At 42.2% G+C, this 144,179-nt stretch overlaps 1 protein-coding gene across 1 annotated transcript; it reads right to left on the bottom strand.

Annotated features, from left to right (window-relative positions):
- Positions 1 to 31,627: 31,627 nt before the first annotated feature.
- Positions 31,628 to 137,836, bottom strand: LOC148041975 (ER membrane protein complex subunit-like protein). Its single transcript, XM_087684598.1, has 8 exons — positions 137,310 to 137,836; positions 128,734 to 128,796; positions 110,815 to 110,907; positions 110,669 to 110,716; positions 110,502 to 110,570; positions 84,379 to 84,437; positions 32,872 to 32,962; positions 31,628 to 32,330 (listed from the first exon to the last, which is right to left on the bottom strand). Exons 1-8 carry the CDS (start codon positions 137,628 to 137,630, stop codon positions 32,190 to 32,192), a joined length of 885 nt encoding a protein of 294 aa, XP_087540724.1. The 5' UTR covers positions 137,631 to 137,836; the 3' UTR covers positions 31,628 to 32,189.
- Between the last annotated feature and the right edge of the window lie 6,343 nt (positions 137,837 to 144,179).

The raw sequence follows: 144,179 nt of genomic DNA, 5'->3' as shown, positions 1-144,179 counted from the left end.
GTCATTGGATAACTCTTTATCTTGGTGAGGGGGCGATCTCTCGGGTGTTTCTCCTTCTCCTTCCTCTGCATCATGAGCCTGTTTTACTGCCTCCTGAATGAGGGCAGTCAAAATGCTTCCGTAACCGATGATGAATGATGCTTTGGATGAGGCCTTCTTTCTTTCTGTTGGTCTTGGACACTAGGGAATCCCCACCTACAGGTTTACTGCCCAAAGCTAGCGCTTTTGCCACCTGGTCAATGGTCTTATGTACATAGCCATTCCAGTCGACTTCGTCCAAGGTGCAAGCTGCCACATTCTCCAGCACATGCATGCCGATTCGATGCATCAAGGAGTTGTAGCACTGGCTGGAGAAGAGCGCATGCACTAGCTTTGCTTGTAGATGAGCTTTCCCGTCAAGAATGTCCTGGATGCTGATGTTGTCATTGGTTAGCACTTCTTCCTTCTTCATCTTAAGCATGGCATAAACATCTCTCTTATACTTTTTCTCTACCTTCGGCTCCAACCCCAATGCCTTCTCTACTAAGGCTGGGTTTAAGTGAACCTGTACCTTCTTGGCCTTGTCTCCCCTTCCCACCATCACGGTGCCGCACTCCTGGTCTGGGTTGTACGTCCTAAGGAACTCCACACACTTCGTGTGGTCAGGCTCCTGTGCAAACTTCTCAAGGTACTTTGTGAGGTTGCACTGCTCAACAACTCTCTTGGTTGTTTCCTCCTTGGCCACCACATCCTCCATGTTATGTATGGTTTGAAACTTGAGCTGGTTGTAGGCGCGGTTTTCTAGGGTGATGCGATATTGCGTCCTTTCCTCCTCCGTGAACGAGAGTCGGTGGGCACGGTCTTGCTGCAACATCTTTCATTCCTATCATGAATCCAAGTTTTCATTAGTGCTTCCAAAATAATAATTTGCTGGAAAAGAAAGACTCTATGTGTTTTTTAAAAAAAATTTAAGTTCTCGTGCTATTTTTCCTACCTCACTCATTTTTTACATGTTTATACATTTGATTAATTTTCCTTAATTTTGGTTTGATTCACCTTATCCCCCTCCCCTTCGTGCTTGAGAAGAATCCTTCCTAGGATTGAAAGTTAGGAGGTCAAGGGCATCATTCCTAGGATTTACTTGCGTAAGAGCCAAAAATAGAAATTGGGATTGTACTCTAACCGAGCTTCGTGGTCTAGGGCAAAGGGTCGAATGCCGACTTGTGTGATGTATATGAAAACATATGTTAGTAAGTCACCAGAATCGACATGGCTAGCAATATGTAACTCTTCCTCAGTTAGTAGGCGATCGAGGCAGGGGTGTCCTTTGATGTGCGCTTCCATGGGTCGGCCATGAAGAGTGGTTAAAACTCTATACGAGGTTGGTGTGACGTAAGTGGGATTGTACTCTGCTATTTTGATTACGCGGCGCTGCTCAGTGCATCCACTATTTGGCATCCTTTAACTTCCCTTTGTAATCGAAGAGTGTACCAATGCCTTAAGAATAGGGATTTAGTATAAGCAAGTTTTGATAATTCTGCAATTTCTTGGTCAGTAATGACGGAAGTGGTTCGTTTATCATAGGACGTGATGAGGCACTGTTTGATGGCCTACTCTTTGGATATCTCGCTGTGAGCAATTCAGCAGCGGAGTTAGAGGCTTTTGCGAATACAAATTCAAACATCTCCCAAGAACAAGGCATGGTTCGAACTTCATTTGCAAAGGGTTCTTGCAGTAGGCCTAAATCCAAGCGATCATAGCTCAGAGCTAACAACATGAAAGTGGCATCGAGTCATCTAATGCAATCAAGCACATCCTCCTCTGTGTCCTTAGCTAGATCGGCGGCCAGTGTTAAGAATGATTTCTGCTCATAAGGGGGTCGAAGGCCTGTGGGCAATTGGGGTTTGATAGAACTAGAGACTTTGACAACAAATAGTTGCGGTTGCGGTGTTCTTGAGATTGCAGTTGGACCTTTTGAATTAGGGATGGGGTAGTAGCAGTGACATCTGACGGACTGCTCCCTTCAGTATGAATCAGAGAGGTGTGAGCAGCTCTATCAGGTGTTGAGTCATGTGACAGTGTTTGTCGTTTGGGCCGATAGGCTTGTTCGACTTTCTTGGGCGTATGTGCAGATGAGCGTGATGGATATGGGTCTTGGAAGCACTGTGGCTTCTAGCTTTGAGGTTTTATGGGGCTTGGTGTGATTAACCTTGAGGGCAACATGCGAGTAGTGTCTTCGACCGCTGTGCGGGCGTTAGGGATCCATACCCAAGCATTTCCCTCATAGTAGCCTTGCACATGCAAGAGGGCTTTAGGGACCCATCTTGGCTTGATCATGAGTCGATTTCTATAACTGCGCCTTGGCCTCCTAGGTTTAGAGTTTCTAGTGTTATGAGGACATGAGCGTCGGCTCCTAGTAGGTAGCGGTTGCGGTTGTTTGGGCCTCCATTGAAGCCTAGGCTATTGGACCTTAGCCTTTGCGCTGCTGTGAGCGGCGAGTCTAGAGATTTGGTGTGGGTGCTGGCCAAGCACTACCCCCTCCTTAGACTTGGCTGCTAACAACTCTAACGGTTGTCTTACAGACTTTGATGAGGTCGTGTACCCCTTGCTGAAGGCTGTAACAATGTGAACGTTGCCTATGGCAAGGTGGATACACTACGATTGATAGTCGACATTGCAGTGAGTTTGCTTCTTGAAGGTTCACCCTAGCAGCCATTCTGTGCCTGCGTCTTCAGCATTCAACAACACATAGAAGATCATTGGTACAATCTTAGACTTGATAGAAATGGTGGCCCTACACTTGCCGAGAAGTGCCCATGAGCGGCCCCCATATGGGCTTAATTTGGCATTGGTGGGCTGTAGTGGTGGTTTGCCCAGTTGGGTCCAATGTTTGTTGGTTAAGACATTGAAGTCTACTCCCTCATCGATCAAGGCATTGAAAGCGCATGTCCGCTTGGTAGTGACCATGATGTGGAGGTATGTAGGTTCTATGGCTTCCTCATCCTCATCATCCATTTCAGTGATCGTGGCTACTCATACTTTGACAGGGGGTTCTAACATTGGTGGCTCATGCAGAGGATGCGTGGGAGGGTAGTACTTCTTAACACAACTGCCATAGAAAAATCCTATGCCCTCACTGACTAGAGTCTCGAGCTTAACGTTGCCAGTTCGACTGATTACATGAACTTTGAAAGGTCCATGACCTCTAAACTTCATTTTCTATTTATGCCCCTTAACTGAGTACAGGAGTACTGAGTCTCCCTGTTCAAAATCACGCTGCTTGACGTGCTTGTCAAACCAGATCTTACGTTGGGCCTTCTCACATATGAGTGCGTGAGTGGCTAGAAAACGAGTTTCTGAGAGGCGTTCGAGCTCAACCAGGCATTGCGTCCATGCCTTTTTTCCTTCCCATCATTCCTAAAGTACTATTCTCAGGCTAGGAACGAAGAACTCTACGGGGAGAATTGCTTTAGTTCTGTAGGTCAACCGAAAGGGAGTATGGCCGATAGCCGTTTTATAAGATGTACGGTAAGCCCACAAGGTTGCCATCAGCGTGTTGTCCCAGTCGTTGTGCGAAGCAAAGACTACTTTGGTCAGGACGTTTACAAGAATCTTATTTGTGGATTCTGCGTGGCCGTTTTCTTGAGGGTAGTATGGAGAGGATTTTCGATGGATAATTAGAAAGGTGGATAGAAGATGCGCTATCACTTCATTGATAAAGTGTGTGCCCTGGTCACTGACTAGTTCGATGGGGCAACCAAATCATGAAATCACCTGCTCCCATAAGAACTTGGCAGTCGTTCTAGCATCGTTATTTCGTGTCGCTCTCGCTTCTGCCCATTTTGTTAGGTATTCTATGGCTACAATGATGTATTTGGCCTATGAATACTGTGCAGCTGGGCTGATGGGTCCTATGAAGTCAAATTTTCATTTCTTGAAGGGTTGTCATGCAATGATTGGGGTCAATTCCATTTGTTCCTTGTGAATCGGGACCTTCGTCCCGCTGACACTCATCACAATGCTTAACGAATCGTGCTACATCACAAAACAATGTTGGCCACCATAATTGAGACTGTAGCACCTTGCGCGTTGTCATGTCTCCATGAAAGTGCCCACTAGCAATTCCACTGTGTGCTTCTGAAAGCACATAGTGCATCTCATGCTCGCACACGCATCTACGTAGTAGTCCATCTTGTCCTAGTCGATATAGCTGGCCTGCTATCAACTGGTAGGGTTGGATCTTGAGGATGAGTCTCCTAAGTCTTGCCTTGTCTATCGGTCGCTCAGGCAATCCATGCTCAAGCACTCGAACTATGTCATCTGCCCAATATGGCGTTAGATCTACCTTAAACAATTCTCTCTCGCTGGAAAGGTTAAAGAGATGGGCATCGGGCAATTCATCGGCAATGCCTTCTCGAGTGGCCTCTCCCGTGGGGATGCGTGACATAGGGTCAATCATGTAGTGTTGTCTTCCTTTCCATACAACCATGGAGAAGTCAAATTCCAAAAGCAGAAGGAGCCACCGAGCTATGCGTCCTATAGCACGAGGTTCATTCACTAGATATAGCAAGGCTTGATGGTCCACAAAGAAGGTAAAGGGTGTAGCCAATAGATAATGCTAGAATTTCTTCACAGCAAACACCATGGCCAAGCCCTCTTTCTCTGTGGTCGAGTAACTCATTTCCATTTCAGTGAGTTGTCTGCTAGCAAAGCTCACTGGGTAGTCTAGGTTGTGTTTGCCAGGTTGGCACAACACTGCCCCCATAGCAAATTTCGAGGCATCGATATGCACGTGGAAGGTAATGGTCCAATTTGTGGCTTGTAGAATCAGTGCTGTGGTTAGAACCTTCTTCAACTCTTCATATGCTCGTTGGCATGCTTCAGTCCATTGAAAGACAATTAGCAGCTTGTATAAAGGTATGGCAATCAACGTGTAATTCAACACAAACCACCGATAGTATCTCGTGTGGCCTAAGAAGCATTAAACTCCCTTATAGTTGATTGGGGGCGGAAGATCAAGAATAACCTAGACTTTTGAGAAGTTAATGGCAATGCTGTTCTTTGACACCACGTGCCCTAGGATGCATCCATGCTTCACCCAAAAGTGGCACTTTAAGGGGTTAAAGGAGAGACGATATAGACGACACTGCTCCTCAAAGACTACTCAAAGTTTTTCTAAGTGTTCTCTCCAGGCCGAGTGAATGCACAGGTCATCTACGAAGACTTCCAGCTCTTTGCGAAGCATGTCTTTAAATATTGCACACATGAGGCGTTGGGAGCTGTCGGGGGCATTAGTCAACCCGAAGGGCATGACTATGTAAGCAAAGATGCCACACTCAGTGGTGGCAAAGGCAGTCTTATGCCTATCGGCAGGATGCACTTGCACCTGATTGTATCTCGAGAAGCCGTCCAGAAAACTGTAGGCTTCCTTGCTAGCCACTCTTTCAAGCATGTGCTCGGTGTATGGCAATGGATAGTTGTCCCTCTTAGTAGCAGTGTTCACCTTGTAATTGACGCACACTCTATTTTTTCTTTTCTTTTTCATGACAATGACTATGGGCGATACCTAGTCTCTATGTGCTCAATTTTGTAAATGAATCCTGTTCTCATTAGCTTGTCAATCTCTTCCTTGACCACATGAGCGTGTTTTGGATTCATAAGGTATGGTCACTGCTTGACCGGCATGGCATCTGGCATCATGGGTATGTTGTGAGTCACAACACTTAGATCTAACCCTTTAAGCTCTTCTAAAGACCAAGTGAATACATTTATGTACTCTCACAAGAGAGTGACAAGACTCATTTTCTCTTCCTCAGTCAAGTCATCGGCAATGAAGACTGGTCGGGGTGTCTCCCCTTCTTGGGCTAGGTTCAGCCCTCGATTGGTTCACTCATTTGCCCTTGACGTTTGGCACCCAATAGGATCACTACCCTATCCCCTTTCTTGAATTTCGTAAATCTTTTAGGGAGGTCCTACGGTTTTCTCTGTTCTTCCATTCGTGTGTCCCTAAGTTGTTTTATCCTTTCCTCTTTCAACCGTCTGCACCTCAAGTGGACGGGTAAGTCCCCCTTGGTGCATCTGGTCTTGGCCCCCGGCCTAGGTATCTCTGGGTCGCTATCTGAACTTACCTTTGACTCAGAGTCGAGCTCCCCGTCTTTGCTAGAAGAGGTGGTCTCCCTTGGTGGTCACAACTCAGAGGGTGACTCTGTCCTAAGCATTGGTGTCGTACCAGACTGGGCTAGGCCTGCTTGATCGAAATCTATGGCCCTTATGTGTTCCACCCAGGTGCAATCACAATCAATGTGCATGACCCCTTGCTCGATCTTGAAGGCACTCTTTTTCTGTAGCTTGGAGTCTACTCGTATTTTTTCTATTTCCTGTCCCTCAATGTCGTATTCTACAATATCCATCTCACCTTTTCTTTCATCATTGAAGGATTGGTAGTCTTCGTATTCGTCATTGGAGTCCTCTTCATTAGACTACTCGTCATCTACTAGGTCTTGGTATATCCCTTGTCTTTGATCGGGGATTAGGGCCCAGTTGTACATGAGGTTCAAGTCATGTACCCTAGTCCATTGCCGTGGTTTCACTCTCATACCATTTGCTAGTGTGACATTGAACTTAGTAGTCTCAACGGGTGGGTTTTCCCAAGTCTGAAGCATTGCATGGCTAAGCACGCTAACCCCAGCTCCCGTGTCTATGATCCCCTTTCTCATTGTGTCGCCTAGGGCTAGGATCGATAAGACTGCATGCATCTCGGTGCCCTCCTAGAAGGCATTAACATGCAAGGACTTTGGCACAGCGTCAGAGTTAGTATTTGTGTCTCTATATCATGGTCGTGCAGATCAGCATCTTGCTCTCGTGATCCCTTGACCCACTGTTTCAGGTCTTGCCATAGGGTGGGATGCTGCTTAAGCAGATCTCTCAGACTTGGCGTCACATGGGTGGTCACCAGCGTGGTAAGGAGGTTATTGGCTACTTGTCTCTCTCTTAATCCAGATTGTCCTGGCCAATGGCCGTGACTAATTTGCGGGCCTGCAGCATCAAGACTTGGCCTAAGCGGTAGTGCTTGTGATACGGTCGCATCCCCCGACTTTGGTCGAGGGGGTGAGACTGGCGTGCTTATGCTAGAGAGATCATCGATCTCATCCTCTAGGATGGGCTCATCGTCCTTTAGGTGCTCTTGGGCCTCTTTCACCCATTCCTTCACTTTCTCTATGGCCTCTAGTTGGCGCTTTGGATGCGGGTATTCCCCTACCTTAGTATTTCCCTTTTCGACCGTCTTAGGGGCTGAAGTTTCTGCCTCTGCATCAATGACCTTCTTTCCAGCAGGTAGAGTAGTAGCACTCTCAGTTTTCAGTGCAACCTTAGCTTCAAGCCTCTTCTTTCTCTGCCTGCTGCTCTTCTTCCCTATCGATGTTGCATCGAGGTTGCTAGGCCCTGGCAATGATATGCCGGCCTGCTTTGTCTGGGCACGAGTCATGACCCACAATGGGATAGGTTTGACCTGCCCATCGAGGTTCTCGACACCAAATAGCCCCAATGGGACAGATGGTTCGTTGGCTAAATTCGAAGATGGTTTTGGCTTTAGGTAGTCAACAAAGAGGTGAGTAATTCTGCACTCAATGCACCTCAGGTCAACTTTGTCTCTGTTTTGCTGCTCCCTCTCTGGGCAGCGTGATGAGACATGCCCTGGATGACCACAAGTCCAACAGGTGATTGGATCATGCATCTACCCCCCTGGGCCTCTACCTTGTCCTCTTTCTAATGCCATCACCGGTACTAGTCGATAGTCCATAAGAACTGCGTTGCCCTCATCATCGTGCGAAACGTAAGGGTATACGTAAGAATCTTACTCAGTCGACTCCTCCACATAGTGGACTAGAGCGTCACTTGGTGGATGGGTTATGTAGGGGCCAGGCGGTCTAGGTATGCTTATAGGGTTTATGTCCATCCTAGGAACAACCGGCTTAATGTTGTTAGGCACAAGAAGGGCCAATGGGACTCCCCTTTCCGACAATGGATGTGGCATGTTCGCTAGGTAGGGCCGGCCATATGGTTGCAAGTACGGAAGTCTTCTTGGTAATCTACAAAATGCGCGACGTCATGACCGAACCTATCGTAGTTAGTGCAAGGTCTTGACCTAGGGTCTTGACACTCTGCTAGCAAGAAGTTTCCGCCAGAGTACACACATTGGACGTGTGGGCGCATTGGTCATCTCAACATGTCTTGCAGCTTGGCTATCTCCATCTTTACATCAGCCAAGTCCTAGTCTGTCTTGGTAGCTTTCCTTAAGTGTACTTCAAGTGTGGAAATTCAAGGTGAGTGCGGCAAACAATATCTAAGCGTCTCACGCACTCTCGCTTCGTTTTGGGCCTGATTAGCTCATCGAGCAATTCTCTAGCCGTCTTGACAGGGTTTCAGGTTTTCCTGCCACGTTGCCTTGTTCGTTCTTGGTCTGGTCAAGGTTTATGGCTCAACGGGTTGTCTCTAGGACTCTAGGTCTCGGACAGCCTACGCAAGCCGCTAGGCAGCTGCGCCTTACGATTTTGCCTATTCCTTGCGCCAAAATCTATTTCTGAGCATCCGGAGAGGACTCGCAATAGGTGGTGCGGCTGAGCTCAAGCTGGGTCTGGTCAAATTTCAAGAAACTTTGAAAAGGTCCACACTCGGCCCAACTTGTCCGAATTGTAGGGGCTAAATGCCCGATTCGGCCCCTCCGAGGGCCGACTAGAAAGGGCCGAATGTAACTGGTCTGAATGTCAAATTCGGCCAATCTGAGTCTAGTTGTCCGAGGGCCGAGTGGCCAGGTGGGCCGGGTCGACAGGGCTGAGTCAAGTGGGCTGAGTTAGTAGGGCCGAGGGCCGAATTTCAAAGTTGGTATGAATGCTTCACTCAGATAGGCCGAGTGAAAGGCATCCGAATGTAGTGGGCCAAATGGCCAGATGGTTCGAGGTCCGAATGAGTCACTCAGATGGGCCAAGTAGGGTTTTGGGACCGAGCCCGCCGAAAGACATAGGGCTGAGGGCCGACTCTGGGACTCGGCCTAGAAGTCGGCCGCTTGAACGGGCCGAGTTGTGCGCAATGCAGCAGTGCCGAGGCGATTTTAATCAACACTGATGATTTAGCTAATCATTTCACACACAACCTTCCAGATCACAACTAGGGTGCAAGGGGAAGTGATTGATATACCTAAAGCGATCGGTAGGCTCTCCGACGACAAGATCGAATCGATTCTCCGCAGGCTCACTCACTCACTCACTCTCTCATACACACACACTCTCTCTCTCTGTGCAAGGGTTGCAAATGAGACCTCCCTTAGCCTCTTGGCTCTTAAACCCCTTCTCGGGTAAGGTTTGGATGCTCCCAATCACTCACTTGCCAACATTAAGCATCCCAAGAAATCTTTTTGCATTTTTTGCATGATTTGTGCCCTGTTTTGCAATGGTGAACCCTACCCTTTTCCGATTCGATTTCCTAGTTCTAACCTATGCTAAATGCAAAAAGAATCAAAAGCAAAAAACTGAAATGATTCCTCCATGTTTTCCAATCACCAAACAAACAAAATAACCCAAAATACTTACTTGCTTCGAAGATCAAAAAACCCAACTTCCTACCTATTTCAAGCTCCACTCGGGGATGAATCCCTTACTTCAATGCTCGATATGAGGCGCACAAGTGCTCAAGCTTGAATTCATGGTCCCGGCAATGGAACCAAAATGTAGAGGGAGTTCACGCTCAACCGCCAAGACCCATGGACCGCTTATTGGTTCAAGCATTTCAAGCGAGCTCTAATGGCTATCTCTCACCTAGCCGACGCGCCGTCAATCCTAGGAGTGTAGTGAGCTTACCTTGATGCCGAAATGAGTTGCCTCCTCTCTCACACACACCGATAGCTCCACGATCCTAGATGCTAGCTCAAGCATCCTCAAGCCTCCTTTATCTCCAAGCTCCATCCACCATAGCCACACACACAAGAAAAAAGAAGAGAAGAGAAGAGAAGAAGAGAAGAGGAGATGGTGAAGAGCTTCACCCTCTTGTTCCCACACACTCACTCCGTCACACTCTCACCCTCCCCCTCTCAAGAGCACACACAAGCAAGGAGAAGAAAAGAAGAGAAGAAGAAGAGAGCTCTTGTTAGCCACACACCAAAAGAATGAGCTCTCATTCACTTTTTGAATTTTATATACAAAACCCTAAATTCCCATGGGTACCCATCCCCTTTTTCACATGATCGGCCGCCGTTGTGGCAAGGTCCTTTCTCTATTTCCCTCTTCTAGCCTTATGCCTCTAGCCTACACTCGTCTAATATTTTATAATTGGCATAGGAGGGAGCCTAGCACTCTTTTACAAGAGTTTTTAGAGCTTTTTAAACCGCCTTTTATTTAAAATTGTGCTTTTTGCCCTAGCTTAGCTTTAAAGGCAGCCTGCATGTCTTTGCTCTTTTCCCATCTTTTTTTTACTTTTTCCTTCCTTTTTTGCCATCTTTCTCCGCCATCTCGACTTGGGTTAACAATAGATATCATTATCTATGAGTTTTCCCTTAATTAAGCATAACCCTTTTCTATTCATTCTGTAAGTAAACCCTTTATATGGGACCCTTCCGTATGTGAAAAATGTGTGAAAATAATATTTTAAAAATTCCTTATGTTGAACCAATGTGATATATACATATATTTATGACTAACCTCCCCAATGTTTTATATATAACCTTAGTTTTAGACATCTATCCTTTATCAATGACATCCTCATTACTCTCATTCATATTTGAGATATGCCAATGTTGTAACCCTCAATTCCAATCACTACTTATCCTGAGATAACCTCTTCAAGCAAGTGTAATGATGTCAAGGCACATATTGCCAAGCATTTAGGGATGTGTTCTTCACTTGCAAGCTATTCCCAAAAGACTTTGCTATCGGCTTCTTGATTTCCACAAGTTTCTCAATGAATACATACATCTTTGTGTATACTAGGTCAACCAAGTCCTTGGGCTCATCAAATAATCCCCATAAGCTTTTTGAATGCTATGAATGGTATTTTCAATTTGTTTTATCACATGTACCTCTAAGATATACCTTAGGCACACATCTTACAAACAATAATTGGAGATATCTTTTTCTATACCAACAAACTTTTGTTTGAAAACCTTTGTTGGGTATTAGAGAATATATACTACTAAGTACTAGTACGTTGTCACGAGTTTTTGCGTAAATTGAAAACCCCTAGTGTTGCATCTTGTAGGTAGGATTTTTAGTGTTTGATTGTTTGTGTAAGTATTTGTCTTGTTGTTTTTTAGTTAGATTTTTCATGTCTAATTAGACTAGGAATAATTTTTGTCATTATTTTGGATTTATTGCAATTGAGAACTCAATTGACTTGGTCAAGAGATTGGTGTTTTCTTGGATAGATTGGAGCTGGATTTTGATTGAAACTACAGATGTCCTAATTTAAATATACTTTCTTGCCAACATCTCTCCACATCATAGGGATTATGAGTTCACAAGCACTTCACATTGCATTTGTTGGATACATTGCACTTGGGGGCTATCTCCTAATTTTTTCAATTAGTAATTCCATGCCATGGGTTGGGTCAATGCACTTATTGCACCATCGTTGAGCACTAACGCGCCATGTTGCCTCGATTGGAGTAATATGCAGTAAAATTTAGATGCATGCACTCTTGAGAGAGCAACTTCATTGTGCATGCTCTATTCTTTACATGCACGAGAGTTGGGATACTCATCACGGAACTTATTTGTTCGGTTTGTATGGTTGCATGGCATAGATTCCGACATTTCATTTCTTCAAATTCCGTGTGTGATTGAGCACAAAGTTCAACTTCAAAGCATGTTCTTTAGGACCCATTGCATGAAGAAAAGTAGGTACATTTGAAAGGAACCAACATTTTTTTAAGACTCTTCATCAGGAGGTCTCAAGCATGTATCAAAATATGACCATGCAAAACCTTATATCTTTCACAAAGGAACCTTTAAGGCAACCATTGCTTCAAAGTCTAGTAGACTCACACCACAAATAGAATGTTGTGATGGCATTTGGATATCTTATGATTGCATACTTGAGGGATACTCCTATGAAGCAAGATCTAGCAATTATTAATGTTGGGCATAAAGTTAGGTGAATTTTGAGCTGAATTTTTATGTCAAATATGTAAATGGACTACAGATAATCCTAGCATATGGAGCAATGGTAGAGGATTGCAAACATTGACACTTTGTAGGTGATCTGTGTGCCATAGGGGGTGTATTCTTGGGGAACAAATCTAGGGACCTTGGGAAATCGAAGGCTATGATTTCCTAAGAGTTTAAAGAAAGGATGTCTTGGTAATTAGATGTCAATCAACATGAAGAACGTGCTAGCTTGTGATTGAAAGAGGGATAATAGCACCTCAACATTAGTGTAAGCATAGCTTCAAGCTGACGATGGCATTGCAACTAGTGTTTCAGAGGAGGCTTATGTCTACATTGTCTTCTAGAAGGCGTGAGAAGTGTGAAAACTTTGAGTAATGCTGAGGGAGAGATTGTCAGCATGTTTTGCAAGAGATGATGTTGCAGCATGTCAGAATTGGGGAGTCCGTGTTTTGAGATTCAAGTCAACCATGGTCATTGACTCTAGGAGAAGAATTACTAGTCCATGTTCCAATGATTGCTTGGGTTGGTTGTGTGTTGATGGAGAGCAGTTGAGTTAGCCAATATTGATGTGTTGAAGGCCCATCAAGGTAGCGTTGATTTATTTCAAAGTCTTGTTAGTTGTTGGAAATCTACGTGCTTACAAGAGTCTTGACATCAGCAAAGATAGCTTCAAAGGAGCAAAATCATGATGCTGGGGAGCCATCATCATCCTCTTGAGAGAATCCAAAAGAGAACACCAACGTGATGGTCTGGGAACGATGTTGAGTCAGGGAGAATGGATTTAGGGAAGCACTTGGTCGTGGAGCTTTCAAGTGACAATTCTATGCGATCAACTTGAGGTTGATTACATACAATTGTGGATGCCTAGTTTTCAGAAAAATTTAAATGTCTATTGTGGCTGATTTGGAGCGATTTGATTTGCTCCACTTTTTTTGGTTGGCGAACACTTCTAGGTGGGGGGTCTCCCCCTCCCGAAATTTTTCCAATGCCCACTAACTAAAAGACAAGACCTTTATTTAAAAAAGGTTTACATGCACCTCACAGGATTTGAGCCCCTGCCAATGGGGATGAGGTTGACCTTTACTAACCACTAGGACATTACACTTTTGGTGTTGCAAGGGCATCGTTTTAGTGTGTAAAAACACAAAAGCACTAAAGAGAAAAACAATGTGAAAGAAAAGCAATAAAGCTTTTGAAAGTGTATTTCTTAGGGGAAAGCTATAAAAGTGTTGAGGAATAAGGAGTAAGGGCCTTCTCTTGTTATTGTAAAATTATTTATGTGAGGAGAGGATGGTCACACTTAAACAAAATTCAAATAGATCAAGCTAAGGCTTTTATTATTAAAGAGAGCTTGGTTTTTTGGAGCTTCAAGAATTGGGGAGAAATTTGCTTTTTGCTTCTCGAAATTTGGAATTTCAAGTAAATAAGTTTATTCCTTGGTGGTGGTCTTTGCTCTACATTGTTTATAATATGTGGTTTGCAAGAGAGGCATTGGTATTGTCATTTTTCTCATGTTTGGTAATTTTATCTTGTTGAGCTCTACACTCTGACAAAGTCATTCAAATTTTTGGCACTCCATTTCTTTCGTGTCTTTAGGTTGTGTGAGGAGATAATCCTAGATCACTGCTCATGTCACATCTTTTTTTGTGCCCCCTCTAAGGAGTGTCAAAATTGACTTTGTTCTTAAATTTTTTGGTGACTAATAGTGACCATTTACAATGGCCAATACTTTTCTTGAGTTTTATTGTTCAAAAGGAGAAGTTCCTTAGCGATTCCTCATATAATTTGAGCTTAGATATATAATCCAACATATCATTGACCTTGCCCTAAAACTTTACATTTTAAAAATTCAATTATTGGATGAAGGTAGAAAATGGTTTGAGAATTATGAAAAAAAATTATGATTGACAAAATCCCTAAGTTTCTATGGAGTATGAAGCTACCAAGCAAGCATTTCTTAACCAATTTCAAGAAATGGATACTTTCCAAACCTTTTGCAAAAGATAGAACTTTGCCAAAAAAAAGAAGACCAAACCATAGAATTTTTTGTCTTAGAACTTACCCAGCTTTGGGATTGTTGGAAAACATCTCTAAGCATGTGAAATGTTAAAAACAAAACACTTTGTGCAAAAATTTTAGGGAGAGGTGAGGAATAAATTAGAAATTAAGGAACCAAATTCTTTTGAGGAAGCAATGATGATTGCAATCAAAAAAGAAAGAAAAAATGAGAAAATAAAAAAGAGAGAACTTTTAAAACACCAAACATTGAGAACAAACACCAAAATTTTCAAGGAAATGAATAAAATATTTAGTTGCTAGCAAGATAGAATGCTCAACTAGCTCTTAGAAGGTACATCAACTCTCTGGACAACTACAAAACATGAGGTTGGGAGCTTTGAGGAAGGCATTGGGAAAGAGGTAATGGGGGACTTATAGGACAAATCAGTCAAGAAATTTTAGGAGGAAGAGGAGGAAATTGAAGAGGTTATATCAAGAGACCATCAGTTTGTTATTCTTGTAGAGAGATAGGACATATAAGCACAAATTGTCCTTATATGCACCTAGAGCATGAGGAGACATGTACCGTTTACCCCAAAATCTTCCAAACATACAAAATGATTATGTATAGAAATTAAAGACCATACCACATCCCAAGTATCAAGACAAATAGAGGAAGAGAAATGAAAAACTGCCATAAATTTTATTCTGCTTGAAAATCAAAGTGAAAAAAATAAAACAATGGATATGATGCATGCAACTAAGAGGAGGAGAGATGTAGAGAGAGGAACCCAAAAAGGCAGGTGAGGAAAGAGTGAGAAAGGCAAAGAAACAAAAGAAGAAAGAGAAAAAGGAGGGAAATAAATCAAAAGCACCTAGAAAACATTATTATGCTTCTAGCATTCCATTGGGTGAAGGGAAAAGTGATTATGACCTTAAAAGAGATATTATGGGTAGAAAGGCAAATTGGGAGACCTTTTTCTAGCATATTGTCGTGAAGTTTCTAGTTGTTTGGATGTCTGGACTGAGTTTGGCAACAAGAAAATGGTTGAGCCCTTATTTGATAACTTTAGAATTGTCATGTTTGTTCCTAGGGTGGATGGGAGGGATATGGATTATTGTACATGGTGTGTTTTTTGTTGAAACTGTGAATTGTTTTGAGGCTTTTGGATTGGGAAATTTTTCTTAATTTGATGAGAATTCCATGGATGATTTTCTACCCTTTATTGAGTTACTTATTCTAATGTGATGTTGCTTTGGTTTGACATTGAGTTTGTTGAGAACCTTGGGGATAGATCTTTGGACTTGATTTTTGATTGGCTCATAGATGTAACATCGCTTTATGAAAGTTATTGCTATGCATAAATGCTTGTAGACTTGGGAGCAAGCTAAATATGTCACAGTTTTTGTGTAAATTAAAAACCTCTGGTGTTGCATCTTGTAGATAGGATTTTTAGTGTTTGATTGTTTGCATGACTATTAGCTCACTTTTTTATGTTTGATTAGACTAGGAATTGTTTTTTTCATTATTTTAGATTTGTTGTGCTTGAAAACTTGATTGTCTTGGTCGAGATTGGTGTTTTCTTGGACAAATTGGAGCAAGACTTTGATTGAAATTGCTAGATGTCCTAATTCAGGTATGCTTTCTTGCCAACATATCTAAACATCATAGGATTATGGGTTGATAAGAACTCCACATTGCACTTGTCTGATACAATGTACTTGAAGGCTATCTCCTTATTCTTTTCAATTACTTTCGTACCATGGTTTGGGTCGCTACACTTATTGTGCCATCATTGAGCACTAACATGGCATGATGCTTGCTACAACTATATGCAATAAAATTTAGATGCACGTGTGCTTGAGAGAGCACCTTCATTGTGCACACACTATTCTTTACACACACAAGAGTTGGCATACTCATCATGGAGTTAGGAATCTCAAGATGAGCAGAAAAGGTGATCATGGGTGACTTTCAGGGTCATGAAGGACTCCTTGACTTGTGAGATGGGCTTTTTACCTTGGTTAGAATCATGAGGACCGTAATTTTCCTGAGTGATTGTGAGATTTGGATGGGTGGAGAGGGGTACAACTATTCTTATTCATTTAGTGATGAGGGTTGTGGTTAAGGATTCTAATTAATTAAGTAATTGTGTTTGCATCATGCATAATGCACTGGCAGTTGTAGATAGGCCAAGCATTATTTTTTTCAATGCATTCATCTTCTTGTGTATTGCATGATTTGTGTGGCTACACCGCATAGATTTTGACATTACATTTCTTCAAATTTCATGTATGATTGAGCATAGAGTTTGACGTCAAAGCATGTTCTTTAGGACACATTGCATGAAAAAAGGGAGGTACATCTGAAAAAAACAACATTTTTTGAAGACTCTCAGGAGGTCTCAAGCGTGTATCAGTGTATGGCCATGCAAGACCTCATTGCTTTCACAAAGGAACCTTTGAGGCAACCATTGCTTCAAAGTCTAGTAGACTCACACCACAAACAAAATATTGTGATGGCATTTGGACATCTCATGGCATACTTGAGTGATAACCTACGAAGCAAGATCTTGTGTATCATATTTAGCATTTATTAAAGTTGGGCATAAAGTTAGGTGAATTTTGAGGTGAAATCTTATAGTAAATATGTAAATGGACTACATCTAATCCTAACAAATGGTGCAATGGTAGAGGATGGCAAACATTAACACTATGTAGGTGGTCTGTGTGCTTTTTATCTTAGAGATAGAGGGTGTATTCTTAGGGAATAAATCAAAGGACCTTGGGCAATTGAAGGCTATGATTTCCTAAGAGTTTAAGGAAGGATGTCTTGGTGATTAGATGTTCGACATGAAGAAGGCACTAGCTTGACATTGGAGGAGGGACAAGTAACACCTCAACATTAATGTAAGCATAGCTTCAAGCTAATGATGGCATTGCAACTAGCATTTTAGAGGGGGATTGTGTCTACATTGGCTTCTGGAAGCTTGTGAAGTATGAAAAGTGTGAGTAATGTTGAGGGAGAGATTTTACACATGTTTTGCAAGAGATTGTGTTGCAATGTGTTAGAAGTGAGGAGTCCATATTTTGAGATTCAAGTTGATCTACCAACTTGAGTTGGTGGGTTATTGTGTTTAGCAGTAGTGATCATGGTCATTGACTAGGAGAAGAATTGCCAGTCTACGTTTTAGTGATTGCTTGGGTTGGCTATGTGTTGATGGAGAGCAATTGGGTTAGCCAAGATTGACATGTTAAAGACCCATCATAGTAGCATTGATTTCTTTTAGAGTCTTGTTAGTTGTTGGACATCTACGTGCTTAGAAAAGTCTTGACATCAACAAAGATAGCTTCAAAGGAGCAAAGTCATGATGCTAGGGAGCCAATGTCATCATCTCAAGAGAATACAATCGAAAACACTAACGTGATGGTCTAGGAATTGTACTAGTTAAAGAGAAGAATCAACAAGCATGGATTTGGGGGAGGACTTGGTCGTGGATTTTTTAGGCAATAGTTATGCATAGTCAACTTGAGCCTTTTTCCCTTCTATGATTTGAGAAGTGATGTTATGGTTGTCAATGAAGCCTTCTATGGTGGCATGCGTGTTTTCTTGGGTAAGCATATCAACGAGTATGGAGGAGCCTACACGTTATTTGGGAGCACATCGTAGAAGTCATCGTAAGGACTCATTATCATATGGTTTTCAGTCATCGAAGTCATTGAGGGTGCATTATAGTGTGTAGCTGTGGTTACACCCTTGAAGGGAAGGTGACTGGCATCCTACATGAGGGCCCTCCCCTTCATTGTGAGAGTATGAGTGTGGAGCTAAATAGACTCTATTATGAAGAAGGGTGATCAAAGAAGTGACGACGACACCCTTATGTTGCCAAAATATTCTTTTAATTTTCTTATTTCTCTAAAATCCAAAAATATCCTCATCATGCCACCAAGAAGAGGAGGTGTGGCATCACCCCCAAATGTGGCTATGTTGCCAACATCATCACTTAATGTGTGGCTGGCTACAAATAATCCTAGCCAAAACTAGATTAAGGGTGATTTTAGTGGTTGATTTTTTGCTAGGGTCAATTGGTGGAGCTCGAACAAGTTGGATATATTTTTTGGTTTGCCTCATTCTTTACTACCTTTCGTGCATATGAACATATGTGGGACATGTACATGTGCATCTACTCCATCATCTATTCTACAATAAGGAAATGATCAGTCCACAAAAGGTATTGGGAACTCATGCAAGTATGCTATCACATAGTCCTTGATAGCCTCTAGCACATTTTTTCAATTATCCAATACATTGTTCCTAAAGACCTATTGGCACAACTTGCGCATATGTGCTATGAGTCTCTTCCCCTCATCATTCATGTACACAATCCCAACGGATGCCTGCACCACTAAGTATCCACATCCCGCCAGTGTAGGTCTAGTATATATTTTCTTTCACTTGGAAGTACAATCATAAGCAAAACTAGGAGATTCATGTACATTTGGTGTACCTATAAGAGTGGTGCCTATAAGAGTGCCACCTGCAGATAGTTGAGCACATTATGATGTCAATGGAGTGGGAGTACCTATAGGTGTAGCCAATAGGAGTGCTAGATATCCACTTGATTGATGTGAGGTTGATACTACATCTATATCTCTATAGCAACCACCAAAGCCACCTAGAATCTCAATGGGAGTAAGGAGTATTGACTAGTTGTGGGGTCATAGCATTTGTATCTCCATACCACCCCATGGTACTATCCCTAATATGATAAGGAGAGGAAGTCTCCATCTCTCCATAGCATCCACCAAAGCCACCACCGATATTAGTTAAACTCAAGTACATTGAACAAGTTAACTCTACATATGCTCTATCTCTCTAAAGCATGCCATCTAATCCATAAGCATTAAAATCCCCTCAAGCTCCTCATTTGTGAAATGTTGGCTCATACTATTCTCTAAACCAAATGTGGTGACCTGCACAATAAAAAAGAGGAATTTTGGATTATCATTACATTTTTGTACTCCACTAATGTTAATAGTTACCAAGGCCCTCCTACTCTCTCTCTCTCTCTCTCTCTCTCTCTCTCTCTCTCTCTCTCTCTCTCTCTCTCTCTCTCTCTCTCTCTCTCTCTCTCTCTCTCTCTCTCTCTCTCTCTCTCTCTCTCTCTCTCTCTCTCTCTCTCTCTCTCTCTCTCTCTCTCTCTCTCTCATATCTTCCATGAAAATTGGAAGTTTCATCAAAGATTACCCTAACCTAAGGCCAAAGGAGACATAGGAGAAACCGACATATCTTGACCTCCCTCTCTTTCCCTCCCTCTTAATCTCTCTCACTTACTCTCTTCCTCTCTTACCCTCTCTCTTAATCTCCTTCCTTCTCTTATCCTCCCTCTTAATTGCCCTATTTTTCCCGCTCTCTTAACCTCCCTCTTAATCTCCCTCTCTCTTAATCATCTTCTTAATCTCCCTCTCTTACCCTTCCTCTCTTTCTTACTCTCTCTTACTCGCTTCATCTCCTTGTCTTTCCCTATCTTAATCTTCCTCTTCCTTTATTTCTTATCCTCTCTCCCTCTCTATTTATCTTCCTCCCTCTTAATCTCTTTCCCTCCCTATTAACCTCTCTCTCTTATTGTCTTCCTCTCTTATCCTCTCTCTTAATCTCCCTCTCTTCATTAACCTCTCTTTCCTACCCTCTTGATCTCTTTGCCTTCCTCTTAATATCTCTCTATTCCTCTCTTAATCTCTCCCTCTTTTTTTATGTCTTACTTTCCCTCTTAATCTCTCTCTTATTTTCCCTCTCTTTATTACCCTCTGTTCCTCTCCCTTACTCTCTCTCCCTCCCTTAGTCTGTTTCCCTTTCTCTTAATATCCCTCCCTTTTAGTTTTCCACTTAATCTCTCACTCTTACTGTCTCCCTCTCAATCTTCCTCTCTCTTAACCTCCCTCTTAATCTCTCTCTTACTCTCTTTCCCTCTCTCTTAATCTCCCTCCCTCTCTTACCCTCCTTTTCTCCCTATCTCTCTTTTCCTCCCTCTTAATCTCCTTCTCTTGTATCTTTTTTTTTCCCCTTCCTCTCTCTCTTGTTGCCTCTCTCTTGTTCCCTCTTTCTTTTGCTCTCCCTCTCCCCATCCCCTTTCTCTTCCACTCTCTCACTACATAAACAAAACCATACAAAGGAAAGTGAGAGATAAGGATAAAATGGCTTAGCTCAAGACTCGAAGACAAACATTCACTACCTTGAAGCTCTTCTACGCAACCGTCTCCTTCTCCTTTCACTTTGTTCTTTCCTTGGCTCTCCCCTTTATAATCTCTTCAAGTTTTGCCTTGAATTTCTCTCTCTCTCTCTCTCTCTCTCTCTCTCTCTCTCTCTCTCTCTCTCTCTCTCTCTCTCTCTCTCTCTCTCTCTCTCTCTCTCTCTCTCTCTCTCTCTCTCTCTCTCTCTCTCTCTCTCTCTCTCTCTCTCTCTCTCTCTCTCTCTCTCTCTCCTTGCAGAAATAGTTGTGGTATTTTGTTGTGCCTATTTTGGTTCTTTTCTCCCCTAGAGAGTATAGCATCAGTCTTAGCATCAATACTAGTGTCGATATTAGCATCAATCATAGCATTCCCATAAGCATTGCTATATACCAACAATGCTAATAATGACTCTAATATAAAGTGTTGCTACTAAGCATTGTTATAGATTCATTCCTTTGTAGTGTCAACTCACTAAACCTCCTTTCCCTCTCTTACCAATGGTTCCTAACATGTGAAAGAAGTTTCCATAGTGATGTGAAATGAGGTGTGTGCTCAATGAAGGTGTTCTCTCATGCCCATTTCCAACTAGGATTATTGGATATGGCTCCACTAGGCCTCATGCTATGGAATATATAGAAAAGGTGCAATTTTGTATTTTAGCCCAATAGCATGGATATAAAGTGTAAATAAGGGATATAGGAGGCCCTTGTGGAGTGTCCAAAACATTGTAATAGTGACCTTGATAAAAATCAAGGCTATAAAATTCATTCCCTTGTAGTGTCAACTCTCCAAACCTCATTTTCGTCTCTTACCAATGACTTCTAACATGTGATAAAAGTTTGCAAAGTGATGTGTAGTGAGATATGTGCTTAATGAAGGTGTTCTCTCATATCTATGTCCATCTAAAATGATTGAATATGCTCTAGTATGCCTCATGCTAGGTAGTGCATCCAAAAGGTGCAATTTCATGTTTCAACCCAATGGCATGGATGTAAATTGCAAAGAAGGGGTATATAAGGCCCTTGTGGAGTATCCATAACATCTAAAGTGTGGTTCTTGTGTCGCTCTTGATCCAAATGAAGTGTAAAGGTTTGGGTTCAGAAAATATAGCTCTTCTTACTATTGCCTTGGTATTCAATATTCAACTCTGTTATTCAACTATATAGGAACTCAAACTTGATAGAAAAAAGGTATAAACATCGGAAATTCAAATAATCAATGCATGTTTGACCTTCTAGGAAGTTAAAATCTCAAATTTTACTGGCTTTCTAAAGCAAAAAAGCAGGCACCATACTTGTGTGTAATGTTTCAGAAAACTAACAATTCATTGTTGCAAGGTAGGAGTCTCTAGGATTTCCCGAGACAAGCATCACAATGTGTCTCTATATTATACTCTATATTTTTGGGTCCTATACGTCAAAATCATACAAATCCTACATTTGAGAGTATGTTCTTGATAATATGTAGATGCGCTAAACTGGGCCTCTTCCACCTTATATACCCCAATCAATGTGACTAGGTGTCTAACCCCCTAGTATGCATGTATCTTGCTCATTACATTCCATCCCCACCCTAAAAATTTTTGCCCTAAAAAACAAAAGACAACTAGGGGGAATTGATAGAGAGGCTAAGGAAGGAGTGGGGTGCAAAGTACTACTCGGATCCACATTACAATGAAAATGGGTGGGTAAAGACAAAGGACAGCATGCGTCCACTACATGCCTGCTAAGGTAAATTTGCTGTAAGTTTTAATAGGCTTCTCCAAATGGGTAATGGAGCTTGTGACATGTACCTTTAGGTCATGCAAGAAGCACATGGCTATAATTTAGGCAAGTACAAAACTATTCTAAAACAATGTGCAGTCTGTAAGTAGGTGTAGTCAAAAGGGGACATAACTTGCTACTCTTTAGCCCATTGGACATTTTGAGGCTAGGAAATTCATTGACAATAGTGGTTGGGTGCCAAGAGGCTTCTTCCAAAGGTAGGCATTGTCATTTGATAAAGTATTCTTTGATGGATTGAGATCTTAAGTGTTTATCTTGTTTCCTAATGATTACCTCAGGGATATACTAAATGATACCTTCTTCGTCTATGGGGTTCTATGGGGGGAACCTCTTCCACAAAGTCCATTGAGTTCCAGTGAAGGGCTTTAGCTGGCTGACATGAAACACATTGTGAATCTTGGTGATAGGGGGAAGCTCTAATTGGTAGGCCAAGTCACCAACTCTCTTGAGAATCCAATAGGGGCCATAGAAATGGTAGGCCAGCTTGTTAATACCACTTTCTTTGAGAGTGAGATAACAAGACTCATGCACTTTGAAGAGGACCATCTCTCCCTCTTAGAATTTCAAATACCTTCATTTCTCATCAGCATAGAGGTTCATGTGGGCTTGTACCTTTTGAAGGTTCACTTTGCATTGCTAACTTAGGGCTTGCATGCAATCAAACTTGGCTTTACTCTTAGGGTTGATCTTACAATTGAACAAGACTATAGGGAGGACCTTATACCCATCTAATGCCTCAAAAGGGGAAACCCCAATGCTAGAGTGAGTGGAGTTGTTATATGCAAATTTAGCCAAGTGGAGCCATGTATCCCAATTGTGTTGTCCATCATGGCAAAAGTGCCATAGGTACGTGTCTATGGGTGGTATCAAAGGATGGAGCAAGCTTGGTGCCCATAGATGTGAAAACAGCGTGCCAAAAGTTGCTCATAAACTTGGCATCCTGATCATGCACTATGAATTGTGGTAATCCATGCAACTTGAATACATACTCCATAAACTGAGTGGCTACTTGAGAGGCAATGTATTAGGTATTAGTGGGGATAAAGTGGGCAGCCTTGGTGAGGCAATCAACTACAATGTATATACTATTCCATCCTTGATTGGTAACATGGAGGGGCAAGTGATGAACTCCATGGTGATATGTGTCCATTTCCCTTTAGGAATAGACAGGGATTGCAAGAGGCCAATGGGTCTAAGCATGTTGTCGTTGTTCTACTTTCATGGAACAGATTTGGTCACAAAGTCCTTTATATCCCTCCATAAGCCTTTCTAGTGAAATTTCTTGGCAATCCTATCGTATGTTTTGAAAACAACCAAGTGACCAGCATTGGGGTGAGAATGCATCTCTTCCATGATCTTTTGTGTGAAGGGAGAAGTGTGGGGATGATAATCTTGCCATGGGACCACATAAGGTCATGTTTGAGCCAATATTGGGACTTTTTAGCCCACTACACTATCCTATAATTTCTAGAATATATGGCTGAATTCCTCATTCAACAAATAAGCTTCATGAAGGTCCTCGATCCAATCACTATGCAACTCTAAAATGGAGGATACTTCACATGCCCACATCTGTCATAGTAAATCAGCCACAATATTATCTTTGCTCCGTGTGAGAAATGTCAAAATCATAGTTTTGCAAGGCTCCCACCCATCTACTTTGCTTAGGAGTCAAAGTAGACTAAGTTAGGAAGTACTAGAGGGCTTCCTCTTCTTCTTATGGTAGTAACTTTGAGGAAAAAGGGTATTCAATCACCACGGTGATGTATGCCTCATTTTACTCTTAATCTTCTTCATTTTTTATTTGCTCTTCAAATTCACCTACATCAAAGTCAGGTGGCTTTGGTAGATCAATAGAGGGCATTATAACAATTGGTGTCTCTATGGAAATGGGGGATGTCAAGAGGGATATTTTGAGTTATGGATCCTCATAGTCCTTCCTCAAGTGATGGATTATGTCTTCCTTAGTTTTCTCTATGGTCATTAGATTGACTTCATGGATCTCCTCTATGTTTTCCAAGGTGTTAGAAAGCAATCCTAGTCAACCTTGAGCTCATCAACATCTTCAATCTATGGGCATACCAATAGTCTAGCTTTCTTAAAAAGTTGTTGTTGATTAGCCATGCGATACATGTAGGCTTCCAATTCGACCTTATGTTGACTTGTATTATATAGTTTGCTCTTAGGTCATTGGATAGATTCATTAGTATAGCCTCATAAGCATTTGGGTCTCGCCTTCTAGTAGGCTTACAACTTGTGTTAGGCTAGCTCCTGAGGCTTGCATAAGCGGCCTTCTATGAGCCTTCCATTGACCTTGTATATGTTGATGCTCCAAGTTTTCTCTCTCATACAAGGTTATTTTTACCTTCTCTTGGGTCAACTAGAATCTAATGTCAATCAATTGCTGATTTGTCTCTAGCGGTTGTTTGTATAGCTTCTCCAGGTCAATTGATGCTCCAAGTTTTCTCTCTCATACAAGGTTATTTTTACCTTCTCTTGGGTCAACTAGAATCTAATGTCAGTCAATTGCTGATTTGTCTCTAGCGGTTGTTTGTATAGCTTCTCCAAGTCTTCCTTCCTAGTATTGAATATTCAATATTTTTCCCTAGCTTTGAAGTCCTTTTCTTGAAGTTTTGAATTTTTCTCTTGGACTTGTGTTTGGAGTTCCTGTACCTAGTCATCAACCTACACAAGGAACTTCTTGTAGGCTTTTTGGATTTTATCGTCTTTCTTGGAGTTCCTATTTGGCCTTTATTATTTTTGTTTTATCCCTCTTGAGTTGTAGGATTTTTTGATCTCATTGAATCTTTCTTGAAGTTCCTATTTGGCCAATATTTTTCTTTGTTTTATCCCTCTTGAGTTCAATACATAGCCACTCAAAGATCCTATTTTGCCTATTGTGCCTTCCCTCTTATGGAAGGCTCCTATATACTTGGCAAAAATGCCTCTCAGTTTGCATTGGCATTTTTGCCAAGTGGGGGCCTTCTAAACCAAATTTTTAGCATTATCAATCCATTTAACTAATTTTCACAATTAAATAAGCCTAAAATTTAATTTCAGCCCTTCTGACCCTGTCAAAAATTAAATGTGTGCATCTATAATTAAATTGGCTAGGCCATTCGCAACCTAGAGTAGTCCAAACATTTGTTGACCCTTAATTTGGCATTAATTAATTAATTAATTCTAGTTCCTAGCATCACTACCAACACTTATTGGCCAAATAATTGCCCTAGGGTCAAAACTTACACCAATGAATCCCCAAAGCCTAGTTGGCATAACGTATCGCAATTTTTGCCTCTAACACCACTGCATTCTTAGGGTCCTTGGCGTCTTGCCATGAAATAATTGCAAGGTGCATCACATGTGCTAAACAACCTTACACATTTGATTAATAACTTAATCAAATGTTATCAACAAGATTAAAGCATCTCAAAATTTCATGCCCTCGTGACACAACAGGTGTTACTCATCAAATGGCTGCTCCATTACTGTGTTTGCAACTTCTACCTACTGCCTACCTCTTCCAATATCTTCTTTGCTATTGTTAGGTTCTCCAATCTCCATTGGGATTTGTGTTTGACAATTTCTTCACTCAACACTTTAACTAGTGGTCACAATACTTGGGATTTGTCTTCAATAGATGTTACTCTCCAACACAACGTGCTTTGCCATTGGGTATTCTATACACTCTTTATTCATTTACAGTTTTGATTCACTTTGTAGTTGTGTTCTTTCTCTCTCCTTTTACTTGTGTTTATTTCTGCATTTGAGTTTTGAGTTTTCCTTTTAGGGTTGAGTCTTGCACGTGTATGTGTTGTGGATGGAATGTGATGGTAGGATAACATCATGTGTAGGGATTCAGGATTGCACATTGAGAAATAGTGATCTGAAAATTAGAAGCTCAACAAGATAGGATTTTTATGTGCACTTGGAAACATTTTGAGAATCCTGAATGTGTAGAAGGAAGCCAAGAGTGTGTGCAATTGCATTTGTTCAAGAGATAGTGGCACACAGGTGAAGTGGAGTGTGTGTGTGTGACCATTAGAATATGAGGATATTGAGCCCATAGAGAGTGTGAGATAAGGACTAGGATGTGATCTTGATATTGAAGAAAAGTTCAGATAAAGACTAGATGCCAAGTGACAAATGTAAGGAAATAGGATAGAACACAAAGATGTAAGAGAAGTGGAAGCAATGTACCTGATGCGAGAGTGATCTTAAAGGTTGGTAGAAATATCCAATAAGAATTGATGAGGAATGGTAGTCATATTCATGTTGTTAACTGAGAGAATGACGAGGTTTTGCCATATTTTTTCCACTTAAGTACCATAAAAAAGTCTTGAAGAACACAATTCAATAGAGAGGACATGGACTTCTTAGGCCTCGGGATGTAGAGTACAAAGGGTGTTCCCTTCTTCAATTGTTGTTCCAACTAAGATAGAGTCTATTTCAAGATGTAAGAGAGGAGAGACTGACATGGATGACAAACATTGTAGTATTAAGAGTGACCACAAGAGCTCAAACATCCTGGGATGGATGAATTGAAAGCATGAGAGTACAAAATGGAAGAGCCACGAGAGAGATGTGGATATGAGGGGCCTTTGTTTGGTAGAGGATTGGGGTTGCCCATCAAAGAGTTTTCTACGGATTCCACTAGTTGACAAGAGAGAGTGAACAATGGACTTAATGAGGATACAAGGATGGAACATATGTGTTACATGACGTGATAGGAATATCTTGTGACAAAGACTTTAGATAAGGGAGAACATTCAGAGTTTAACAAAAGAGGTGAAAGTAAACATGTGGCAAGGGCAAGAAGCTAGGAAACTACATGAAGCATATGTGTATTGGCACAAAGTAATAAGGTAGCCTATATAAGTGAGGATAAGATTAGAGATAAGATTTGTGGATAAGGATCAATAAAAGTGAAGAAAAATGGGAGGTAATGTAAAGGCTTGAGCTAGAAATATGTGTGGCTAGATAAAAGATTTTTTGAGGATAAGGTTTGGTGAGAATTAAATGGATTGTGTGTGGAAATTCACTTTAATGGGTAATGGATGAGTGGACCACAAATGAGGGTGAGAGAGAAGGGGTTTAGACCTTAATATGGCAAAGGACCAAAGGGGTAGGTAGGTGGAGAGAGGAGATAAGATGAGATAAGGATGACAATAATGATTAAAAAAATGACAAATATATTTCTCTTTCTTAAGAAGAGGTGATAATGAAGAAGATAAGAGTAGGTGAAGATGATAAGAATAGACAAGAAGTAGGTGGATAGGATAAACTGATATCAAGATAATGAAAATAAGGTGCATGTGGATAAGGTTAGTTTACCTTGACATGGATTCAAATCCTACTAATCAACACACAAAGCAATTGATTTGGATTGCATGCAAGAAACAAATCCAAGGATTAATTGAGTAGAAAAAAGTTGGAAGCTAATAACCTAGGCCTTAGGATCTTGGTTTGCTCTGATACCATGTAGTGAAAGTGATGGTAAGAGAAAGAGAGAAAGAGACAATGAGATGGAGAATGAACCACACACTTGTATTGCACACTTTCTTATGCACTTACTTTGGAATAGGTGAGAATACACATATATATACAATGAAGGTGTGGATATAGTAGGTTCTCTTAGTGAAGTATCATCCACATGTTCTAGATCCATCTTATCTAGTTCTCTCAAATATCTAGATATTGTCTTCCTAGATATTCTCTAAGTACATGTTCATATGAGTACATTCTAATATTCTAACACCTTGTAGGAGACTTTAAAAAGCACACTCCATGTCCATGTGTATGATGTTTGTAATAATCGCTTGTTCCACTAAGAGGAGAGGATTTTCACACAAAGGTATCATTGACCATACTATCACATTGACAAGAAGAGCCTTGGCATTAAGGTAGTTGACAATTTTGAATGAAAAGGTGTTAAGGTGGCTCATAATTTTGAATTTCATTATGTATGATGGCTTCAAGGGATGGGTAAAATATATGGGGCAACGGGTTTACATGCTTTCTACATGGACATAGCTAGACTACAGTTAGAAGGGCTGTATATTTGCTACCTTCTTGAGAGTAGCACTTATCATTCTAAAAAGATCACAACTGCATCCCTTCTAAAGAATAGTTGGTATGATGAGGAACATAAGTGCATCAAGAGCAGCTATTAGATTGGGAAAGTTATATTCACATGACAAAAAGATTGTTCCAACACATGATTGAAACAACGGAGGAAGAAAGCTTGCTTGATATACCAAAAATTTTATTTGGACTGGTTCTCTGAGTAGGGACAACAGTAATTGTAATAGCTATTAAAATTAGTATGTAATAACTATTATTAACATTAACATGTTAATGTAATATTAATAATACGTAATTTACTTTGTTTAAAATAGTGTGTAGGTGATATATATTAGATATTATGATAACAACATATGCATAGATACATGTTAATATTGTATGATAAAATGTAAAAATAAAAGCTACAAAATTAGTCCTAATATGTTAATAAGTATTGGGTGGTGACATATGAATAATACGTGATTATTCATAATATTACTAAGACAGCTAAATAGCCACACCCATCTCATCTCGACTTTCTTGTGTCAATAGCCCAATAGATCTTCTTTGTTATTAAATGCATGCCATGACTAGCATACACCAAGAATACACAAGCACTCAAGTCCTCAGTGTACCCACTCAAGAATTCCTTTGTATACGTCCAACATAGCCCACTATTGGTGATTTTTTGAGTGGGTCTTTAAGATCTACAATAAAAGGGCTTCCAAACAAGTTTCCAATGATGAATCCCAACTCAATAAACTCTTGCATGGCATCCCTACAATAGATAGAGTTATAAAAATGTGGAAGCTTATTACCCAATCAAAAAAATGTTCTATAGCCAGGCTCTAGACGCCAGGTAGCCAAAGGGTGGGAGGGGGAGAAAATAACTTGGTTTCAACACAAACTAATATGCCAACTTTAAATATTGGGAATTCCCTTCTCTTGCACTCCCTTATTGTAGAGCTTCATATTGGAGCTCCAAACTCATCCTAAAATCAATACATCTGTGAAGAATCACACAAAAATATCAATGCTTTGGTTCTCAAAGGTTGCTAAAATCCTTATTTGAGGCCAAGCTATCGCTACCTACAAACATTGACAAAAACAAATCTAGAAAGGTAAAATCTATAGTTGTTTTGGCAACCTTATATATGCTTATATTGCATGCTTGGATTCCTAACCATCATGTTTGCTAGGTGTGCTAGGAGGAGCTTGATTTTCTACAAACGCTTGATAATGGAGAGGGGAGGATGAATTAGAAGATGGTGTTGGTTGTTACGTTTCGAGACCCACTGCAGGACAATACTAAGACTCATCTTCAAAAAACAAGCAAGAGAATATGGGGTTGTGATATAAAAAGTCATGTGAAAAATAAGATTACTAATTTGAAAATTTTAAAATGTATTTTTCATTTTATATGCTAAGAAAAATTGTTAATCAAAGTGATCGCTACAAGCATAGGAATGCCCAAAAACAAAAAAAAAAACAAAAGGTTAAGCCTAACCCCTTGTTTTTCCACAAAGGCCTCTCTCTCTCTCTCTCTACCCTAAATTAAACTCGTCACACCAAAAATAATGGTTGCACTTATGTACTCAATTGAATCACTTATGTACTCTAATAAATTCTCTCCCTTACTTTGTAATTTTTTGTTATATTATATTGCTTTGTGACATCAATTGAATCACTTACTTTTTAAAAATTTCCTCTATTCTAAATTTTTCGTATTATATTGTTTTGTGTTTTCTTTCAAAATGTTATATTATAGATACTCAATAGCAACTTCGAGGAAGGAAAGCATTCACGACGAAATAATTTTTCAATGAATGTTCATAGTTCTTTAGAATATGGTATTCTAATGAAACTTAGTATAGGAGTATCACATGGATCACTTGAGTTGGAGAAAGAAAAAAGAACCATGGGTAATATGTTTTAGATGACTTACAAGGAGACTAATTTACATTGATGTAAATCCCTACAGTGTTTTCATTTTTTGAATGATTATCAAAATGCATTAGACTTGATTTATTCATCAAACATTTTCTAATGGATAACAAGCTTAGTTTCAAAGCAATGTAGATCATCGACAAAAACACACGTTATGAAACCAACATAGCCCCCTCTATTTAACATTCATTGTTACTATTCAAGTAGGGGTGACATAGGTAACAATACCAATTAAAGAAATGTCAGAAGGGACACTAATTGTTTGGGCCAATCGGGTGCTAGTTGTCCAAGATTAATGCAATGAAGTAAATGTTTCAAATTTATGAATTATTTACTTATTGTACATAGTGCTAAACCATCTATCAACCCCCCCACCCCCCCCAAACACACACACACCCCCCAAGTAAAAAGAGAAGTAATCGTGAAAAGTAAAGAGGAAGTTGCAATGAAATGAGAGAAATTGACTCATAACCTCACTAAACTTGACTAGGCAAATTGAGATAAATGTACATATGTAAAAGGGTGGAATTGACGAGCTACATACCTACCACCACTTGTCTTAATTGGTTTACTAGAATGGGTTGGACATGCCAATCATAATTGACCTACTTTTTAAAGCTCAACATTAATGTTTCTCCCTTCATATCTACCTCACAACAAGGGCTCCAATGCAAAGAGTCTCAAATGCCAAAGTTGGCCAAGAGAACAAGACTACTAAACACAAGCCACCACTTTGATATGAGCCACTACTTGTCAAATCCAAGTACAACATTATAGATCCGTGAAGTTAAAATGTAGAACATAAGATAAGCCACTACTCATGTCATTACATGAGAGCCCTCATGTCCCATGCATGATATTACAACTCATATCAATGCAACTAATTAGATTATTTATCACATTTATACTCTTTGTAGCATCATACACAAGGAAATGCATTTCATTCATTAGCTTTGTCATATCTAGCAGATGCATCAAATTCCTTGTTTCATTTTTACCATTATTTGTAGTTCCTAGCTAGATGCTTTCTTTTTTCAATAATGTTTTCATTATTCTACTTGTGGGACCCATGATAGTCCCTAAGATTGAAGTGTGTATATCTTTGGTTTTCTAAGCAGTTTGGCCTTTGTAGCCATTAACATAATGATTTTTCAAATTTCCATGTTTGAGTCCACCAAGCTTCAAACTTTTGGATCGTCTCAAGGCACTTGGGATTGTTTCCACCATGTTAACACCTCTCTCTCTCTCTCTCTCTCTCTCTCTCTCTCTCTCTCTCTCTCAAACAAAAAACAAAACAAAAACAATGAGACGTTCAAAAAACTCATGAAGTAGATGAGATAGGATAAAGGAGCCAATAGAGTGTCATCTAATTTCCCCTATTATACCTTTTTTTTCTCATGTTACTCAAATATTTTTAAATAGTTGAACAATATAAATCATATTGTACTCAAACAAAAAAAAATTGGGATTTTGATATTTTTATCAAGTAGACTTGGTTATAAATGAAGGTTTTACAAAAGAGTGACAAACGAGGGGCCAATAGAGCGACTCAAGGATGCATTGTTTTAAGGTTTTACAAAATCCATAGTAAGAGTTTTACATGATTCAATTGTTTGGCTTATGTTAAGCTTATGTATAAAACATAAAAATTTATATCATAATGGTATCTTTTATGCAAAAGTCACTCAATTGAGGTGGGGTGCATTTTGCTTTTGAGGAACATCAGCTCTACACACTGCAACTTTTTGTGTGAATTCTCTTCACATATTATCCCTCCAACTACAAGATCATCTGTGTAAATGCCAATAGTAGCAAAGTAAACCAGCAGGAAAATGCATGAAGTGCAACATGTAACTCGATCGGTTGCTTGGATAATATCATAATAGTCTTCCATGTACTCACATAAGGATCTCACACAAAATTGCAACAAAATTTTTGATGACCGTAAGCAGTTGGTCAATCATCCTCAAAGATTCAAATTGCAGTGCAAAATTCCCCCATTCTGAAAGCTGGAATAGCTCATTTCCTTTGCCCATTACCTCCTACGAGGGCCATTATTAAGTGCCCGTTGAGCACCAGGTTGAGCAGTTCCTTGGCCAGAAGCTTCATCTGGCATGTTTGCTACTTGCGTTATGGCATTCAGCACAATAAGACCCAGCGGAACAATGTACATCCACTGGCATTCACAGCAAAAGAGATGTAAGTACCAAATCTACAAGCAGTTTTGCCAAGTCATTAATGCAATGAGCAATATTTTTAACAATGCAAACTACCAAGAATGTGCAGTAATACAACGAGGTATCAACTGAACCCTTGTCTTATCACAAAACCACATGACACAAGACTATCAGATCCTGACCATTGTAAGGATCTCACAACTGAGGGACAAACCTAGACTCTCATGCTAGAGCTTACCAGTTTGTTTCATTAATACAAAATCAGACACATTTGGAGATGTTCTAAAATCTACCTGGAAACAGACCAAAATTTGTAGGTGCATGCAGGTCAAAGGTTCAAGGCCAGCGTCAATGAATTGGTTAAAATTGTGCATGTGTTTTGCTTCAGAGCTTTTCTAAGCACAAGTAACACAGCATGCAGAATCTCTGTTTGATGAAGGTAAATGGCAATACATGCAGTATCAATTTTATCTTATAAGACCAGAAACCATGAAAGCAGCTAAGCACGCCATCATGAATAAATATTCCGGAGCTACGTACATATTTTGCCCAGAATGACTTTTCAGGTGGCTTTTTGGGTTGGCCATCATCACCGAGCTCCCCTCCAGAATCATCAATAACTGTAATCATCCTGAGAAATATACTGAAAATTAAGGTGCAAACTTATAGAAATGCTTCTCTGCCCTTTCTGATATTTGCTCGTAAAACAAAACAGAAAAATTAAGCAGAAGCTTACCAAACAGATACTGAAACACATAGCTTCAGGTAGAAGCTAATGGTCAAAAATCAAATCAGATCAAAGTCACTGTAGCCTACGTTAACTCAATGCATCATATCCAGACTAAACTAACTAAGAACATTTGTACTACAGAAACAAATATAAAATGGAATGGAATGTTAGTAGAGACAGAAAGTTAAGTGACGATTCTGATGGAATACCTGTCCATAAGAGTGCTGGAAAATGAGTCATGACAAAAGGAAAATTACAACTTACTGTGACAAGAACAGGTGCAATCAGGGGTGAGCAGTTAAGGGTCTGTATTAGCTTATGAGCTTGCTCATTGGTCTCTCCAACATGAAATTAAATAAAATCAATCTCCCCCACAGGGAAATGTGTGAAATTTCTGATGACATCTGCAATGGTAACACTGATCATCCTTTACAGCCTGGATCATCAGGTGAGATCCCTAAGCTTCACACATATGGCTTTGACGAAGCTGTGTGGCCCCTCCATTGTAACAACTCTCTCACTAACTTCTCTGATAGTGGACAAGAAAGCTGTGAGGACCTAGAACAGGCAGTGAGTTGTGACGTCCCTCTTGTATAGTGCATGGTTGGTGCACCTAGGAGAACTCTTTACAGTCTCCTTTCGGTGCCCGGATGGCAGCTAAGGTGTGAGAAGAGGACTCTGTCCTCTTGTCCTCTATGTTCACAAGAGCCATCCATACTCACAGCTCCTAGGTATGGAGGACAGGATCATGGGGCTGCTAAGTCCCACCAAAGGGCCCTCTCCTCCTCACAACACTGTTGTTGAGCCTAGAGGGCTACCTCTTGACAAATCGTGCCCAACCCTGCCAGGGCCACTACTACCTCCTCTATAATCTCTCCATCCGGCATCCACTCCCTAGTCAAAAGCTGTACAATCTGTCTTCTCATTGCTTCATGCCCATAGGTCAGGTCCACAAAAAGAAAGGAGCAGGGTTGTCATGTCCAATGGTGCTCGATTAGTACCATCTGATACCAGTACGGTACTAATTGGACTAATAAATCATGGACCTACGTCCAATGAAAAAAATTGTACTTAAAAGCCTATACTTAATGTTAGGACTCAAAATAATACACTTTATACCAGGAGTTTACATAATAAGAGCTTGAGGCTAGAGAGGATGGCCAATGGAGACCTTCAAAGTGGAGGTAGGGTGGAGATATGGCAAAGGAGAGCTTGAGGGAGTGGGTTTAGAGAGCGTGAGGAGAGAGTGTTTGAGAATAGAGAGCTTGAAAGTTGAACTTGAAATTTAAATTTGAAATGAGAGAGTGTGTATGTATATATTGCTAGAAGAGGGGCTAAGGGCAAAAAAGAAGTGCATGGGGGGGGGGGGGGGGGGGGGGGGGGGGGGGGGGGGGTGGGGGAGGGAGAGGGAGAGAGAGAGAGAGAGAGAGAGATTAGGTTTACGAAAAAAAAGAGAGAGAGATTAGGGGTTTTACGGAAAAAAAAAAAAGAGAGAGATTAGGGGTATGTACAAGTGTGTTGTGGAGAGGAAGCCTAAACAACACCTAAAATTTACCCCAAAAGTAACCCGAAATGATCACAAATAGAAAGTCGGACAATTTTGACTGGACGTGATGTACTTGACAGGACAGATCAGACAAGTTGACCCATCCATCGGACATGGACCCATCCATTGGATATGGACAACTATGGACACGAGCAAGGATCCAAGGCTGAAGCAGGGGCATCCAAAGTGAGGAGAAATGGAGCATGATTTGATTGGGTGGTTCCTGCCAACTCCCCCATCTGACCTCACACCCATGGGTCAAGTCTAGAAATGATAGGAGCAAGGACCAAGGGATGAAGTGGGGACATCCAATGCAAGGAGAAATGAAGCATGATTTGATAGGGTGGTCCTACCAGCTGCCCCATCTGTCCCCCTATGCAGCCCCACTCCGCCAAGTAGAACCTATCTAGTCGCTCCAAGAGAATGCCACCAAACTGCCTATGCCCCCATGAGAAGTCCAAAGAGCCATCACTTCTATGGAAAGCTAGGTCCCTCCAAGCATCATAGCCTCCTATTGCACAAGCAAAAGCCTTCCCAAGCCTCCTGCTCCTCATCTACCATGCCCTAGAAGTCCACGCTTCGGCCCTCTTGGTCATCCAAAGTCTCCATATTGTTGAAGTCACCTCCAATAATTTAGTGAGTCCACTTCTCACAGTCCAAGCACGATCTCCAGCCAAAACCCATGCATATGCAAACCTCAGTGGATGCATAGACATTGAGGATTCGAATGCACAAATTCCCAATGTCTAGGCTAACCCATAAGACTCCCTAATGATCATTTTGAAGTCATGTACACGATAGAAGACTCAAGCCAATCGAAGTACACAATCCACTCCTTGTGCATTCCCAATGTCTAGGCTAACCCATAAGACTCTCCCTAATGATCATTTTGAAGTCATGCACACAAGATAGAAGACTCAAGCCAATCGAAGTACACATTCCACTCCTGCCATTGGTGCAAATGGAGTACTCTTAGTATGTATGGGAACCGCCCAGATATACCTTCCCCACCCTGTGGGCCTAGGTAGGAGGGGGTGTGAGGTTATGCTCCTATAGAATAAGAAATGTCAATATGTCCAGCCATAGTTGTTTTCAGACTCATGAAAAAAATTTCAGATGTTTGAAATCGACATTTCAGACTTGACTTTTTTGGGGGCCTAAAATATTTGGGGACATTTGTTTAATGATGATTTCTGGTGATTTTTCTCTGTTTTCTGGTCTTTGACTGCGTGCAGCCTGCAAATGGCTTTAGCTGAGTGAAAATGACTGATTTCAGCCTGCATGAAGTCCAGAACTGCATGAAGTCCAGAACAGTGGGAAACATAGGTGCCTGCTTGGAAACATTACTGCAAGAGTGCAGTATATTCAGCTTGCACTCTTAGTTACTATTTACAGCTGAAAGCTGAAGTTCTCTCTCTTTTTTTTTCGTAAAAGGTAATTGTATTAATTACGAAAAAAAGGTACAAGTTTACATGATTACAAGATACACGATGGCTCTAAGCCAACGTGTGTAAAATCCCAGTACGAAACCACGAAAGAGTTACACAAGTCATGGCAAAGACGCCGAGGAAATTGCCATATGCCAAGGAAGTAAGTCCTCCCAAGGGAGCAAGTCCGAGTGCCGAATGAGATCTATCTGCCAATGCAAGAGACCTTTAAGCCTGGCAATGTGTCCCAGAACATTAGAGACCGAATAAAAAAGAAAGGCATTCCGAGTGGTCCAATTGTGCTAGCATCCCCAGTATCTAAAAAAGTGGAATAAGATCTTCATATGCAACTATGCCGGTGTGGGGTATTTTGGGCAGACAAAAACCCAATCGAAAGGTCTTAGGAAGAAGCCCGCCACAGCTTGCCAAACCTGTGACAAGAGCGACCAGATATTCTTAGCGAGAGGGCAAGAAATAAATCGATGACGGGCCGATTCCACAGGAGTGGTGCAGAAGAAACAATTGCCATTAGAGATTCGACGCTTGGAAAGGGCCGAGGTAAGAGGAAGACCACCAATCATCACCCTCCAAAGAAAGACCTTGCATTTGAAAGGTGTCTTATTCAACCAGCCCTCCATCACAGTTGCCTTCCACCACGACTGAGATTTCCGTAATCCCCATACAATATTAGCTTTAGCAACCAGCCATTGATGATCTTTAATCAGAAGATGGTACACCTGGTTAGCTGAAGCCTTTTCCAAACTCAACCGACCGGCAAGGTCCCAGTCCTGCCAAGGATGATCCACAGCAAGGGCAGGAAAGGGTTGCCTGCTCTGGAGCACTGACAAAAGCTATTCCCATAAATCACGGTATCCACGCGGGATTCTGAAAAGTCTCCTGGCAGTACGAAACAATATGAAGACATTACGATTGGCAAGGGTGGCATCTGCAACTAAAGTCGCACCCAAACAGGCCATGCGATTAAATTTTGGTCTGAGCTCATGTTTATCTTCCCATGAAAGTAATCTCAAGACTGCCAACAATTCCAGTTGAAAAGAGTTAGTATGCAAGTGGTCCTCCGCTGGATGCCAACGCGCCTTTTGGAGCACCACTTTCCAGGAGCCGACCAAATGAACTAACAGGGATGAGGAAGGACTAGAAAACCGAGAGTCTGCATTAAGAACATGCCACCAGGAGCTCCGAATTTGTGTATTACCATGCAGAAGCCCGCGGTCCTCAAGAAAATAACGGGCTATAACGGCCCACGGGTGATAATCCACACACATGGCACGAAAAAGAGACCAACGAAGTGTCAGCATATGAGTTTCGGCATCCAAAATAGCTCCACCACCCAGGTGTTTGGGGGTACATGTATGTGACCACGAAATCCACAAAATACCTGCATGCAATGAATCCTTCTTCCATAACATGAAACGAATGGGGCGAGTGAGAGCATTCAAAGTAGTAGGAATCCAAGGCAGCAATGGCAAGAAATATGTGAGCATTGGCAGCATAATTGTCCGAGCCACTTTGAGGCAACATGGAAGGGCCACACCTGTGACTTCCGGTACATAAACTTAGCTGCCAGTTTCTATGAAATCCACTCTAGTAGTTGCTTTGGCCGAACATCAACATCCAAAGGGTACCCAAGATGCCTGACAATGGAACCACGGGGAACAACCTGTTCCTGCCAGTCCAATGACTGTAAATCGGACTCTGTCAACTGAGAATGGCTGATTTGAAAGCATTGATACGAAGACCAGAAGCATGACCAAAGAGCATCCAAACATCTAATGCATTGCGAATGTTGTCCTTGTCCGCACAAAAAATCATAAAGCTATCATCAGCCAAAGATTGGCTAATGAAGTGTTGTCCCAAAAGAAGAGACAATCCGGCCAGCTGAGTAGAAGCTGCCATTGAAGATAACATCGAAAGAACCGGATGAGTCGCCAGGGCAAAGAAGAGAGGGCTCAAAGGGCAACCCTGTCTCACCGAGCGTGCAAGGGCAAATGGCTCTGTAACACCACCATTTATCATAACTCGCAAAGAAGCCACAGCACTGATGGTGTCGATCAAGCGGGACATCCGAGTACCAAAACCCATAGTAGACATAAGTTCTGCAATGAAAGACCAATCCAGATAGTCAAAAGCCTTTTCCAGATCCAATTGAATCAATACCACTTCCTGACTAGAGTGCCTTGCATAGTCAATAGCCATTTGCACATTTAAGATATTATGCAAAATGTTGCGGCCCTTAATGAAACCATATTGAAGAGGATGCACAATAGCTGGAAGATGCTTGTGGAGCCGATTCGCCATCACTTTGGAAAAGATTTTATACATCGTACCCATCAAAGAAATTGGTCGCCAATGTTGCAACATTGACGGCGAAGGAACCTTTGGAAGCAGTTTGATAAGACCTTCTTTCCATGAGAAAGGCATGAACCCTGTTTCCCAAACCTGCTGAAACATAGCCATCAATGGCTTCACAAGTTGGGTAGCAGAACTCTCAAAGAATTCATTGGTGAGACCATCCCAGCCGGGACTTTTATCCTTAGGCATGCGTAACAAAACATCCATAACCTCCTCCTCACAAATATCTGCCTCCAAAGTAGTTTGCATATCAAGTGGAACCTGATGGCGGACCAGATCATAAAAGACTGAGCGTGCATGCGTAACCTGGTCAGAAGGTCACGGAGAAGAACCAAGAAGATCTAGAAAATAATTCCTGCACATATTGACAATGGTCTGAGGATCAGTGACCATTCGACCTTCTAAATCCTGGAGTCTAGTCATATTTTCTCGAGCAGGAGAAACATGCAGAGTGCGAAAGAACTTATGAGTCTGACAAGCACTATCTTGCAAATTCTCAGTCAAAATTTGCAGTTTGGCCTGCTGATAAGATTTCAACTGAAACTCTTTAATAAGATCAGCCAAACGCATCGCCAGTGACAGCAGAAATTCATCATCTGGGGTGTCCACCAGCAGAGAACGAACCAAAGCTACTAAATCCTCCGCTGCGTGTCGACATCTCCGACAAAGAGAGGCATGATGGATCCCATACTGCCGAGCAACCCGCTGCACATTAGAAAGCAATCATTCAAAGGAAGCCGTGCCCTCAGAGGCGAAGTCCAATAAAAATCTATCAATCTATTGCCGCATATAGTCCTGAAAGATTGAATGCTTTCAAATAAGACGAGTTGAAACATAAAGGGAGTCTATCCAGAAACTGCATAAAAGGTGCAATGGGTTGTGCAAGTATCTCAAGCTGGAGAGGGAAATGGTCCGACAAGGCATATTGCTGCAAGACTTTCATTTCCAGCATCTCAAGAAGAAAATCATCATCCTGCATGATGTACATTCGGTCCAACCGCGACCATGTAGTGGGATACTGCGCTGAATGGAAAGTAAACCCTGTAGAAGAAGGGTGTAGCCAAGACCATAGATCTTACTCAAGTACCGCAAGAACAAAGGCATCCCACACCCGACTTTCCGGAGCATCCATCACTGAATGCCCTGAAGTGGACTGTGAAGAATCAACACACATATTAAAATTCCCCATCAAAAAACCCCTTCTGCCAAGTGACAAGGATGTCTGCAAAGTATTCCAAAGATCCCCACGAGATAAAGGGTCATTCGGAGCATAGAAGCCCAGTAATCATAAGATCTCTCCTTCAAATAAAACTTCAATTACCACAAAGCGGCCATGTACATCATTTTTAATAAGAACAGGCTGATATTTCTCATGGACAATCATAAGCACACCAGAATAATGCATGGCATGTGTCCCTGCATAAAACAAGCGAAACCCATGGCAATCCACAACTTTTCCTGCTTCACCGTGACTCTTGTGCTCAACCGCACACAAGACATCCCACTGATTCTCATGCAATACAGTCCACATGGCATGTTGCTTATGGCGAGAACAAATGCCTTGCACATTCCACATGGCTATCTTCATATGTATTTAAAAAGAAAATCAGGAACGAGGCACTGCTTGCCTCGATTTAACCTTTTCTGCTAGAATGTCGAGGACACCTTCATCCAGAAAATCAGCTAACACTACAAAAGAGTTCTGACGGCCAGCTTTAGAGGTAGACGGAATATCCACTGTCTGGGGATGGAACGGGGATAACAACGATCCCAGGGTATAATCACATTACCTCGAGTATCAAATGCCAACTTAGCGGGTGGGCCCTTTGGATCATCTGCATATACTTTCCTAGTAGACTGATTACGGGGAGCAGAAGGAACCATGGTACGCGCAGCATGCTGTGAAGAGAACATTTCTTTCCTGCGCATAAACGTGCGCATGGAATCTTGTGAAACATTAGGCCCAGTATCCGTCAGGCCAGCATCAAACTTTTTACCTTTTTCTGGACGTGCCTCTAGCCATTCATTGCTATGGGAATCCAAACCCGAAACATGTTGTTTACCTTTATCCAAAACATTAGGTGGCTGGGTTGCCTCTTGTGACGGAGCATCAAGCACCATGTCTTCCATAGGCAGCACAACATGCTCATCATCTGAAGACGGTTGCTTCTCTGGACATTCAGCCATAAAATGTCCCAATTTTCCACACAAAAAGCAGTGTCCTGCAAAGTTGCCCCATTTCAAACGAAAGTGCAAAGGATGCATGCCAAAGCAATTAAGGCGAAGCCACACAGGCCTTTTCCTAGCAGTGTCCCATAACATACACAAACGGTTTCGATTCATGGCCCTTAGGCTCGGGGGAACCAGCACCGTTTCCACAACGGCCATGGCATCCTTTAACAATGGCCAATAGACAGCCGGGCAATTTTCCACTTCAACCCACACCGGGCATTCACGTTGAAGCAGGCGCTGAAAGTCTGCCATAGGGCACCATGGCACAATATGAACCAAACGACGATCAAAGAACAATGGCAGTTTGGACAGGAGACCAGCCCGATGCTTCTCAGATTTCAACAGCACCTCATAGAAGCATCGCGGCCCAACAAAAATCTCCTCAACACACTCGCCTTGTGGTAAATGGTACAGCCACTGGCGAATATGGGAAAGCACGGGGATCTTGCTAGTGAAGAACAGTATAACCGCACGGTCATAAAACACCGAAAAAAAGCGCAAGACATTTGTCGGGTCCACCGTGGCTTCCAGAACATCTTCAGTTCCCAAGTCAGAAAAAGCTTCATGATTAGGCTGGACATAATCGCCAAGCAGAGTGTTGGCAAACTCCAACAAATGCTCCCAGTCAATCTCCTGCGAATCCACAGAATTAGAGGCAACCTGAGCATAAGAACGTTCCTGATGACCCATTGTCTCTTCGGAAGTATGCTTGGAGTGTTTGCCCGCAGGATGAAAGTCAGAACCAGGAGGCATCTCCTCTGTGCAAGGAACCATATCCTCTGGTTCCTTTGTATCAGAATCCGGACCAAGGGTTGCCACCGTTTGGTCGATAAAAGCCATATCCAAACCAACCATGCTTCGGAAGTATGCTTGGGGTGTTTATCCGCAGGCTGAAAGTCAGAACCAGGAGGCATCTCCTCTGTGCAAGGAACCATATCCTCTGGTTCCTTTGTATCAAAATCCGGACCAAGGGCTGCCACCGTTTGGTCGATAAAAGCCATATCCAAACCAGCCAAGCCATATCCAAACCAGGAGGCATCTCCTCTGTGCAAGGAACCATATCCTCTAGTTCCTTTGTATCAGAATCCGGACCAAGGGCTGCCACCGTTTGGTCGATAAAAGCCATATCCAAACCAGCCATGCTTCTCTCTCTCTCTCTCTCTCCCTCTCTCTCTCTGTGTATGTGTGTGTGTGTGTGTGTGTGTGTGTGTGTGTGTGTGTGTGTGTGTGTGTGCCTTCAATGTCTATAGTGCAATCTGCTTGCAGCGTAAAAAATGGTGAGGTATGCCATTTGGAGGTTAAAGAATGGGAGAGCACATGATCAAGATGGCCTTGTGGCAGAACATTTTGCACGTGCATGTTATGCATTGGTCCATATCTTCAATAGAGTTGTATGTGAGGGGTTTCTAGCAAGTTGGGGTGACCAGACAATAGTGCCAATTTTTAAGAGCGGAGATCCATTGGTCACTAAGGACTACCGCACTATTATGTTTGGCCATATGCTAGCAAAGATATATGCCTCTATTGTGGAGCATGAGTTGAGTTGGTGGGCTGAAACAAAGGGGATACAGTCTACAAGACAAGCTGGCTTCCATCAAGGATACAATAGATTAGACCATATATTCACACTAAGGGCTTTGATGAGGAGGGACAATAACCAAGGCAAAAAATCTATTGTTGTTTCATGGATTTCCACAAAGCTTTTGGTATGGTACCACGTGCAAGACTCATGCAAAGGTTGCGAATGATTGGGGTCCCAGAGGATATGTAGTGTTGTATTTAAACATTGTATGAGACAGTGACAGGTAGAGTACGAGTGCTTGGAAGCACAATAGACTCGGTGTCTAGAACGGTTGGTGTAAAGCAAGGTTGTCCGCTCTCTCCTTTGTTGTTTGGATTGTACATTGTATGAGACAGTGACAGGTAGAGTAGAGTGCCTGGAGGCACAACAGACTCAGTGTCTAGCACGGTTGGTGTAAAGCAAGGCTGTCCGCTTTCTCCTTTGCTGTTTGGATTGTAAATTGATGAGATTTCTCATTACATACAAAGATGGGGTGGTATGGGAGCCAACTTGGCTGGGGTATTGATACCAATTTTGTTATATGCAGACGATATTGTGCTCATCTCAAATTCACCTAAGGGGCTACACCGACATCTGGATGCATTGCATGTGTTTTGTGAAGAGAAAGGTCACTTAATGTATGACCGTCAATCTGTGGAAATGGTTAGACAATATGTTTACCTTGGGGTCACTTTCAAAGGATCACAATTTTCATGGAAGGAGACTTCAAAGGCTAGGCTTGCACAGGCATATGTAGCTTTGGGCACTCTAGAGCAACAGTGTGCACACATACAATTCCAAGTGCCCCCTACCAAATTGTGGCTCTTTGACATTTTCGTTATGCCCACACTACTCTATGGAGCAACCATTTGGGGCCCAAGCCTTTATCATATTAGACGGGCGCCTCTCATGGACTGTAACAGACTTGAAGCACAACATTATGATGCGTGGGAACATATGGAGAGACCGCTGGTCATGATGATAGCATGTATGATATTGGTGAAGCCTCAGTACCACAAGAGATCATCCAAGCAGAGCAACACACATGATAGTGGAGGCACTATTCCAGGCAATCACCTTCCTCCAAACAATATGGCAGCTCCCTAAAGAGCAATACCCTAGGCTAGCTTTAGAATCTTCAAGACAGCTTGCAGCAGAGCGAGATAAACAGTGTTGGTATGCACATATGGGCACGTGGCTAAACTTGCATTGCATAAATATAGACAAATTTGCCATTGTTCAATTACAGCCTTGATCGTTCCACTTTGAATCTCAACCGTTCAGAGTTGAATAGAGCGATCAGAGCAAACATCACTAAAGTGGAGACAGAGAGGACTTGGTCCAAGCCCCCTTTCCCATTAGGCAAAAAGATGGCACAATACCCATGTCACTGCTTGCAGCTTTTCCATGATGGTTTCATAGTGAGGCCAAGATATATGGATGCTCAACTTTCTCACGGGCTGCGAGTTGCTATTGGATAGATTTGCACCTCATCACATCAGCTGATGATTAAGACAGGTCAATGGAGCCATGTTGCAACAAATGAGAGGATATGCCATAGTTGTCAAGTACGAAAGGTACAATACCGTACAGTACGATAAAATACAGTACTAAATGGTACCTTAAGATTTTATAAGGTACGGTACTTATTTTGGACTAAAGATAATAGAATAGATATTTCAAGTCTAAATAGCAATGCTATTAGAGTATATAAGATGAGTACTTGAGGCCCGAGGGTAACATGCCAAAACCTAATGTTGCATGCGCAACATGCGCTACTGCTACCTACAACTTATAACTACATAGATGGGAGTGGATACATCATACATGAATGATCATACAAATTAGAGAAATGTGGGCTTGAGAGAGAGAGAAGGTTGAGAGAAATTGTTTGAATCTCAAATAACCTAATCTCATGGGAGAATCATATTAATATAAGGGGCATTTAGCTCGTCCCAAAGTGCAGTTCGAATGGGAAAGATGTATCCATTAAGTTGGTACCTTATGGTACTAATACGTAAGGTACGGTACCTAAAGTACAATATAGTATCAAGCCTTTCGTACATGGTACTAGTGCAAGTATGGTTGAGAGAGAGGAAGAGGCTAGAGAGAGAGAGAGAGAAAGAAAGAAAGAAAGAAAGTTATATTAACGTCTTCTAAAGACCAAAACTGGCCTATGAGACAAACTGTGATACAACTGATGATGTCCAGCTATCCAAGATAAAAGTGCTGAATGAAAAGCTAAAAACTGAAAACTGAAAATACGGTGCTGTGAGTGTGATAAGTGTCGTGTATGTGTATGTGCGTATGTAGCTCTAGTACTCCAAATAATGGCTACAAAAGGGGAACAAATGTCGGCTGTGATAGGGGAACAACTGTCGGCTGTGATAAAGTGGTGTGATGTGTATATGTAACAGATGCAGGGAGATATACTATCCTAGGATGTAGTAGCAGTCGTCGAAGTCGCTAATAGCAGGTGATCCCTCCTGGATGCAAGATGTGGTACATCGGCAGTGGAGAAAGAGCAAACTGGAGATCTGAGATCCAATGTGTCGAGTGTCGTCGGATCTCAGTCTGCTGTCGATGTAGATCAAGAATCCTCCGGATCTCCTGTCGGTGTGGTTGTGGGGTCCGAAACCCACGGATCCTCGTGCGGCGTCGGGTACGCTGGTCCTCAGCCTGCTGTAGTGTAAGCCCGGAGGTCTGGCTGGAGGCCGGTACAGTACCTCTCACTCTGTTTGTCTGAAAGAACTGTGTAATAGTCATCTGGGTGGGCCCCTCTCTGACTGGGATCCGCTGTGTGCTCTGCTCTCTGATGTGCCATGCCTCTCCCAGAAAACGGCCAAATGATCTCTGATCCATATCAGTCATACATCCCTGAAGTGAGCCGCTCAATGTGTATCTAGATCTCAACTCTGAGTATACCACGCATCTGAGAACAAAATGCTCCTCACTCTCCACCTCTGATCTGCAAAGGGGGCATATCCTCTCCTCCCGCGGGATGCCACTGGCTCTGCTACTCTCAATCATAAGCTGATGTGATGATACCCTGAGCTGTCCAATAAGAACTCTCAATCGATGTGGCATATAGATCTGCATATATCTCAGAATCTCTATGAATCCCTGCTCTGAGAGAGAGAGAGAGGGGAGAGGCTTGAGAGAAAAAGAGGGTGTGAGAAGCTTGAGAGAGAGAGAGAGAGAGAGAGAGAGGATTGGAGGAGAAATAAGAAAGAAAGAAGAAAAAAAAAATAAAGGAGAAAGAAAAAAAGAAAATCGTAGACTTAAAGGAGAGTGGCCAAACAATGCCCATTTTTTCGTACTAAACCGTACGGATACATACCGTACCGTACCATACGGATCAGTCCGTACTACATACGGAGACAACCCTGGTATGTGCCAACTTTGTGGATGGGAGCCAGAGATAGAGAAACACTACATTTGTAATGTGCTGTATACTATGATATTCGAGGCCACTACCATTGCCTCTTTAAGGGGGGCTTTGGAACATTGAGACAGATGATGGACTGAGGACCACAGATATCTAGGCTTTTTCTTATTGGAGCTCCAACGGCGCAGAGAACCATTATTACAAGATTGGAGGCAACCCTAGCCACATCCACCCCTCCAAAGAGCAATTACACACTTTCAGTACAGCTGACCCCCCGACCACTGCCACCTTAGACACTACATCTCCTAATAATGGGCGCCATCGAGGGACACCAACATGTGGCATCACAAAAGACAAAGCTACAACATTATGCCGAGCACAACACCTTAGGGTGCCTGCTCAACAACATAGGCATGCTCATATGCAACACATTCACGTCACGATTGCTCGTTACAAACGAAGATTACCATGACAACTCAGTTGGAGATAGCTTGCAAAGTCTTGGTGGATTCATACACTGAGAGGGAGATACTCTATACTCTTTTCGGTTTTTTTAGTTTTCCATATTTTTCATTTTCTATTTCAATTTATCATGTAGACCTAGATATAATTTTGTTTTCTTCTAGGATGAGAGATGATGATACTAGTTGTATTAGTTATAATCTCATAGGCCATTCTTTTTTTTCGTAAAACTCATAGGCCATTCTCTCTCTCTCTCTCTCTCTCTCTCTCTCTCTCTCTCTCTCTCTCTCTCTCTCATTTTTATCTTTTTATTTGGAAATTGATACATGGTATCTGCTATGATTTATCTAAAAGTTGTTTTAATGATGCTTGCAAGATTAGTATTTTTCTCATAATTTGTTAAAATATGTCAACAAATTAGGGTCACACATGATTCAAGTCTAGGGTTCAAATCATACTTTCATACGCACTTGTGTTTGACGTTTGATTCAAATATGGAAAAACTATGCTCCTCCTCTAAACAATAAGCTTCCTCAAACCTCCTGCCCCACTATACTAGACATTGTTCATGTTAATGTAAAAGTGAGATAAACGAAAGTGTGTGAGATGACTCCTGTCATCACGACGTGACACTGCCCCCCCGTCTCGACTGTCGACTCCACCAGTTCCCCCCCACCTACGCCAGTTCCCCCCCCCTGCGCCCTCTCGCCAGTCCTCTCCCCCCTTCCCTTCGTTCGACATCCCCTCCCCCCCGCCCTATGGCTACTGCCCACCCTGCGCGAGCCACCTTCCTTGTGGCCACCTGCCCTGTGCTTCCCCCTGCCTTTCCCTGACCAACCCCTTGCCCGTCTCCCCCCCCCGCGCCTTTCCTTGACCAACCCCTCACCCGTCTTCCCCCCCCCCCCCGACCTTTCCCTGACCAACCCCTCGCCCATCTCCCCCCCCCCCTCATGCATGTTTCCCTGTCTCTTCTACCTTCAGATAACACCACCGTTTTGAAAACAAAATCCCCCCCCACCCCGGGGGTAGCACAGCAGCGTGATAGGTAGGTTCCCAGCAGGGATGTGCAATGGAAACCTCCGGTCAGACGCCGGTGCATTCTACGAGTGCCCCCCAGTCAAACACCTTGAGCATCATCCTCTCTGAGGAACAGCTCTTAGCCGTCCATGCCACAGAGTTGGAGTTGAAGGAAACAATGATCTTTGGTCAGGTCATTGGACACTCCCCATCAAGGGCCCAGCTGCGGGATTGGCTCTACTCCACACTGCGCATTGGCACAGCGCAGATCGTGGAGGCAATCCTCATGGGCCGAGGGATCTTCATGGTTCAACTCACCTCTGCGGATGCAGCTCGTAAGTGAGTGGAGAGCTCCCCCTTTGCCTCCACGAAGGGGATCATCTACATGGTTCCCTGGTATAGCGGCTTCACTGTGGAGTCATTTGCGCTCCACAATAGATTTCTCAGACACCCAATCACCTTACTTTTCCCCGGACTGGCAGTAGAGTACCGCCAATTAGTGGAGGACTTTGAACAACTCTTCAGCATAGTTCTCCCTGCCTCCTTCGCGGTTGCAGTGATAGCTACAGGAGTCCCAAAGGTACGAGTGGCCGTGAAAGACACAAAGAGTATACCAAAGTTCCTGGAGATCGAGGCAAGAGGTCACTCCTTTAGGCAACAGGTCATTGTGACTGGGCAACCAGGGCAATGCCTGCACTGCCACGACTTTGGGCATCATGTAGCAGATTGTATGCATTTCGGAGCTAAGGCGGCTCCGCCAACAGGGCCACAGGTGGATGCTGACGGCTTCACACGGGTCCAGAGACGATAGAGAGGGAGATAGCAAGGGGGGCTGCAGCCAGCTCCTCAAGCGCAACCTCAACAACAGGGAGTAGCAGGGCGAGCGACCCCCCCTCGGCAAAGCACCTTGTAGCCCCCCCTGCCCGCCCCACCCAGCAGGACTGCAATCCCCCATATCCACCACCCGCGCCACAAACTACCTCACCGAAGATCCCACACCCCCACCCACCTCCCATAACCCCCCCACTGGCACTGGCCCACAGCCCCCCCTCTCCACGGCCACCAGCGCCCCCCCCCCCCACACCCGCCACATACCTCGAACCATCTTACCATTCCTCGATCCTCTCTCCCCCCACCACCTCCTTGCCAATAGCACCCCCCCTAATCCGCACAGGGTTCAGGTGATCCGCCCAAATCCACCCCCCCTCCTTCCACAGGAGCCGAGGAGCAACATACGCTGACATCCTCCTCGCACCAACAATTTTCACCCTTCCAAACAGCTACCAGCTCTTCTACCCATACTGCTCGCTACACTTTCCCAAGACAGGCACAGTTGTTGCCACAGGAGTTCTTCCGCAGTGGCCCCTGGTCCTACCTGAGAGTTGCGGAGCGCGAAGAGTTCCCACTACCTCTAGAGGTGGGGATCTTCGTGGTTCATAAGTCAAGGAGGGGCAAGGTCCATCTACTAGCACCGCCGGTTGGACCAAACTACGCTTTTTTCCTTCAATCCTCTCATTTCAGGGGATTGGACGACGACACAAATAGAGGAGTTGAAGAGTCAGGTGGCGGACCACATCTCCCAGTGGATGGGAGGAGAAGGACTAGCACTGTTTGCACAGCAATGGCTTGGTTGCATGATGGACATTAACTGGTGGGCTGGTGCCGAGGTCCCACACTTGAGCATCATCTTCCAAGCCCCTCCACAGTGGAGAGCTCCGAGGGATGTGATCGAGTGGCCACTGGCACAAGCGGCTTGTTTCTGCCAGTGTAGAGTCACGACTCTCAGCATGGCTGATAGATGCATTGATAGTACCACCTGGAATATCTATCACCCCTATGGTCCGACCGAGGGCCACCATGGGAGACTGGAGCTTGCTATCCAGACCCGCGGCAAAGCGTACTTGTATGCTCCATAGTTTCTCCTCATCATGAGCAGCCTCCACACTGAACAGATGTATGTTCAATTAGTCACAGGTTTCCCCATGAGCTTACACAGTGCATCTTGAAATGTGAATAGCCTCCACTACAGTGGGGCACGTGGTTCCAGGAAGTTGACCGTTCTACAGGAGCTACAGCCTACCCTTGCCGAATGGATCCACATCTTACTTCTACAGGAGCACAAGCTCACTCCCACCTAGGCCCAACGGGTAGGAAAGGTACTCCCGGGCAGCTTACACACTTACTGGGAGCACACCATAGGCGCCAACGGCACGAGTAGAGGTGTATGCAGCTCTATTGGTCAGAGTCTCACCGCTTGTGTACGAGACCATGGGACGATAATGGCAAGGAGGGTTCTATGCATCAGATTGGATATTGTGAAGGAATAGATTAGGCACGGAGATCAAGACAGATAGTCATTACGCATAGTGAGAGAGACAGGGAGAGTGCAAAAGAGCAGAGTATCATTTCTAGGTACAATGACGAGTGTATCACTTTAGGTTTTAGATAGATATATGTTTGAAAGTACAATGTGCTAAGGGTATGTTCACACCCGTGCACATATAAAAGGCACGATGGCCCTTTATTCCCAACAACCTCCCACCTAAAGGCAATGTGCCTTAAGAGGAGAAAAGAATCAACTAAGTCTAAGTATGTACAAAGCTGAAATAAATATATCTATCCAACTCCCATCATCTGTTGGCAATGAGCAAACCGCTCTGCTGGAAGACCCTTCATGAGAAGGTCTGCAGGATTATCATACGTATGCACTTTGACAAGCTCAATGCTCTTGCTACCAAGTACATCTCTAATGAAGTGATACTTCACATGTATGTGCTTTGTCTTTGTATGAAAGACAAGATTCTGTGCTAGCATAATAGCACTCTGACTATCACAATGGAGAACAAGTAACTCCGTGATTCCAAGCTCTCCCACCAGACGTGAAAGCCATAAAGCCTCCTTGCATGCCTCAGTGGCAGCTACATACTCTGCCTCTGTAGTAGACAATGCAACACACTTTTGTGGCCTGGACATCCAAGAGACCGCTCCTCCTATGAAAGTAAACACATACCCAGAAGTGGACTTCCTGCAGTCCGCATGACCAGCATAGTCTGCATCCGTAAAGCCAACAACAGATGCTTTTTGCTTTCCAAAGCAAATACACAACTCCTTTGTGCCTTTGAGGTATCTCATAATACCTTTCATTGCATCCCAATGCTTCTTGCCAAGGGTTGCCATGTATCTGCTAACCATTCCCACTGCAAAAGCAATGTCACGACGTGTAGCAACCATAGCATACATCAAACTGCCAACAACTGAAGCATATGGTACCTTGGCCATTTCAGTCTTCTCATCATCAGATATAGGGCTGTCCTCTGCACTGAGTTTTACATATGGAGGCAATGGAACCCCAATTGTTTTCCCCCCCTCCATATTGAAACGCTGCAAAACTTTGGAGATATACTCCTGCTGAGATAGATAGAGTAAACCTTTAGATCTATCTCTGAGTATTCGTATGCAAAGAATGTGATTTGCTTCACCCAAATCCTTCATGTCAAAGCTGCCATGAAGACTTTGCTTCAATGAATCCAAGGAATGAGTATCCCTGCCAGCAGTCAACATGTCATCAACATACAAAACCAAGATAATCAGGCTGCCATCTGTTGCCTTCTAGGTGTACAAGCAGTGATCCACTTGACTTCTATGAAAGCCTTGGGATTGCATGAATATATCAAACTTATGATACCATTCTCTTGGTGCTTGTTTCAACCCATACAAACTCCTTTTATGTTTACATACCATTTGTTCTCTCCCTTGTTCAACAAACCCTTCAAGCTGCTGCATATATATGTCTTCATGCAGATCACCATGTAAAAACGCAGTCTTTACATCCTTCTGTATGAGCTCCATATCCTCAACTGCAACCAAGCCCAAAATGGTTCTCAATGTAGTCATCTTGACTACAGGAGAGAAAATCTCATCAAAGTCAATTCCATGCTCCTGCTTGTACCCCTTTGCAACCAATCTTGCTTTGTATTTTGGTGAGGAACCAGAAGTGACTTTCATTTTGTAAACCCATTTGCATGGAAGGGTTTTCTGCCCTTTAGGCAACTGCACCAAGTCCGAAGTGCCATTTTTTTCAAGAGATTCCATCTCTGACGGCATGGCTTTATACCATTTCTTGCTGTCCTGTCTGTCCATTGCTTCCTTGAAGCAAGACGGTTCACCACAGTCTATCAACATGACATACTCAGCCACATTAATTGCACCTGGAACAAATCTATCAGGTTGTCTAGTAGCCCTAGACGATCTCCTAACCCAATGGTCATTGTTTGCTGGCTGTTCCTGCAAATTTCCATTTTCAACATGCTCTCCTGGCATTTCAGCCTGTAAATCAGCATTAACAGCTTGCTGTCCTGGCTGTTCCTGCACATGTAATGGCTCATTTTCATGGGCAATAGCTGGCTTATCATTTCCAGCATCATTTCCTACATTTACAGATTCATTTACAGCAAGTATTTGCTGCTGTACAGCGGGCACATTTTGCTGTCCAAAAGGTATTTCTTCCCAAAATACAACCCTACGAACCTCCTCAGTCTTTTCGGGTTGTTTGTGCATGCGATCTTCCCAGAAGATAACATCATTGCTGCGTACTATTTTCCTTTTCTCAAGATCCCACAATTTATATCCCATTTCACCCTCGTCACCATATCCTAGGAAAATGCATTTATAGGACTTTGGCTCAAGTTTGCTGCGTTTTTCTTTACGAATGTGTACAAAAGCCTCGCAACCAAACACTTTCAAATGAGCATATGAAGGTGGCTTGCCCGACCACGCTTCTTGGGAAACTCCCCCTCCCAAAAACCTGTTGGGTGACCGATTAATCAAGTGAACGGCTGTTATAACAGCCTCAGCCCATAAACCATGGGGTAATGCAGCATGAGACAGCATCGTACGGACCTTATCTTGGATGGTCCGATTCATACGCTCTGCAACTCCATTTTGGGGTGGATTATGAGGGGCAGTGAGCTCCCTCTTTATCCCTTTGCTGTCACAAAATGCCTGAAAGGCTTTGGACACATATTCCCCAACATTGTCAGAGCAAAGACACTTAAGTGTCTTATCTGTCTGATTTTCAGCCAATGCCAAGAATTTTTTAAACTTGTCAAGCACTTCATCCTTGCTACAAATAGGGTAAACCCATACTTTCCGTGTAGCATCATCGACAAAGGTGACAAAATATTTCTTTCCCCCTAAAGTTAATCCTGGCATGTGACATACATCTGAGTGTACTAACTTTAGAGGAGAAGATTTCAAATAAAGAGACTTTTTGTAAGAAGTCTGTGCATGTTTGCCATAAATACAATGATCACAGTGCTCAAAATCAGCATAACGAAGACAAGGCAAGTAGCCCAAACAAGAAAGCACTTTCATTCCTGTTTGACTCATGTGTCCCAACTGGCCATACCACAAAGAAACACTTGGCTGCTCGGTCACGGCAACAACATGGTCACACACACTAGATACATGGAGTGGATACAACGTATCACTCTTGCAACCTCTGGCAATAACCCTAGATCCCTTACAGATCTTCCATTTTCCATCACCAAAGGTGGTATGAAAACCATCATCATCTGGCTGCCCTGTGCTGATCAAGCTCTTCTTGAGCTGAGGTACATGTCGTACATGCTGAAGTGTAAAGACAGAGCCATGCTGAAACTATAACTGCACACTGCCAATACTGCAATCTCACATGCATAGTTGTCCCCAAGATGGACAACACCATGTCGACCCCTTGTATATGCCAAAACCCACTCACGATGAGGGGTGACAGAAGCACCTGAATCAAGAATCCAGGTATGCATGTCATCGTCTGTATCTACAAGTAGAGCACGTGCACCAAAATGTGAAGAGACAGAGTACATCACTCCCACTGTCACTGTCATGAGTGACTACATTCAACTCTTCAATTTTTACACTGCTTTTCTTAGGCTGACTGTCCTTCTTCTCTTCCTTGCAATCATATGTCTTCTTGCCTTTTCCTTTCTCTTTCTTCCATTTGTAGCAGTCACGTTTAAAGTGATCCTTCTTACCACAATGATGGCATTCAACATCTTTGCCACATGATTTACTGCGTCCCTTGCCATCATACTTTTGTTGTGGCCTGCCCCTAGTATGCAAAGCACTCGAAGACTTGCTGGATGCATTATTCTGTCAATTCATCTCTTCCATAAGTAGAGCACTCTCTACATCAGCATACAAAAGGATCACATTAGAATTGCTCATGGCAGTCCGGAATGTATCCCAACTCTTTGGTAGAGTGCAAAGCAAGAAAGTAGCCTTAAATTCCTCATCAATCATGAACTTCAAGGCAACCAGCTGGCTGAAAATGGAGTTAAACTCACTCAAGTGAGTAGACATTGCTGTACCTTCTTTCATACGCAAATCCATAAGTTTTTTCAGCCAATACACTTTACTTGCAGTGCTTTTCTGTGCATACAGTTCTTCCAGTCTAGTCCATATAGCATATGCAGAATCCAAACCTTCAATGTTGAAGAGCAAGGCATCAGAAATCGATAGCTCTATGGTTGAGCATGCAAGCTCATTCAACTCATCCCAATCGTCCTGATCCATGTCCACAGGCTTTGCTCCTTTAGTTTTGATCGGCTTTGCCTGCTTCTTTTGTAACAGGATATTGTAGCACTGTTTTGTGCGCCTTCAAGCTTCTTTATATGCATCAAATTACTGCTGTCATTGCTGCCAGGCATGGTTTTCAACTCAAAAGTGACCAAAAAACCAGTAAATGCAGACCCAAATTGTCACCCAAGTGACCAAGGTACAAACAAGTACCAATCAGCAAGAAATGACCACGCAGAAGTACAGATTTCAGATCTGTAATTCAGTTTTCAGAAGCACCAAACCAAGTGCTACAGAATTATCTAACTGATTACAGCTGTTCCAAAAGGCATGTTCATCACTTTACATGAGAAATCCCAAAATTTCAGCTGCAATTTCTGTTGAATGTGTACCCACGGGCATAAAATTTGACACGAACGGTCAAAAGCCCCAAAATTTTGTGCTCAAAAGCGTCAAACACACATTTGCATTTCCTCTGTCATGCTGCATAGGACTGTCCAATTTTGCCAAAATAAAGCAATGTCAGCAAAACCCCCAAATTTTACCAAGTGTTGATGTCCAAATTGCGCGGAATTCAACCTGCATGTACATAAAATGACCAAATGCTGCACAAATTTTGCCCAAATTGCAAAAGCCCCAAATTGCACGTGGTCCAATGTGCCTCAATGTCGAGAAATTGGGTCAATTTCAGCCCAATTTGTGCATGTACATGAAAAGCCCCAAATGTCGAGGACAAAAATGTCACAAATTCCTGCAATTTCTGAGACAAATATCACTGTTGCATCTTGCGTGCATGAAATCTAGACAAATCCCCAAATTTTCCAAGTCCTGCGTGCACTAATTTTAGTGAAATTGAACGAATTTCACTAAAAATGTGAAAAGCACCAAAATTTCCGGGCAAATGTGCACCGACTTTGCAATTTCTGAGTCAGATTGTCCAGTTCTATGTTGAGATCCCCAGATTTGAGAAAAGCCCCAAATTTCTGAGCCAATTTTGCACAGATCTGAAGTCTTGTGCTTACGCGTGCGAAGCCTTGTCAGTGGGTGAAGCAATTTTCAGAGAAAAAAAAAGTTGAATTTTGGGAAAGAAAAGAAATCTGACAGGTCAACGGACCCGTCAGCCGTGCGATGTGACGCCCGCTGAACACGGCGACTGTTCGACGTCCCGTGACCTCCGTCCCATCACGCCTCATCGCTGGCATGGCCTCTCGCCCGCTTGCCCTCTTGCATGGTCGTTGTTCCCTGAAGACTGTCGCCTGCAGCCCATTTCGTCAGACCTGGTCTGGTCGTTGTCACCAGGCTGTAGCGCTGGACACGAAGTCCAATTGTCTGCAACTGCTGCCTGTCACATGTGCTGGTCCGCGCCTGCTCCAGAGTCACTGCCTGCAGCTTACACCTGTGACTCTCCTACTCGCCTTTGAGCTCTCGTCACCACGCTGGTCTTCTGCCTCAGCCTGACAACCGTCTGCAGCACCTTACACTCTGATACCTGTTTGAAGGAATCGATTAGGCACGGAGATCGAGACAGATAGTCATTACGCGCAGTGAGAGTGCGAGAGAGCAAAGTATAGAGTGAACACGTTTTTAGGTAAAATGACGAGTGTACCACTTTAGGTTTTAGATAGATATATGTATGAAAGTACAATGTGCTAAGGGTGTGTTCACACCCGTGCACATATAAAAGGCACGATGGCCCTTTATTCCCAACATATTGGGGACTCATGCCTTGGAGTCCTCAATGTCTATGCTCCTACAGAGGTTAGGGCATGCAGCAGGTTCTGGGTGGAGATCGCGGATGGACTCCCAAAGGTGAAATCTTGGATCGTTGGAGGAGACTTCAACAACCTAGAGGCCTTGGAGGACCAGCAGGGCAGAGGCAGAAACTACCAAGGCATGGCCAAGGAGGAGTAAGAGGCATGGGAGGTCTTTCTACTGGCAATAGGAGTATGCGATGGCTGGAGAGACCCTGCCTTCCACAGGAGAGAGAGGTCGTTGGATTTCTGTTGGGGATAAAGGCGGCTAGGTGGAGTCTTGTTGGAGTGGTTGGACAGGTTTTATGTGGGAGAGTTGGGGGGGGGGTTCTCGTGGAGGACAGATCGGGCAGTTGGTAGGCACCATGTTGTCCGATCATTGCCCGGTTCTCCTGACACTAGATCCCCCATCATCTGCCCTAGACACACGATCTTGTCGGATCCCTAACTCGATTTATAAGAGGGAGGAGGTGACGAGACAAATAGAGCAGATTTGGACCAGAAAGTGGGACAGGAGGGACCGGATCGCGGAGGAGGTTGCTAAGGTCCTAGCCGAGTCGAGCAGAATTTGCCAAGAGGCAACCATACAGGCCAGGTAGCAGAGCTGGGAGGAGGAGAGAGCACTCCGGCGGGACCTTGCAGCCATGAGAGATTATTATAGGAGGCACCAGGGGATCCCACCCTCCACGTGGGGACACAATGTGCAAGGAGTTTTTCCAAGCGCACCAGCCTCGCACCTCAAGAGAGCAAATACACAGCCTTCAAGATCGGTACGAGAGGACTCGTTCCTGCCCAAACGAGATAATAGAGATTGCCACCGACTACTACAGCCGCCTGTTCCAGCAGGAGACATCCTCACCTAGAGGACAGTGATATAGCAAGCAGGTCTGGGATCACATCCCGTCCCTCCTCACAGAGGAGATGGGACGCTCCCTCCTAGCTCCCTTCACAGAGAAGGAACTGGAGGAGGCTTTGCATAGACAGGACAGGCAGAAATGCCCGGGAGAGGATGGCCTCTCTAAGGCCTTTTTCACTACCTACTGGGAAGTGGTGAAGAATCCCGTATTGATGGCCTTCCAGGAGATTTTCACTTCAGGACAGATGCCAGGGAGCCTTTCGACAAGCCTTATCAGTCTTTCTCGCCAAAGGGGGAGACCGGTTGGAGCTTTCCCAGTGGAGATCGATCACCTTATTGTTAGTGGCCTATAAGGCACTAGCAAAGATAATTGGTAGGCAACTACGCCCCGTGCTTCCAGACATCATCCATGATACACAGACAGGCTTTGTCCAGGATAGAAGCATCTTCAACAATGTATTCACCTTCTTTGAGGCGACAGAGTAGGCTCAGCACAGTGGGCAGAAACTGGTCATACTACTCCTGGACTTCGAGAAAGCTTATGACAGGGTGGACTGGGATTTCCTAGAGGGCATCATGGAGAGGTTGGGTCTCCCCCAGGCTTGGATTCCCGGGGTCTCCACACTTTACACATCGGCTACCAGCAGGGTTCTCATAGGTGGTAGGCGAGGGGAGGAGTTTTGGCTGGATAGATCAGTCTGGCAGGGCTGCCCCCTGGCCCCGTACCTGTTCCTACTCTTTGCAGAGGCGATGTCTCATTTCCTCAGATTACGTGTGAGCGGATTGCACTACCTCCAACTTCCTGTGAGAGAGGAGACTGAGTTGTTAGACTCAGAGTATGCAGATGATACAACACTCTACATAGAGAATGATGAGCTGATGCTGGAGAGAGTGAGGCTGACTCTTGAGGTGTTATGTTCTGCAGCGGGAGCGAAAATCAACTGGCGAAAGTCAATTGGTTTCCTCATAGACCCAGACTCTAGCATGGAGTGGGGATTTAGATGGGTGAATAGACGACAAACTGTCCAGTACCTAGGGTTCCAGATGGGACTCGACATCACTCCCGCCCAGCAGTTTCTTCCAGTCCTCGATTCTATTCAAAGGAAGCAGACCTACTGGAGCACGGCTCTCGCCTCTCACTAGCCGGCCAAGCCCTGATGGTTAACCAGATCCTCCTAGCGACAGTCTAGTACATCACCTTGTGTTGGCGCTTTTCCTCATCCTACGTAGTGCAACTTCGCCGCCTAGTGCGGAATTTCCTTTGGTCTGGGTCAAATGGCTCTAGGGATTCCAGGGCCAAGGTGGCATGGGCAACCATCATACAACATCAATCAGAGGGAGGCCTCGGGATCATAGACCCAGAGTATCAGAGTATGGCCCTCTTGGGCAAGCTAGTTGTCCACGGCCTCACACCAGGAGGGTAGACATGGAAGGTCCTATTGCAAGAGGGTCTTTAGGAATGTAGACCGAGGCTTGGCGATGAGTGGAGGCCGTCCCTAAGATGGATCTTCACGTCAGCCCAGATCACTCCACCCAGATCACCTTTCCTACACAGCCTACTTGGCGTGTGGCAAGGCCTCCATAAGGCCCTAATCTAAAACCCCCCATGTTGCACCCAGTGATCTGGAACCCCCAGGTCAAAGATCGGGAAGGGGCACAGATGGACGAGCGCCTCCACATCCAATGGGCTGTGGTTGGGAGGCCGGCCCGGCTCGTACCATCAGGACATGGCGGGAGGTATACAGGATGGTGAACGAGGAGGTGCTGCACGAGTATCAGGCTACTAGAGAGAAGTGGAGTTGAGAAGAAGAAAGAGAGACGTAGCAATACCTCAGGAGTGGCTTGCTCCCCCGAGAAGAGAGCCGATAGAGCCCAAGGAGGTATGGGCCGCTAGGTTTTTAGCAACAGGCATCCCCCTACATGTGACAGGTAGAGTGGGCGCAGCGCTCCACCTGGAACCCTCTTCACCATACAGGAGGGGGGGCGTTTTGGCCCTTGACAAAGGGCAACAAGATGAGGGGATAGCTATCCTTTCATGGAGGAGGATCCAAGTGATTGGCCTTCAAGAAAAGACATGGCAGCTGGACCCTTTTGTCTTCCGGCAGGAGCTCAAGGAATGGCGCCTCTAGATCTAGGAGGGCAGGCCACTTGATGAGCTGAAGTGGAACCGGGGAGAGCGGCTATGGCCAGCCACAGCAGTCGCTAAGAAGCCACTGAGGTTCCATGAGTACACTGCTAGGATTGGCAAACACATACTGATGCAGCAGGATATGGATTGAGCACCGTCACGTACCAAGCACTGGGCGGAGCACGGTATCAGGAAGCCTTTCCGACAGACCTTCTGGCGTCGCCTATGGGATAGTTGGAGGCCGAGGAGGGTATCATATTTCTTATGGCTGGTGGCACATGAAGACTTGGCAGTGGGAAGTTGGCTTGCCCAAATACAGAAGGAGGGAGGTTGTATGCACTGCACACAGCAACCTCTGGAAACACCAAAGCACTGCCTTTGGTCTTGTGAGGCGGCGCAACTTGTGTGGAGACTCCAGAGATGCATGCCGCATCCTTCGCCGTATAGCACCCAGCCTTGGATGTATCTCATGGGGAGCATTTTGCTGGCAGGCACTCAACCAGCGCTGCCATCTTTTATATGAGGCCAAGATGCACGGTACGATATTATTTATCGAGACAGGGTCGTGCGCAGTGGTCGGTTTGGAGGCTCTACCCATCTGCCAAGTACTTGAGCCCACTACAGACCACTCTGAGGTACAGGAGATCAGAGGGAGTCTTACTAGGTTCCATATTTGGAAGGCGCAGTGTCAAGAGGCTTTCGACGGAAAGAGGCTTTCAGTACAAGTGACCTTAGCAAAGCTTCGGACCTCCATCATCCACACCCTCCGCGGCCGATGGGAGCAGGTGCAAGGCGATTCCAGGGCTCGTCAGGAGCTCTGATATCATTTCATGCGCACTTGGGGCAGCCAAGACCTGTTTTTCGTGATGCAAGCAGGCAGTCTCAGATGGCGATACACCCCCTCTCCATGGCTTCTTGGCCCCATTCCCCCCAAACCGCCTTGAGAGGCTTGTATACATGATGTACTTGTGACTTTCATCAACTCCAGCTAGTCTGTTGAGCATGAGCACTCCGTTGTAATCAGATTTTCTGAGTAATATAATCAGCCACATTTTTCTAGAAGTCTACAGAGCATTTTTAGATTGCCTGCTCTTGCCCTTCTATCTCACCATAAAAGCATGTTCAAAGGCTATAACATCCATCCCACTGTTCTTTCTTGTTTGCTCTTTTTCTAGGTGCAAACTAACCAACTAAAGAAAGGTAAGTGGCTACGGAGAAATTCTCATGGTGAGATTTAGGGCTGTATGAAAGGCCAAATAAGAGGGGAGCGAAGAATTCAAAGTAGTAGAGATCAACTGTATATCCAAATAATACTCGTCTACATTTATTAACTACTCACGCAAGTCCTAAATTTTGTTAAGATAATCCTACATGGAATCACCTCCATCCATCTTCACATTCTCAAGCTCTTTCTTCAAGAAAGAGATGTGTGTCTCATTTCTTCCAGCAAATATCTGCTCAAGTATAAGCCATGCTTTGTGTGAAGAAGCTGCAAACCATATGTGCGCAATAATAGAGCGTTGGATTACCAATACAATCAGTGACAATGCTTGAGCATCTCGTGTGTCCCAAGCCTTTTGTGCTGCTAATCTTTGGGGAAGTGGCTGAGCTGGAGCAGGCCTTTGGCCACGTTCTCCTAGAGAAGCTGTTGCAAGAGCCACAACTCTAAGACGAACTTCTTCACCACTAACATGATCCCAAAGATTTTTGGCAATCAACACATTCTTCATCATGAAAGACCATAGAGAATAATTATTGCCATCCAATCTATCCTCCTTGGATACATATGTGAATACATCACTCTATTCCTGATTGGCCATAGTAAATGTCCCTATTTCAAAGAGCACAAGAGCAAGAGCTAAAGCTAGAACAACCTCAAAATCTGGAAATTTCTAGAAATTACAGCATGCACCACATTGTAATAGATAAATCTGTGTCACACTTTGTCAAAACTGTCCAATGTACATGCTGTCCAATGCTCAGCAACACAACCAATGCAAAAGCCCCAAAATTTTGTTATCCAAAATGCACGATTTCAGTTTATTTCTGACTGAACTTGTAGTACATGTGCCAATGTCTGCACTAAACCCAAAAGCCCCAAATTTTCTGGCCTGCTTCCCAAGAAATCTCTGCAATAAGTGTGCCCAAGACACGTCTAGGAGCAGAAATAGACTGCCCGGGCAAAAGCCTCTGCTGTGATTTAAATTTTTTGGATAAAAAATAGATAAATGACTCCTTTTACCTTCTGTGTTGGCAGCCTGCTGGTGTCAACAGCCTGGAGGAGCAGCAAAATGCTAGCGGGCCTAGTGGACAAGGACGTGGGCACTGGCCAGAAGGTGGCGGGCGTGGAGGATGGGCAGCACTGCACAAACAGGGAGCGATGCTAGGACAGGAGACAGTGGGTCAGGTTGCGCTGGCCAAAAGGCGGTACTATAATGAGTGCAATAGGCGGCTGGGGGTATGGACCTGCAGCAAGTGCATGTAGTGAGCTAAGCAAGGTAAGCTAAGCAGGGCTGGCAGCTGGCAGCTGGCGACCAGGAGCTTCTCCGGGCACAAACGGTGCTCAAGACTGCTGGAACGCACTTGACGTGGGCTGGTGGTGTGGCTGCAGCTGGACCAAGAGCTGAGATAGATCGAGACAGAGGCTAGTGAGCCTGAAGTGCTGGGCTCTAATACCAATTGTGGGATATGGAAGATCAAAGCTCAGCTGAGAGTACACAGTTAACAGTGAAGAGTGAGAGAGTGAAGACGCGGAGGTGGGGTTGTTTTGGAGAGTGGAAAGTGCCCTAGTGTCCTACCGTGGATCACCGACACTCCTCTGTGAGCATAGGCACGAGTCAAACCCAACACCAAAGTCCTCCACTAGCTGTCAGTACTCGACCACAAGCTCAAGCAAGAGGGAGTTAATGAGATACCTCGGGATAGTATGAACAAAAAAGTCCGCGTCCATGAAGCCTCTTTACCATCAAATCAAACAAATGATGCCCCTCAACAATATAATTAGGAAGCTAACAATAAACTCTTGTATTACATCTATTGAGGTGAAGCAAACCATGAAAATACCTTGCCCCATGAGCAGTTGCTATCTGTGAGGTGTCGATGTGCAAGGTGCAGTGATAAACAATCCCAAAGTTATGCCTTCGATGGAGAGTGACCCATGTCTCGTTGAAAGATCATGGTCTCCTCCTTCCGTTTTTGGGGGTGCAAACTAACTAGAGCTATTCCTCGATGATGACACATACAAGGCATTTGATTCAAGGAAATTTGTAGGATGCTTCAATGTCGAACCAAAGGTCTCATTGTGAGTCCTCACTAAGGCTTATAAAAATTTTCAATGATGCCGCTTGGCCTTATTAATGCTCCCATAACATTCAATCTATTAAATAAAAAGATATTTCATTAGTATTCATCATTTCTAGGAACATTACTTGATTACAACATTATTTCTTCAATTAGCAAAATGGAGCGAAGAAAGCATTTGACTATAGTCTTTTACGAACTATTCAAGCATCAATTGATCATTAATGGTAAGAAGAAAGAGTTCTTGAAGAAGATTCGCTTCTTAAAGTGCATCATCTCTTAAGGTGGTGTCAACATGGATCTAACTAGAGTATAGGCCATTCATACTTGGCTAAATTTGGGAAATCTACATGATGTTCACACTTGTCTTGGATCATGTTCTTATTACGAGAGGTTCATCTGCCATTTTGTAGAGATTGCTACAGATTGCTTCTCTATTCATGCTCTACAGACTAGGCTCAATTTTGTCTAATCTCCAAAAAGCATTTGTGGTACAATGTGATGCATGTGGGCATTTGTGGTACAATGTGATGCATGTGGGAATACCATTTGTTATAGTGCTTGTGCAAGATGGCCATGTGGTAGCCTATGAGAATCATCTTTGTAGAGTGCTCAAAAGAACTTGAATGTAAATGAGAAAAAATGTATACGCAGGCCACACATGAGAGATGTGAATAATAGATTATCTATGATGTATCCTCCTCCTATATATAGAAGCCCTATTTGCTAGGTGCCAATTTTGTGATTCTAATCACTCAACTCTAAGATATTTTGCTCAGCCAAATGAAGTTGTTTGAGAAGCATATGAGATCGGCCAACATCTTGTCCATATTCTATGTGTAGATTATTCATATCCATGAAAAGAAGAATGTTATGGCTAATGCTTTATACAAGAAACCATGGGTTTCATCTCTATCTATTACGTACATCAAGAACTCCATGAAATGAAGGCTCAATATTTGCAAGATAAACACTTTGGAAGGATTTGTGATCATTTGATTCATTGTAAGTGTCATGAGGACATGAAATTTTATTGCTTTGCTAAGCATTTGATTAGAAGTTAATCAAATGTGCAAATCTAACTTCATATGTGAGGTGCAAGTTAATTATTTCACAATGTGGAATCTAAGACCTTGAGATACCAGTTGGTGCCACAGGCAAAAGTTGTAATAAGTTATGCCTGATAGGTACTAGGTGATACTCAGTGTCAATTTTGGGCCTAGACCCATTTATTGGCCACTCATGTCAATGGTGACATTAGAGACTAGACCTTAATTAATTAATGCCTAAGGCTTAATAACTCAGGAACACTTGGGAGACAAATTAGCCTAGCCAATTTAATTATTGACTAGTGATTATTCTTTTTTAGCCACTAATATTAGTGGCAACATTAGAGACTAGACACTAATTAATTAATAAATACCTAATGGTCAATAACTCAAGAACACTTCGCAAATAAATTAGCCTAGCCAATTTAACTATTGACTAGTGAGATTTTTTTTTGGCACTACAATAATTATTAATTTAATTTAATTTTTCAATATTAAAATTCTGAAAATTAATTTAATAAGCTGGATAATGTTAGACAATGAGATTAGAAGGTTGTCACTTGGCAAAACTTACTCATACAAGTGGGAAAAACGTTTTTGGGGGCAAATGGAAGTCTAGCACAGGCTATTGTGAGAGAGGAGATATTGGAATACATGGATCTAGAGCATGGCTATGGTGGCTCAAAGGCCTTGACTAGACATATGAAGACACTAACATGATAGAGACCAAGAAACTTGACTCAAGAGCAAATGATAATCAAGTGCACTATACTAAGAAACAAAATGGCAATGACATTGCATTCATCTCATGTGAAAATGACAAGAAAGTACAATGTTAAATAGAGCTGGGTAGGTAGCAGTCTTTCCCTCTATGCCTATCAAATTCCTGCAGCCTGCATGTCCTCACCCGTCTCCTCTTACAAAGAGGCAGCATGGATGTGATTGCAAATCTCAACACGCCTCCTCAATCACAACCAGAAGTACAAAGTGTGTAGAGGCTTTAGTGAAAGCAACACCTGCAGAGTATAGATACACCATAAACATGGCAAAACATCAGAGGCTGTCGCAAAAAAGGCTAAGTGTGGGTACCACAAACATGGTGGACATCCAAAGGCTGTAACAAGGGCCTCACAAAGTGTACAGAGGCTGTAGTACAAGGCTACATAAGGAGTTTATAAGCTTATGATAGAAGCATTTGGGCTTTAGACATTACAAGGCTAAAACAATCTATCAGAGTAGCCGTAGAAGGACTGATAAGGCTTGTCCTACTCTTGGTACTCTTCTTCTTCTTCTTCTTCCTTTGCTCCATGGTCTTCTTCTTCTTTAACTGCAGCAAGATAGCCCTTCTAGGACCTCTTTTTGGCATGGCAAAACTTCTTGATGTACTTGGTCCTTTTGCAAAAATCACAGAAAAGCTAGTCGTTCTTGCCTTTGTACCTTTTGCCAACATATAGCACTTGTTCATCTCTTGAGGTGCTTGGTTCTTCCTTAGTTTTCAGCTTCTTTTCCTCCTCTAACATTGATACCTAGATATCAACAAGCTTAGGGTTTGGCATATTGATTAAGGTTGTTGATACATTATTATATACAGGAGACAATCTTTTAAGCAAAACACCAATACAAACATCTTCTTCCATTTTAATGTTGATTCCTGCAAGCTGGATTAGAAGTTCTACCATGTAATTTAGATGTTGGCAAGTGGTGTGCCGGACTTCATGTCAAGCCTGAAAAATTCAATCAAGTGACCATACTTTCATGACTTAGACTGTGCACGAAACAACGTGTCCAGTCTCTTCCATGTATCATGTGAGGTCACACAGTTATCCACATGGTGGATATAGCTATCGTCTAGCTCCAGTTTGATAATGGCCTAAGCCTTATCATCAAAACTTTGCCAAGTGATTGCCAAGTCTACTTCACGGGGCTTCTTTTCTTTGCCACTTCTGATGACCCAAAGACCCTTCTTCATTAGGATGAGCTTGATGTAGGTCTGCCAGGTGTGAAACCCAACCCCTTTGAATCGAACTGTCGGTAAGTCCTTGCTCATGCTGGAGTTGTAGAATCAGCAGCAAATCAGCTCCCAAATTCTTAGATTTCAGCAGCAGAAGAGTTGAGCACAAGTGCCAAGAAGCACTAGGTGGTAGTATCAAGAGATACTTTGTGGAGTCGAATGCTTGGAAAAATCTTCAATAGGTCTTCAAGAACTTCAGGAATCTACTCCAAAAACTGCTCCAAATCTTCTAGATCCCCTCCTTGATTTGGTGCTAACAACAAAAGGATTGATTGTGTTAAGAAACACTTAAATAGTATCAATAGATACTATGCTTTCTAGTGCTTGATGTTTGGATTTCTCCAAAATTTTTCAAGAAGCTTGCTTTGCAAATCTCCCCTTGCTTCAAATATTGCTAGACACTGAGTATTCAGTGTACTCAGGATGGCATTTGAGTGACACGAGAGAGATAATGAAGAAAATTAAAGCTTAAGAGTACTTGGCTATGGAGAACTGTGTTAGGGTATCAGACCCGTCTAACAAAAATGACTTAACAGTGCGTACACACAGGCATTCCGGCCAATCTTGGGTGGGGAATAGGCCTATACAAAGCGCTAAAGAAGCCCTATACTCGTAGGATGATGCACAGCTTACACCACAAACATGGGATGTACGACTAGATGAACCCAAAAACCAAGTAGCGACCACGAATCTTGATAATGCTAGAGCCAAGGAGTAGCAATGTCGACAATTTAGGTGTTGAGATGAAGCGCCCTGAAGTATAGAGCAATCCTTTAGAAGGAAGCATGTGGAGTTAAGGCTTGTATCAAGAGATCTGAGAGCTCACCAAAGGTAGGTACTGTGTGGCTATGGCTGTCATGGCAGATTGGTAAAGGTAGAGTTGAGAAATGAGGTCATTAGTTAGTCTTGAGCTAGGCTGAGGTTGGAAGGACCTGAGAGAGCAGAGAGGAGACCTGAACACACTAAGCCATGCTCAGTTGTGCTCTGACTATACTGAGGAACAAAATGACAATGACATTGCATTCATCTCATATGAAAATGACAAGCAAGTACAATGTTAAATAGAGCTGGGTAGGTAACAAAAGTCTTTCCCTCTATGCCTATGGGATTCTTGCAGCTTGCATGTCCTCAACCCATCTACTCTTACAAAAAGGCAGCATATATGTGATTGCAAATCTCAATAGGAGAGAGGGAAAAGAGGTTGTTGAACTATTCTACAACATTGAAGACCTACCTAGAAGCTAGAAACAACTATTTGAAGGCCTGCATCAACAAGAAGCACAGCTCTAAAAGTACCAAAACAAACAGATGACAGCAGTTGGAGGCTAGTGACAGCTATTTTGGGCTCCCAAACTGAAGGCAACTACAGGTTCTCTCTTAATCAAGGCAGCACCACATTGGAGGTGGTTTTTGCAAAGAAAATAAAAAATTCCTCTCCATATCATTCAACCATTTCTCAACTCTGCTCTGTATTTTTCAGTAGTTTGAGTCACCAAAGGAAGAGATTTCAATCAATCTTTGTTATAAACCCTAATTTACGACAAAAATTAGGGCTTTGACAATTACCTCAAGATGATGCTCACAATTGAAGGCCTAAGACTTGAATTCCAACAGCTGAAATTAAAGAATGGGCATTCAAGAGGACAATCAGCCAATTTCAATTTGAGGCTAAATTTGTCTCACAAAGGAGTAGGGTGAAAGTCAATTCCCCAAGCAAATCAAGGGATAAATTGGTTTGAAGACTTGCAAGTCATTAATGACAACAAGTAGCACTTGGATTAGCAGAGGAGATAGGTGAATCTTAGTTGTACTCCATCCATTTGCAATAAAGGGTAAAGAATACTGAAAGAGACGCCAACTTTAGGACCAACATTGTATCCATTGTTCAAGAATTAAGAGGTAAAGTGTGCATTTCAATTTAATGAACTAATTACTTGCTGTAATTACTCTTAAATCAGGTTATTACCACCCTATCTGAGGAGGAATATTGGTTTCACTAAGCACAGTGCACATACTCCCAAGAATGGCTTACTTAACATGCATGATTGCCTATGTGTTACAAAGCCACTAAGGCCAAAATTGATAATTGAAAGTTATGCTCCACCATGCCTAGATCGAGGTATTAATGCAATGGTAAAAACAGTATAGTCTTTCTTTTATTTGACAATCTTGAGGCATAACATTAAAGCATTTTTGAATACATGCATTGTATGTCAAAAGGTAAAGTATAATCAACAAAGGCCCAAATTGATAATTGAAAGTCATGCTGCACCATGTCTAGATCAAGGTATTAATGCAATGGTAAAAACGGTATAGCCTTTCTTTTATTTGACAATCTTGAGGCGTAACAGTGAAGCCTTTCTGTATACATGCATTGTATGTCAAAAGGTCAAGTATGATCAACAAAAGACATCGAGATTGCTACATCCATTGTCTATTCCAAATAGACTACCGATGAGCACAACCATGGATTTATCTTTGATATTCCTAAGACACCCACAAAGACTAGTGGAATTTGGACTATCATATGTAGGTTTGTAAGTAGATCCATTTTATTCTATGAGGAAGAAGATAAACCAAACCAAATGGTAAAGTTATTCATGTATGACATCTTCAAGTATTTATCATATGCCTTGATCTATCGTTAGTAATAGAGATTCAAGAAGTGGGTATTTCTCTAAAGCTCTCATCTTTTTTTCATCCACAAACAAATGGACTATTAGAAGATACAAATTCTTCCTAGGTCCTTTGAAATGTTGTCTCAGAGCATGAGACCACATAGAAATAGTTTCTTTCATTGTCAAAGCCTTCTTATAACGATAATAATCATACCTTCATTGCCAAGGCTTCATTTGAGATAGTTAAAGGTGGCACATCTGAGATGATGGTATGAAGATTCCGTATGTTCTACATACCGTTACACTTATCATCTTTCTCCTAAGTTCTAGTGTGAACACTCCCTTATTCATGAGCACTTTTTACCTTGTAGCTTAAGAAGAATTTTTTCCCCTAGTGGGATGGTACTTGGTACCTCAGGGATTGTACTTTCATATTCATTCTCACATAGTGGATGTGACCTTCCAGCACTCTCCTCTCCCTTGCGCTTTACTTGTTCACTATGAGTGTGTGTGAGTGTATGTGTGCTCTTGAACCCTAAGCTAACAGTCGTATCAAAGCCATACCTCTCAACAGCCACCACTTTGCTCGCAAGCCGCCAATGTTGCAGCTGTCATTGGGTCTCGAACTCGGCTTCCTTGTTTATGGTGTATCTATGTTGGCAATCTACTATGCAGCCTATTCATGAAACATGACACCTTGTGCAACCTGTTCACTACATGTCTAGCAAATAGCTTTCATCGCTCGCTTGACTGCTCATTGACCAGCCATGCATGTTCATGTAGGCAAAATCTTAATGGCTAGGAAGTCTTCACAAATCCTTATCAATTATTTTGTTAAAAACAAGTATAAATATCTAACGCCTGCATTTGGATTCATGTGGTGCTCAACCTTCTTGCTTGCCATTTGACTTGATTGATTAGCCAATCAATGGTGGTCAATGAAGTTACTATCTATAAAAATATTGAAAGATATTTGCAGTCCCATGAGTTCTCCAAAGCTTCAAGATCACTAGGTCTTTCATTTAGGTCTGCAAACCCGGCTACATAGAATATTACAGGTTCTTCTAGCTCATCCACTATCACTAGTGGATCTTCAACTCTAGCTCCTCCTGTACCTCCCACAGCAAATCAATTGAAATGGGATAGGCACGATGTCCAAGCTCATGCTTTGATTGCACTTTTGTGCAAGAGACAAGTAATCCCACATATTCAGCCGTGCACAATGGCCAAGGATGCTTGGGATAAGCTTGCTTCATTGTATCAAGTATGCAATGAGGCTCATGTAGCCTATTTACGTAAGCAGCTTGAAATGAACACATGACAGAAGCTGATTCTATGGATGCATACATTACACGTGTCAAGGACATTATGAAGCCGCTTGCCAATATTGATAAAATAATTCTTGATGCCTCTCTTGTATTTACAATCTTGGAAGGCCTACTTGATACTTGTTAGAGCTTTGCCACTACACTTCATTTACTTGCAAAAGGAGATGTTAATGCATATACATTTGATGTGTTGATATCACTATTATTGCAAGAAGAGCGATCAAGGCTGAGTCACTCTAATATAAGTATAGACAAGTAAGCATTTGCAGCTAGCCATAAAAATAAAGAAAAGTCATGGCACCCCTTAAACTCAAATAATAAAGCAAAGCAACTTCTTCTCTAGACTCCTCAAGCACCAAGGATGATGATGCTAAGAAAAAGATGCGCAATTATTGCAAGAAAAATGTGCATATTATTGAAGAATGCAAAAAGAGGATGGCAAGTGAAAAGAAGAAACAATCAAGCATGAGTGTTGCTGAAAACTCAGCAAATGCAAAGGATGCAACCGTACATTTGGCAAGTCAGTCTTATGTCTCTGTTGTGCATTGTTCGTATGATTCTTCTTCACATGAGTATGGTCTTTTAGTTGCTGAAAAATATAACACATGGTATTTTGATAGTAACACTTCTAAGCAAATAACATCCTCTCCTAACTTGTAATATGCAAATGTACAAAAGGAGGGATCCGTTGTATGTGCAAACAATGCTTCGTATGCAATTCAAGGCATTGGTCAAATTCCCATTATTGCAACTTAAAAAGATCTTGTATATGCCAGGCATAAAGAAATTTTTCTATGAGCTTCAGCCATTACATGTGCTAGTTGTGTGGTTAAATTCCATATAGATCGATGGAGTGTCTATGACTATAGTGATGGGAATGGCCTCATTGTCACTGATACTTCCTACAATGGAGTCTATTAGCTTGATTTATATGAGAGGAGAGCATCAGAGGATACATTACAAGTTGATGCCACCCTTGTGGATGAGACTAAGTTATGGCATGCTTGGTTGTTCATCTGAATTATGGCACTTTGCTTCACCTAAAAAGCAAAAAATATGGTGCTCCATCTCCCTCCGTTGAAAGCACCTACTCACAATGTATGTGAAAGTTGTGTACTTTGCAAAATGCATCGTGCTTCATTTCCCAAGTGTGGTTCTACGCATGCTAATTAGAAATTACAGTTTGTGCATAGTGATGTTTGTGGGCCCATGCATGTCATATCTATCGAAGGATACTAGTACTATATTACCTTCACTGATGACATGAATCATCATTGTTGAGCATATTCTTTGAGGCACAAATCCGAAGTGTTTACATGCTTTGAATCATTCTTGGCCATGGCTAAAAATGGCAATGGATGCAAGCTGATTACACTACATACCAATCGAGGTGGGGAACATATGTCATGGGATTTCAACCCTTTTTTTGGCTTAAAGGGGCATTATCCATAAGTGCACTATGCCTTACACACATCAACAAAACATGTGGCTGAAAGAAAAAATCATGATTTGATGGAAATAAAACGTTATATGCTGTCATACAATAAGCTGCCAATGTATGTGCTGAATCGCATCCCAACTAAAGCATTGACTAAATATACACCTTATGAGGCTTAGAATGGCCAGAAACCAATGGTGTCACATATTTGTCTTTTGTTATTTTGCATATGCTTTGGTGCCACAGTCACAAAGGCATAGATTGAAAGACGAGGCTATCAAATGCATTTTTATTGGTTGTACTGTAAAAAGTAAAGGGTACCACTTATACCAACCCTCCATCAACAAGATTTTTGTTAGTAGACATATGGTATTCGCCAAACATGCTGATCAACCCTTCATGGACTACAAAAATCAGCCCAATGTGGAGCCTATGGACATATTTGACAGTTTATTGCCTTTATTGTTGTGACGGGTTAGGCACGAAGATCGACACAGTAGGTGTTCCTTACGCGCGGAGAGACAGAGAGAGTGAGAGTGAGCAGGGCAGAGAGTGTGCACGATTTTAGGCACAATGACGAGTGTGTACCTTTAAGTTTTTAGATAGATATATATGTATAAGTACAAGTGCTAAGGGTGTGTTCACACCCAAGCACATTTAAAGGCACAAGGGCCTTTATTCCCAACAACCTCCCACCTAAAGGCAATGTGTCCTAAGAGGAGAAAAGAATCAGCTAAGTCTAGGTATGTACAAAGCTAAAATACATATATCTATCCAACTCCCATCATCTATCGGCAATGAGCAAACCGCTCTACTCGAAGACCCTTCGTGAGAAGGTCTGCAGGAGGAAGTAATCCATGCATCAGCTCAACATTGGCTATAGCATTGCGGACTCTCCATTGACGGATGTAGTCAGGGTGAGCTAGTCGAGGGTCCGGCATAGGCTCTAGACCAATGACGAGGTCCCAAAGACACTGAGACTCAAGCACTTGTTGCATGAAATTCGACCAAGTAGTGAAATTTGACCTGTTAAAATGTGTCTTATCCGTGAAGGCATTCTTGGCCATTGCAACAGGAGTGGTAGTGCTCGGAGATGGATAGTGTGAAAAAGTTGTAGTAGGGGTAGGATGGGGGAGTAGAGTACACTTGGGAATGGCCCCAAAGTGCCCACCAGGCATGCAGATAGTGTGCAACGTGGATCCATAGGTAGGGATGGGCTGACTAGGCATGGGCATGGTAGCCACATGACGAACCCAAGGAGGTGGGATGGGAACACGCGGAGCACAAGATGGGAATCCCTACGTAGGTGTAACCCAAGGAGAGTATGAAGAGACACCATAAGCTAAGGTTGGAAACCCTTGCGTATGAGTGGTCATGGGAGATGTGAAGTTGGGGATAGTGAGAGGGATACCCATCACAGTCGACCCAGGAGTGATGGGTGTACTCATTTGCTGAAAGGTGAGAGGCATTGTGTTAAAGGGTGGCATTCCCCATAATGAAGTACCATGGTGCAAAGAGGTAGAGAATGGGGTGGAGAAGGAAAAGGTGCTAGGAACGAAGATGGTAGATCGAACCCCTAGGGTGTGATGCAGATGTGGAGTATAATCCAAGATTTTGGAATGATGATGAGAGATGATCAAGGTGTGATATAAAAGAGGGTGGGATGGAAGGGAAGTCAGAAGTGTGTGTAATATGCTCAAATGAGACAGAAGTTGTAGATGTACCTGAATTTTGTCTGTTTCGTGAACCCCCTCAATGCTCTTACTATCAAGTACATCTCTAATGAAGTGGTACTTCACCTGTATGTGCTTTGTCTTTGCATGAAAGATAGGATTCCGTGTTAGCATGATAGCACTTTGACTATCACAATGGAGAACAGGTAACTCTGAGATACCAAGCTCTCCTACCAGACATGAAAGCCATAAAACCTTCTTGCATGCCTCAGTGGGTGGCAGCCACATACTCTACCTCTGTAGTAGACAATGCAACACACTTTTGCAGCCTGGAGATCCAAGAGACTGCTTCTCCTATGAAAGTAAACACATACCCAAAAGTGGACTTTCTACAATCCGCATGACTAGCACAGTCTGCATCCGTAAAGCCAACAACAGATGCCTTCTACTTCCCAAAGCAGATGCAGAACTCCTTTGTGCCTTTGAGGCATCTCATAATACCTTTCACTGCATCCCAATGCTTCTTACCAAGGGTTGCCATGTATCCGCTAACCACTCCCACTGCAAAGGCAATGTCAGGACGTGTAGCAACCATAGCATACATCAAACTGCCAACAGCTGAAGCATATGGTATCTTGGTCATTTCAGCCTTCTCATCATCAGATATAGGGCTATCCTCTGCACTGAGTTTCACATATGGAGGCAATGGAACCCCAATTGTTTTCCCCCCCTTCATATTGAAATGTTGCAAAACCTTGGAGATATACTCCTGCCGAGATAGATAGAGCAAGCCTGTCGACCTATCTCTGAGAATTCGCATGCCAAGAATGTAATTTGCATCACCAAGATCCTTCATGTCAAAGTTGCCATAAAGACTTTGCTTCAGTGAGTTCAAGGCGGTGAGTATCCCTACCAGCAATCAGCATGTCATCAAAATGACCTTTCTTGCCACAATGATGGCATTCAACATCTTTGCCACATGATTTATTGCATCCCTTGCTATCAGATTTGCCTTTCTGCTGTGATCTGTCCCTAGTATACAAAGCGCTAGAAGACTTACTAGATGCATTGTTCTACCGATTCATTTCTTCCATGAGCAGAGCACTCTCTACATCAGCATACAAAAGAATCGCATTCGAATTGCTCATAGCAGTCCTAAATGTATCCCAACTCTCTGGAAGAGTGCAAAGCAAGAACGTAGCCTTAAATTCTTCATCAATCAAGAACTTCAAGGCAACAAGCTGGCTGAAAATGGAGTTAAACTCACTCAAGTAAGTAGACATTGTTGTACCCTCTTTCATACGCAAATCCATAAGCTTTTTCAGCCAATACACTTTGCTTGCAGCACTCTTCTGTGCATATAGTTCTTCCAATCGAGTCCATATAGCATATGCAGAATCCAAACCTTCAATGTTAAATTGCAAGGCATTAGAAATCGATAGCTCGATGGTTGAGCGTGCAAGCTCATTTAATTCATCCCAATCTTCCTATTCCATGTCCACAGGCTTTGCCCCTGGTTTTGATCGGCTTTGCCTGCTTCTTTTGCAACAGGATATTGTAGCACTGTTTTTGCCAAACTGTAAAGTTATGTGCTCCTTCAAGCTTCTTCATGTGCATCAGATTATTGCTGTCATTGCTGCCAGCCATGATTCTCAGCCCAAATGTGACCAAAAAACAGCAAATATAGGCCCAAAACTGTCACCCGAGTGACCAAGGTACAAACAAGTATCAACCACCAATAAATGACCACGTAGAAGCACAGATTTCAGATCTGTAATTAAATTTTCAGAAGCACCAAACCATGTGCTATAGCATTCCACAACTGATTACAGCTGTTCCAAGGGCATATGCATCACATTACATGAGAAATCCCAAATTTTAGCTGCAATTTCTGTTGTACATATACCCACGGGCATAAAATTTGGCATGAATGGTCAAAAGCCCCAAAAAAATTTGTACTCAAAGCATCAATTACACATCTGCATTTTCTATGCCATGCATAAAACAGGAAAATTTTGCCCAAATAGAGCAATTTCAGTAAAACCCCCAAATTTTACCAAGTATTGATGTCCAAATTGTGTGGAATTGAACCTACATGTACATAGAATGACCAAATGGTGCACAAATTTTGCCCAAACTGCAAAAGGCCCAAGTTACACAGGGTCCAATATGCATCAATATCGAGAAATTGGGTAAATTTCAGCCCAATTTATAAATGTACATGAAAAGCCCCAAATGTCGGAGGCAAAATGTCACAAATTCCTGCAATTTCTGAGACATATATGACTGTTGCATCTTGCTCGCACCAAATCTGCACAAATCCCCAAATTTTCCAAGTCTTGCATGCACCAATTTCAGTGAAATTGAAAGAATTTCACTAAAATGTGAAAAACCCCAAAATTCCTGGGCAAATGTACACCGACTTTGCAATTTCTGAGTCAGATTGTCCAATTTTGAGTTGAGATCCCCAAATTCGAGAAAAGCCCCAAATTTCTGGGCCTAAACCTGCACAAATTTGCACACTGTGCTTGCACGCGCATACACCCGGAGAAGAGGAGGTAAAAGCAAACTCAAATTTTTTGAAAAAGAAAAAAGAGAAGAATTGCCGGTCAACGGCCGTTCAGGTCCATGACCTGTCGTGCCTACCAAAGAGGCGCCCGCTGGATGCCCGTCAGCTGCTGCCCGTCGCACGCTATCCACTACCTGCTGCCTGCTTTTGTCGTCAGCGCTGCAGTCGTTCGTCGCTGCAACTACCCCGTCACGTGTCGATAGTTGTGCTAGAATGGTCGCGACTGCTGATTGTTACCAGTCCAAACAGTTGCTGCCCCACTGCCACCCATCGCCCCATTCGCGAGTCGTCGCTAAGCCGTACAGTGTCTGATGTCAGTGCTGCCACGTTACAAGCAGAGGAGAGAGAGTGCACGATTTTAGGTACAATGACAAGTGTGTACCTTTAGGTTTTTAGATGGATATATATGTGTAAGTACAAGTGCTAAGGGTGTGTTCACACCCGAGCACATTTAAAGGCACAAGGGCCTTTATTCCCAACATTTATTTCAGTAAAGTGCACTTGATTTTGGTCACTTTCAGCCATAGTTATCAAGTACGAAAGGTACGATATGGTATGGTACGATAAAATACCGTACTAATTGGTACCTTATGATTTTATAAGGTAAGGTACAATATTAGTACGAAAAGAATTAAGATGATTTTTTAAATAACAAAAATCATAAATCATTAAATGATAGATCATAGAATACATGTTTAAAGTGAAAATAGCCATTTCATTACATAATAAGATGAATACATGAGGGTGACCATCGCGGTCGCATGGGCTACGCAAAACATGCGATACAACTACAATCTAGTATATCTGATACAACAAAAAAAAAGAGACCTATGTCATATGAATCTATGATGAGGCATCACTACCATCATCATCATCATCATCATTATCAGAACCATCTGAGTACTCATCAAGAGAGTCTGAAGATGACTCCTCGGCATCTAATGATGAGACACACTCATACTCATCCTCACTGATGAGGTTACCATCATCATCAAATGATGGCTCCCTAGGTGGCGGCCGTGTAGATAAGGGGGAGATGTCATCGTGAGGCACAGGATGTGAGCTACTAGAGCCCTGCCTTACATATGTCTGCAAGCCACTCGAACCACCCCTCCTCGATGATGGAGGGCGTCGAATGACCATGCCCCTGCTACCACCTACTCAAACTCCTCACCCACGAATACGCTCACTTCGAGTGTCACGAGTATTTGCTGTTATAAGCTCTCTATACAGCTCTGCAAAAATCATCTCCTCCTCCTCGTCCACCTCCTTATGTATACTCGAAAGAGTGTTGCCCGTCAACTTGAATGTATCAACATTCACCTACACAATGCAGTGATGCACATAAGATTGATCATTGTAAATGCTAAAGTCTAAATTGTAAAGTATAAAGTTTAAACTTCAAAGTTCAAAGTTTAAAAGTTAAAACAACAAATTTTAAATGTTATGGTTAAGTGTTTAAACTTTACCTGATTCGAACTACCCATGCTCATCATAGCTCTCATCATGCATAAGTTAGTGCAGCAATAGACTAGCCGCTCTAACCGTCGTGCACTAAGCCAATTACGAATCTTTGTGTGAATGAGAGAACAGGCACTCCAGTTTCTCTCACATGCACTCAAAGAGCAATCCTAGGCAAGGACCCTCATGGCTAAGGGCTGAAGGGACTCCAGTGTGTATCCAAAGTTTTGCCACCAAAATAAAGGCTTCACAAGTGACTCTCTCATCCAACAAGTGGGAGAAGCAAAAGCCACATGCCCTCTCTAATCTGCATAGCATCCTAGCTCCTCTAGCACTGCATTGTGGTCATCCACAGCTACCACACTAGTCAAATAAGCAAACTGGTCTGAACAGAACTCTCTATCATCCATGACCGTCGGTGACTTGTAGGCCGAATGTACCAATGCGGCAAAACCATGGATGGGCTTATGCATCCACCCCCATCTCCTCTCTGCTATCTCTAAAACATGTGCACGTTGTGTCTCTGTGATCATTGTACAAGCACATGTCTCCGCCAACGCCTCTAAAGAAGTGAACGAGAAGGCCCATGGTGGACCCCTCGCAATCACTCATACATAACACCCTATAAAGGGAGTCACGACAATGACAATGGCACAGACTTTTTGTCAAAACTGCTCATTAAGGCACAAGCGCATGGCTTTGGCCTCCTCTGTCTCATGCTCATTCCACTCATTCCATAGAGTGGAAACCACTGTCTAGCGCAAGGCGGACCGCACCTCATAAAGGCGCTCCAACAATAACCACATGTAAGCCAAGCGAATTGAAAAAGCCTTCTTTAACTCCAGTGTGCTATGCTCACGATACATCACAAGCACCTTTATCTTTAACGCGAATAATGTGACAATTGATGTAGCTTTGCGGACCACCCTCTTCACCCGCTTGAGCTTCCCAATGTCCTCCATGAGCAAGTCCAAACAATGACTTGCACATGGAGTCCACACAATCGTAGGGAACTTGGCCTCAAGCAAACCGCCCATGCGTCGACAATTCGATGCATTGTCGGTAACAACTTGCACCACATTTAAGGGGCTCACCTACAACCACAATTTACAAATTACAAGTTATGTATAAATTAAATTTCAATTATGAATCATGGTATTATCATAATGAAAGAAAGTGAAACAAATTTAAAAGGCAAATTGCAATGTATACCTCAATGATAGCTTGTCCAACGTGGCGGTAGATGAATGCACCCATCATTTTTCTCCCCCTCTTACCGGTATCTACGGCCCACAAAAAGTAAGTGCCGAGTGGATATGAGACAAGTATGTTGATGATGCCCCATTTCTTACGATCACTCCATCCGTCGGTGAGAATGGAGCAACCATATTTTATCCATGCGGCCCGAACAGGATCAAGGGCTCCATCAATCCTCTCCTTCTCTTCATCAATCTTTCTCGTCCTCATGTCGTTGTATGTGACACTGGTCCATCCTTCACATGGACCCACATTGGCAATGGCTTTTACCATCTTCTTCCATTGCTCTTGCTTTAGGACATTGAATGCAAGATTGCACTCAATCACCGTACGTGCAATTTCAATGTCTGCAAGTCGTTGCCTTTCTCTAAGAAAGGCAACCGATCCACGCACATGACCTGGAGCTTGAGAGAGAGACGATTGTCTCTCCGGCACCGCATAAGCCTCCACTCTTTGTCTTTCACTGGAGCCGGATGCGGATGTGGAGCCCCCACCAATGGTAGAGGCCTCTCTTGCATCAGTTAAAGATACGCCCACATTGAACGCTTCCTCGTTAGTAGGCATAGTAGTTGGTGCCGATAAGCCATTTCCTCCTCCTCTTGTGGATCTCCCTCTCATCTTGGCGAGAATCTCCTCTGCAATGTTTTGAGGAATCTCCTTGCATGGAGCAACTTGCTTCCCCGTCTTGGAAAGATGTTGGAGAAGCCGAGTTGCACCACTTGTATAGCGCTTCCAGCAATACTTGCATGTCCAATGGTAGGAGTTGAACTTCTTTGTGTTCCTCTCCACATGGATCGCATGCAAACTGAAGGCCTCATGCTTCTCACGAGTCATGGTGCCGATGACGGAAAAAGAGGCCCGAGAGAGAGACAGAGAGAGAGAGATGCTTGAGTCTCGACTCTTGAGAGTTGAGAGGGAGACTTGAGAGGCCCGAGAGTTGGGGTAAAGTTGAAAGAGCAAGAGGATGGGAGATGAGATTTGAGAATGGCAAATGCTTCGATACGGTGCGGGAAAGAGGGGATGGGAGGTGAGATTCGAGAATGATAAATCACAAGTCCATTCAAGAATCCATATCCAAGAGAGGAAGATGAGAATGGTAAATCACAAGTGTTTTATGAATTGGTGTGAAAGCATGGAGGAGAGGAGCACCTTTTGTAGATGAGAGAAGGGTCAAAGTTCAAACAGTCAAAGAGGGCTCAACGGTCAAAGAGAGGGCTGCCAGCTAGAAGGAATCCAAAGAGGGCTGGGGAGGGGAGTGCATGGCTGGAAAAGGGGTGGAATGAGGTATCCAAGGCTTCCCACCCCCCAAAAAGTGCCACACATGCAAGCGGAGTAAGAGCGGGGGTAGAGAAAACGTGTGATGCGGGATCGATGACGCGCAGGCGACGTGGCCCAAATAGGCCCAAAAAGTCATACGGATATGTACCGTACCTTTGTACCGTATGAACCTGTCCGTACGACGTACGAAGGCAACTATGCTTTTAGCAACCTATTGAGGATTTATAGCAACAAACATATGCTAAGCAGCAACCTGATTTTTAGCCCATTGATCAAGGCATTGCTAATAATGAAGTGGCCAATGAGAGGGCTGCTATTTGGGAAGCTAACACAATCCCTAGACGGCTGTTAGATACATTACAAGACAGCAAACAGCCCATTCCTCTTCCCGGTAGAACTAGAGCAGACACTGGCCATACACAAGGTAACTTGGTTGCGCAAGCAGTTGTAGCTACTGAATGCAATGAAAAACCTATTTTTCTACATGATGCTTTACAAAAAGAACATTGGATGGCAACTATGCAATTAGAGTTAAACTCTATTGATAAAAATGGCACATCGGAGTTATGCGACTTGCTTACTGGCAAGCATGCTATAGACACTAAGTGGGTTTACAAATTAAAACATAGATCTAATGGTAGCATTGATCGCTACAAGGCACATCTTGTTGCCAAAGGATATGCCCAACAATATGGATTGACTATGATGAGATGTTTGGACCCACTTTACGTATGATCACCATTTGTAGTGTCATGGCTTTGGTTTCTCATTATGATTGGCATGTGCATTAATTGGCTGTAAAGACTCTTAGATGGTGATCTTCATAAGGAGGTTTATGTTACTCAATCTCTTGGCTTTGTTCAAAAAGGGTCAGAAAGCAAAGTGTGTCGTTTGCATAAGGCCCTCTATGGTTTAAAGCAAGCACCTAGGGCATGGTATGAGAAGATACATGGATACTTCATTGCTCTTGGCTTTAGTAATTCACACACTAAAAGCATACTCTATGTTCGCAAAGATGGGAGACACATATTTCAGCCTTAAAACCCGAATTGCAACATGCATTTGATGTGACAGATCTTGGCCACTTGCACTACGATCTTGGTATACAATTTACTAGAATTGAGAGGGGCATTATTTTGCAGCAATCTGAGTACATTGTGCAACTTCTTAAGCATTTTCACATGCAAGACTATAAACGTATCTCTACTCCCGTTGAGACAGGCCATACGTTTACACTTGAGGATGCAAGAGAATCTTTTGATGCTTCTCTTTATCAACAGGCTATTGGTTGTTTATTGTATTTGTCTAATACACAGCTGGATATTCAATTTGGGGTCTCTCAGTTGGCACACTTTATGCACAACCCTGGTACTACACATTGGCAAGCAGTTAAACGTCTCTTTCATTATCTCAAAGGCACTTAGACATTGGATCTTTTTTATCCTAAAGGCACTACATTTTGATTGCATGCATTCACAAACAGTTGATTAGACTAGTTGTTTTGACACAAGGGTGTCCACTAGTGGCAATTGTTTCATACTTGGTGATTCATGCATTTCTTGGCTGAGCAAGAAGCAATCTACAATGGCCACATCTAGCTATGAAGCTGAATATAGGGCATCATTTACAGCTACATTGAAATGTGTATGACTCAGACACCTTTTGGTTGATCTTAGTGTCGAATAGTTGTCACCCACTCCTATCCATTATTAATAGTCATAGTGCCATGGCAGTAGTGAGAAATCCAGTTATTCATGATCGCACTAAGCACATTGAGGTGTATTATCATTATGTCAAAGAAAGGCTCCATGCAAGGGGGATTGACTTCATTTATATCCCTACATAGGACAATTTGGTAGATGTGTTTACAACCTGGTTGTCCACATCCGACGGAAAAGTCAACTTGTCCGATTTGTCTTGTCCAATACGACACATCTAATCATGTCCAATGAAAACTGTCTGACTATTTCAAAGTTCTTGTTTGTGACCATTTGGGATCACTTTTGGGGTAATTTGTACGTGTTGTTTAGGCATTCTCTCCACAACACACTTGTACGTACCCCCACTCTCTCTCTCTCTCTCTCTCTCTCTCTCTAGCAATATACTCTCTCCCTCTCTTGCCCTCTCTAATTTCAAGCTCAACTTTCAAGCTCTCTATTCTCAAACTCTCTATCCTCAAGCTCACTAATCCCACTCCCTCAAGCTCTCCTTCACCATATCTCCACCCTAACTCCACTTTCAAGCTCTCCATTGGCCATCCTCTCTATCCTCAAGCTCTTAATAAGTAAACTCCTAGTATCAAGTCTCTCAATGTTTAAAGTGTATTGTTTTGAGTCCCAACATTAAGTATAGGCATTAAAATTATATGGATAATTTTCTTCATCGGACGTAAGTCCAAGATTTATTAGTCCAATTAATACCAAAGTAGTATCGAACGGTACTAGTTAGATCATAGTGACAGGAAACGGCCAGAACGGCCCCCCGACACGTGGAATCGCCGTCCCCGGAATGTATCCGTCATGGATCGCGTTTCCAAATGATGGAACGTTCCCTGTCCCGTTTCAGACAGGGAACGCTCCTTCCACCTCCAACCTCTTCCTTCTTCTTCTTTCTCTTCTTTCTCTTTCTTCTCTTCCTTCTCTAGGTTTGGCGTTCCCGTTCCTACTTACTTCATGAATTTTGATTTTTTAAATGCCGTTCCCATTCCCACGTCCCCGTTCCCTAGGTTTGGCGTTCCCATCCCCGTCCCCGTCCCCGTTCCCCGTTTCATGTTTCTATGAGTTAGATGCTATCAGACATGACAACCCTCGTTTACGAAAGCTCTCTCAAGAGAGAAATTTGAAGCCTTTCACAAGACTCTCGACTTCACAGGTGTAAACGCTCCCTTATCCACAGGCACTTTTTACCTTCTAGCTGGAGAAGGGTTTTTTCCCCATGTTAACACCTCTTAGAGGTGTGATGGTTGGTACCTTAGGGATTGTACTTTCATATTCATTCTGACATAGTAGATGTGACCTTCCAGCAATCTCTCCTCTCTTGTTGTTCACTTGTTCACTGTTAGTGTGTGTGAGTGTGTATGTGTTGTTGAACCCTAACCTAACACAAACAAAGGATAAAATCTTTGAGACACATAAGTGTGTTGTAAGTGTGGATAAAGCATAAAAGAAAGGGCAACACGCTCTTCAAAAATGACATGAACAACATAAGAGCGCAACAAACAATCACTGCAAACATGTACATTTTGTTAAGAGTGATTAGGTCTCTTGCGCTTTGAAAAGTCATGCTTAAGAAAATGAATTGGATAGAGCACTTATTCTCTACATGTAGAATTTGTTTAGGGTGACTGGTTCTCTTGCACTTTTATTTTGAAACTAATTATGTATTAAGGTCATCATTCACTACCATATGATGTGGCCAAGAAAGCACTCTTCAAATGATTATAACTTTGTTTAAACCTCTATAGTTGCACCACATGACAGTATGCATGATAGGAACTCATGGAGAAAATATCTTCGTAATCACAAAGCATCTCTAATGACAATGGCAATCAACCATGACAAGGGGATTATTAATATATTTGATGCTAGAGTATACGAACTAGGCCTAAGAAATGAAAGGATAAGGATAGATGCAACTGAATGAATGAGTTGGCACTAAAAATTGGCCACATGCGATATACTACATGTATCTACTTGCTCATATGTAGAGGCACCGAGTAATATAACCTTATCTTACCATTACATTATGAATGGCTCTCTTGCCCTCCCTCCTATTTAGAGCTGGATGATGGCCGTCTCAAGCTTGGCAATAGCTGTTTTGATCAAATCAAAGTTGTCCCAGGCTAGGTGATGTTGTTGAGGAACCACTTAATTCTTTGTTCTTTGCCAGAGAGAGCATCCAGAAACAGGTGATAGAGCACGGAAGATCTGGGAATAGTTGTACTCAATCTGTCTACCGAGGGCTCACTTTCAAGAGTCAATGGGCTAAGGCTTTTTGAGTAGCAGCAGTTGCACATATAATTCATTTATGATAAAGAAATACCGGAAGGAGCACCATGCTTGCTCAATCTTTCTTTGTGTCAAGATGTAGGTGCATTCTAGCTCCATTGTTTGATTTATTTTATTGTGGCTGAGTTTCAGTTTTTAAGATTAAGTGCTTGCAAGTTATTGTCTTTACTTTGGTTCACCGAAGGCTGGTTTCAATTGCACTAGATCAGTGTACTATTGTATTAGCAATTCAGTAATGATAAAGGAACAACACATGGGGCATGAGGCTTTGGGGCCAATCTTTCTGTGTGTCCAAGAACCAAGGCGCACAAGCATTCTACCTCCAATATTTGATTTGTATTTCTATTGCTGAATTTCTATTTTTAAGATTAAGTGCTTGCAAGTTGAAGTTCATTGCCTTTAATCCATGAAAGGTTGGTTCTAACCTTAACAACCATAGAGGCAGCAGCAAGCTCCCCTCACAAGATCACAAGTGGTACCAACACTACCATTCTAGAAATCGTAAACACCAGTGATCTCTTCATCCTCTACCATATCCGTTGTGAAGAGCAAGGCCCTAGAAAGCAGTTGTATATGTGAATTTGTACGGTTAACTACTGATCAAAAAGCCATAAGTTTATCTTGAGCTCTTGGAATTGGATTTGAGTGCACTGTCTCTCTAGGGAAGCAAAGGCTGCAAACCCTTGTGTGAGAATAGCATCAGCAGCTCTTCTTCAAGTAAAAATGGGATCTAGAGAAGGTGAATCCATGGTCCCACAATAAGCAATGATGCAATCTCCATTACATTGCCCTAGAAGCAAATTACTGTGTTGAAGTGGCAATTCACCTAGTGGAGGTACTATAATCTTGGTCTTCCCTAGGTTCACAGTGAGATCCCTCTCTTTGTACACAGCATGTAGGGCACCAAGATGACATTATAGTCCCTCTAGACAGGATAATCTCGACACAATGTCATAGGCATATTATAGATCATGATCAACACTCTTGCAAGTGGTAATCTGGTTCCTATTAAATTGACAAAATCAACAATCTCAAATACATTTGGACCAAAAAGCATGGGTGAGAGGGTGAAGGACAGTCAATTACTGATTCTGAAAGTAGAAAGGTTAGGGAAGGCTAATAGTTTCACCTATGCCTTTGACCATCATTAATTGCAAGGTGGTGTAATAAGAGTTCAAACCCAAACACACTCACGCACCGATTAATATACGTGCACACACATAGGGGGTAAGTATCCAACACGTAAAAGGTGGCATACATGATGCAACTTCATATAAGCCAATACATGTACTGCTTCTGTTTTGAACATGCATCCAGTAAAGGTGTTAAAGATGTGTACACCTTGTAGGACTTCGGCATCCTAGGGAGCTAAAATTGAGACAGACAGGATATTTGTTTGTTTAGCATCTGCAAATGTGCCACAGCAGTAAAAATGCAAGCTAGATGTTAATGTAATTGAATGGAATTTATTGCCCATTACAATTAAAGCAAGAGCTAACACCTGTACTGTACACTTGAAGTTCAGCCTACGCTGGACTCGTGTAATAAATTCAGGGCATACTTGCAGCAAACTAATAGCAAACACGCCTCTTATGTAGATGATTTACATTGGAACTTTGTTGAGACAGATAAATCTAGGCTTATGTGTGGAACAAGTGTCCATAAAAGTGTTCGAGAGTAGTATAACTTACAAGGCTCGGCATGAAAAGAAGATCAAAATAGAACAGATGAGCATATCCAATCATTACAGACATTAAAGAGATAAAACCATCAATGGACTGTCATGGCATATCATAACATACCCACCATTCAATTATAATTCATCCTACCTGACTGAGCAAACAGCACTATGTAGCCTCCCACTGTAGCACTTCTTTATTTGAAATCTAACATAACCACTATAACCATACTCTCCATTTTAATTTTGAAGCTTTCACACACTAAAAGTAGTACAACATTTACCAGTTGTCTCTTTTGATCCACAGAATATTCCTCAAACATAATGGCATACCTTACTGCTTGCTCTCCACTTTTGAGTACAATAAGTGAGTCAAATTCCCATTTGGTTGGCTGAAATTTCAAGAAGACAGTAGACTTAGTAACAAGTTTAGTGTTCCTCATGTTTCGCGCCCCCCCCCCGAAAAAGAAAACCCAAAAAAAAGGGAAAACGAAAAACAATGAATGCACAACTCACGCCTTTCACCCATCCCTACATAAACTGCAAAAGCAAACATGTTGACTTTGCCGAGATGGCACCTCACCATGACAAATAAGAGAGTGAGGAATTCATAAACATTTTCAATAACTGTGCAATGAGCAATGAGCTCCTATCACTGGTTTGCTACAATTTGACTGCTGTGAATTGGTCTTCACGACCATTGCTACCTCCTCCCTCACTAAGCTCACTTCTCACACCATTCTGCCCACCTCCAATGCTTGTCTTCCTTTGGCACCAACTGCCTCCTTTTCCTTCTCACCCTTGTGACCCATCACCTCTTCTCCCTTGCCCCTCTCACATTCCCTCCTCTCCCGACTGTTGCTGCACCATCCAAACCCCCCCCCCCCCCCCCCCCAAAAAAAAAAGAAAAGGCCTCACCCCACCCTTCCTTGCCCCTCATTCCAGCTTGCCAATATCTGCACCATAGGTGAAACATGTCATAACACTTTGCCTTTGCTAAACTTTCCCACCCAGAATATGCAGCATTCAGATTTTAAACTTATGTCAGGTTAATAGCCAAAGTCTTTGTGTGGAATTCCATGCCAAGTGCCTGTTGAGTAACTTTACCAAGCAGGCAACCATCACACCAAGGGCATTCACAGAATTGCAACATACAGCTCTATAGGGTCCAATAGTGTGCCTTTTCCCCCTTTACAGTTGACGATCCTTTTTAGAGAAAAGAAGATTATATTAATGACACCTTGAATGAAAAATCCCCCCTATAGTAAAATATGTGAAGATATGCTAGGGTTTGCACTCAAAAAACACAACATGTACGACCAAGACTAAAACACAAAGACTCAAACAGAGACAAACACACAGAGAAGAAACTCTGAAGTGAATGAATGCTGTAAATGAATGTAAGAGTGTACATTCCAAGGCAGAGCAATGCAATGTCAGAGAGTGATGCCCACGGAGACGGATCCTAAGTGCTATGACCACCAATCGGAGATGAGAGAGTGCTAAATAATGAAGGGCAGCAAGCTGGTCACCAAAACACAGCAGTTGGAGGCTGAAATCTGGTAAATGCAACAATGTACCATCGAGAAGGCTGAAAATTAATCACCCAAGGCAGAGAACTAACAGACCATAACAGAAGAGGTGTTTGCTGATGTAGACAGCCTGCTGAACAACAAAAACACAGGTGCTGCAGCAGTCGCCTGATGGGAGAGATAAAAGCATCATGTCGCCTACTAGCACTAGATGCTGAAAATGTAGGCATATCAGATGCAATACTGATGCAACACATGGAGACCTCCAAACAATAGGGCAATGGCTGAAAATAGGCTGCCTAAGGCTAGATAGTGATAGGCTGCAGTCAGTGATGGCTGGACACCATATGGTAGGTGGCTGATGGCTGAAGTCTGCATAGTAGAGTGAGAAATCTCCACAAAAGAATAAGGCTAAATGGTGGACAGCTCATCTATTTATAGATGTTGTACGGTGGCCCAAAAAATTAGGGTTTTGAGAGACCACTGAAACTCCCTCGAACCATGCACCAAATTTGTGTTTTTTTATTAATCAAGCGTATTTTAGCTCAACACCCCCTGGGCTGACAATGTTTACAAAAAGCCATCCCACCCCATAGCAACCAAGGCATCAAACAGAGTACACGTCGGCTACACAATTGCCTACCAAGAAACCAAGGGAGCCCAAGTATTCACCCCAAAGAGGACAGGGCATCAGACAAAGGGTGCTCATGGGTTGCCCAGTGACCTACCGAGCCCTGCAAAGGCGAAACTTTAATTTTGGTGGAAATATGATTTTAGGAATGGCGGCCGACTAAGTAACAATGACCCAAAGATGGGACTAGGGATGGTACACCCAACGCATCACAAAACAATATAAGTATACCCAACCACTCAAGGATGTCGATGATGAGGGAAAGGTGATGAAGTATCACCGGAAGAAGATGGTGGTTTAATCGGCTAATGGAAACAACTAAGGATCCATCCAGTAGTGCTCTGCACAATGGGGGCATAGTACACTATATACTGAAGAATACTCATGCAACAGGTGCCACTTGGACAATGTCCCTCGTGGGACAATTGTTTGCTTATCCAAGCGCCCTAGTACAAAGAGATGAAATCATGCGATGCACAGGGGAAAAGGCCAATGTCGAAGACAAGTGCTAAAACCTATAAAATACCAAGAAGGGTACGAACCCCCTCTCAACCTGGATGTCGATGCTGAAGAAGGAAGAGGAGCCTAAGGCGTCTGTCTTCGTGTGGTGCCAAGAACCATGTGGATGAAAATGGTGAAGCATTCCCACTAGGAGAGCAAGGACATAAGACACCGCCATGATAGCATCAAGAGAGATGTTGCACGAAGCATCCCCACTAGGAGAGCAAGGACAGAAGACACTGCCATGATAGCATCAAGAGAGATGTTGCACGATCCACCACCGCGGGGGGGGGGGGGGGGGGGGGGGGGGGGGGTTTGGTGGTGGGTGGGTTGGGGAACTCCAAGTAGATGGAACCATGAAAAGAACGGCACGCATCTCCTATCTCTAGCTCAAGAAGAACTGGTGCAAGCTTGTATGTTAGTCCTACAATGAAATACAAAACCCTAGAAAAGAGATCAAAATCTACAAGCACAAAGATGAGTAGTGAGATTCTCCAAAATAAAAACTAAAAATAAAAAAAAACAAAGCTAAGTGCAATGCAATGAGTATGTAAGTACACAACGAACGTCTAAAAAGGGAAAGGCTAAGTGTGTGGCCAACATCGCATACGGTGAGGTGGAAAAGGGGCCCTAGAAGGTGCAGTGGATGCCCTAGAAATAAATACATAATGTATTTCCACTACATCATCGGGAGATACCCTTATCTTCTTCTCCCTCCCATCCTCCCTTTGCAGGTTTGGCACTCTGGCACTCTGACCTCTACACAGATAGAAGAACCAACCACTGGGTACACCTCTTGCAACAAGAACGGTCATACCACAGAAGATTGTTGTCATCAACCTTTACTCCCTACCCCAACAAAGTATTGGTAGTTGCTATGCCTACTCCCCTTTCTAGGCCACAAAGATCATTCTACATTGGCTATCAGATTTTTATGCTCCAAGCAATAAAATACATGCGATGCACTCTAAGTCCTCTCGAGCAGTAATAGGCCCTCTTGGAGATCGCCATAATGCACTATGGAGGTTTCCTCAAATCATTTTTTAGTGCAATGGCTTTCCCAACCACCAGTTCTATAGTTCGGCTCCATCAAAAGACAATGGCTATTGGGTATCGTCTTCTCGTCGGTCCACTCCTTCAAGAGACAGTGGCTATTCAAATCCTTTCACTCCTTTGACTCCGTTGTCCACTGCACTGAGAGAAAATGGTTGTTCCTCACCCCTTGCTCCCCAAGAACTATCTATTTCCTCACCTCCTTTGTCTTGTTCCACAAACACCAACTACAATGCAAGCATTGAGGAGATTGTGTAATACCCCCCCTCCCCACTCCCTCCTTTTCTCAAGTTCGAGAGACCACCTCTAGATTCTATCTAGCTTCTATTCCATCGGAGCCCCAAATACTTTCTTCAGCATGATCAGTGGCAATTCCTTCATCATCACACACTTCGAAGGCCATGATCCATGAGTTTTGTGACTCCCTATCTCCTTCAGCAAGGGATTCCAAGGGGGGCTATCTTTCTTCTACTTCAAAGGGGGATCCCATTTCTTCAGCTTTAGAGGGGGTCCCTACTCATCCTATGCTTATTCACACCCCTTGTCGACAAACCTTTAACTTCTTGGGGTGATTGATATCTCTATGTCATCTCACCCATTTACTCACCCATTTATTCTCATTGATACCAACGATCTACAAGCTCTTCCTAGTTTGGGGATTTCGATGCTTCCAGTCATGGCTTGGTCACTAGGCCTTCGTGTACCTTCCAACATGGAGTAACATAGCTTATGGCTTCTCTCCCAAGGTTGAGTTTCGGCTTATATCAGCTCAACATGTCTACTATTCTTCACTACATGTTACCCATAGAAACATGAAACGGCCGGAACGGTCCCCCCGGCACACGGAATCGCCATCGAAGTTGTCATGGGACATGTTGCAAGTCAATAAAACGTTCCTTGTCTGAAACGGGATAGGGAACGCCACCTGGCACCCACTTACCTTCGGCCAGCCACTGCTCCCGCCCGCAGTCGTCTGCGACTCTGCGCCCGATCATCTGCCATGCCTTTCCTGCCTGTTGGTCCCGCCCAATCCCGTTTCCGCCTCCCGTGACCAATCTGCATGGCGCCTGTCCCTGGTTTCCCATCAATGGCTAGCCGCCAATCCCCCCGGCCCCCGTCTCCTCCCGCCTCGCCTCTAACCTCTCTTCTTTCTTCTTCCTTCTCTTCTTCCTTCTTCCTTCTTCCTTCTCTTCACTCTCCCTTCTCTTCTTCCTTCTTCCTTGGGCCTTTTCCCTTCTCTTTCTTCTTCTCCTCTTCTCTTGAGTCTTCTTTCTTCTTCAAGTTCCAAGTTCTCCATTCTTCTCCTCTTCTCTTATTTATTCTCCCTTCTCTCCTTTTTCCTTCTCTCTTGGCTCTTGAGTCTTGACTCCTGAGCCTTCTCCCTTCTCTCGAGACTCGAGTTCTCACTTCTCTCGACCCATTTTTATTTCAATTTTCAGCCTGAAATGGCTTCATCTTCCCGCCCCGCTCGTCAGGCTAGTGGTCGAGGAAGAAGGTCCGATGATTGGTCATGGTGGAAAGAAGTAAATGCTGACCGCGCATTGAGTGGTGGAGGATCTCGACCATGGACTTGCAAGCTTTGCCCATACAAGAGAACTGGTGGAGTAAACAAGATAATCCATTGAGCCGAGCATTTGTATTTCGAATTTTCATTGATTTTAATTTTTCAAAGTCACTTAAATATTAGAATATGGAATACCAATTGCCACTTGTTCCGTTTTATGCATAATCAAGTCTGAGCTCATCTCCTACATGAGCCAAATTCAGAGGTACAGTTTTGTCCAAATGTGGCCTTGGACAAGCAAAGGAAGCTTCGTGACCGTATAGTAGGTCAACAAGATTATCTTGCATCTAGACCACAAGATGTTGCAGTTAACCCTGCAACATTTGTGACACCATCCCCATCAGATATATCTAGAGCAGGGTCAGTATCAGGAAGTGCTACCCCACACCTACTGCAGGCATTGCATCGGCCATGGCATCAACAGCGCCACATGTTGCACGTAGACAGAGCACACTTGATGCTAGTTGGGATCCCAAGAAGAAAGAAGAGGTGGATACATCAGTGGCACGTTTTTTTTATCATGACCACATTCAATTTCGAGCAGCCAAGTCAGAGTATTTTAAATTGATGTGCAAGAAGATTGGTGAGTATGGCACTTCGTATGTACCTCCATCATCAAAGACCTTACGCACCACTTTGCTCAACAAGGAAAAGCACCTTGTTGAGCAAGCAGCAGTGACTAGAAAAAGAGCCTATGGGCTGAAAATGAAGTTTCTTTGATTGCTGATGGTTGGAGTGATACACGCAAGCGATCCATTCATGGTATGGTTGCTTATTCTTGTAGGAAAATGTATTTCATATCTTCACATGATGCATCGGGGACAGGAAAGTCAGCAGATATACTTGCAGCAGAGTGGGTTACAGGTATTGAGCTTATTGGCCCAGAGCATGTTGTGGGATTTGTTGCAAATGGAGAGCTCGCAAATAGGGCAGTAGGTGCTATTATCCAGGGATATTATCCACATATCACAGTTTTATTTTGTATGGCTCATTGCTTGAACAACCTACTAAAGGATATTGTTAGTCTGTCATGGATTGCACCTGTCATAGAGGAAGCAGCTTAGCTTTGTTTGAATCACCAGTTTCTTCACCATCACTTCTCTTTGCGGTCAAAGAATACACTTTTAAAATACTCTGATATCAGATTTACCTTTAACTTCTTGATGCTAGGCAGATTAAGAGAATGCAATGGTGCCTTGAGGCAGTTATTTCTTAGTGATGAGTTCACCTCATCAACATTGGCAAATACTCCTACAGGTATCTTATGCTTGGAGAAAGCAAACAACTCCACTTTTTGGGATGATGTAAAGCGGATAGATGCTATGGTATCACCTATTGTGTATTTATTGAGGATTATGGATGTTATGCAACCTTGCATTGGCAAGGTATATGAGGCTATGGATAGGCTGAATGAAAAGTTGCACGAGTTGGCACCAAATGATGAGGCGTATGAGGAGATACGCCATTTAGTTATCATGAGGTGAAACTCCTATAGCTCACCCATACATGCAGCTGCATTTGTTATGGATCTTGAGTTCTAGGGCAAGGGTCAGGAGAATGACACTGAGGTTATGGATGCATGGAGACTTATATTGTCTCATCTAGTGCCTGATCATGGCACTAGACGAAAGATCAATGATCAGCTTTCATGTTATAGGACCTTTCAGGGTTCTTTTGGTTGTTGTGGGGATGCACAAGAGGATCGCTGTAAGATTAGGGCAGCTTTGTGGTGGGAGGACTATGGTTCGGATGGTCTTGAGTTGCAGCAACCAGGCATTAGTATTTTGAGTCAGTCAGTTAGCTCCTCTTGTTTGGAGCAATTGTGGAGTACATACTCTCATATAGGAACCGTCTTGGTGTGGAGAGGGCAAACAATCTAGTATTCATTAGTGCTAATTTGAGGATATTATGTAACAGTATGACAACAAAGCCCGACCCATTCACAGAGTGGGAGATGCAGCAAGAAGAGGAGACACATGCTGATGTTGAGGGAGATGCAACAATTCATGGCACACATGATGATGAGGCTAGCACTTCAGGAGTAGCTAGAGCAGCCTCAGATCATGATGATGATCTTTGATTTAGTTTACTTATCATGAGTCTCATGATACATGACACATGTACATTGTATATGATATTATGATCATTGATGACAGTGTAACACTTGGGCTGTTGTGCCATGCCGATATTATATTTGTACTTGCAGTCTTGCAGTTGCCCTTTGGCCTATTTTGGTATGCCGCATTTTGCTTCAGTCTAGAGATTAGACTTTATATTTGTAGTCTCTTTTGGGGCAATGAGTATGTTCTTTCAAAGATTAGACTTCATATTTGTAATCTTTTAAGTTTTTTAGCAATGGGACCATAGGCATGTTCTTTCAACTTAGACTTTAAAGTTTAGTTCATTGTTCATTGTTTTATCATTTATGGCTATGTATTATGCATTTTATAATTGAATAGCTTACCTCTTGAGCCTTGTAAGTTGCAATTCGATTTCTAATCAGTAGTTTTAGAATGATGCATGATATCTTAAAATTAAAACTTAAAATGATTTGTCCTTGTGGATTATATACCTTGATTTTAACACTCCAGAGTCCACATGGATTATGAGTGAAATATTAATTTTTTTTCATGAATTTTAATTTTTTTAATGTTGTTCCCATTCCACCGTCCCCGTTCCCTAGGTTTGGCGTCCCTGTCACCATCCCCATCCCCGTTCCCCGTTCCCTAGGTTTGGCGTCCCTGTCACCATCCCCATCCCCGTTCCCCGTTCCCCATTTCACGTTTCTATGATGTTACCTTACATGTGGAACACTAGGATTCCAAGGTGGATCTTCTTATTCTTCTTCTTCTTCTTCTTCTTCTTCTTCTCTCTCTCTCTCTCTCTCTCTCTCTCTCTCTCTCTCTCTCTCTCTCTCCCACTTCTATTTGGGCCTACAAGGGGCTATTGAGAAACCCAATCATTCATTACATTTCTTCTACTTCATTCCTTTTGGTTTCGCACTCACAACCCCCAAAAGGGCTAGGCGCCCACTTACTAGGGTGCCACTCCAGACATTTTGTGCCTATAAATACGGCACTAACTCCCCCCATTTGACATCCCTCACATTCATTCATTCTGACACACTCAATCATTCCCTCCCACTTTCTCCTCTCCCCACTTCCATTGACACCCCCCCAAGGAGGACATTACAATTCATGGTTCGAGGTCCCTTTGCTACCGAGGGCACTGTCTACACTTCCTAGGCTGCATTTTGGGGGCAGATCAGGTCGCCCAGCTGCCCATGCTTCCCAAATATGCTCGCAACCGTCCTCTTCAAGCTAGCAACTGCAATTTTCCGCCAAAAGACTGGGTTGTTGCAGACTGTTTTTCTGTGTTTTTTGCAGTGCAGCCACTCTCAGCAACCATCTCTGCTCTCACAGGCAGTCAACATCCTCTCAAGGCTGCATTTTGCAGCTGGGAGGACCTTTACATCTGTGTTCTGCCCTAATGCAGGCCGCCCTGCTGATTCTCTCAACCCAAGAGCTCTTGGTTGCTGGCCATCATCTTCTCCTCAACTTCGACGGCCCTTGAGGACTATGTTTCAATCCCTCTACAGCTGGCTGTCCCTTCCTTCATCATTCAGCATTACCTTCAATAGCCTACAACTTGGAGGACTGCATTTTCACTCCCTTCATAGTGCACGTTTCCTTCAAATACTGCCACCTGATCAGCCAGGACAAAGCAAACATCTTTGAGCTTCAGCTCCATTGTATCAACTTGATTCATTCAGCATGATTCGGTGATTCAGCATTCATCACCTTCTTCACTCTTCTTCTTCTGAGTTTCTGAGGTTTTTCTTCTCTCAGTGTTTGCCATACACACTTTGTGTTTCTCCCCGCAAATCCTATTGTCTCTCTAATATGGTATGAGTGCATATTGTCCCCTCACTTTTCTTGACACGGCATTAGAGCATACCTTTTCCTTGACATGCAGTTGAGCAGTACATGTGGCTCAAAAACACCACCCATAGGAAGCAATATAACAAGTCGTCGCCAACAAGACTAAGAACATCTAATACAACAGCTTACACCAGCTGGAACCGATCACTACTACACACTATTGAGCGGCTATGATATCAGGTTCCACATACTCCCCATACCGTACTAGAATCTGGATCAATTAAGGAAAGAACCAACTTGAGCCAGCTGATTTTCACCCAGCCCTTGCGGAGAAGAGTTCCAAGGCTAACAGCATCCTCTCCAACATCCCAATATCGTGCCCTATGTAGAGGGTTATGTCCATCAGGTCAGTATCAGTCTCACTGGCAGCCTTATGACCCCTCAGCTGATGGCTCTACAGTGCAAGAAATAGGATCTCACCACTGCAAGAGAGTTTCACTATCTTTTCAATTAAAGTTTAAAGGGACATACAACAAAGCTCAAAGAGCAAGATCATGGGCTTGTTGTTGAGAGTCATCTCCTACGCCATGTCAGCAGCGCCGTGTGGTAGTCTGCCATGTGGCAACAGTCGGCTGTATAGCCAACCTGGTTATTTCGGGTCATTTTTGAGGCATTCTTTTCAACCTTAGGCTGAGTTTCCAACAGTCTTCCACACTTGTATTTGACAGATTTCAGCCTGCTGGTGACGGAGTCTGCACTCCGGGCTGACGGAGATTGAGGTCCTCGTGGTGGAGACATGCGCACATATTTCCTTTGCACCTGTGTATAATTCTGCATCCTTATACAGCATTCTTCACTACAGATTTTCTACGTTTCATTGACTCTTTCTCTCTCTCTCTCTCTTCTCTCTCTGTTCACTCTTTGTCACAATCATTTGCTTCCGCATTGCTTCACTCTAACATGGTATCAGAGCATTGAAGGATTGACCTAGGGTGGGAACTATCTAAAGAGGAGTTCTCAGCGCGACACAATGCTGCATTTTCAGTGTTCAAGTGCAAGCAAGTGGGCTGCGCATCAGAACAAGGCTGAGGCGAGCATGGGCGTGCAAGAAAAGAGAAGATTTGCTGAAGTTGCTGCTGTTTCTTGCTGTTAGAGAAGGAAGAAGGCTGCGTTTTTGGCCTTCAAGTGCAGATTTACCTTTTCATCGCCTCCGGCACTGAAGAAGGTTCGGGACGCAAAGACAAGAGCTCTAGCAAGCTGCATTTTCACAGTCAGAGGGGGTTTCTTTTGCGTTTGGGCAAGCATTGCAGGTGAAGATGGCTACAAAGATTGACGTGGAGTTCCAAGCGATCACCGACCGGAAGGTGCCTGTCTTATCGACTCTTCCATCAGATCAAAAGCTTGATGACGACAATTACCACATCTGGCGTGTGATGATGTTGGCCATATTGGAGTTTTACGATTTGGCAGAGCTTGTGATGAAGGAGATAAACCAGCCCTCGGTGAGAGATGAGTCCAAACTCTCTTCAAATGCTCATGCGGAGTTGACCAAGGCCCAGTCTCATTGGGACAAGCTGAATGCCACGATTTATTCTTTTCTTTTTCTGTATTTTACAACAGCCGTGATAATCCATATAGAGCACTTAACGGTGGCTCGAGAGATAACGCAAAAGGGCCACAAACCCTAAACACAAAATGCGAACCCTAACCCTCACCCGAATTCTTAGTCTATATAAGGGTAAGAGGTCTCGGTTGTATTTACCCTTTTGGCACATCCATGTTGCGGAAGCTCTATCAGTGTGACTACTCAAGCTTTCTATTCTATCTTTCAATCCTATCATCTTGCTTCCATTGCGTTGAGAATGGCTGAAAGGGAGAGAGTGAAAGGTGTGTTGAGTGAGGGACTGAGGGAAGGTGAAGTTCTTCGTCGTCTTCTTGCTTTTCTCTTCTTCTCTACTAGCTCGTCAACTCATTGGTGTGCTTGGTGGTGGATGCAAAGGAGCGACAGCATTGAATCATGTTGATCATGGTCGTGGAACCATCTTTGAGCCTTCGAAAAGTAAGTTAGGTGAGTTCGCTACAACTCAAAGCTACTCTTGTGTTCTTGCTTTCTTGGGATGAAGAGAAGGATGCTTGGTTAGTTAGAGTGGAGTGTTGAGAGACAAGGTGAGAGATTGTCACCAAAGTGAGTTGCAGCTTCTAAAACAATAGAAGTCCATCCAAAGTCCCAATTGTTGGTGCGTTTGGCTCAACATTTTGGTTCCGTGCAAATTATATTTATCGCCCGCAGTTGTATTTGTCGCACTCGCAAGTGTTGTATGGGTTGCGCACATGTATTTGTGGTTAGATTAACATAGGCTTGGCCTATTTAGGCTAAGGTTGGAGCATGCAATGATGTTTGACTAGCCTAGAGCCCACTAAGTGGGTAGGACGCCCAAGAGAGGGTGCAAACCCTAATTTACAGTTGTGAAAACCCTAAACGCAAAACGCAAACCCTAACCCTAACCCTAACCCTTATTCTTGGTTTATATAAGGGTGGGAGGTCTCAATTGTATTTACCCTTTTGGTACATCCATGTTGCGGAAGCTCTATTGGCATGACTACTCAAGCTTTCTATTCTATCTTTCCATTCTATCATCTTGCTTCCATTGCGCTGAGAGTGACTGAGTGGGAGAGAGTGAGAGGTGTGTCGAGTGAGGGACTGAGGGAAGGTAAAGCTCTTTGTCTTCTTCTTGCTTTTCTCTTCTTCTCTACTAGCTCATTAACTCGTTGGTGTGCTTGGTGGTAGATGCGAAGGAGCAATGGCATTGAATCGTGTTGGTCGTGGTCATGGAACCATCTTCGAGCCTTCGAAAAGTAAGTTAGGTGAGTTCGCTACAACTCGAAGCTAGTCTTGTGTTCTTGCTTTCTTGGGTTGGAGAGAAGAATGCTTGGTTAGTTAAAGTGGAGTGTTGAGAGACAAGGTGAGAGATTGTCACCGAAGTGAGTTGCAACTTCTAAAACAATAGAAGTCCGTCCAAAGTCTCGACTATTGGTGTGTTTGGCTCAACATTTTGGTTCTGTGCAGATTGTATTTATCACCCACAATTGTATTCGTCGCACCCGCAAGTGTTGTGTGGGTTGCACACATGTATTTGTGGTTAGATTAGCATAGGCTCAGTCTATTTAGGCTAAGGTTGAAGCACGCAATGATGTTTGATCAGCCAGAGCCCACTAAGTTGATAGGACACCCAAGAGAGGGTGCAAACCCTAATTTACAGTTGTGGAAACCCTAAACGTAAAACATAAAAGATGCACAAACCCTAAACGTAAAAGGGGCGCAAACCCTAAATGCAAAACGCAAACCCTAACCTTAATCCTAACCCTAATTCTTGGTCTATATAAGAGTGGGAGGTCTCAGTTGTATTTACCCTTTGGCACATCCATGCTGTAGAAGCTCTATCAGTGTGACTACTCAAGCTTTCTATTCTATCTTTCCATTCTATCATTGTGCTTCCATTGTGTTGAGAGTGACTGAGAGGGAGAGAGTGAGAGGTGTGTTGAGGGAGGGACTGAGGAAAGGTGAAGCTCTTCGTTGTCTTCTTGTTTTTCTCTTCTTCTCTACTAGCTTGTTAACTCATTGATGTACTTGGTGGTGGATGCGAAGGAGCGACGGCATCCAATCGTATTGATCATGGTCATGGAACCATCTTCAAGCCTTGGAGTCATCAAATGCAAGAAGGTAAGTTAGGTGAGTTCACTACAACTCGACGAAGCTAGTCTTGTGTTCTTGCTTTCTTGGGTTGGAGAGAAGGATGCTTGGTTAGTTAGAGTGAAGTGTTGAGAGACAAGGTGAGAGATTGTCGCTAAAGTGAGTTGCAGCTTCTGAAACAATAGAAGTCCGTCCAAAGTCCCGACTCTTGGTGCGTTTGCCTCAACGTTTTGGTTCCATTGCCAGGATCTAGAACGATGCAACTGCCGAGGTTCTCACACTCCCACCGTGTGGCAAAATAGGAGGCTTATACATGGGCGTGGATGGGATCGATGGGGTACCGATCGTCCGCATTTGTGGCTAGCATTCTAAAACCCGTGCAGCTAGGTTAGGAAGACTGAATCAGAAGGAAGCAGTTTGTTGAATTTAGATTGGTATAGGATAGAGTAGAAGAAAAACATAGAAATACAGACTCAAAAACACAAAACTCAAAACTCAAACACAAAACACAAAACACAAACTCAAACCCTTCCAACTTGAACAACCCGTGTGGCAACATTGCAAATGATGGTTTATTTTGCTTGCCCTTGTGATTGGTTGTATATGTATTCATGATTGACAACTAACAAAATGCATAGCTCACTCTTGTTCACAAGCACTCGCACATATAGATCACTCGCACCACTCTCACTCAAACCAGCTCTCTCACTCACACCGCTTCCTTCACACCACTCACTTGACCCCCCTCATTTGTACCACCTCACTCATTCGAATCACCTCACTTGCACCACCTCAACCCTAGCCACTCAGTCGTACCACTCTCACTCGAACCACCTCTCTCACTTGCGCCACTTCCTTCACACGGTACACCACTCACTCGACCCCCCTCATTCACACCACCTGACTCATTCGAACCACCTCACTTGCAACACTCTTACTCGAGCCACATCTCTCACTCACGCCACTTCCTTCACACCACTCACTCAACCCACCTCATTCACACCACCTCACTCACACCACCTCACTTACACCACTCTCACCCGAACCACTTCTCTCACGCTCACACCACTTTCTTCCCACCACTCACTCAACCCACCTCATACGCACCATCTCACTCACTTGAACCATCTCACTCGCACCGCTTCCTTCACACCACTCCAAACCATCTCACTCGCACAACTTCCTTCACACCACTCACTCAACCCACCTCATTTGCACCACCTCACTCACTCAAACCATCTCACTCACACCACCTCAACCCTAGCAACTCCCTCGCACCACCTCTCTCACACTTGCACCACTTCCTTCCCACCACTCACTCACACCACTTCCTTCACACCACTCCAAGCAACTTCGTATAGTTAATACACTTTAAGCTGACCCAACTTACTGTAAGACCACTTCACTGCACTCTATCATCCTAGCTCGAAATCTCGCCTTGCCACAAAAGTTGATATATCACCCATTGCTTGACAAGATTCTAATCGAAGAGGAAGTACACATTGCCAATCGCTTTGCAAGACCCTCTTTGCTTGATAATTTGATTACCTACATTTGTGGACTGGTTACCAAATCACCTAACTTGGATGCTTTCGCCGAATTGGAGTACAACCCGAATTTCTATAACTGGTGGATCCCAAAAATTGTAGATTACTAACTCTTTTTCCTTTTTAGTCTTAGTTTCTTTGCATATATTTTTCTTTATCTCAATTTGTTACACTAACAAGAGAAAAGTCCCTTTGACTTTAGAAACGACACTACATCTTATGCGAGGAAAAAAAAATAAAAACAAGAGGTACAAGCTCAAACCCTTTCAATCCTTGTGTGATGGTGAAGTTCAAAGAAGAAAAAAAGTTGTTCATAATTCTTTCTATCTTTTTTCCTTGAATCCACTATATGGTACTCTCAAAGTTTCACCAAGTGAATGCAGGAAAACAATAGGTGACAAAGTAATGCAATGAACCTCAAGGATTGAAGACATTATCATCAGCAATAGAAGCTTCCTATGAATATCCTATGTTGCAACAACATTAACGACTTGAAGCTAACACTAGCATCAAAACCTTCCTAAAGATCTCAAGCTCGAGAGGCATCACGTCAAGACATCAAAGGCCAATCAAGAAAACGAGTTTATCTTGGCGCCTCACTGAAGAAACACAGAACTTAAAGAACTCAACAATGAGGTTCCCATTTCTTCAATGACAACATACCTTGACTACAGCATCTAATGGTCATCTACTTCCTTAAGAGCCGTTGCAAATTGCTTCATCAATGAGCATACCAGTCTTCATTGCCAAGTTCAAGTGCTTCTTCAACAACAACTTCATCGACAATGTGGCAATGTGCTTCAATGTCCAAGCTCAATATTCAAATCTTCATTGTACGCACCTCACTGTACCAATCATCTTATGCGCCAAGTTTTATTCTTTGCAGTCAGCCTTTTTGTTGGGAATAAAGGGCCATCGTACCTTTTATATGTGCACAGGTGTGAACACACCCTTAGCACATTTGTACTTTCATATATATCTATCTAAAACCTAAAGAGGTATACTAGTCTTTTGTACCGAACATCAAAGGTGTCGTGCTCACTCTCCTTTCTACTGCTCTCTACTCTCTGTGAGTGTTATCCGTCACGTTCACTCTCAGCTCCATCAGGCTCCATCAAACTCGTATTAGAGCACAAGTGTTGAATGCTCTAGCAGTCATGCAGGAGTTGGACGTTCAGTAGGCACAGTCGGAGGTACAACGGGCTGCAAAACGTGTGGCGCCAAGCATCACGTTGACGAATGTCTGCAAGTCACGCAATGACTAGGCAATTGCAGGCGAACAGTTTAGACAACTACTGGTCTTGGCGTGACTGGCCTACAAAAGGAGACGGCTGCTGGATTTGCAGAAGGCGACGACAGCAGAAGACCACATGTGTAGGGAGTGACCAGGCGTGTTGGTCACAGGCAAGCGAGGACCTGCAGGCGACCACGGGCCTAGTGACGGGCAGACGATGCTATTACATGAACGGCGACAGACAGGCGCTGCGTGAGGCTCCAGCACATGGCGAGGAGACAGGTCCAGCGCGTGGCGGCCGCCAGCTGCACAGTCGCGACCTAGGTCAATGGGTCAACAGACCCCCCCCCCCCCCCCTGTCATATTCTTTTTTCAAAAATCGGTTTTTTCTTAAAATCCCTTTTGCCCCCTTTTCCTTTGACAGGCGTTTGTGCATGTAAGCACACTTCAGAATTTTCGATAGATTTGTGCCAAAAATTTAAAGATTTGTCCAAATTTGATGCAAGCAAGACACAATAATGATATTTATCTCAAAAATTGCAAGAATTTGTGACATTTTGCCGCCAACATTTGGGCCTTTTCATGTAGATGCAAAAATTGGGTAGAAATTTACCCAATTTCTTGACCTTGATGCACATTGGACCCCGTGCAATTTGGGGCTTTTGCTGTTTGGGCGAAATTTGTGTACCATTTGGTCATTTTATGTACATGCGGGTTTAATTTCATGCAATTTGGACATCTAGCACTTGGAAAATTTGGGGGTTTTGCTGAAATTGCTCTATTTTGGTAAAATTGGGCTATTCTATGCATGTCAGACACAGTGCAGATGTATCGTTGATACTTTGAGCACAAAAATTTTGGGGCTTTTGACCATGCGTATCAAATTTTGTGCCCGTGGGTGCATGTACAACAGAAATTGCAGCTAAAATTTGAGACTTCTCATGTAATGTGTTGTATTTGCCCTTGGAACAACTGTAATCAGTTGTGGAGTGCTGTAGCACAAGGTTTAGTGCTTCTGAAATTTCTACTTTTACCCAGTTATTTATTGCTGGTTGGTACTTATTTGTACCTTGGTCACTTATATGACAGTTTGGGCCTGCATTTGTTGAATTTTTTTGTCACATTTGGACTGAAAGTCATGGCTGGCAGCAGTGACAGCACTCATCTCATACACATTAAGAAGCTTGAAGAAGCACATAACTTTGCAGTCTGGCAAAAACAATGCTATAATATCTTGTTACAGAAGAAGCAGACAAAGCCAATTAAGACCAAAGCAACAAAGCCTGCAAATATGGAATAGGATTACTAGGATGAGTTAAATGAGCTTGCACGCTCAACCATCGAGCTATCGATTTCTGAAGCCTTGTTGTTTAACATTGAAGGTTTGGATTCTGGCTATGCTATTTGGACTTGACTTGAAGAACTGTATGCCCAAAAGAGTGCTACAAGCAAAGTTTACTGGCTGAAAAAGCTTATGGATTTTCCTATGAAAGAGGGTACAGCAATGTCTACTCACTTGAGTGAGTTTAACTCCATTTTCAGCCAGCTGATTGCCTTGAAGTTCATGATTGATGAAGCATTTAAGGCTACGTTCTTGCTTTGCACTCTGCCAGAGAGTTGGAATACATTCAGGATTGCTATGAGCAATTCTAATGCGATCCTTCTGTATGCTGATGTAGAGAGTGCTCTACTCATGGAAGAAATGAATCGGCAGAACAATGCATCCAGTAAGTCTTCCAGTGCTTTGCATACTAGGGGCAGATCACAGCACAAAGGCAAATCTGATAGCAAGGGACGTAGTAAATCACGTGGTAAAGATGTTGAATGCCATCATTGTGGCAAGAAGGGTCACTTTAAATGTAACTACTACAAATGGAAGAAAGAGAAAGGAAAGGGCAAGAAGACAGATGATAGCAAGGAAGAGAAGAAAGAGAGTCAGCCTAACAAAAGCAGTGTCAAAATTGAAGAGGTGAATGTAGTCACTCATGACATTGACAGTGGGAATGACGTACTCTTTGTCTCTTCACACTTTAGTACACATGTTTTACTTGCAAATACGGATGATGACATGCACACTTGGTTTCTAGATTCAGGTGCTTCCTTTCATGTCACCTCTCATCGTGAGTGGTTTTCTGACTATACAGGGGGTTGACATGGTGTTGTCCATCTTGGGAACAACTATGCATGTGACATTGCAGGTATTGGCAGTGTGCACTTGCAATTTCAGCATGGTACTGTCTTCACACTTCAGCATGTATGGTATATACCTCAGCTCAAGAAGAGCTTGATTAGCACAAGGCAGCTAGATAACGATGGATTTCATACCATCTTTGGTGATGGGAAATGGAAGATCTATAAGGGATCTAGAGTGATTGCTAGAGGTTGTAAAAGTAATACCTTGTATCCTCTCCATGTATCTAGTGTGCATAACCATGTTGTTGCGGTGACCGAGCAGCCAAGTGTTTCTTTGTGGCATGGCCGGTTGGGACACATGAGTCAAACTGGAATGAAAGTGCTTTTTCGTTTGGGTTACTTGTCTTATCTTCGTTATGCTGATTTTAAGCATTGCGATCATTGTGTTTATGGTAAACATGCATAGATATCTCATAAGAAGAAGTCTCTTTCGCTGAAATCTTCTCCTCTAGACTTAGTATATTCCGATATATATCAGATACCAAGGTTATCTTTAGGGAAATTTGTCGATGATGCTACACAGAAGGTATGGGTTTATCCTATTCGTCGCAAGGACAAAGTGCTTGACAAGTTTCAAAAATTCTTGGCATTGGTTGAGAATCAAACTGATAAGATACTTAAGTATCTTCGCTCGGACAATGGTGGGGAATATATGTATCCAAGGCCTTTCACACATTTTGTGACAGCAAAGGGATAAAGAGGGAGCTCACTGCCCCTCTCATAATCTGCCCCAAAATGGTGTTGCAGAGCGTATGAATCAGACCATTCAAAACAAGGTCCGTACAATGTTGTCACATGCTGCTTTACCTCATGGTTTTTGGGCAGAGGCTGTTAGGACAGCCGTACACTTGATTAATCGATCACCAAACAAGTCTTTTAGGGGGAGGGGGGGTTCCCCAAGAAGCGTGGTCGGGCAAGCCACCTTCGTATGCACACTTAAAAGTATTTGGCTGCAAAGCATTTGTGCACATACGTAAGGAAGAACGCAACAAACTTGAGCCAAAGTCCTGTAAATGTATTTTCCTAGGATATGGTGATGAATGTAAAATGGGGTATAGATTATGGGATCCCGAGAAAAGAAAAGTAGTACGCAACAACCATGTTATCTTCCACGAAGATCCCATGCACAAACAGCCCGAAAGAACAGAGGAAGTCTGTAGGGTTGTATTCCGGGAAGAAATACCTTTTGGGCAGCAAAATGTGCCCGCTGTACAGCAGCAAATACCTGCTGTAAATGAACCTGCAAATGCAGAAAATAATGCTGGAAATGATCAGCCAGTCATTGCCCATAATGATGAGCCACTGGATGTGCAAGAACAACCAAGACAGCAAGTTGTTAATGCTGATTTGCAGGCTGAAATGCCAGGACAGCAAGCTGCAAATGGAAATTTGCAGGCTCAACAGCCAGTAAACAATGATCATTGGGTTAGGAGATCATCTAGGGCATAAGACAACCAGATAGATTCATTCCTGGTGCAAACAATGTGGCTAATTATGTCATGTTGATAGACTGTGGTGAACCGTTTTTCTTCAAGGAAGCAATGGATAGACTGGATAGCAAGAAATGGTATAAGCCATGTTGTCAAAGATGGAATCTCTTGAGAAAAATGGCACTTGGGACTTGGTGCAGTTGCCTCAAGGGCAGAAAACCCTTCCATGCAAATGGGTTTACAAGATAAAGGTCACTTCTGGTTCCTTGCCAAAGTACAAAGCAAGATTGGTTGAGAAGGGGTACAAACAGGAACATGGAGTTGACTTTGATGAGATCTTCTCTCCTGTAGTCAAGATGACTACATTGAGAACCATTTTGGGCTTGGTTGCACCTGAGAATATGGAGCTCATACGGATGGATGTAAAGACTGCATTCTTACATAGTGATCTGCATGAAGACATATATATGCACCAACCTAAAGGGTTTGTGGAAAAGGGAATGAGAAGATGGTATGTAAACTCAAAAGGAGTTTGTATGGGCTGAAACAAGCACCAAGAGAGTGGTATCATAAGTTTAATACATTTATGCAGTCTCAAGGTTTTCATAGAAGGCAAGTGGATCACTGCTTGTACACCAAGAAGGCAGCAAATAGCAGCCTAATTATCTAGGTTTTGTATGTAGATGACATGCTGATTGCTGGCAGGGATACTCATGTCTTGAACTCATTGAAGCAAAGTCTTCATGGCAGCTTTGACATGAAGGATCTTGGTGATGCAAATTACATTCTTGGCATGCAAATACTCAGAGATAGATCGACAGGCTTGCTCTATCTATCTCGCAGGAGTATATCTCCAAGGTTTTGCAGCGTTTCAATATGGAGGGGGGGAAACAATTGGGGTTCCATTGCCTCCATATGTGAAACTCAGTGCAGAGGACAGCCCTACATCGGATGATGAGAAGGCTGAAATGGCCAAGATACAATATGCTTTAGCTGTTGCCTTTGTAGTGGGAGTGGTTAGCAGATACATGGCAAACCCTAGTAAAAAGCATTGGGAAGCAGTGAAAGGTATAATGAGACACCTCAAAGGCACAAAGGATTTGTGCATCTGCTTTGGAAAGCAAAAGGCATCTACCATTGGCTTTACGGATGCAGACTATGCTAGTCATGCAGACTATAGAAAGTCCACTTCTCGATATGTGTTTACCTTCACAGGAGGAGCAATCTCTTGGATCTCCAAGCTACAAAAGTGTGTTGCATTGTCTACTACAGAGGCAGAGTATGTGGCTGCCATTGAGGCATACAAGGAGGCTTTATGGCTTTCACGTCTGGTGGGAGAGCTTGGCATTACAATGTTACCTATTCTCCATTGTGATAGTCAGAGTGCTATCATGCTAGCACAGAATCTCGTCTTTCATGCAAAGACGAAGCACATACAAGTAAAGTATCACTTCATTAGAGATGTACTTGACAGCAAGAGCATTGAGCTTGTCAAAGTGCATACAGATGATAATCTTGCAGATCTTCTCATGAAGGGTCTTCCAGCAGAGCGGTTTGCTCACTGCCGACAAATGATGGGAGTTGGATAGGTATATGTATTTCAACTTTGTACATACCTAGACTTAGCCAATTCTTTTCAATCTAAAACCTAAAGAGGTATACTAGTCTTTTGTACCGAACATCAAAGTTGTCGTGCTCACTCTCCTTTCTACTGCTCTCTACTCTCTCTATGTGTGTTATCCATCGCGTTTACTCTCAACTCCATCAGGCTCCATTACTTTTGATCTCATACTTCCATTTCTCCTTGTTAGGAAGCATGCCTTATTGTATATCACTATTGCTACTTGACTTACCAAAAGAAAACAAACAGATGAACAAAGAGAGAAAAGAAAAAAAAAAAGAGTGACAAAAAACGAGAGGTAAAAAAAGAAAGAAAAAAAAGAAATACGCACTCACATGCACTACACCGCACCTAGGGATCCTCAAGTTGGATGTGCCCAGTGGCTTTAGTCGGCTGGCTCTGTCTCTAACCCCCTATAGCCCTTTTCCCATTTTTCCACACATTTGCTTAGGGCACATCAAGGTCAAGACATACCTAGGGAGTCTCAACTTACCTAGGTTAGACCTGTCTTCTTGAGTCACCTGTACATTTCATCCCTTCATTTGATTTATCCAGTGTCATCAATCCTCACTTCCCGGCAAGATGGAAAAGGTTCTTCAACATAAAGCCAACCATTGAATCAGCTACGATGTGTGGTTGAGCCTGCAGAGATCCATGTTCTTCAAGAATTTATTGGATTGGACACCAGATAACTCCTTTTCCCTCAGCCACGACAATTTTTTCCATCATCATCTGTTCAAGTTCCTTTGCTTCATCAAGCATCATTATTAACAAAAGCTCCCATAGAGAAGTCTTCTAACTATGTATTAGACTATATAAGCACGTGCACTCACTTAGTATTTGCACCATAACCTATTCATGGTTTTGGGTCCTCAAGTGTGGGACAACACTTTAGGCTTGTTGTCTAAAGTTCGACCCATCTCCCAAACCAACATCATTATTTGTCTTGTGCACAATAGCACTTTCCCCCAAGGAGTGATTGCACGAGAGGTTTTACTTTGCATGTTCAAAGTTTGTGGAGGATCACGCATCATCACTGCTACATCAACATCAAATCTCCCATCTTCTATAATATCCCAATCATTTCCCATGACCATTCAAGCTATCTTCATTAGAAGGACCAACAGTCAAGTGTCTCTTCAGCAACACCCAATTCTACAAGATTTGTCACCAACAACAACATTAGTCACCATCTACCACAACATGAGCAACATCCTTTGTCCCAACCGTAGTAGAAAGAATCTTATCTTCCTCAACAGCCACAATTCTTCATCAGCTATATTCATTACTCCTCCATTATTAGACTTACTTCATCAACTATTCCCAACATTCTGCGTCTTCGGTGCAAGCTCTTACATGCTACCTACAAAGTGAGTGCCATGGGGCTGGCACTTGTCTAGGGGGAAATAATGTTAATGGTATTTTGAGAAGGCTGCAAAAAGCACAAGTATCGGCTACTATTTTGGATTATGGACATCATCATATTATCATGGATGTATTCCTTTGTGAGAGCCGGGCTCATTCTCGTGTAGATTGTATTTATCACCCGCAGTTGTATTTGTCGCACCCGCAAGTGTTGTGTGGGTTGCGCACATGTATTTGTGGTTAGATTAGCATAGGCTTAGTCTATTTAGGCTAAGGTTGAAGCATGCAATGATGTTTGACCAGCCTAGAGCCCACTAAGGGGGTAGGACGTCCAAGAGAGGGTCCAAACCCTAATTCACAATTGTGGAAACCCTAAACGCAAAACACAAAAGGGGTGCAAACCCTAACCCTAACCCTAATTCTTGGTGGTGGGAGGTCTCAGTTGTATTTACCCTTTCGGCATATCCATGTTGTGGAAGCTCTATCAATGTGACTACTCAAGCTTTCTATTCTATCTTTCCATTCTATCATCTTGCTTCCATTGTGTTGAGAGTGACTAAGAGGGAGAGAGTGAGAGATGTATTGAGCGAGGGATTGAGAGAAGGTGAAGCTCTTTGTCGTCTTCTTGCTTTTCTCTGTGAAGTGTTGAGAGACAAGGTGAGAGATTGTCACCGAAGTGAGTTGCAGCTTCTGAAACAATAGAAGTCCGTCCAAAGTCCGGACTGTTGGTATGTTTGCCTCAATAGCAGCCATGCGTCTCTTGCATTCATGGGAAGCAACATAGGGATGCGATTCCTGACAAAGCTTCGAGGCAGTCTACTTCACCTATGGAGCTTGTATCTATGGATCTTTGTGGCCCTATGAGGAACGAGTCCTTGAAAGGGAGCTCGTACTTTATGTTGATCGTAGATGACTACAACGGGACGACGTGGTCCTATTTCTTGGTGCTGAAGTTGGAGGCTTTCTCCCACTTCAAGGATTGGCTTCTCTTCAAGGAGAACCAATCATGCCAGAGATTGAAGACCTTGCGATCAAACAAGGGTGGTGAATTTTTTTCTAATGAGTTTGCTCGTTTTTATGCAGATAGAGGCATTCACCAGGAGTTTGCTAATACCAACACTCCTCAAGAGAATGGCATTTTGGAGAGGAAGAACCGAAGTGTGATTTAGATGGCATGCACCATGATGGAGCACAACAGACGCCTCAGTTTCTGTAGGCCGAGGCAGTGGCTACGGCAATCCACATCCTAAATCAATCTCCCACTTCGGCCGTTAACAAGATGACACCTTTTGAGGCTTACTTTGGGACTAAGCCTGATGTCTCTTATTTCAGGATCTTTGGGTGTGACACCTATGTGCACATCTCGAAGACCCAGTGTGATAAATTTGAAGCAGCTTCCCAACAACAGGTATTTGTTGGCTACAGTTCCCAGTCCCAAGGTTATCACTTGTATAATCCCGTGAAGCAGAATGTCTACACGAGCCGAGATGTGCGGTTCGTGGAAGTTCCGGCCACAGAGGGGAGTGAGGAGCACCCCGTACTTGGAGATCTAGGGAAGAGTTGGGCTTCCGAAACAGTTCCTTTGAAGCCCGAGCCTATTGATGGAGATTCTTCTTCAGATTCCAAGTCTTCTCTTCCACCGGCCACCCCAGTGGAATAGTGGAGATTCCACTGGCGGATGTACCTAAGTCTTCAATAGATGGAGAGCGACAAGGAGAGATCCGGCCTCCTCCCCTTTGGGCCTGTGACACCCTCCGAGATTCAGGGATCGAGGGAGTCCCTAAGGAGTGGGAACCGCTGGATGGACCACAGAGGTCACGAAGGCACCACGCACATTCTACAAAGCTTGTTTGCTCTAACTACTGTTTGATGTCCCATGTTATGCAAGATAGAGAGCCTCCATCAGTGAAGGAGCCTTTACAATCTGATCATTGGCGAAAGGCAATGGAAGCTGAGTTGGAGGCTATTGAGCAAAATAGCCCTTGGTTCCTTGTGCCTCGTCCCTCTCATAAAAAGGTAATTGGTGTCAAATGGGTCTTCAAGACCAAGTACCATAGTAATGGCTCTTTGAATAAGCACAAGACTTGCCTTGTTGCTAAAGGTTTTGCACAGCGACTAGGTGTTGACTTCCATGATACTATTGCCCCTACAGCTCGCATGGCAACTATTCGTATTGTTCTTGCCTTGGCTGGTCATAGAAGATGGCATGTTTTTCAATTGGATGTGAAGTCAGCCTTCTTGAATGGTGATTTGAAGGAGAAGATCTATGTTCAGCAACCTCTTGGCTCTGGTTCCTTAGATGGAAAGGTTTACAGGTTGAAGAAGGCCTTGTATGGCCTGAAGTAGGCTCTGCACGCTTGGAATGAGAAGATTGATTCATTTCTCCACACCAAGCTGGGATATCGGCACTCCAGGGCCAATCTGCAGCTTTATGTGCACACTTTGGTCGTGTGTTGTTTGTTTTGTATGTTGATGACTTGATTGTTACAAGTGATCATGCCCAGAAGGTCGACGAGACGAAGGCAGCCCTACATCAGAAGTTCAAGATGACAGATTTAGGACTTCTCCATTTCTTTTTAGGCCATGAGATTTATCGGTCTCAGAGGGGGATTTTCATCTCTCAACAAAGATTTGTACAAGAGCTCTTGGTGACTTTTGAGACGGAGAATTGTAGGTCCATTTCTACTCCTATGGATCCGAACTGAAAGGCCACTTCATACACAGATTCTCCTTTGGCAGATGCTACTCGCTACCGTCAGCTGATTGGATCATTGATTTGGCTCCTCAACACACGGGTTGATCTATGTTTTGTTGTAGATCTCTTAGCTAGGTTCATAAGTACCCCTCAGCAAATGCATTGGCAGACTACTCAAAGGATGATTCAGTTTTGGAGGGGGACCTCCGACCTCAGGATTTCCTATCCAGCAGGTACAAGTGCTTCTGATCTTGTTCTTGCAGGTTGAAGTGATTCAAATTGGGCTAGCGATGTGAATCAAAGGCGGTCTATTGCAGGTTATTGTTTCACCTTGGGTGCTGGGGCTATCTCTTGGAGTAGCATGAAGCAGCCCACGGTAGCCCTATCTTCGACTGAGGCAAAGTATCAAGCTACGTCTTCTACCACATGTGAGATTGTATGGCTTCAAATGTTGTTAGAGGAGAATGGTTGCCCCCAAACCCGTCCTACTATTTTGCGGTGCAACAATGAGAGTTGCATTGCCTTGGCACGAAATCTCGTATTCCATGCCCGGATGAAGCACATAGAGATCCAGTATCACTTCATCACGGAGAAGCTTCTCAATGAGACCATTGATGTGGAGTATAAGACTAAAGACAATCTTGCAGATTTGTTTACTAAGGCACTTCCCCAGGCTTTACTTCATCAACATTCCAAATCCCTCCGTCTATTGCCTTGTCCAAGATCCGAGAGGGGGTGTTGAGAGTCATCTCCTACGCCACGTTAGCAGTGCCACGTGGCTGTCTGCCATGTGGCAGCAGTCGGACTGTCCGACTGCAGTTGGCTGCATTAAATGCAACGAAACAAGTTATTTCGGTCATTTGTGAGGCATTCTTTTCAGCCCTTATAAGGCTGAGTTTCCAGCAGTCTTCCACACTTGTATCTGACAGAGTTCAGCCTGCTGGTGACAGAGACTGCACTCGGGGCCGACGGAGATTGAGGTCCTCATGGTGGAGACATACGCAGATATTTCCTCTGCACCCATGTATAATTCTACATCCTTATAGAGCATTCTTCACTGCAGATTTTCTGTGTTTCACTGTCTCTTTCTCTTTCTCTCTGTTCACTCTTCGTCACGGTCATTCGCTTCTGCGTTGCTTCACTCTGACACTTGTGAGCATCATTGCTCATCAACTGTACTGTCTTAAGTCACAAGAAGGCTGTAGACCTGGCTTCCATTTGGCTTAGACACTGGTTAGACTCCTACAAAAGCAAGCGAGCATGCAGGACAATTCCCAAAATCAGCCGCCACACAACAGATTCCTACTTCTTGGGCCACCAGCAGGCTAGCAGCTGCTCTTCCTGCTTAGAGAGGGAGGAAATAAGTGTCATCATACCTCATCTCAGTGAATGGTTTTTTCTATTCTGGTTCACCAGGGCTGCTGTAGATTTTTTTTGTTTTTTGCATTTACTAAAATCAGATTGACTTTTTCAAATAATATTAATATAAACAGTAACCAGAGAAGTGCAAATGCTTACATATTTCAAAGGCCGAGGGTATACACAATCACCAGCTTCATATCCAATTGCAATCACGTTCCCCGCATCCTGTAAAAGAATTTACAATGCATAGCATAGCATAAAAGAGCCATAAAAGCGCTGATGGCATAACAAGCTCTACTAATTGAGTTTCAAATAAAATATACCATATAAATATCAATTTTTTCTTGCATATTAGATGCTGCTAGACAACGCTGCATGCCACAAATAGAACCAATCAGTAAATTTGCTTCAAACTTTTTCAGACTTTAGCATGTAATGAATGCACTTACATTCAAAGAATCATACTTACTGCTTTGATAGATGAGATAATTGAGTCTTCACTTGCAGTCAGTACATTTGCTGGAACCCGTATGGTGTAAAACTCATCCTCCCTCAGAACTCCCTATTAATATAATAAATGTATAGTTCTAAGACTTCCCAAGTAATACATGAAAATTATTAACCACAATAATTGCAAAAGGAATGAAGTCAAATCACTCTACTACAGGTGTACACTAAACTTATCTTAGAAATCTTATCGAACCTGTGGAACACTATCTTATCTTAGAAATCACTCTACTACAGGTGACAGGTGTACACTGAACTTATCCTAGAAATCTTGTCGAACCTGTGGCAAATCAAATTTCACAATGCCTCCCAGCTACACATTAACACTTCTGCCAGGCATGACCTAACCTATGCAAAATCCTTTGATGGTTCCTATTTTCTACAAACCAATTTGAACTATTAAATGGTACTAACTGACCATACATCTTAAGAACCTCTAAATAGCGATCTCATAGAGAAATCATGCCTTTTGCGACATACTTAAACCAATTTCAACTAAGTTTAACAAAGAGTTGGTGCAGTAATTCGTGTACAATCAATAGAGAATCTACCTCCCTCTATGCTTCAATTATTAATTCATGAAAATTTTATCCACTTAAATCATTACATGGTGGCACTCATGTAAAGAAATGTTTGAAATTAGACATTTCCACCTAGACCACTTTAGCATTGCAAAATCTTCTAAAGAGTGATCTAAAAAGAAAAATGATCTCAAATCAACTCCATGCACAAGTTGTCATTTACCATTGTATACCTTCTTACTCCCTTCATAAAGGAATGCTTCTTTCTTTTCTCCACCACCTTAAGAGAACAGTAACTATTAAGAGACTCCTCTAGAACCTCCACAACAGCTACAAGTATCATTTAATAGCTTTTTGTGCCGCTCTGTATGCAATGGTACCTTCCTATCAACATGCCTTAAGCTCCATGCTTCAAATTTCTATGACAGTCTTCTTATTCTAATGTACCCCATTTTCAAGTTCAAATCTTTTAGTTGCCACACCTCTAGCATTTGTTTCGTCATTATTAAAGCAGCCCCTTTTATCCTCAGCCTCTTGATTCTTGAATAATGAGCCGCTTGCAAAACCTTCACTAACATTGCATACTCTGCCTCATTTGTACTTCCAATTGAAACCCCTACTTCCTTAGCAACTTCACATCTAGGCTATATGATGCAAGACCTCCAAAAGCTTACTTGTGCTCTTCTATAAGAACCATCAAAAAATGAAGTGAAAACATTCTCAAAGTCAAGTGGTTGTGGTGGTGTTTTGGGCCTCTTTTCCCCTAATTGTTTTAGGATTCTCCTAATAAGTAACCAAGTCCACCAAAGTCGCACTGGTATTTTTCTCCACGAGAACTTGAACTCTCATCACTTTATCAATAGCTGGGCATTGTTCATCAATTGAGGTAAGATAGAATAACTCATCAAAATAACAAAGGGTTTAGGAAAGAGATACACTCGGCATCTTTGAGCAAAAAACACCATACTACCACAATCTGTTCTACTCTTTAGTAGAAATTATTTTCTACCTTGCTCATCACATCACTTGCATAATAAATTGGCCTCATGCATTGAAAAGCCTTCTTTTTTAGTAATAAAATGGCTTTGACAACATCGTTCCATAGAACGATTCACATAGAAGTCTTTCTCCCAATCTCCGTCCATACCAAAGGATACAACTATCAACCTTACCATTTGTTGAAGAGGGAATAGAAGTTGAGATGCCAACAAAATAAAGCGGCGTGGATACTTCACCTTCTGAATGAAATTCATTAGTTGTCTTGTATTCTCAAGAGAAGGGAGTAACATCAAAGCCTTCACCTTATCAAGGTTTAACTCTACTCGCATGACCAACCCGCTTCACTCTAGCTTGAGTTAATTTGCACTTCCTAGGGCTCAACTCAAAACCACAATTGTACAATCTATCACAAGTGGATGCAGCAATGGACGCATGGGAAACTATTGTAATAAACTGCATAATACAAGAGAAAAGAGAAAAGAGAGCCACTGCAAAGAAAAGAAGAACACTACACAAAGAACTCAAGAAGAAAGAGACGCTTAGGAAATGGAATCCATACACCAAGACATGAGATAGTACAGAAACAACATGAGTCACCATCTGTGTGGGCACTACCACTAGCTCCCTCTCTCCATTGGTGCCTACCATAGAAGTATGCAAATAAGCAATCGACACTGGAGGAGGGGACCTGAATATGTAGGCATAAAATAATGCCAAATATACATCAAGTCGGCCAGCTGAATAAAATAATAATAATCAGATTGGCCAGCATAAAATGACCAAAACCTCATAAATGAGGCACCATAAAAATACCTAAAATACTCTATTGTGCCTCACAAATGAACTAACGTATCCATTAACACCCTCTCTTAGATCATAGCTTATAGGTGATCTCGTACAATACAATATATAATGGTAATGACCCATCATAGTACGTAAGACAATGACCATTAGATAGGACCATGATACACAAGCAGTAGGATGCGCAAGCCACTACCAAGGTGCCTCGTAGAGAACCTAATGTCAATTTCTATCACATCAGCTCCCGAAAATAGAGAAGAATCATAACAGCTCTCTATGTTTATCAACAATGCCTCTAAAGTAGCACATGTGACCATCCTATCACCAATGTCGTAGTGTATAAATGACTATTCCCTACCTTTGGCCAGATCGCCAAAATGCCCCTTCATGTGAACTTAGACTAGGAGCCAATCCCACTCTTTGTCAAATAGCTCATCATGAACTCGGATGTCAATCCTAGCTCCACAATTTCAAAACCTGCTAAACTTTAGTCAATGCATTAAGGAAAACCCTCTCTGGATCCTATGCACTTGTATAAAAGTATACATGAGGTCAAACCACCCCATCTCACCACCCTCTCACACTCCCTCTTTGGCACTGGAGAGTTGTGAGGGATGACCTGCATCACTTATACTAGCAAGTTGGAAGGGAGGCCCCTGTAGCCATCACCCTAGTCGCATGGATGGAGCTTAAACTGGGTCAAATAGATGATGATGACTTGCCAAGAGAGTCGTGCTAGCAAGCATGTTTGTCATGCACTGTCATCTCCTACCAATGTGCCTCGGTCTAAATCAGACGAGGACATTAGGAGCTCTGGCATATGTGTCATGTGCTTTGATGGAGGAGGCAGCTCATTTTAGGGTATGCATTTCTTTTTTCAGTCAATGTCAAGCACCTGTGCAGACCCAGCTGGCTGCAGACTGGACACGTCAACATTTATTGTGCAGTTGCCAGAATTTATTGCTACCATGTCAGCGGTTGCCATGCAGGCTGGACAGCATTTATGGCCTTATTTATTGCTGGTCAGCCAGTTTCCAGAATATTACGCCATTTATAGCTGTTCCCAACTGGCTAACGTTCTGGCATACAAGTGCTCCATCAAGTGGATGTAGTCTATCCTGTCTCCGGGGTGGACAGCAGGCTGGATATTCTTCGTCTCCATCACCCTCACTATCTTCATCACCATTGGCGCTATTATCATCATTTCAGACTGATCTAGTCCCCTTACTAACACCTAGGCCTATGTGTAGGGATTGATCAATCCACTTCTTTGTATTCAGCATTCTTCTTCAGTCAATGCAGATCCCTTTCTTCCTCTCTTGCTGTCTCTCTCTCACTCTTTCCCTCCATGTTCGTGATTCTCTTCCATTGCGCACACTCACATGGTATCATCACCAAAGTGAGTTACCCCTCCAGATTTTCAGCCACCTGCCACAGATTTTCTGCATTCTACTACTCCATATGTAAATTTTTGTGGGTATTTGCAGGTGTTGAAGATGTCTTATCACCGGTTCAACAACTTTCATGACTCTGACAAGCAGATCTCTCATCACTCCTCTAAAAGGTGGCGTGATCATCACAAAGATTGAAGGTCCCATCCTTGTTCTGAATATGAACCCTCTCTTGCATGATCACAAAGATCGGAGCAACCATCTCCTTCCCCCTCTCTCCATGTCTCCCACAGGGCCCATCCTTTTGGCCCTAGGATGCCTATGATGGCACGATCAGTGCAGGTGGCTGTTCTTCCTTCTCTTCCCAAAGAAGACCATTTGGACAGTTGAAATTATTCGCTTTGGTCCTATAAGGTGGAACGTATACTTGACACCTTCGATCTTTGGGAGTTTGTTACCCACCCTATACCCTATCCCATGGAGAATCCCAAAGTGGGATTGACAACGGATCTCGTGCAACCTATGGGATCAGCTCAATTCTAGAGCTTGATCTTTCCTCTTTATGAGCTTACATGATTTTGTCCTAGTGCATGTGCGCAAGTTGCAAGAGGCAGTGGAAGTGTGGACAAAGCTTGTTTCTTTGTACCATCAAAACACATTTGCCCACCAAATTACTCTTGAGAAGAAATTACGGATGCTCACTATTGATACTCTCCTTTCATGAAGGATCACATCAACAAGTGGGAGGATATGAGGGATGAGCTTTCTTCCCTCAACAAGATCATCTCTTCAAAGGATATGACCATGATTCTTTTGACTCAATTGCCATCTCCAAAATGAAATGTCTTCTACACAAGTCTTCTTACATTGAGGACCCAAGAGACTCTTCTATGGAAGGAGCTTGCCCCGCTTGCCTTGAAGAATGACGAGCGTATGAAAGAGGTCGCTAGTGGCTCTAGCTCCACGAAATCTTTTATTGCGAGTACCGAAGGGGGGAAGAAGAAGAAGGAGAAAACAAAGGCCAAGCCCAAGAAGAAGACACAAAAGCGTTCTTCAAGCTCTGACATAGATTCAGAGAAGCCTCGATGCCCACACTGTGGGAAGGGACACATGCTAAGGAGAAGTGTTGGAAGAAGTACCCTTACCTTCGTCCGAGAGCAAAGGATGGAGCTACATCATTCGGGCCTTCCTCTACCTCTATACCAGCTGTTACTTATGTGTCCATGTTCCTTCATATTCATGTATTCGAGGAGCCTTCTTCAGTGGTCGACTCTTCTTCAGAGAAACCTTGGCTCATTCACAATGGTGCTTAAAGTCATATGACTCCACGATGAGATATACTACAAGATCTTCATTCATCTTAGGGTTTAGTCACTATTGGTGACATTTGTTCAATGCCTATTATTTGTGTTGGCACTTTGCTGTTATTGATAGACCATTCCTTTAGCTCCATTTCGGAAGTCCTACATGTTCCAAACTTGGACTTTCCACTCCTCTCCGTTTACGGCCTGACAAGACTTGGTACCTGGGTTGTCTTCACTAAGCAAGCTATGTTTATTGAGGATTCTTCTTTAGGAGTTGTTTTAACAACAAGCTCGCAAGAGAGTGGGCTCTGTAGGCTCCATTTCCCTTCTCTTATGAAGGGTCCTCCAAGGTATTCATCAATTGCTACACCCGTTTGTTGAGCTAAAAATGCATTAGCCAAACTTAAACAACACACAATTACCCTTAGCCTCATCTCTGCCAGTTTATCTTCCCCCCCCCCCCCCCCCCCCTTTTTTGCAATAGAAGAGAGTCGCCCCGACACGCTATTCTCTCCAACAAGAGAGAGAGGAATAGAGATTTATAGGCTGAAGGTATGGCTCCCAAACGGAGGGAGACACGTACCAACGGCAATCCCACGTCAAACAATGGAGCCACTAGTTGGGCCGTTGCTATTAATGCGAATACAATTTTGGGTACGGACAATTCATCTTTGAATACTCAAGTATTTATAATTTAATTGCCATCTTCTTGATTCGTGAGTCACAAGCTATATCGCTTTGTTATGCGCATAAATTCATGTAAGGGAGTAGCTTGAACTTACTTCTATTGTTAAGATTTTGGCATTTTGATTGTTCCTTTTAACCTAACCTAGTTGCATACGGCCTATTTGTTGATAGCGCAATTACAAGGAGGTAAAAAGAAACGTGATCTAGAGAGCTATTGTGTCCCACATGCAAAACCCTAATTTGGATACGCCAATCTTTCTACAAATAGGCATGCAACCCACCACTCTCCCTCGATCTCGTTTTTGTAGGTTCTAGAAGCCATAACTCTACTGCCCACACCCCGTTCACGGAGAACATCGCGGTCAGAGCTTCCACTAGCCATCTGCTACCATCCGATGCCTGATTCCAACCTTCCTCACGTGTTTGCTGCTATCGCCAAGTCCCAAGAGCCATTACCTACAATTGGGCGATGTCATCTACAATTGGATGTTATCCCCACCTGCTGCTAGCAATTGTCGCCATCATCTTCCCTCTCCTTTGAATGCTACGTTTTGGTTTTCTGGTTGCTACCCTGACATTCTCTCACCACTGTCTGTTGCATTTGCACCTAATAGTTGTTGTGCACATTTTCTCTCTCCTCAAGTACCTGCAGTTTTAGTATTTCTCTCCGACATTGCTATCTACATCAAATCCAGCCTTCCTTGGCTGCGTTTGCTGGTGTTCGAAACTCAAAGGTTGTTTTGCTGCAATTCGGGATCCATTCGGAGTACGATACACTCTACAGCTTATAACCTCTGCCTTGAGCCTAGAGATACAAGAGTTCGAGGTTCAATATTCATTGCATAATGTGTTTGCTACATGAGCACTGTATATTCATTATTCATTCACTTTATTATTCATTATGTTCACTATCTCTGAGTTACCCTAACTGTGTTCTGAGTTTATCGTTCTATGCTTTGTCATACGATTGGTTTCATGATTTTTGCGTTTAGAGCATTTCTTCACATATCATCAGAGCTACATACTCTCTAAGAAACCTTGGCCTTTGATCGGAAAGCCCATTCGCGAAAGTAGAAACAATAGAATGGTCATTCAATTTTGGGTAGGGTCAGAAGGGCTGAAATTAATTTTCAAAATTATTTAATTTTGAAAATTAATTTAATGGCTAGATAATGCTGAGAATTGGGTTCAAAAGATTAGCACTTTGCTCAAATACCCATGCAAACTGAGAAAACGTTTTCTGGGCCTGGTTGCAATCATTCAGAGAGTCTCTTCAGCTTGAGGAAGAGAGAGAGAAGGTGCTGCTGATGTGAAGACATTCAGGAGGCTGCCAACTGCTGCAAGAGACCCTAATGATGCCGGCAACAACATTTATGATTCCTATAGATGCAAACAACAGCAGCTAGGCACTTCCCCTAGCAATAGGCGATAGCAATCTGGGCTGATTAGAGCAAGCAATAGTCAATTTCAGCCATTTCCCGCATGGAAATCAGAAACTTCTCTCTTCTCTAGCATTCTCTCACCTTGTCCAATCAATTCTCGAGAGATCTCAGCATTTCTCAATCATTTGGAGCAAGTCTCAACCAGATTTGGTGGACAACAAAGAGAAATCTGCTATAAACCATAAATTCCTACAAAAATTAGGATTTAGCAGCCACCTTGATACCCGTGCCATTAATAGAAGACATTGTATATTGAAATCAACACCCGCAATTTGTGGAATTGTTAGGGATTTCAAGTGTCGGCCCATCCATTGTAAAATTTGGGGCATCATTTGGCCAATTGGGGTTGCATTAGAGCAAGTCCTAGATGAAAATCAATAAACAATCTACCCAATTTGTATGCTAATTGTTGGAACAACAGAGGGCTTTTGGTTCAGCCAAGGAGATTGTGGAATCTTGGCTTGTAATCAATCCATTAGCAATTGAAGATAAAGAAATACCGAAAAGAGTGCCAATTTTGGGGCCAATAGGGTGTTCACTATGCAAGATCTATGCATTTCAGTTTATGCTTATTGATTATTTGTTGTAATTAAGTGCTTGATCAAGGATTACCACCATATTCAAGAAGGAAGGCTGGTTTCATGGTTCCATTGCCGGGAAACCACTCGATCCTTTGATTTGGTAAGCCCAAGGCACCTATTTGCAAGCCAAAGCTTTGTGCTAGTGCTAATTTTTGTGCTTGGTTGAGTAATTACAGCAAGATGTCTTCATACAGTGAGAAGGAATCAAGCAGTGATGATGTCTCTTAGTATGGACATTCACATGGAATGAAGGAAATGCAATGAAAATGTTATTGTTGGGCAAGATGCACAGCCTTTAAGGCATAACGAGGCTGATGACCAGTAAAGTGAAAAGAAATTTGATGACCAATTCAAGAATTGGATTAGGATAGCAGCAAATCTCTTTGCTAAATTGGCAAAGGATCCTCAGTTTGTTTAATTTTTGAATACACCAAAGACAGACAGCAAGGGCAAGAGAAAGAAGTCGTCTTTTACACCTTCGGAACAGCAAGGTCCACTAAAGGTAATGCCAAAGCCTCCACTTGATCCTCCCTAAGAGGTCAATGAAGCAAAACAATTGGTACCTACAGGGCAAGGAATGCAAATGCAAGGCCATCATAGAAGTGCCAATCCAATGGATTTTGGACAACCGAGCACGCATGCTATGATGGGGTAGCCAGGATACTTTGGTGATAGCATAATTTTTCATACAATGATTGAACAAGGACCGCATACAAGAATGTATGGCACAAATCCCTATGGTATGGAACAGCCAATGCATGATGTGTAAGGCCCAATGTATTCGCGTATGGCTGGAAATGTGCAAGACCCTATGTATAGCAACATTGGCTTGATGCCTAGGGCACAAAGTAGCATGTTTGGCAATGCATCTGCGTCCCCAAATGTTTATGGGGCTCAAGGAATGAGTATTGGTCGTGTAAATGCTCCATTCGGTATTGGTTTTAATGTAAATTCAGCAAATTCACCATTTTTACAAGAGCCTGTGTATGACAACCTGACATCAAAAGGGGCAACAAAAGACTATGATGAGGGTGGAAAAGCAGTGAAGTTCAAAGGTGCACAAGATAGATTGAAAGCTTTGACTTTCATTCAACAGTTTGATGCAATCTATTCAAGGGGAAACTTCACCGAATCCTCAAAGATTCGAAAGGCAACCACTTTCTTGAAGAGAAATGCACTTTAGTAGTGGTCCAGGCTTTTGATACAAGGTAGAGCACCATCAAGATGGGTACAATTCAAGCAAATGTTTGCATCGAATTGGTTGACAAGTACCTTTGATAGGGATATCATGATAGCTTGGAACAAGCTTGATGCTAAAATGCATGCATTTCGAGCAATACAATAAGAAGTTTTGGGATGCATTGTTGCCAATCACTTCTAATCACCCCATACCCTCATAAGCAAGTGAAAAAATATGTTTGTGGGTTGCCTAAAGGAATAAAGGATTTTTGCATAAAATCCATTGTATCTAGCATGTCTCACCCGAATTCTCCACGATGCAAAGAAGAATCTGCAGGTCTATGCAAAAGAGCTCTTGGTTGCAATTCATGCACTATATACGTGGAAACATTACTTGTTGGGGGCTGATTATATGGTGCTGACAGACCATCAAAACTTTGAGATACTTTCTGACATAAACAAAGTTGACAGAGAAGCATATGAAAGGGAAAATTTTCTCTCTATGTTTCATTTTGAGATTGTACATATTGATGATAAAAAGAATATTATTGCTGATGCACTATCATGCAAGCCACAAATTTCGGCCATCAACATGGTTTATCACACTGAGTTGGATGCCATAAAAAAGCAATATGCTACTGAATCAAACTTTGCTAATGCTTATGTTTAGCTTTGCAATGGTCAACGACACAAGCACTTTGTGCTTAGAGATGGATTTATGATGATGCAAGGACAATAGTGCGTCATAAAGCAGTTGAGACCTAGAGTGATCTCACTGAAAGTCATGCTCCTTCATATGCAAGACATAGAGATATTGATGCCACAACCAAGGCAGTGGAGCATTTCTTTTATTGGCCAGCTTTGAGGCATGATGTAAAACAACTTGTTAGCACATGCATCATTTGTCAAAAGATAAGGCATGATAGGCAAAAGGCGTCGTGCTTGTTGCAACACTTGCCTATTCCAGATAGGCCTTTGCAAAGCATTGCGATGGATTTTATTTTTGAGCTTCCTAGGATACCTACAAGAAATGATGGAATATAGATTTTATTTCGATGAGGAAGAAAATATAGGCTGCTCATATAGCAATTATTCTTGCAATATATCTTTAAGTAACATGGTATGCCAGAGTCAATCATAAGTGATCAAGACCCTCAAATGACCAATTTGTTTTGAAAGGGGTTGTTTGATAATATAGATATCGCGCTAAAATTCTCATCATTCTTCCATCTTTGAGGCTGATCACTATGTGGAAAGCTTGGATGCAACCTATGCAAAGATAAAGTATGCACTTCAAAGATCACAAGAAAAGCAAAATAGGACAGTTGATCACCAAATTAGACTCAATTAGATTCAAGTATGCACTTCACTTTGGACTCAATTAGATTCAACAAAGCAAGGGTCAAGAGCACCACTTAATGCTCAAGGGGGAGGTAGCAATTCCACTCTGCCAGTTGTGGACAACTCTCATATATAGTAGATCTCGAATGTATCCAGCATGCATCCAAGGTATTGTGTTGACAATATGTTTGCCATGAGGTCAATACTCACTATACTAGTCACTATGAGATGTGTGCAAATTGTGGAAAAATTAGAGTTGCAGCATTGGAATGTGTGCACAAGAGGAAGAAAGAGGCTCAAAGTACAAGAACAAATTCTTGTTTATTGAGTTGCTCAAGGTACAACTTGGGTACACTCTATCTCAAGTTTGATAGTGACACAAATTCTTGTTTATTAAGTTGCTCAAAGTACAACTTGAGTACACTCTATCTCAAGTTTGATAGTGACCCATAGGCTGTTTATATAGCCTCTGCCAAGCTAGGGTTAGGGTTTCCCCTGCCCCTAAGGCTATTCACACCTATCAGCCCTCATACACCCTTGCTTACAGTGGGTTCCTATGCCTATCTTCTAACACCCCCCTCAATGCCAGGGTGGCATTGAACTACAAGGCATGTAAGATGTCCCCCTCCCCCCCCAAGATGCCTTTATAAATCAGGCTTACAAGAGTGTTTTAGGTAGATGATTTAAAAAGTCAAAACAGTCGATCTTCAGATGGATTGGAGGCATAGTTGGCCACCAATTCTTTGGGTATATCAGGAGTGTTGGGGCATTTACTAGTGATATGCCCTATCTTCTTGCATTTGTTACATTTCATTTTCTCAGGATACTTCTTCCAACAGTTGTTTACAAGATGTCCTTTTTTCTTACAGAAGAACATCTAGTGAGAACTGTATGTACCAATACTTGATCATGGTAAGTTAAAGATGCTTGACTGTTATTGCTTTCTTTGTGGTTCCTCTTTTCTTCATCCAAACAAGATTGGATGGTACTTGCCAATGTAGGGTATGGAATGTTGATAAGAGTGGTTACAAGAGTAGGAAACACCTGTTTTACAGCTTTTAGGAGAATAGCAATATCATCTTCTTCATGTATTGGAGCTTGTACAGAGGCAAGCTATGCCATAAGTCTCTTCATGTGAGAGATGGATTTTCCTAAATCTTCTCCTGATCTATATTCCAAGCTAAAGAATTCAATTTTAAGAAAGATTTTAGTATCTTTACCAGTGGCTCCATAGAGATTTTCAAGCTCATCCCATTTTTCTTTAGCAGTGTTTAGTTGATCAACATGATGAATCAAGGACTCATCTAAGTCATTATGATGGCTTGGGCACGTTGGTCATCCTCTACATCAACCAGATTTGCAAAGTTTACAACTCTAGTGCCTTGAATGAGGGGCCAATACCCTCTCCATCATATTATACTTTATAAGTACCTCCCATGGGTGGAAATCTTTGCCATCAAACTTTTGAATTTGACGGATATCAGCATATGTTGTGGCCAATGGGAAGGTCTTACCACTTGTTAAGACAAGGCTAGTGTCTATTCCCTTACAAACTTGCCACTGAATGCGGAAGCAAATCAAACAATTGAAATCAAAGTTGTAATGAGGAGAAAGGCTGAAAATCATACAAATGTAATAGTTTAAAGTATGATTGTGGTGGTCCTTTCTTATGTGCTCTTCTTCCGAGGTTTAATAGTCTTTTTAAGTTTTAATGAGGTAAACCTAGACTGGACTTCAGGCTTCTCCTTGTTATGGATGAAGCTTGTGTTGGACAAGGTCAGTCTATGATCTCAATGCTTGTTGCTGATGATTCCGAGGAGAGTACGATGACACTCATCCTTTTGATTGCATTGACTAGTGTACTTGAACCAAAGTCACTCAAGATATGCAATACAATTCTAGTGTATGATGGTCTATGTGTTTATAATTGTACACATAGCCTTACAACAACATAAGAAGAGGAAGTTGACAAAATAACACTCGCTAGATTTAGTAAATACCCAGCAAGCAAATGATTAGTGTTTAGAAACACTAATGTCAAGCTTAGTGAAATGCTTGAATGAAAGCAGGTTGGAAGTCGGCTTCCCAATGCACTTAGTGATGTCCATCGAGCATGTCCAAGAGCTTTTAGATTTCAAATAAGCTTCAAAGAAGATGCTTTAGTGATTAGAATCACTATTAATAAAGCTCAGAGTGAAAAAGGTAAAAAATGCCAAATTTAGAGCTTACTGGCTGTGGATACCACAGGGTACACAGTTAGGGTTTGTCAGAGATCTCTCTCTATAGAGCAAATTTCCAAAAACCCTTGTATATGAGAATAGCCCAGTAGGGGGGCTATCAAAGCCCCAAGGTGGTTGCTGGGATTGCGTCCCCTGCTGCGTGCACACTGGTACGGATGTCACGCTAATAGAAAACTACGCATGTTTTGGAAAATGCGTAATGTCGGGCTCAGTCGTGGACAATGTTGGGGGCAGACATGACGAGCAACTGCACCCTAATGTGGAGAAGGGATCTCCAAAAGAAAGCAGGAGCAGATATGGCCTCCTTTGTCCTCCCCAAGTACTCCAAGGTTTGCAAGTACAGGCTAGCTATGGAGGTGAAGGAGATAAGTTGAAGATGATGGACAATCTTGTGCACTTAGTGAGGCTGCGGGTATAGGAAGCTGAAGAAATCAGAGGAGGCTTTGATACCATGTGAAAAAATCAGAGTTGCAGCATTGGAATGTGTGCACAAGAGGAAGAAAGAGGCTCAAAGTACAAGAACAAATTCTTGTTCCTTAAGTTGCTCAAGGTACAACTTGGATACACTCTATCTCAAGTTTGATAGTGACCCATAGGCTGTTTATATAGGCTATTCACACCCATCTGCCCTCATACACCCTTGCTTACAGTGGGTTCCTATGCCTATCTTCTAACACAAATGAGTATGAGTTTTCACCGGAGTACTAAAACTATCCTTTTGCATCAATTTGTGATCAGTTTGACATGAGTTTTTACCTTAGTTTTGAGACGAAATTCTGATCAATTTCAGCTCAGTTTTGCATCAATTAGATCAATTTTTGCAATCAGTTTGTGATCAATTTAGGGTCACATTTGCAGCTGTTTGTCATCAGTTCTTAGATCAGTAAATGATCAGTTTATGACCAGATTATGCTCAATTTACGATGGTTTATAGCTGATTCCATGGACAACAGCATGTTAGTTAATAGCATTGACAATTTCAGCCATGGTTTATGCTAAGTTTATGCTTAACTATAGTTATGAAGTCAAAACAGTTGAGAAACATGAGTTGAGAAGCATAAGTTGCTTAGTTTTATCTAATGTTTATGCTGGCTGGAAATTTTCAGCAAGTTGTTTTGGGCATATGGCATGGTTAGAAAACAGTGGCCAATGTTGTAAGTGTGATGCCTTATGGAAATTCCAATACAATATACTAAGAAAAAAGATAAGGCAACTGCAAGATGAGGGATTTAGGGTTTAAGGGCTGTAGATAGCAGTAGATTTGCAATAGGGGAATCGATCAACAATTAAAGAGAGTGAGCAGCAATAAAAGAGGGCGAAGAGCAGAGCAAAATAGGCAAAAATGACACGTGCAGCTCGGAATGGAAAAAGTGGCCAGAAACTAGGGTTTTCCCCTACAAGTGCCGACAAGCATTTCAAAACCCAAGCTTTTCAAGACATTTCACGTTTCCGTTTTGAGCAACAAAAATTGCGTTTCGAGTGACTCTAATTTCAAGGGGGTAGTGATGAGTCTGTTATGAGGACATGAAATTTTGATGCTTTGCTTAGCATTTGATTAAAAGTTAATCAAATGTGCAACTATGGCTTGCAAATGTGAGATGCAAGTTAAATTATTTTGCAATGTGGGACCTAAGACCCTAAGATGTTAGTTAAAAGTTGTAATAAGTTATGCTAAACAAGTACTAGGTGGTATCAGGTGTCAAATTTTGGCCTACACCAATTTATTGGCCATTAATGTCAATGGTAGCATTCAAGACTAGACATTAATTAATTAATCGATGCCAGTCTAGGGACTAATAAGTGATCAAGGATACTCAAAAGACAAATTGGCGTAGCCAATTTAAGTATTGGTTGGTGGAATCATTTTTCTAAGCAATAAATAATTATTAAATTAATTATTGAAAGTAATATTCTAAAAGTTAATTTAATTTGACTGAAAAATACTGGAAAATGGATTAGGAAGGCTAATCCTTGGCAAAACTTGCCCATGCAAGTGAGGAGAGACTGATTGGAGGTTAGGAAAGGGAGGAGAGAGTCATTCTAAAATACACCAAATGGAGAAGAGGCTGAGAGATCAGGTCACCAATTGATCCAGGCCATTTGCAGCAGCCACTAGAAGCAACCCCAAGACTAGACAAAAACAGCCTAAGGCCTCCCAAAAGCAGGCGACAACATTCAAGAGGGGGTAGTAACATTTCTAGAGGTCCCTAGATATGGGCAACAACTTCCATGGCGGTTTGGAATAGAGAAGCACAAATTCCAGTCTCTTTTCGCTATGAAACTTTGAAATCTCTCTCTCTACAACCTTCTCTCTCATTTTCCAACCATTTCTCAAGTTTCCTTAGCAAATTTCAGTCATGTGGAGATTTTGACTAATCTTTGCCGTAAATCCTAATTTAAAGCAACAATTAGGGTTTGACAGCTACCTCACAAAGCATACTCAAAGCCTAGTACTTGAGTTCCAAAAGCTAAAATTGAAAGATTTCGAGGAGATTTGAGAGGCCAAATAGCCAATACTAAATTTGGAGCTGGATTTGTTTCTTAAGAAGTAAGGTGAAGGCCAATCCCAAGCAAACTAAGGGCAAATTGTTTTGAAGGCTTGCTAGTCTTTCATGATAACAAGAGGCAATTGAAGAGCGAAGAAGATTCAAGGAATCTCAATAATCCCATCCAGATTACAATAAAAGATAAAGAAATACCACAAGAGGCACCGATTTCGAGGCCAACATATTGTTCATTGTCCAAGATTAAAGTGGTGAAGTGTACATTTCAGCTTATATGATTTGTTATAATTATTGATTAATCAAGTTATTACCACCCTCTCCAAGGAGGAAGGTTGGTTTCAAACACAGTATATAAGAGCCTATCCACAATACAATTCACTCAGGTATGAACTTGATACCAACAACTCTGAGATGAAAACTCCTTGGCAAGGCATCACCTCAAGCACAATGAACACACAATAGCTCTCCACTTCAGACATGATAGCTCTTTTATACCCATCATCTTTGTCTTAAAAAATCAAACTCTCAACCTGAGGCTGTCACACGACTAGCATCAACATCACACTCCTCTGAAACCTTCCAAGGTAAAAGCTCTTAAACAGTCCTTCCAGGAGACAACTCTGAAGTCCTATGAACGTGCAAGGACATCTCCCAATCCAGATGCTACTTCCGCACCTCCACAAACACATTCTTGAAGTTGTTGAGCCTTTGACATGAGCACATGCACAATCCTTCTTCACTTTCACCACCTTCTTGTCCTCATCAAACACGTCCTCAAGTTCTCCATAAGAGCACTTCTCAATACTCCTTTAAGCCTTCATACTTCACTCAACCTCCATTGATAGTGCCCAACTTTATGGTGTTCACTCCAACCACAACCCTCGCACTTCAGCCGCTATCTACCTTCACCACCTCCAATCCTCACAAGTTTTCTCTATACACACCATATCTCTCCCTTTATAGCCATGCTAGAAGCTGCCTTAAACTGAAAAAAGCTTCCACTTCTCAAAATGCTGTCTCAAAACACTTTTGGCACCTCTCATATTAGCTCCAATCATGTCCATTTTTTGCCAAACATGCCTATGTTAGTGGCCACCATACATAAAAGCAAATAAATCATCAAATGATAAGATTCATTTTAAAACCTCTAAGATTTTAGCCTTAGACTTAAAAAAGCATAAGCCCCCATTTACATGCTCTTTATAATCATAATGCCAAGACCTTATTCACATTTTGACCCACTTCTTTTCAAAAAACATTGCACTATAATCCAGTACGATCTATGCAAGCTAACCAAATGATAGCTCGCCATCAAACATTCCTGCTCTATCTCTCACATGACCACACGATTTTATATAATGAATTGCACTTTATGCTATCAAATCCAACTCAATGATGATACACTTGTCTCTAAGCTCAAGGTATCTATCCTCAAGCTTCAAGTCCATGAATACCAACCAAATCCTAACTACTCGCTCATAAGTTAGTGCCAAGTAAAACCTTTGCTAGGCAATAGGAAAGACCTTGCCATGCAGTCCTAGAAAACAAAGCTACTAGTACCAACCAAACCCTAATTACTCGCTCATAAGTTAGTGCCAAGTAAAACCTTTGCTAGGCAATAGGGAAGACCTTGCCATGCTGTCCTAGAAAACAAAAGCTCCTAGTAGCTAAGTCCTTTCCACATCTCGTATGCCTCAGGGCACAAAATCAGTCCTTCCTTTGCTGCTTGTGGCTAGTCCATGTATCACAATCCCGTTCTTATACATACTTAGACTATCAAGACAAAGTCTCATCACATGACACTTGAATGAAATGTGCCTCATAAACAGGCTGAAAGGAAATGAAAAAGACTGGAAATGCATGCAATGAATACACCTAATAAATGCACCCACAAGATAAATGTCGACGCTCCATCTCTGTCAGACTCTAGATAGGTCAAAACCAAGAGATGACAGCATGAATACAAATTTCAAGCATGTTCATACAAATGATTTTTCAATTTTGCAATGCTGTATACATGGAGAACATTTGATTAGTTTAGATACTTTAAAGGCTTCATTTTCAAAAGGGATTCTTTTAGTCACAAAGCAGACAAAAGGGTACTTCTATCATGGAGTAGACCATGACATTTCACAAAAACATCTTCAAATAGCTACTTTTTATCTGCCTCCATCGCATTTTTGAATTGGCATTCCTTGTTCCTTTCTCAAGTTTAACAAGTTCTGTGAAGTTTCTTTATCTCTAGTTTGCATCCCAAATGTCAAACAAGAAGCTATCAAATGTATTGGTAATTTCCCCCTATTTAGGATGTAAAATGCTGAAGACTTGAAATGCCCTGAGTACACACAGGTTACCGACAAACAATGGAAAAAGCTCTCCAATATTTTGCAATAAATGAATAGCTGGAATCAGACATGTATGGTTGGCCAAATCAGACGTCTGGAATCAGTGATTTCAGACCCCATCAAAAGGGAGACACGCCTAAATAAATATAACACAATTTTGAAAAAACTCAGGCTATTTTCCATTTTCCTTGTTTAATGCAGTCCGATGTTCTGACAAGGAGCAACTAGGAAATGCATACACTATATAGTTTCCAGAAACATGTGGAAATACTATGCTTACATGTGTTGCACAAGTTCCATTAGACCATGACGCATCTGCATTCTAGAGGTTTCTTATAGGATTTTTATTTCCATTAGTTTAATTGTAAAGTCATGCATTGAGGGTTGTAATTTGTAAACAATGATTTCTACACCTAAAAGAGTGTGAATACTCTAATAATATTAAACTTAAATGTTTGTTTATTAGCCTATACTAATCTAACGATCAAATAAGCATGGCACCATTGGCATTCAACTCCAAAAAAATCAAATCTTAGTTGAAAGAACCTCAAAAGCTTCTTGTTCTTCTGTTGTAAGAGCACGTCTTGCCAACCGAAGCTTAGTAAGAGTCTGCATAGTATCCAACCACACACAACTAGCCTTTAGTGAGCACATGGGCCACAAAATAACAGCATTAAACATCATGAAGGCTACTAAAAAGATCAAAGCTTAATTTTACATGTTTGTAACATCTATGGTAATAGTATCATTGAATTGAAAAGCTCAAAACAGAAGCAAAATAATTGAGTAATTTTTCTGCACATCTTATAAACTAATATCCTTGAGCCTAATTGCAGCAATCAGTAGTATCACTCATTTTAAAGAGGAGGTAATGTGAGTACAGTGTCTTCAGCAATGAATTATTGATTCTACTAGCCATACCCATATGGCAGAGATGTGCATCCCGTGGACTAAGTGGTGGTAGAGCCATTTTCCACGAGGGGATCTCCGTCAAAGTTTTACTTGAGATATACAATGACAAAGGAACATCTTTCTAAGGAAGGTCCACATAGCTACTTCAATCTACATCACAGCAATAGAGAAACACAATATTCCTTTTGACACACATCCGCCAAGGTGCACGTGGTAACTCAACACAACATCCACTACCATAGCCTAGGGAGTCATCATGACAAAGTGTATACAATTCCCTATACTTGTTGCCCTTGCCCATGGTGACTGGTCACCATTGCAAGTCCAATGTAGAGACACATCTCAGCAATGCATACAATGGGGGGACCTCCCAGCTGCCATTCTAGACTACCCGTGGACATTCCAAAGAACCAAAAGTTTATCACACCGAATGTACTTACCTATTTCTATATCCTCTGAAACCTACACCTAGACTTAGCTCTACATAGATACTTTGTAGCATCATTTATACTTGTATCTAACATTGTCTTTGTATGAAAGAATATTCACTGACCAAGATACTTTAGACCTTGATTCCTAGTTTAGACTTTGGTTTCCATGCTTCCCTTGAAACCAGCCTTCCTCCTCAGATAGGGTGGTACTAACCTGATTTAACAAGAATTACAGCAAGTAAACTGAAAATGCAAATGTTAACACTTAATCTTGGACATTGGACAGCTTGTTGGCCCCAAAACTTCGCATGCTTGCAGTATTTCATTAACTTATATTGCAAATGGATGGAATACAATTGAGTTCTTCAACCTCCTCCATTAATCCAAGTGCCTCTTGCTGTCATAAATTACCAACAAGCCTTCAAATCAATTTGCCCTGTGATTTGCTAGAGGGCTGACCTTCACCCATGCTCCTTAGAAAATAAATTAGCCCCAAATTGATGTTGGTTGGCTAGCCTCTTGAATCCTCCTGAAATACACTGATTTCATCTCTAAAAATTTAAGTCTAAAGCCTTCAAATGTGGACGCACCCCCTGAGGTGGCTATCAAACCCTAATATCTACTGTAAATTAATGTTTACAACAGAGATTCAACAAATATCTTCACCTCCAATGGCTGGATTGCTGTAAAACTTAGAGCAAAGGTGAGAAATGATTTGAGAAAGAGAGAGAATGCTGTAGAGAGAGAAAAATCACAGATTTGCCACAAGAATTTGGTAAAATTGAGCTGCTAACCTAGTTTTCCAGCCCCAAATGAATTCTCCAACAGCAAAGGCAACACCACATGCTGTAATCTTTAGGAGAAAGTGCATCAACCACGATCATCAACTTCCTCTAGTCAAGAGTATGCAACCGCCTTCACCAATATGGTCTCCAACAACTGAGAAATGGCCCCAAAAGCAAGCAATAACAACCCAACCTCTCTTCCCAATAGCTCCAAAGTACAAAAACGAGATTTCCTTCTCCCTTCATTCCCAATTCCGCTTTCCCAAACTTGCATGGGCAAGTTTTGCCAAGTGGCAACCTTCTAAACTGAATTTCCAACATTATCCAGCTCATTAAATTAATTTCTAAAATAATTAATGTAATAAATATTTTTGTGCCCAAAAAATTAATCTAACCAACCAACAATTAAATTGGCTAGGCCAATTTATCACCCAAGTGATCCTGAGTATTCATTAGCCTAGAACTAGCATTAATTAATTAATTAATGTCAATTTCCTAGTGCTACCACTAACACTAATGGCTATTTAAATTTTCTAAGCCAAATTTCGACAACAGGTACTATCTAGATAGTACATGTCAGGCATTACTTATTACAACTTTTGCCTTTGGCACCAACTAATATCTCAGGGTCCTAGGTCCCACACATGTATCTCACATATGCAAATCACATTGCACATTTAATTAGCTTTTAATTAAATGCTAAGCAAAGAAATAAAATTTTACATCCTCAAGACAAGCCACCCCCTTAAAACCCTTGCAATCGTTCTCAATTGCACTGCAATGTGACAAGGCAAAACATACTAAGCTAGAATTTCCCAAAAGACATCATAGTAAAAACAGCATTGGTCATTGCTACTTAACCATGTTAATGCCAAACACTCGCTGAAATTTTTCAGCTAACATAAATGAACATAAGACTTAGAAAGAATCCAAGACTGCTCCCAAGAGCCCATAGAATGCATTTTCCATTTGCATATCAATGGCATTCATAAAACATGTTACTATCCATAGCTAAATACCACTGAAAACTGATGTTCATCACTAAAAGCCAACAATCGATATGATCATAGACTAATATTGATGCATACTAATGTAAATGTATAGTTTTAAAGCTGCAATGAAAATCATACCAATTGCAGTAACTAGTACACTAAATAGTAATCTCATGGCAGACATACTATTAGCACAATACCCTAGATGCACGTTGAATACATCCAAGCACACAAGAGTTGCCCATCACTAGAGAAGTGGAAGTGCTACCTCCCCCTTGAGCATCACACAATGCTCTGGACCCCTGCCCTACTAAACCTGACCGAGCCCGAGCCCACAGCTTTAACTGAAAAGCCTTGAGATAAAGCTACAACAACCGAGGATGGTTTGCCAAGTCATCCTCTTCTATCCACTTAGCATCCATTGGTAAATACTTTTGAAACTTCACCAAATACCTTCTGAAAACATTACCTCTGATCTTTCTCTCTTTATGTACCAAAATGTGTTCAAGTACCAAAATCTCATCCAACTCCTTAACCTCTAGCTGAATTTCAACATATACATCCTCAAAGCATATCACCATGAAAAGGCCTCAATAAGCTCACATGAAAGACATTGTGTATCCACCAATATGAAGGCAATTTCAACCTATAAGCAACATCATTGATCCTCTCCAACACCTAGAAGGACCCATAGTATCTCATACTCAATTTGGGATACAACTTCTCTCTACCTTTTTTCATCTTTTTCAGCCTTGTCTTTTTTAAACGTAGCAACACATAATCGCCCTCTGCAAACTACAAAGCATATCTATAGCAATCGGTTGTCTTCTTTTGCTTCTCTTGAGACCTCTAAAGAGCATACTTAACCTTTCCATATGCTACATCCATGTTTTCTACATACCAATCAACCTCAAATATTTTGTCCTTTGTATGCAAAATAGGAAGCACTTTATTGTCACCTTTCACAATCTCAAATGGAGCTTTGCCAATGAAACTATGCATTTTATTATTATGTGCAAACTCTACCAAAGGCAAATACTGCTTCCATTGTAACTTATGCTCAAACACATAGCATCTCAAGAGATCAAGCACTGTAGAATTTGCCTCTTCTGACTGCCCATTTGTTTGTGGATGGAAGGACAAAGAACATTCCAGCGTGGTACCCATATTTTCAAACAACCCCTGTCAAAATAAACTGATCATCCAAGGGTCTCGATCATTGATGATCAACTCTAGCATACCATGATACTTAAACACATGCTGCAAAAATAAGAATGTCATATGATCAGCCTTTACCTTCTTCCTCACTGGAATGAAATGGGCTTGCTTACTTAACTTGCAAATAATGGTCTATATCCCATCATTCCCTATAGGTGTCCTAGAAAGCTCAAAGATAAAGTCCATAGCAATGCTCTGCCAAGGCCTATCTGAAATAGGCAAGGTTTGCAATAAACTCAACCTTTTTTGCTTATTATACTTCACTTTTTAATATATGATGCATATCCTAACAAACTACTCAACATCATGTCTCAAAGAAGGCCAATTAAAAAAAAATGCTCCATTGCTCTTAAAATGTAGTATCAATCTCTCTATGCCCTTCATAATGAGAAGCATGACTATCAGTAATCACTTTATGTCTCAATTGCTTTGTGACACATAATCGTCTATGCATCATCAGAACACCATCTCTAAGCATAGAGTTCTCATGCCTCTAGCCATTGCAAAGCTAATCATATACATTTGCAAAGTCTAAATCAATATCATACTGATCTTTTATGGCATCCAACTCAATCTGATATAACATAGTGATAGCCAAAATTTGAGGCTTACGTGACAATACATCAGCCACCACATTCTTTTTCCCATCTATGTGCGCAATCTGAAAGTGAAACATAGATAAGAAATCAGGCCATCTCATGTACTTCTCAGACAACTTAGTCTAAGTCAAGAAATAGCACAGTGTCTGATGGTCTGTCTGCACTATGAAATCAGCCTCTAAAAGATAGTATTTTCATGTCAAAAGTGCATAAATCACAACAAGTAATTCTTTCTCATAAACCTACAAATCCCTTTCTATACCATGGAAGGCATGACTCATATACCATAACTCGGCCATCTTGCATTAAAACAGCCCCTGTGATATTTCCACATACATCACACTAAATAACAAATGACTTCCTTAGATCTAGGAACACAAGCACACGATTTGAAGTCACCTTTTTCTTTAACTTCTCAAATGTTGAAATTTCCACTAGTATCCACTTAAAAGGCACTCTCTTCTTTTACAAAGCATATAGTGGAGATGCAATTTCAGTAAACTACGTACATACTTCTTCTAATAGAAGCATAGAGCCAAAAAGCTTTGGATCTCATGTACACTCCTCAAAGTTGGCCATGAATGTATTGCCTTAACCTTTGCACGGTCCATATGAATACCCTTAGCCAAAACTATGTGCCCCAATTTCCAAAAAGTGGATCTCATGCAAAAAAAAAATCACTCTTCTTGTCATTAATAGCCAACCCATACTTATACAACTCATGGAACACAATGTCCAAATGCTTTCTATACTCTACCTCATTCTTTGAGTAGACAATCATGTTATCAAAGAATATGCCCACAAATACCCTATGTGGCCTAAAGATGCAATCCATCATCCAATTAAAAGTGGTAAGAGCATTCGTAAGTCCAAAAGGCGTGACAAAAAACTCATGCAAGGCAAAAGATATCCCGAAGGATGTCTTAGGCATATCCTTTGATCTAATGTAAATCTAATGATACCCACTTTTCAAAGCTATACGACTGAATATAGCTACCCCCTACAATCTATCCATAACATCATCAATCCAAGGAATCGGAAACCAATTCTTTATTGTGATTTTATTCAAAGCACGATACTCAATGTATATACAGCATAAACCATCATATTTCTTCACCAAAAGCACTAGAGAACAAAAGAGAGATGAGTTGGGCTCAATCAGCCCTGAACACAATTTCAGCACTAGAGCAAAACTTCTAACTTCCAATCACGTCCCACGAACCCACCAATTCAAAGGATTTGATGGTATCTCGGCAATGGAACCATGAAACCAGTCTCCCTCCTCAGATAGGGTAGTACTAACCTAAATTAACACTAATAACAGAAAGTATAAATTTCACATAGACTGAAAATGCAAACATTACCACTTAGTCTTGGACATTGGACAGCCTGTTGACCCCAAAACTTGGCACCCCTTGCAGTATTTCTTTAACTTATATTGCAAATGGATGGACTACAAGTGAAATTCTTCAACCTCCTCCACTAATTGAAGTCTCTTGCTGTCGTAAATGACTAGCAAGCCTTCCAATCACTTTGCCCCCTCATCTACACTTCCTGTAAAATAAATTAGCCCCAAATTCATTGTTGGGTGGCTGACCTCTTGAATCCTCCTTAAATGCACTAATTTCAGCTCTAAAAATTCAAGTTTGTGCCAAGATATGCGACGGTGCAAAGAGACAGTAGGGTTTGCAAGGAGAAACACAGGATGTGTGCCACAAACACAGAGAGAATAGAAACTCAAAGACACAAGAAGAACATGGTGATGATGCACTAAGTCATGATATGAGAATAAAAGCTAATACAACACAACCGAAGCTCAAAAGATGACTGCACTATCCTATTTGAATCAAGCAGTAGCACCTATGGGGAATCTACATAGTGAAGGGAGAAAATTACAGTCCTCCAATCAATGGGCTATCGAGGTAATCACTTGAAGGTGAAGCACAGCTGTAGAGGAAGTAAACCACATTCCTATGATGCCGTCAAAGATGAGAAAGATGATCATCAGCGATCAAGGAAGCGAAGTGCAGTCCTTGAACATTGGGAAGATGGCCTTGGCAACAAACCCAAATCCCAAAAACCTAAATGCTGAAAATGCAAATGTCTGATGGAGAGGAGCTGCAAATGCATATGAAATCATTGACGCCACACTATGATGGATGCTGTCACCACATGCAAGAATGTTGATGCCAGGCTACACGAGATGATACCAATTGGAGGAAGGACTCTAAACTGCAAAATGTTGATGCCAGGGTGACACAGACAAATGGAAGCTAATGCCCACTAGTGAAGAGCCTCCAGATGATAAAAACGCAAAGTAGACGATGATGCCAACTAAAGAAGACCAATGTCTATGTGGAAAAACCTGACGCCAAGCTACAGAAACCTGTCGCCACAAATGAGAAAGCCTCCAAACGCAGCTTGAAGCGTGAAGGGAATAAGGTGCTTGAAGGAGAAGACGTGAAAGAAAAAGGGTGGCCATGAACCGTGATGTCCTCCAATGGGGGTATAGGCAGCAGTGGTATGGAGAATGTAGAGTGTCAGAATGACGAAAGAAGAGAGGTAAAGCATGACAAAAGAGGCAACGAATGAATGAAGTGATGGCCTATTTATAGGCATAAGCTATCTAAGGTGACGCACCACTGAGTAAGCACCCACTGATGAAATGACCAAAATGTGGACACCAACTCTTTTTAGGGTTGTCAATGCGAAACCCTAACTAAAGTGCGAAAACTAAAGAAGTGGTTTCTCAACCATTTGAAGCCTTCAAACCTAGGCACACCTCTCGAGGTGGCTATGAAACCCTGATTTCTGCTGTAAATTAGGGTTTACAACTGAGATTCACCAAAATCTCTACCTCCAATGGCTGGATTGCTATAAGACTTGGTGCAAAGCTGAGAAATGGTTGGAGAAAGAGAGAATGTTGTAAAGAGACAAAATTCAAAGATTTGTCATAATAATTTGGTGAAAAGCTACTAACCCGATTTTCCAATATCCGAAATGGATTCTCCAACAGTAAAGAGAGCATCAAAGGCTATAATCTTTAGGAGAAAGTGCATCAACCACGATCACTAGCTTCCCATGGTCAGGGATATGCAATCGCCTTCACCAAAATGGTCTCCAATGGCTCAGAAATGGCCCCAAAAGCAAGGAGCAATAGCCCAACCTCTCTTCCCAACAACTCCAAAATGCAAAAACAAAAAACTTCCTTCTTCCTTCAGCCCCAATTCAGCTTTCCCAAACTTGCATGGATATGTTTTGCGAAGTGGCAACCTTCTAAATTGAATTTGCAACATTATCCATCTCATTAAATTACTAATTATTTATGTGCCCAGAAAAACAATCTAACTAGCCAACAATAAAATTGCCTATGCCAATTTATCAACCAAGTGATCCTAAGCACTCATTAGCCCGGAACTAGCAATAATTAATTAAATAATGTCAATTCCCTAGTACTGATACTAATGGCTAATGAAATGTTCTAGGACAAATTCTAACACCCGGTACCACCTACTACCTGTTAGGCATAACTTATTACAATTTTTTCCGGGGCAAGACCAGCTGTCTTGCCATTACTCACCAACAACTAGGTTTCAAAGTGATGGTTGTGGAACATCTGATCAGTTCAACCACTTAGATTTCACACCAAGATGCCTGATTAAGTGATAATACTAAAAACAAGGATAAAAAGAAAATTTTCAAAAATACGATTGGCTCTTTCTTGTACACTTTCTTCTCAAGAAGATGAAATCATGATGGCAAATCTGTCTTAGAACAAAGATGAAGAGGCTTGGGTCCTCTTTCTTCTCAAGATTGTGGAATGATTATGGCAATCTATTTTAGAAGAGAGATGAATGACAATTCATAAGTACATGTCCGTATGTGACAGTGCTTCAATTCCAATGCTGGCAAGACAGTCAATCAAATAAACTGATTGCAATCGGATGCATGTAACCAGTATAGCCTATATGGCCATAAATATGTCACTAAAACTACAAGGTCTGTACTGTGGGTTAAGCTTCCGAACAAAAGGCATGTAAAAATATTTTCTCTCTCTCTCTTTTCTCAATACAATTTTTCTGTTTCCACCAGTGCTCGCAAGAAGGTCACTCGTACATGTAAATATTATTTGATCCAATCACCCCCTTCCCCCCCAAGAGAGATAAAAATCAAAACCAAAATTACCTGTCCGCCATGGTGCAGATTTCTGAGACGGGCACTGAAGATGCCCGCGCTGGTAAAATCGGCACCTCCGATGGAATGCTCCAGCTGAAATTGCACCGTTTTGGCATCAGCAGAGAGGCCATCGCCGGCACTCGATCGACGGAGAGGAGGAGGAGGAGGCGAGCTGGGTGTGCGGATCACCTGCTCTATTCTGGGAGAAGAAGATCCCGTGATGCCCCACTCCTCGTCGTCTTCTTGCAATTCATCAGACTGGAATGCGGATGCGATAAAGGACCCAGCCAGAAGAAGGAACAGCAGAACGATGAAGGCCTTGTCAGCCATGCTTTGAGGAGAGGTTTCTTAGAGCATCAGGAGGTCTGGGCTAATAATAAATAAGAGAGGCTTCTTAGAGCATATCAAGAGGCCTTGTCAGCCATGCTCGAGGAGAGGTTTCTTACAGCATCAAGAGAGGCTTCGGCTGGTAAGAAATAAGAGAGTCACAACCTCGCTGAAGAAGAGGAATTAGAGAGTGTCATTGTGCCACCTTAAGACCAAGGAAAAAGAAGCTCCTCATAAGCAACAACTTTCTAACTTCCATAATTTTTGTAGTTTTTTTTTTTACAATTGCAGCTATACTTTTTTTTTGCACTAGAAAATCTCTCTCTTTTTCTTGAGAAATTTTTATTAGAGGTATCAATTTGTTTTTTCCTTTTTTTTTAACGGTCTTCATGTGAGATGATTACTCTCTAATTTCTTAATTTTATTAAATTATTTTGCAAATTCTTCTCGATTCTACATATTTTTTAATAAGCTAATACAAAAACTCTCAACCTCAATTTTTTCTCCTAGACTTCACAAGTTGCTTTGTTGGCTCTTAGCACTACCCATCATGCTACTCTATCCAAAACAAGGCCAAGAAACTATACAAGACAACAGAACCACCTCAAGATATATGAGTCAAATGGGTATGATCATAACTACAATTTCTTTCATACATCTTGCAAGCTCAAGATATATGCGTGGAAATAAGTATGATCATAAACCCATAAAATTTATACAAGAGTATGTGAACCCCTTGAAGCTCATGAATAAAGTAAGAGTATCTAAATATTTTATTGACCACTAAACGATAAACTCAGAATATAAGCATGAGTCTGTTGTACAAGTTATTCAACTAAGCAAGTGACAACTTTTTGCTCCATGAGAAAAATACATGGGGGAAGACATGTCATTAGTGACTAAAAACAAACATGCCCTCTTTGCAAGACATAATGACTCCCTCATATCAACCACTTCTCCCCTATCTCTTCTCTTAAACTTGCATTATCCTCTCTCCATCTATGCATTCAACACCTTCATCTCTCTTTCATACTCCTCTTGTCCCCACTCACTTGGTGGTCTCCATTATATCATCTCCAAAATAGCTCCATATGCCTGTAAACTCTTTAGCATCCACTCTCTCCTACATGCAACCCTTTATTTCCTCTAAAAATATCATTCTCCTCCATCGTATATTGCCCACTACGTAGATGTGTGCCCCTCCTTCTCCAAACTAGCACCCTCTCTTATGTAGGTGTCTTTAGCTCGCTTCATGCATGGCTCTCGTGTTTTTGGCATGTTACCCTTAAAGTTAGTCATGACAAACTCTTTTATTTGCTAAAGTTGGTGATAAACTATTGCTTTACCAAAAGCTAACCTTTATGCTTAGCTTGAATAGATGCTAATAAAAGCAGCCACTCTAGTATCTCATTGTGGTAGCCAATGTCTTTATGTGAGTTATCCATGTCAAGATGCTCCCAGATTTCACATTGATCCTCACTCCATGCTACTATACACATTGCAAGTTTGTTGTTGTCTACCCACGTAATTAGGCTCGTCATAGCCTCTCATCTAGTTTTAACTCCACACCACCTCACCATAATTAGCACCATATCCAAGACAAGATCAATGCTTCATTTAGTGAGTTGTATTGGTCAGATGCCGCTATCCATTGCACCAAGTGTTTTGGACTATTTTTCCTTGTCATCATGGGTATTGAAATTTATAGGTATCCCACATAGTTCACAGGCTCTCTCTTGTAGTAGTAACCCACGTGGGCTATTCTTATAGTTGTGGAGCCATATGCTTAGCCCCAAAGCTACCATATATGTCACATCCTTACATACAAGGGCACCATGTGATACATGTGTAGCTATGTATTATTTTTGTGCTCGAAAATCTCTCTTTTTTTTCTTGGGAAAATTTCATTAGAGGCACCAAATTGATTTTTTCTTTTTTTTAATGGTCTTCAAGTGACACAATTACTCTCTAATTTCCCATATTTTTATAGAGTTTTAAAAGTAATTTGCAAGTTCTTCTAAATTTTGCAGATTTTTTAATGAGATGATACAAAAAGCCTCCACCTCCCGAATTGTTTTCTTAGATCTCACAAGTTCCTATGTTAGTTCTTAGCACTACCTATTGTGCTATTGTATCCAAAACAAAGCCAATAAATTATAGAAGACAACAGAGCCAAATCGAGATATATGAGTGGAAAGGGATATGATCATAACTGCAATTTTCTTCCTAGATCTTGCAAGTTCCTTTGTTAGCTATGAGCGCTACCCAATGTGCTACTTCATCCAAAACAAAAGCAATAAAACTATATAAGATAATAAAACCACCTCAAGATATATGAGTGGAAATAGGTATGACCATAACTACATGAAATTAATACAGGAGTATGTAATCTCCTTGAAGCTTAGGAATAAGGTAAAAGCATCTAAATATTTTAGTGAGAACTAAATAACAAACTCAAAATGTAAGGGTGAGTCCATTGTACAAGTTATTCAACTAACTAGGTGACACTTTTTATTCCATGAGGAAAGTACATGGGGAAAGACTTGTTATTAGGGACAAAAGACAAATGTGTCCTCTTTGGAGGACATTCGTATCAATGACTTCCCCCCTATCTCTTCTCCCAAACTCCCATCATCCTCTCGCATCTATGCATTTAGCACCTTCATCTCTCTTTCATACTCCTCTTGTCCCCATTCACTTGGTGGCCTCCATTATATCATCTCCAAAAAATAGCTCCATAGACCTATAAACTCTTTGGCATCCCCTCTCTCCTACATGAAGCCCTTTATCCCATCCAAAAATATGGTTTTATCTCGAATCGCCACTTGTTGTGAAACATCTTTTTTTAATGCCCCCATTGAGGAGTGCCAAAAGTTGACTTTATTTGAGATTTTTTTGAATTATTGAGACTATTTTTCAATGGCTAGTTCTTTTTTGGAATTTCATGGTACAAAAGGAGAGGATCCTCATCAATTCCTCAAAAAATTAGAGCTTGGATGCATAATCCCAACAAATAACTGACTTGACCTTGAAACTTCAAATATTAAAAATTCAGTTGTTGGATCAGGGTAGAAATTGGTTTGAAGATTATGAAAAAAATCTAAATCCTCATGTTCCTATGGAATACGAAGCTACAAAACAAGTGTTTCTTGACCAATTTAAAGAAACCATGACTTCCCAAGATATTTGGCAAAAAATAAAAGCTTTCTTGGGAAAAGAAGAACATACCATATAATTTTTTGCCCTAGAATATACCCAACTTTGGGATCGTTGGAACACATCCCTAGACCCAAGAGAGAGAGCACCCAAAATGTTAAAAAAATAAAACATTTTGCAAAAAAACTATAGGGAGAGGTGAGGACAAAATTAGAAATTAAAGAACCATGTACTTTTGAAGAAGTAGTAATGATAGCAATTGAAAAAGAACCATGTACTTTTGAAGAAGTAGTAATGATAGCAATTGAAAAAGAAAGTAAAATTGAGAGAATTTAAAAAAAAGAAAACCATATAGAACACCAAACATTGAAAATAGAGACCAAAACTGGCAAGGAGATGGACAAAAAAATATATTTTAGCGAGCAAAAATGCTCAAATAGCTCTGAAGGTTGAGGATCAATTGTCTAGGCAAATGCAAAACATGAGGTCAGAAGCTTTGAGAGTCATGCCTTTAGGAAGAGGTAATGGGGGAATCATGGGACAAATTAATTAAGAAAATATGAGAGAAGGAAGAGAAGTGAATGAAAGAGGATATTTTACGACCACCGATTTGTTATTCTTGTGGGGAGATAGGTCACATTAGCACAAATTGTCTGTATCTACCAAGAGCAAGAGGGGATATGTATCATTTACCTCCAAATCTTCCCAATAGACAGAATGATTATGGTATAGAAATTAAAGACCATATTTCTTCTCAAACACCAAATTCAATAGAAGAAAAGAAAGAAAAGACTCACATAAATTGTATCCTTGTTGAAAAAAAGGGTGGAGAAAACAAAACTGTAGATGTGATGCCAACAACCAAAAGGAGGAGAAATGCAAAGAGAGATGAGCCCAAGACTAGTAAGGTTGGTGAAGGAAGAGGAAGAAAGATTAAAAAATGAGAAAAGAATAAAGGAGAGAAAAAAAAGAAAACCTAAGGAACACTATCATACTTCTAATATCCCTTTAGGGGAAGGGGAAAGTGACTATGACCTAAGAAAGGATTTGATGGGTAGAAAAGTAGATATAACATTTGCTCAACTGATGGAGTTGTATCCTAGGATGAGAGGACAATGGAAAAATTTGGTAAATCCAAAAGAGAGAGAAAGGAGAAAAGGAACATTAATAATTTTGAGTGTAGAGGAGTTACCTAATATTTGTATTGTGGTTGATGCCTGGTATAAAAACAAGAATATACCATAGGCATATATAGATGGAGGAGCACAAGTTAGTGTGATTACACAAGCATGTGTAGAATGATCCAAACTCTGAATAATTACAAGATCTAGATTTCGGATCAAGCTTATAAATCATGCTAAAGTAAAATGTATAGGAATAATCTGAATTTGGAAGTCAAGGTGTATGAAATAGCTATGAAAATAACTTGCCATATTATGACAACTGGTTTGGGTGCTTTTTTAGTTATCCTAGGTAGACCTTGGCTTCATAAGGCAGGTGCAATACAACATTGGGGGGGAGAAATCATAATGAATTATGACCATAGAGGATATAAAGAGCTGAATTAGGGGCATATAAAAGGGCAAAGGACATATATACACGATATCAATTTTTTACACAATAATACAACTTTGTCCTTCTTCTCTCTCTAGCTCCTCAGCCATCTCTCCCTTTCTTTCCTATCTTTCCCTCTTTGTTTCTAGTATTTCTCTCTCATTGTCTAGACTTTCTCTCTCCTCTACAGTCTTCTCTCTTTCCTATTGTCCCTCTCCTCTCAAGTCCCTTATGACAAGTGTTATCAGAGCATTGGTCTTTGATCCATTTTCTCCTCTTTTTCTTCATATTCAGTCCTAATTTTCATCATAAAAATCAATTTCAAACAAGTACTACATGTAAAGACATGGACAATGACTAGTAGTGACTTGCAGGACACCTATAGTTGGAGGAAGACAAGTTTGGAGGTCTTTAAATCAAGAAGGGGCAAATATGGCAATTGATGGTCAAATTTAGTAGCTCATCACCAACTTTGAGATAAATTTTAGGGTTCTTGGTTAAAGAAGGGTTTCAAAGGACTTGGAGGAGACTACTTTTCCTTCTACCTTTTGATGGCATGCATTTTCCTCTTCTTCTTTAAGCTCTCTTCCAAGTTTTCATGGAGGAGATCCCTTGTACTCTATTGATCGCTTGCTCATTATGGGAGATAACTTCAAGAAATGCATTCTTGACATCATAAGCTTTTACGAGACAACCATCTTGATGATTATTCATGGAGTGATTGGTAGCCATTTTTAGCTTGCAAGAGGTGGAGCACGTGCTGCTCTAACAACCTCATTATAGATTTCTTCTTCAAAATGTGGAGTTGTCATCCTCCATTTTCTTCATGTCTTGCACTTGAGGCATTAAGAGTACCATCTTGCTAGTCTCTCATGCAACCATGAGAAGCAGCAACTCGTGCAAGAGGACCTCTTGAATCCTAGGTCGTCAGAATGCAACAGTAAGGAAGATCTTCGATGGAAGCACTTCTAGGAAGCTCGAAAGGACAATCCACTATAGCTGGCTCCCATGGAGGCATATTTGCTACCTTAAAGGACCATGAGGAAAAACCAAAACTTGAGACAATAGGAGTTTGAGGCCCTACTGTAGGAGTTTAAGAAGACAAAGACTAGATGCATTTTTATTGTGTATTTATTGGATTGCTAGAGTCTTCAAGGTCTCTCTTTATAACAAGTGTGGAATGGAAATAGAGAAGACAAAGACTTCTTCACTATCAATGCTTGCAGTGCTGAGTTGGCAAAGTATCCACATATGATGGTACAACTTTAGGAGAAGATCCAACTAGTCGAGGCAAATGGTGGTGGCATAGTTCTGCTACCACTAGCAGAGCTATGGCTGTTAGGGAATTGAAGTCTGTCCAAACAATTAAGCTATGCTAGGGCTTTTAGCCTTGGATGCTTCAATGTTAGCCTTAGGTGGTTCATCATCTTCATCATCTGGCAAGGGCTAAAGGGTAGCATTTTGTAATTCAACCTCATAATACTGTTTTTGGATTGCAATATCAAATTTCACTTCATGTGGAGCAAGAGCAAATATCTCATAATATTGAAGATTCTTCTTCCTGTGGAAGTTTACTTGCTTAGCTTTCACTTGTATGTTCTTTACATTAACTTTGTTGCCACAAAGCACAATTGGGATATTCTCACAAAGGTTGCATTCGTAACATCTCTCTACGGAGGCCTAACAAAAGGCCAAAAGCAAGATAGAGGTTGTTGTCAAAGTAACCATGGAGCTACATCCCTATGTAGTGGATTAGGCAGGGTAATAACAGAGCTTGTGCTCATACAATATGTTGGCCCTGAATCTAACACTTGTCCTACATTATTATGGGGTGCACAATTA

Source organism: Lygodium microphyllum, chromosome 1 (assembly GCF_053477565.2).
Source record: "Lygodium microphyllum isolate KBCC chromosome 1, Lygodium_microphyllum_v1.1.10, whole genome shotgun sequence".
Taxonomy (NCBI): domain Eukaryota; kingdom Viridiplantae; phylum Streptophyta; class Polypodiopsida; order Schizaeales; family Lygodiaceae; genus Lygodium; species Lygodium microphyllum.
This window is presented reverse-complemented; position numbering and strand designations above follow the sequence as displayed.

Coding starts and splice junctions, on each gene's coding strand:
- LOC148041975 (XM_087684598.1), bottom strand. CDS start 137,630: ATGGCTGACAAGGCCTTCATCGTTCTGCTGTTCCTTCTTCTGGCTGGG. Junction 110,571..110,668: donor AAAAAATTGATATTTATATG/GTATATTTTATT, acceptor ATTCTTTTACAG/GATGCGGGGAACGTGATTGC. Junction 84,438..110,501: donor ACCCTCGGCCTTTGAAATAT/GTAAGCATTTGC, acceptor TTGAAATTTCAG/CCAACCAAATGGGAATTTGA.